The sequence below is a fragment of the Triticum urartu genome, chromosome 7 (assembly GCF_003073215.2).
Source record: "Triticum urartu cultivar G1812 chromosome 7, Tu2.1, whole genome shotgun sequence".
Taxonomy (NCBI): Eukaryota; Viridiplantae; Streptophyta; class Magnoliopsida; order Poales; family Poaceae; genus Triticum; species Triticum urartu.
The window spans coordinates 701,460,204-701,604,382 of record NC_053028.1 but is presented as its reverse complement, the minus strand read 5'-3'; positions in this window follow the sequence as shown (position 1 = coordinate 701,604,382).

Sequence of the window (144,179 nt, the reverse complement as noted above, 5' to 3'; positions counted from 1 at the left end):
CATCCCTTCCTCTTTGGGGAAATACCGACGTAGCTTCAAGCCACATCATTAAGCCAACCATTTTAAGGATCGTTACGACCTGCAGGTTCTTAGGGAGAAGAACAATGCGCTATCCCATGAGCTGAAAACTAATCAGACGAAGCTGAGGGCCGCCACCATGGAGCTGGTGGAGATGAAGAAAGCCACAATGACCACCGATCAAAACAACAAGCTTGAGGTGGAAAAAGATAAACAAGCCAAAGAGATAATGAGCTTAAAGGCTCAGTTATCGGCCATGCAGAAAGAAAATAAGAAGTTGGAAGGCGGCATATTTGATATGACCTTTTGAACCATCCAAAGGACTTTATAGTATCCCATAGTTCGGATTATCACAACTGTGTTGTTGCAGGTCTGTTAACGGTCGCCCTGAAGTATCTGGATTTCGAGGCGACGCGCTTAAGGAATTGTCTGTGGTGCATGAACGGGCCCGGAAAGCTATGAGAAGTATGGCAAAGGCCTTATGGCCATCCGATGCCCCTCCAGAAAGTATGGAGGGGTTGGCGAACCTGTTCAAAGGTGCCCGACGCCGTTTCGAGCTGTGGAAGGCGTCCGCATGCCGGGAAGGTGCACGAGAGGCGTGGGCGATGATGAAAACGCACTACACCGGACTCGATCCGAATCATATGGCCCAAACTGGACCTCAGGGACCCGACGAGAAAGAGATTCCCGTGAACTTGGTATATGACCAAGTGATGATAGCTGCGAAGTACTCGCAAAGAAGACTGTAGTTTAGATATTCTTGTAGATGGTATAGATAAAGAGTAGGTGTTCGTTTCGATGTAACAATGTACTTTTATTCTTGAACTTCATCTCCAACCGAACATGTGAAAATTTGCCATCGCAGACTTTCGGCTCCGGCCTCCGAACCAAGAAGGTGGAGTGTTTCTAGATACCATTTTGGAATGTAAGAAATATTCATTATGTCCATAAACCAGGTAGTCCAGTCATATTGCTCGAACATACAAAATTTGTTCGAGGAGTTATGTTATATCTATCTATTATATTATTAAAACGATAGAAAACGATCTCATATGTTTCTGGCCAGAGTAAAAAAAAAATAGCCAGGCTTACGGTATTGGAATCGGCCCGACAAGCAAACACACGATGGAAAAACGTAAAGCCAGAGTCCGGATGCAATACTATACGTATATTGGAATAGGCCAGACAATCAAAACAAGATGGAAAAAGGAAAAGCTGGAGTCTGAACTAAATACGTACATACAAATAACTAGCAAAAGTGCCCATGCATTGCAACGGGAGAAATAACACTCTCACATTTCTAGTAAAAGAGCATAACATAAAGTGCGAGAATCAGGCGGCCCAAATGTGGTAGAAATATAAAAACTTACGAGAATTCTCAAGAGTGGATGTTCGTCCGCTTATCTTCGTAAGCTTCGGCTAGCCGACCTAGTAAATTTGACTGTCTTGGTAAGCTTTGGCCACACTACCTTATAAATTTGATTTCACACACCTATAACTTACTCCCTCCGTTTTTAAATATTTTTCTTTTTAGAGATTTCAAATCAACTACCACATACGGATGTATATAGACATATTTTAGAGTGTAGATTCACTCATTTTTGTTTCATATGTAGCCATTTGTTGAAATTTTTAGAAAGACAAATATTTAGAAAGAAAGGGAGTATTAACAATTTACCATGAGAACAAAAGCTTAAGCAGCCTGTCCTGCCATTAAAACTGAGTGCAAGAACATGAGAAGTCAACTATAGTAGAGGAAACTTAGTAATGCGTATCTAAAAATAAGTGACATGCATACTTAATTGTTTGCTTGAGCAGTGAACATATGTCAAATTTTGACTTGTAGTTTTTTTTTGCGAGGACTTGTAGCTATATATATATATATCCAATAAAGTTATATATAATAGCCTTGCATTTTTCTTGAATACTAAATTCAGGTTTTAATAAAACAACTCAGAATGCAACCTTCTGCCCTGTGCATGAACAAAAAATATTATCATATTTTTGAACTCCACATCGCAACAGTAAATTACTATACGAATTATTTAAGTGTGTGAAAATCAATCATCAAATCTGCAAAATAGTGTAACCGTGTTCACAAAAGGTCAAATATATATGTTTCTTAGACTAAAATGCTTGTAGGAAAAATTTACAAGCATCAACATTGATCCACGACAAGGTAGTCAGAGTCGGGATTCGGACTCGATCGGTTTTCCTCAGACAGAGTCGAGTCGTAAGATCGAGTCGTGAAATCGAGGATTCTACTAGATTTACTCAAATAAGATATTTTGTATGCACACAAAAAATTTATATGGATTCTATAGAGTTTTGACACTAAATATGAAGCAAAGAACATACACATCAATGCTAGTTGTATTCCACTTCTTTTTATGGCTAACCTACCATGTAGCTCGCATGTATGGAACATATATGAGAGGGAAATATATAGAACGACATTTAAACCTTCAATGCATGAAATTTACTAATGTTCTTTTTAGAGTGTGTGAATAGTCGATCACTTGTCTATCTGACCTACAATGCCAAACCTTGAAGGCTCTTGCTCTCCTTCTCCGATCAATCTTGAAGCATCCTCCTTTTCACGCCAATTCCATATGTCGACAAGCCTGATCCTCAATTTCAATATAGGGTTTCTGAGAGCTGGATCAAAGGTGTCTGCGGCTGAGCGTTTGGACTTGGGAGGGGAATAAGGGTCCATGAGATATATGAAAAGGGGTTTGGATGATGGCATATTATTTTTCTACAACTAAACAAACGGCTTAGATAAGTTAGTAGAATCGCATGTAGTCCATAGCATAGACGGGATTGTACAGTTTTGTACATGATTCTATGATTTGGATCGCGATTCAACATGGATTCTACCTGATCCGGATTCATAGTGGGATTTGGATCGGCATGCTTTCTTAGGATCGTGAAGTCGTAGGATTCTAGCAGTTGAATCGGGATTCTGACTACCTTGATTCACGGTCGTCTTCCTTTTTTTCCAATGGAGAATCAAGGTCGTCTTTGGAATCACCAAATTCCACGCAAGGCTAGCTAGAATGGCCAACAACACATAAAATAAATTTTATGACCCGAAGTTCGATGCATGCTTAGAGGTGGATGAATCCACCAACAAGGTTCGTGCAGAATCTTGCCAACATGAGCGGTTGCTGCTGGTGCACCTCGTCAAGTTGTCTTCATTTCCTCCTTGGTTTGGTTTGCGTCCATGGCAAGAGTGCATTACAGTTAGATGCTTTTTTTTCTTGGCCGATGCCATGCAGTGGCTGGCGCATCACCGTTCGGCATCTCTATATTTTCGACCGATAATTATATATCCACGTACAGCTACGAAAGGGTTTACGTAATCTTTCTAAATATACTTCTCTGCCCCTCCTGATTTTCAGGTGGGTGGGGCCCCTTCCTCCCCCTTCCCCAATGATCATTAGCCACGTTGCTAATTACGTGAAGTACGTAACTATCTCTACGTAAGTGTAGCATTACTGATTTTCGACCCTTCGTTCACAACTTCGACCACGTATCTCGCGCACAACACCTCCATCATGCTCCAACGTGCGACGGATTTTTTTTTTAGAACTACGTGCGACGGCTACGTGCGGTACTCCAGTTCTGCACAGGTCAAAAAATCTGCACGTAACAAGCCCATCTACACCCGAGGCCACTTAAGCCCAATCAAAGCTGGGCCACCCCGAGAGTTTTTCCTAACCTAACCTAGCTAGCTCACGATCGAGGTGAGAGTGAGACCATCGCCAGCTTCCTCATCCCCTCCATCCGCCACACGCCGCCAGCACCAGGGAGGGCTCGCCTGAGTCGCCCCCGCGCGCACGACCACCGGCCGACACTGCCGGCGACCAACCTCAGCCGCCCTATCTTTCAGCCCCGGCCTCCTCTTCTCCCGTGCCTTCCTCTCCATCACGTCCAGTTGCCGGCCTGAGCTCGCACCTCTGCCATGGCGGCCGCCCGTCTGTGAGCCGGCTGGCCTGCCTTCCAGCGCCGCCTCGTACCCGCGCCCTCCTCCACCCGCAGCTCGCCATAGCTGCTGGCCCTGCCTACTGCGGCCCCGAGTCGGCGAGCTCCAAAACGGTTGTGGCAATCCCCGCGCGGACTCCTCCTCACCCGAGCGCCAATGCAACCCCAACTGCATCGGACCACCGCGGTTGTCCGCCTGCAGTACCTTGCCAATGACATCCAAAGCCTCCACGATGCAATTGAGGAGTCGTGGGAGAGAGGATCTTTTTTCATCCCGTGCTTCTCCGAACTGTCGAAGAGATCTCTATCCTTTTATTACTATCCCATGCCGCCAGCACCAGGAATCTGGGATACTAATCTCTTTCGATTCGGTTTTATTTTCTTTTCCTGGATCAGAGAATTGTAACAGCATGTGCCTAAAAGGAACCAGACATACATAAAAAGGGAGGTGCGAGGCCACAAAAAAAAGGGAAGTGCAAGGCTGGCTCGATCAGTAGGCAGGGTACGAACAAACGAACCTTTTATGTAGAACAAATATTTTATTAAATCTTAGCCGTCAATCTTGATAGTTAACATAAAATCAACGGATATAACAGTGTGACGTAGGGAGAACTATGAAAGCTTCCGTCCTTTATTATTAGATAAAGATAAAGATAAAGATATCGTTAGATACAAATAGTGCAATGTGTGACGCCAAATAAATATTCATGTGAAACAGAGCCAAACATGGTTGACAGGGAAAAAAGGAAGCTGTCCTATTAGCACACGTTCATAGGCATTGGGCACCATAAGCAGCGTGGTGCAATCCGCTTTGTATTGGCATCCCAAGTGCAAACAATGACATCACTGCTGATGTCTAATTAATATATTATTTTACATTACATAGCATATCATGTACAAGTGTTCTGTATTTGTAAAAAAGTTATACAATTTTGCTACATTAAAAGTAAAAAAATGTCTGATATAAGAAAAACCCACAACCAACAAGAAATTCACTATTTCAGTAGTACTAAACATTTGTAACATGAAAATATAAAAAATTAAAAAAAAACCAAGATTTCTAAAATATTATAAAATTTGGAAAAAAATATATAAAATAGAACGTATTACATCCATAATATGCTAGAAATATATATTCTGTTGATCTTAAGTACGACGCTTGAGACTAAAAGATAAAAACTTTTAGCTACAACAATAACCATGTAAACATATTATGGACACAATGTAAAAAAACGAGGTAAATACATTGGGAGTCTTAGAACTTGCACGCGACGGTCAGTTTAGTGCACAAACTTATAAAATACGTGATTTTGGTTATCGAACTTGCGTGGGCGTGCAAATACGGTCACATATCCCGTACGCGGACGTATCCGATGCTTGCTTGGCAGGCCAGAGTGTGCAAGGCCCACTGTCAATGACAAGATGGCACTCGGTGCGACATGTTCTTGCTTAAAACAGCCTCGCCTTTGTTTATTTGCAAAAAAACAATCATCATTGGTACCAAAAATACACTCCAGCGAGGAGTGAAATACAGAAGCGCGGGTGGTGGGTCTTCAGTCTAGCTAGCTCAGGTACGCACAAGAAAGACCCAACCATTGCAACAGGAACATTTACGTGTCTAACATAAGATACAATTTCACTTATACTGAAAACGTCCGGGATTATCAACTAAATATGTGTCGTGCACATGACGTGACTTAATACGATGTTCGACACATGTTCTTGCGTAAAATGTAGAGTCAACAGTTTATGAAATATAAACTTGTGTATTACATAAAATATATTTATTTAATACAGACATTTAAAATGTTATTAAATAAAAAATAATGAATACAAAAAGAATTATACACTCGTGGCTTATATTTAAATTATACAGAATGATGAATACAATATTTATTAAATATTTATGAATATTCACTTGTGTATAATTTTTAATCATGATTTATATTCAAAAAGAATATATAATTTACATATTAGACACGATTAAATATTCATAACAAGACTTTAGATTTTATATTATGAATATTTTACTTATACAAAAATAAGATTTTAAAAACGTGTGTATAATTATTGAAATTCTTGTATAATTAAAATAATATTTATGAATAGTAATTATAAAAATACTTATATTATTATGACACAATTTTTTTAATTAACAATATTATCTTAAAATAATACATGAACAAAGTTTTCTGCTTCAAAAATTTCAAAAAAACGAACAGGTGCAACTATACATACATTTTTTAATTATTACTATTTTTAAAATTATTATTTTTATTTTTAAACTTATTCTACAAATTTTGAAAACAATTTATGAATATTTAAAAAATATTTGTATTATAATTATGCAAATATCTTTTACAATTCATAAATATTATTTTAAAATAATAAATGAACAATATTTGAAAGTCATTTTATTATTGAGATTATAATTTACATACTACATATCTATTAATCTGTAAAAAAAGAAGAGCAGATGCAAAATAGGCCGCACAAAATGGAACCCATTTCTGCTACACGAGCTCCTTCGTTATAGTATAGTAAAGCAAAGTTATACTACGTAAACATCCATAGGATTGGGTTGGAGTGGCTTGGCCGGATTGTGTCCTCGCCTTAGGCGTGTGTTCTAGACTGGGCGACACACTTCTTCGTATTTAAATTTTGCTATATACTGATAAGTGGGACCCACCAGTTGTTAATTTTTTACAAATAAAAAAGGCTATGGGGTTTTGTGCAAAAACACGCCGCACTGAGCGCCATCTGTTGCTGACAGCAGGCAGCCAAGCATCGGATACGCCCATGTACGGGATATGTGACCGTATTTGCACGTCCGCACAAGTTCGATGACCAGAATCACGTATTTTACAAGTTTGTGCACCAAACTGACCGTCGCGTGCAAGTTTGAAGACTCCTGGTGTATTTACCTCTATCATATTATGGACACGACAATAAAAAACATATTATGGACACGTACACCAACTATTATTTTGCATTACATAGCATATCATGTACAAGTGTTTTGTATTTGTAAAAAAGTTATACAATGTTGCTACATTAAAAGTAAAAAATGTATGATATAAGAAAAACCCACAACCAATAAGAAATTCACTATTTCAGTAGTACAAAACTTTTGTAACATGAAAATAAAAAAATAAAAAAAATCAAGATTTCTAAAATATTATAAAATTTGCAAAATAATTATAAAATAGAACGTATTTCATCCATAATAAGCTAGAAATATATATTCTGTTGAGCTTAAGTACGACGTTTGAGACTAAAAGATAAAAACTTTTAGCTACAACAATAACCATGTAAACATATTATGGACACGATGTAGAAAACATATTATGAACACGACATAAAAAACATATTATGGACACGTACATCATATATTATTTTGCATTACATAGCATATCATGTACAAGTGTTTTGTATTTGTAATAAAGTTATACAATGTTGCTACATTAAAAGTAAAAAATGTATGATATAAGAAAGACCCACAACCAATAAGAAATTCACTATTTCAGTAGTACAAAACATTTGTAACATGGAAATATAAAAAATTAAAAAAAATCAAGATTTATAAAATAGAACATATTTCATCCATAATAAGCTAGAAATATATATTCGGTTGATCTTAACTACGACGCTTGAGACTAAAAGATAAAAACTTTTAGCTACAACAATAACCATGTAAACATATTATAGACACGATGTAAAAAAACATATTATGGATACAACATAAAAAGACATATTATGGACGCGTACAGCCAGATCAAAGTGCATACAAGGAAATTTATGCCCTCCCTCAAAAGAGGAAAGTTTATGTCCTCCATGGACACGCACACATGCATGAGTACGGCCCACCAAGGATTTTCCATCCTTAGCTAGAGAGTTCCTTAATCTGATTAGGAAGTTTAAGAAGGAAAACAAAATATTGGCTAGGAATGCACGTAGACTTCAAAGAGGTTAGGAGGACTTCAAATATTGGCTAGGAACGCACGTAGACTTCCCATATTGGCTAGGAACGCACGTAGACTTCCCAGGAAGACCATAATTATCGTGATTGAGAGCAAAGTACGCCACTGCTGGGCAACTTAGTTTGACAGATCGCTGTTCCTATGTTGCATATACGAATTCTTGATGATTAACGGCGGATCAACTTAGTGTGACAGATCGTTGTTCCTTTTTTTTCGAAAAAACTTTCAATCTATTCATCTTCTATCACAGCAGTACAATGAACACTAGAAATAATAAAAATTACATCCAGATCCATAGACCACCTAGCAACGACTACAATCACTGAAACGAGCCGAAGGCGCGCCGCCGTCATCACCCCTCCCTCGCCGCAGTCGAGCACAACTTGTTGTAGTAGACAGTCGGGAAGTCGTCGTGCTAAGGCCCCGTAGGACCAGCGCACCAGAACAGCAACCGTCGCTGATGAAGAATAATGTAGATCGAAAGGCTCCAACCTAAAGACACACGAACATAGACGAACCACAACCAGATCCGAGCAAATCCACCGAGGATAGATTCGTCGGAGACACACCTCCACACGCCCACCAACTATACTAGACGCACCACCGGAACGGGGACTAGGCGGGGAGACCTTTATTCCATCTTCAGGGAGCCGCCGCTGTCTCGTCTTCTTGAGTAGGACACAAAGCCTAACAAATTTTGAAGGAACGACTAACAACGGAGCCCTTCCGCCGGCCCTTGCCAGGATCCACCACGCCCCCATGGCCCTAGAGCCACCGGAGACGAGGCGAACCTGCGGCGAAGCCAGCGAGAGGCATGAACCCTAGCTTTTCTTGGAGGAGGAGGCGGTGGCTAGAAAGAGGCTCTATTCACAAAAGGTCCTCCTCTTCCTGATTGATCGATCACGTTAACAAACCTCGCAACGCTCGTACACGACAGATCGTTGTTCCTATGTCACAAATTTCATACTTACACATTATGTTGCAACTACCAAAGTTCTTCACTAATAAACACATTTGTTAGTATATTAAATGTACTTATATAGAATGCCTATTCATGATATCACATTTGATCAAACCACAAGATTCCATTTTTCTAAGAAAGTAAATAGGAATATCAGAATTTGTGAGCAAATTCACAATAATAATGCCAAACTTAACCAGTACTTTCAGTTCTAAGAGAGAACACAAAGGTGCAATCAGAACAACAGGGAAAACAAAAGAACTTGCTAAATGGAAAACATGCAAATTATTTGCTTCTCCTTAGGTCGGTCATATTAACATCATTAGTCATAGCTGAATGTAGCAAAATTTATCATGTAGTCTATATATATAGCTCACTCAACCTCATATGGAGCCTATATCCACCCCTAAGAGTTTGGGTTGGAATTATGAGCTGTAGGTTTGAGGCAATGATTAACAAACAAATGCAATCAATTTTTCGAAAATTCCTACAAAATTTCTTTCATTCGAAGAAACTTAACCCAGATGGCGCCAGATGTCTAATGATCCAAGAGAGGAGCAAAAAGGACTGAGAAAACATGAGATGTGTTGTGAATAATAAATTTTCTATAAAGAGACAAAAATCAAATTGTGCCTCGGGTCAATAGAGAAAAATAGGAGAAAGATACACCAAGATGATGAGAATACTCTTCTGACTTTGGATTGTTACCAAAAAAACATAAAAAAATAATTAACCACTTTTTGATGTGATAATATAGATTTGGTGTGGTAATGATGTATATAATACAAATAAATACGTAAACAACTATTTCAGCAAAAACAGTGTCCACTAAGTGATGAAAACTATGTAATTAAGAACCAACGACAATTTAATTAATTGAAATAGATAGAACATTACTCATATTAAACGTATTCTTGCATCTCAAATGTGTAAGAAGTCCACTAAGCATTCTAAATTTTAAACTTAAAATTCTAGCATATGTCCATAAGCCAATCCATTTTGTTGACGCAACATGAAAAATACTATAATTCTAATTTTAATAACAAAAAACACATTTATGTACCACATATAATTAAAATGGGAAAAGGAATAACTACAATAATCTAGCCGCGCAAATGCGCAGATGACCCTGCTAGTTACTATTTGAATGTAAGAAACATCTTCCAAGAAAAATAGTTCCGTTAGGGGTTCCTTTCCCTGGGTTGGCATGCTTAATTAGGCATGCTTAGGTTTTGATCTGAATTACGGGGAGCCTATCCCGTATTAATTTTGAAGGGTTATAAAAACATAAATAATCTATTGTTGTTTTGCCGATCAATTATTCTCTTAAGAACGCTAGTTTTCGGCTTCACCCATCTGAGGTACAGGTCCGCATTACCCGGCTGTAGCAATCGCAAAGGTGCTCCCTCTACACCCTAGCCGGACAATCAGGAATGTAGGGTATAAACACAGGAGCGAGGCAAGCCAGCTTGGCAAAAACTTAAGTCATAGAGGTGCATATAATGGCAAAAAGTCTATAAAAGACGTAGACAATGTAAGCCATAAGCTTTTAGTAATAAGCTTCGTCAAAGAAGCCCCCGGTCATAGTGGGGTGCTTACATTTAAATATGTGTACACCTAACGGTTCGGCATATCCGAACATACACTGGGATGTATATAAAAAGAGAAGGAAAAAGAAAAAAGAAGAAGAGGAGAAGAAAAGGAAACTAGAAAAAAGAGAAAGGATGCGGCCGAACTATCCGTAGAATCGTCAGAGCCGAGCAGCGTTCCATGGATTCGGCTCAAGGTGATTATCTGATGCATTACGAAGGCGGTAGGCTCCTCCTATGAGAACTTCATCTATGATGAAGGGCCATCCCATCGTGGTTTGAGCTTATCCTTCTTCTTCTCTATGAGGCGTAGATGGAGTTCGCCGATGTTATAAGTCTTGGCCCGCACTTCTCTGCTTTGGTATCGCCTGGCCTGTTGTTGGTAAAATGCGGAACGGGCTCGTGCAATATCGCGCTCCTCTTCAAGGCTATCTAGGTCGTCCTACCGATCGATCTTGGCTTCTCTCTCTTTATACATGCGCACTTGAGGTGAGTCACGAATAATGCCGCAGGGCAAGACAGCTTCTGAGCCATACACCATGAAGAAATGTGTGTATCCGGTCATTCGGTTAGGTGTAGTTCACAGCCCCCAGAGTACAAAATCGAGTTCCTCTACCCAGTGCTTATCTGACTCCCGTAGGGAGCGCACCAGTCTGGGTTTAATGCCGCTCATTATTAGGCCATTGGCCCGTTCAACCTAACCATTTGTTTGAGGGTGGTAGGCACATGCATAGTTGAGCTTAATGCCCAAGTTAGCGCACCAGTTCTTCACCTGATCGGCTGTAAAATTGGAGCCGTTATCAGTGATGATGCTGTGTGGGACACCATAACGGTGTACCACGCCGGATAAAAAGTCGATCACTGGCCCTGCTTCAGTCGTTTTTACTGGTTTGACCTCTATCCACTTAGTGAATTTATCCACCATAGCCAGTAGATATTTCTTCTTATGGCTTCCCCTTTAAGGGGTCCGACCATGTCTAGCCCCCAGACCGCGAAAGGCCAAGTGATGGGGATTGTTCTTAAGGCAGTGGGAGGCATATGGCTTTGATTGGCGAAACGCTGACTGCTACCTCTTGAGCTTGCAGTGGTTTTTCCCTTGAAGAGGAAAGGGTGATGCAGCAAAGTAGCATAAGTATTTCCCTCGATTTTGACAACCAAGGTATCAATCCAGTAGGAGACAACGCAACAAGCCACCGAATACCTGCACAAACAAACACCAACTTGCAACTAACGTGACAAAGGGGTTGTCAATCCCTTCACGGTTATTCGCAAAGTGAGATCTGATAGAGATGGATAAATGGTAAAGTGATATTTTTGGTATTTTTGTTTATGAAACGGAAAGTAAAAGATTGCAAAGTAAGGGAACGGCGACAGAAATTGGCAACTTGACGGGAAACTAATATGTTGTAAAATAGACCCGGGGGCTATAGGTTTCACTAGAGGCTTCTCTCAAGAAAGAAATTATTACGGTGGGTGAACAAATTACTGTCGAGCAATTGATAGAAAAGCGCAAAGTTATGACGATATCTAAGGCAATGATCATGAATATAGGCATCACGTCCGTGTTAAGTAGACCGAGACGATTCTGCATCTACTACTATTACTCCACACAACGACCGACTCCTGCCTGCATCTAGAGTATTAAGTTCATAAAAACAGAGTAATGCATTAAGCAAGATGACATGATGTAGAGGGATTAACTCAAGCAATATGATGAAAACCCCATCTTGTTATCCTCGATGGCAACAATACAATACATGTCGGTTCCCCTTCTGTCACTAGGATCGAGCACCGCAAGATTGAACCCAAAGCTAAGAACTTCTCCTATTGCAAGAAAAACCAATCTAGTTGGCCAAACCAAATCGATAGTTCGAAGAGACTTGCAAAGATATCAAATCATGCATAAAAGATTTCAGAGGAGATTCAAACAATATTCATAGATAAGCTGATCATAAATCCACAATTCATCGGATCTCGGCAAACACACCGCAAAAGAGTATTACATCGAATAGATCTGCAAGAACATTGCGGAGAACTTTGTATCTATCTATTATATACTTAAAATAAGAGACAAACGAGCCATTATATTCGTCCACACAGATTAAATTATCTCAACCAATAATTTTAGATATAAACGGCTGAGATTGAAAGATATATATGTTACATACAAATATGTTGTACATGCACTATTTGACATATTTTAAGTCTGTCACGTAGAGGTATTGTGATGGAAGATTGCAACATTATGACGTATCGAAGGACACCTGTAGGTTTACAAGGCAATCATCACGTTGTTTTCTTTAAGGGAAGCAATCATCACGTCTTGGTAAAAAGAGATAAAAAGATGTAAGTAGCCATATACAAACAGTGTAAACATCTCTGATGTAAAAAAAAAACAGTATAACATCTCACGTGAAAAGTAGTACATGGAGGAAAAAAAGAGTCCCGATCGGAAACTGTCATCGAGCCCATCCCGGTTTCTCCATGGCCTGTGGAACAGCCGCCCTTTTCTCCCCCATCGCCAGCGCACCATCTCCAACCATGAAAACCCTTCCATATCTTCTTCCACAAGCAGTTGCCGGTTTCCCCATGATGTATCAAGCAGCCGCCGTTCTTCTCCGCCATCACCAGCACAGCACCTACCAGCGATCAGGCTCTCCTGGCAAGATTAAAGATAAGAGGGCAGACGTATCATCGAAGCTAACTAATTACTTTGCAAGCGATCAGACAAGGCCGAGAAGTATGCGGCAACTCGCCGGATCAGACAAGGCCTATGCAAACATATATGTTACCTGGACCTTGGTATCAATGCCGCTGTGTACCCAGGCTACAGGGATCAAATTGCCCTTGCTGTGCCCCGGGAACAGATTTGGCAAGCATGCACCGGTTGCTAGATCAATCTTGTCATCTCGAGTGTCCACACGACTATTGTTCATTACCATGAACACCAGCTACATCGATCCATATGCTTGTGGTGCGTGATTACCTATAATAAATAACGCACGTATTGGCCCCCAACTCGGCTGGTTGATTTCTCACTGGAAGACACAGACGCTAGATTGCACGCATGTACAGGAATCGTTATGTAGTCATCACCGGGAGCCAGATATTGCTGATCACGCTGGCCGAAAAGTACACCTCAACTCGCCGGCCCGTGTTGGCGAAAGTAAAGCCGAGTCCGGGGCCAAGACGTGCGTTATCTATTATAGGCCATGGTGCACCACAAGCATATGAATCCATGTAGCTGGTGTTCATGTTGAGGAATAATAGTCGTCAGACACTAGAGATGAAAAGATGGATCTAGCAACCGGAGCACGCTTGCTAAATTTATTCCTCACACATATCAAGGGCAATTTGATCCCTGTAACATGCCTACAATGGTCCAGGTAACATATACTCCCTCTGTCCCAAAATATAAGAACGTTTTTTATACTATACTAGCATAGTATAAAAAACGTTCTTATATTTTGGGACGGAGGAAGTATATTTTTCTTTAGTTAAGAGATTAAGATCATGGCCGTGCTAATGGGTGAGCTGAGTTAATTGTGTGGCTATTCAAAATGTTCAGGGCTGTGGGTATGCAAATCCTTTTGCTAAATTATTCATACATGTATATCATCCTGCAAGTGATTTGGATAATCCATTGTCTAGAGCAAAAATCATAATACAGTTCGGACTTAGGATAAGCGGTCAACAGACAGCTGTAATAAAGTGTCACCAATTGATTGATTTAGAGGCACAAAAATTCATTTATTCCACAAAAAACATTATCTTTGATATATATTATTTCTCAGTAGTTATCTTGCAGATTCAACTGATATAAGCTACTTCAAATATTTTCTCATTGGAAAGATGTTGCTCGAAATATTACATGCAAAGGTACATGTGTTGTTCGGTTGAGATATCAACATCAATGCGTACAGATCAGGAGAAGTCAATTGTGTTATACGATCTTCAGCGTCACTATAGCCTTAAGATGTCCGCCATAGCTTTAAAAATCAGAATTTGTGTCAGATTTACGTGACGATCTACAACATTGTTATTAATGATAATGCTACATAGTATTTCGCGTGTAAGTATAAATATACATATTTTGAGATAATAACTATGTTAGTTGTATTTTTACAGTTAGTTTTTGCTAAATCATGTTCATATCACATTGTCATACTATATAATATCTTATATTCAGATGACTTTTAATGCAGGTAATATATTCATAATGCATGTCAGTCATCAAAAAGTATCACCGGACAAAATGGAAACTCCAGTATCTGACAAAAAACAATTAACCCATCTATCAAGGTCTGCTCCATGCATTATCTTTGTGTCCATAGAGAACTAGGTCTTTGGTGTACTTCATTTATTTCGAATTAGTTGTAGTGGAGGTGTTCTTTTTCAAAATTGATGAATTGCATATGCAGATATTAACCAAAGAATGCATTGTTTTGTTCAAGGAAAAAAATGTCTTCTTGGGATTGGTGTAAACATGTTTTAGAAGAATTGGAACCGGTATATCTTTTATGAATATGAAGCTTTGATTTATCATGATATGGTAAAATAATAACAAATCTTTAGTTCCTATAGAAAACATGAATTGCAGAATATATTTTCTCGGGATGAATGTAAACATGTTGGAGAAGAATTGGAACATGTATATCGTTTATGAATATGAAGCTTTGATTTATCATGATATGGTAAAATAATAACAAATCTTTACTTCCTATAGAAAACATGAATGGCAAAGTACTATTACTGTTAACAAATGTGATAAAGCATTGAAAGTAGACAAGTTTGTGTACAAGAAACTATATTAGATTTCCGACTACAACTAAGAACATGACCTACCTAAAGACGAGTTGTCATAGAAATATATGTGTTATATATATTGTGTGTTTAGGGAATAAACAACTATAGAAATATAGGTGTGCCAATTAGTCGACAATCAAACATGCGATAGTGGTGGTAGAAGTGATGTAACCTTAATTTGAGAAGGAAAATTTTGCATCTTCTATCTTAAAAATACCAAGAAAATTGGATACTCACGGGTCGGTGCAATGCAACTACAACCTACATATGTTATCTGCAATTGTATAATTAACATTGAACTTTCATTCAAACAAAAAAAAATATCTTAGGAAGTAGTAAACGGCTAAAGTACACTTTAAAATTTACAATATAAATAATATGGTGTTATCCATGCATAATTACGTAGAAAAAACATTTGCACTACAAATTTTGGTGCAACCATCTATTTTAAGGACATCATAAAAAATTCAACACAAACACAATTCTAGCCGTGCAATTGCGCGGGTGACTCCGCTAGTTGAGAATTAAAGAGAGAGAAGAAGGCATCTAGCTACTAGCTATGGACCCGTAGGTCTGAAGTAAACTGATCACGCTTCATCGGAGAGGCAATGGTGTTGATATAGAAGCCCTCCGTGATAGATTCCCCCACCGGCAAGATGCTAGAAAAGGCCCCTAGATGGGATCTCACGGGTACAGAAGGTTGCGGCAGTGGAAAAGTGGTTTCGTGGCTCCCCTGGATGTTTTTGGGATATAAGAGTATATATAGGAGTAAGATCTAGGTCAGGAGGTCGCCGAGGGGCCCACAAGGTTGGGGGCACGCCCCACCCCCTAGGCGCGCCCTCCACCCTTGTGGCCGTCTCGTGGCTCTTCTGAATTGCACTCCAAGTCTACTGGGTGTCTTCTGGTCCATGAAAAATCATCACGAAAGTTTTATTCCATTTGGACTCCGTTTGGTATTCCTTTGCTGTGAAACTCTAAAACAAGGGAAAACAGAAACTAGCACTGGGCTCCAGTTTAATAGGTTAGTCCCAAAAATCATATAAAATAGCATATTAATGCATATAAAACATCCAAAACAGATAATATAATAGCATGGAACAATAAAAAATTATAGATAAGTTGGAGACATATCAACCATCCCCAAGCTTAATTCCTGCGCGTCCTCGAGTAGGTAAATGATAAAAATAGAATTTTTGATGTGGAATGCCACATAGCATATTTATCCATGTAATTCTCTTTATTGTGGCATGAATGTTCGGATCCGCAAGATTCAAAACAAGAGTTTAATATTGACGTAAAAACAATAATACTTCAAGCAACTAGCAAAATAATTATGTCTTTTCAAAATAACATGGCCAAAGAAAGCTTATCCCTACAAAATCATATAGTCTGGCTATGCTCCATCTTCATCACACAAAATATTCAAATCATGCACAACCCCAATGACAAGCCAAGCAATAGTTTCATACTTTCGACGTTCTCAAACCTTTTCAACTTTCACGCAATACATGAGCGTGAGCCATGGACATAGCACTATAGGTGGAATAAATGGTGGTTCTGGAGAAGACAAAAAGAAGGAGATAGTCTCACATCAACTAGGCGTATCAACGGGCTATGGAGATGTCCATTAATAGATATCAATGTGAGTGAGTAGGGATTTTCATGCAACGGATGCACTAGAGCTATAAGTGTATGAAATCTCAAAGAAGAAAACTAAGTGGGTGTGCATCCAACTTCCTTACTCATGAAGACCTAGGGCGTTTGAGGAAGCCCATCGTTGGAATATACAAGCCAAGTTCTATAATGAAAAATTCCCACTAGTATATGAAAGTGATATCATAGGAGACTCTCTATCATGAAGATCATGGTGCTACTTTGAAGCACAAGTGTGGAAAAAATGATAGTAACATTGTCCCTTCTCTTTTTTTCTCTCATTTTTTTGGGCCTTCTCTGTTTTCTATTTGGCCTTTCTGTCCTTTTTTTATTTCCTCACAAGGGACAATGCTTTAATAATGAAAATCATCACACTTCTATTTCCTTACAACTCAAAAATTACAATTCGATACTATAACAAAAATATGACTATGTGAATGCCTCCGGTGGTGTACCGGGATGTGCAATGAATCAAGAGCGACGCGTATAAAAAATGATGAACGGTGGCTTTGCCAGAAATACGATGTCAACTACATGATCATGCAAAGCAATATGACAATGATGGAATGTGTCATAAAAAATGGAACAGTGGAAAGTTGCATGGCAACATATCTCGGAATGGCTATGGAAATGCCATAATATGTAGGTATGGTGGTTGTTTTGAAGAAGGATATGTGGTGGGTTTATGGTATCGGCGAAAGTTGCGCGGTACTAGAGAGGCTAGCAATGGCGGAAAGGTGAGAGTGCGTATAATCCATGGACTCAACATTAGTCATAAAGAACTCACATACTTATTGAAAAAATCTATTAGTCATCAAAACAAAGTACTACACGCATGATCCTAGGGGGATCGATTGGTAGGAAAAGACAATCACTCGTCCCCAACCGCCACTCATAAGGAAGACAATCAAAAAACATCTCATGCCCCAACTTCGTTACATAACAGTTCACCATACGTGCATGCAACGGGACTCACAAACCTTACACACAAGTATTTCTCAAATTCATAACTACTTACTAGTATGACTCTAATATCACCATCTTCATATCTCAAAACAATCATAAGGAATCAAACTTCTCATAGTATTCAATGCACTTTATATGAATGTTTTTATTATATCCTTCTTGGATGCCTATCATATTAGGACTAATTTTATAACCAAAGCAAATTATCATTCTATTCTAAATACCCTCAAAATAATATAAGTGAAGTACGAGAGTTCATCAATTTCTATAAAATAAAACCACTACCGTGCTATAAAAATATATAAGTGAAGCACTAGAGCAACTAGTCGCGAACCCGTGCAATTGCACGGGCTAGTGCATAAAATACTTTACAAAATATGACCTTTTCAGAACTCATCAAAAAGTAACATATTCGAAAGAGATTAGAATGCCAAGTAGTACGCCTGAAATGCTAATGTATATATTGAAATTAGAATTAATGCTAAGAAATTGGTTTTCCGATGTTGGCTAAATGCACCAAATCTTCGTTTGTTCAAAACTAACTTATTAAGTACTATTATCTATCAGAAAATCTCATTAGAATCTCAATAATATGGTACTATGTTTACTAATGTCAGTACATGATAACTATGATAAGGTTACTATGTCTACCCTTACCAACAATTTATTGAAAGAAGACTTCCGTATGTGAGAAAATCTTATAATGAGATGTTTTACTAAACATACACACTTTAGTTTAACTCATGGATTTCTATATAGATGACCTCTTGAGGTTACTATGGATTGACACTTGCATTCTATTCACTAACCTAATTTGGCATTCACAAATAAAGTATGTGGTCAAATATACAATATTTGAGTGACATCCAACTTTTGATCATGGTGTAACAAAATGTGGCCAGAGTAGTTTTGTAGCTTAAATAATCATAAATAATTACATGTGTTCTAGCCCTCGTGTTAGACCTATCTGTATGCTACTACACTTCTCTCTTTCTCTTGTAGCATTACGGAAAATCGCTTACCCTCTTTGTTTTTTCCATTGCGGACAAAAACTGGATAGAGCAACCAGTAGCCGTTCTAGGCCAAATTTGACAAACTGAGCAAACTATGCACATAAATATATACAATGGAGAAGAGAAAGGTGGCTGACTACAAAGGTTAAAGATTAGTCCCAATCCAATTTCAGATTTGGGCAGCACTGTGATGTTTTTCTCTACATTTATGTGATCTAGAAGCAATGATTGAGACTTCTACACCATCTTCGAATGTAAGGAGCAGTATTTCTGCACATCTTTTTCAGTTGTATGGGTCCAAATATTTCAGCATCAAATAAATACTATGCTAGGCCATTGTCCTTTGGTAGCACATCCATAGCAAGCACTGCTTCATTACAAAGAGAAATAATTGATCTCTTGCAACATCAACAAAAATTATGTACCCTCTTTGTCTTTGCTATGGTCTGCATGTGGCCAACGCTGCTAAAACTGGATAGCATTGTCGGTAACCGGATGGAGAATAAGGGCTCGTTGAATCTGGTGGACTCCTCGGCGCGTAACCATGTTCCAAGTGTGGAATACGCTAATTTAATCTCGAGTTAGAATGTAGCATCCATCAGCAAAAAACATTGAAAACAAATTGTGTTGCAGACTTGTACTAAATCATACAGAAATATAGATCAGATACATATCACATTTAGGCCATGGTCGGCATTGCGGCATGCGTATTGAGCCCCAACTTGCCATTCTGTAAATTTGCAAAAACTAAAGGATCATCACTGCTTTTATCCAATCTCCCAACAAAAGTGCCATGTGTGGAGGGATTTCTGCTCCATCTTAAGTGCATGGTCGAAGAGCAGATCGGCTATCTTCAGTCATGCGACCACGGACATGCAGTCTCTGTGCGGGTATATTACATCAGGAAATTCACGTTGATGGTGATGCCCTTAATGATCCAAAATAGATATGCAACAGATTTACTTTTGATTAAGCTGAATATTTGGTTTGCAAATAATTAAGCAGATCAAGTTTAGGGCTTTGAAATAGTACAACTCAAATTGGTCTTGAGCAACGAATCAAAACGTTTTTTTAGGAACAGGTTCTTCACGTACCTAGGTGTTGTGCAGGAGGACTAAATCAACTCTCTTCCAGAAGTTTAACGCTGTTCTTTAGAAACCAAACAAAGCGACTTTTTTAGGAAAAAGTGGTGTTGTGCAGGACAGTTGCATGAATCCTGTTGTCAACGTAAATCTAGTTGAAGGGGGATAGCAGCTTACTGATGCTTTTGCCATGAATTCAACATGATGAACAATTGAGCAAGATTAAAGGAAGGGAAACAATTACTTCTCTGTTAACTTCAACCATGATGCCAGGGAGGTGAACTGCTACATATGCCGCAGTTCTTTCAATCAGCACCCCGCTGGGCGACGACGGCAATTGGAGAACTACCCAATTACCTTCAAACTTCCGTTGCCACACCTCTACCTATGAAGCTCTTATGCATCAACAATAATCATGCGATAAATTAGTTGATTGGCCTGATCTGAACTGCTGCAAGGTCGGGACTTGGTGCAAAATAGATTCGACAGTTGGAAGAACGGGATCCGGGGGAGGAAGTATTGAATCATGAACCTTTTTTCAGAAACTGCAGCATCTTGGAATCTGGATACAACTTTGAATATGATGAGGTTTTGGCGAGGAGGTTGAAAGCAGCACTCGTGGTCGGGGAGGGGACTATAGGCGGGTGGAACAGGATGGCGAAGTGAAGGAACCTGCATCCACAAGGATCCAACGAATTCTTCTTCGTCCTCAATATTTGTATCTACAACGTACTGATGCTGCCTTGCTCTCTCCAATTGCATGTGTTCCCTTCCCTTTTCCACTTGAATTATCCCTCAAGTAATACGTGTAGTCTGCTGCCCTAAGTTGCACCTGGCTGTTTCCTTCTCTCCAGAAAAGATCTCTCTCTCTTTCTCTGGTTGGTGGCTAGATCCCGACGCATTAGCTTGGAAAAACGGCGAGTGGCAATGCCATCTTTCGATTTTAGCAGATACGGGTGGATGATACAGATTGCTGGGTACAGATCAGGAGCACTGTTGTCAGAAATTGGCGTTTCTTCCCGTCCTTCTTTTTGACTCTTGAAAAACTGCCGTTCAGTTTCCATCTTCATAGGAAAAAAGACTGGTATGGGAAATTTCGGGCGCTCAGATTGGCTCCTATGTCCAAATGGATTCGAAGGAAGCAACAATGGCAGGGAGCGAGGGAAGAGAAGAGATGAAGGCAACCGCATGAAACCAAAGGCACGCTGGGGGCAACTCGTGCAGAAACAGGAGGAAGACAGTTGTTGTATGGAGTAGAGAGGAAGAGATCGTGATTAGATTTCGCTTCCACCTGGGAAAAGAGATATAATAGAGAGGAAGGGATCGTGATTGGATTTTTCTTCCCTTTGAGAGAAATAGAGAGATAACCAAGAAGAGGAACATATCATGGAGGGGAGATGATGGAAACCAAAAGAGAAAGAGCAGTCGGGAGAGAGATTGATAGGTCTCTGGAGTTGTGAGAGAGATTACGTGAAGGATAGGTTAGGTGTCCATGATTTTTTTTGTGAGAGAGATTACGTGAGAGGGATAGGTTAGGTGTCCATTAGTTTTTTTGTGAGAGAGATTATGTGAAAGATAGGTTAGGTGTCATGAGTTTATTTTCTTTTTGGAACAGATTGAAGAGAGATCTACACCGTAATAATTTGGTCCCACCAGATTAACGACTCCTAATTACTGATTAACGTGAGAATTTCTGGGGAGTCAATAATTAGTATAGGTACAGATAGATAGATATAGATAGATAGATAGATAGATAGATAGATAGATAGATTTTGCCTAGCTCAAAAGATATAAGTGAAGCACACAGAGCATTCTAATGAATCACAATTCATGCGTGTCTCTCCCAAAAGGTGTCTACAACAAGTATGATTGTGGAAAACTAAAAAGAAAAGACTCAAATTATAAAAGACGCTCTAGGCAAAACACATATCATGTGGTGAATAAAAATATAGACTCAAGTAAAATTATTGATAGACGAAGACGAAAGAGGGGATGCCTTCCCGGGGCATCCCCAAGCTTAGGCTTTTTGAAATCCTTGAATATTACCTTGGGGTGCCTTGTGTATCCCCAATCTTAGGCTATTGCCACTCCTTATTCCATAGTCCATCAAATTCTTACCCAAAACTTGAAAACTTCACAACACAAAACTCAACAGAAAATCTCGAAAGCTCAGATAGTATAAGAAAATAAATCATCACTTTTGATACTGTTGTGAACTCATTCTTTATTTATATTGGTGTAATATCTACTGTATTCCAACTTTTCCATGGCTCATACCCCCTGATACTAGCCATAGATGCATCAAAATAAGTAAACAACACGCGAAAAAACAGAATCTGTCAAAAACATAACAGTCTGTAGCAATCTGAAGATTTCGAATACTTGTTTAACTCCAAAAATACTGAGAAATTAGGAAGGCCCATAAAATTTTCTTATAAATCTTCTGAAAAAAGAATCAGTATTTTATCGCACTCCTGTTAAATATGAAAATTAATCTCCTGGGTGCAAAAGTTTCTGTTTTTCAGCAGGATCAAATTAACTATCAGCGTAGGCTATCCCAATGGTCTTACTTGGCAAAAACACTAATTAAAACACAAAACCACATCTAACCAGAGGCTAGATGAAAATTTTATTATAAAACAGGACCTAAAAAGCAAGAACAAAAATAAAATTAGGTTGCCTCCCAACAAGCGCTATTGTTTAACGCCCCTAACTAGGCATAAAAACGCGAATAGATCTAATTGTTATCATCTTTGGTATGCAATCCATAAGTGGCTCTCATAATAGATTCATAAGGAAATTTAATTTCATTTCTAGGGAAGTGTTCCATGCCTTTCCTTCACGGAAATTGAAATCTAATGTTTACTTCTTTCATATCAATAATTGCACCAATTGTTCTAAGGAAAGGTCTACAAAGAATAATAGGACATGTGGGATTGCAATCTATATCAAGAACAATGAAATCTATGGGCACATAATTCCTATTTGCCACAATAAGAGCATCATTAATTCTTCCCATAGGTTTCTTGATAGTGGAATCCGCAAGATGCAAATTTAAAGAAAAATCATCAAATTCACGGAAACCTAACACATCACATAACGCTTTCGGAATCGTGGAAACACTAGCACCCAAATCACACAAAGCATGCCATTCATAATCTTTAATATTAATCTTAATAGTAGGTTCCCACTCATCATAAAGTTTTCTAGGGATAGAAACTTCCATTTCAAGCTTTTCTTCAAAAGATTGCATCATAGCATCAACGATATGTTTAGTAAAAGCTTTGTTTTGATTATAAGCATGAGGAGAATTAAACATGGATTGCAACAAGGAAATACAATCTATTAAAGAACAATTATCATAATTAAAGTCATTGAAATCCAAAAGAGTGGGTTCATTGCTACCTAAAGTTTTGACCTTTCCAATCCCACTTTTATCAATTTTTGCATCAAGATCTAAAAACTACGAATCATTGGGACGCCTTCTAACTAAAGTTGGATCATCTCCAATCCCATCTTTATCAAGATTAATATTTGAAAAATAAAGATTCAATAGGAGTCACATCAATCACTTTAAGATCTACATCATTATTTTCACGGAAACTAAAAGAACACGCTTTTATAAACCAATCTTTCTTAGAACGCATCTTAGCGGTTCTTTCTTTGCACTCATCAATGGAAATTATCATGGCTTTGAGAGACTCATTGATATCATGCTTAGGTGGAATAGATCTAAGTTTCAAAGAATCAACATCAAGAGAAATTCTATCCACGCTCCTAGCCAAATCATCAATCTTAAGCAATTTTTCTTCAATCAAAGCATTGAAATTCTTTTGCGAACTAATAAATTCTTTAAGACTATTCTCAAAATCATACGTCATCTTATTATAATTTCTATATGAATTGCTGTAGTAATTGCCATAATTATTAGAGGAATTACTAGGAAACGGCCTAGGATTAAAATTACCTCTATACGCGTGATTACCAAAATTGTTCCTACCAACAAAATTGACATACATAGATTCATTATTGTCTCCAATCAAATTAGACAAAGGCATATCATTAGGATCAATAGGAGCACTCGTATTAGCAAACAATTTCATAAGCTCATCCATCTTTCCACTCAAAACATTTATTTCTTCAATCGCATGCACCTTTTTACTAGTGGAAGATCTTTCGATATGCCATCGAGAATAATTAACTATAATATTATCTAGGAGCTTAGTAGCTTCTCCTAAAGTAATTTCCATAAAAGTTCCTCCCGTAGCCAAATCTAAAAGATTTCTAGAACCAAATTGAATCCGGCCTAAAAAATTTGTATAATCATCCACAAATTCAAACCATGAGTAGGGCAATTTCTAATCATCAATTTCATCCTCTACCAAGATTGTGCAACATGTTCATGATCAAGATGCTTAAAATTCATAATATTCTTCCTATGGGAGATGATCTTAGCGGGGGAAAATACTTGGAAATAAAAGCATCTTTACACTTGTTCCATGAATCAATACTATTTTTAGGAAAATACGAAAACCAAGTTTTAACGCGATCCCTAAGAGAGAACGGAAATAGCTTTGACTTAGCAATATTATTATCCACATCTTTTTTCTTTTGCATATCGCACAAATCAACAAAATTATTAAGATGGTATGCGGCATCTTCATTGAGAAGGCCGGAAAATTGATCTTTCATAACAAGATTCAACAAAGCAATATTAATTTCACAAGATTCCGCATTAGCATCGGGAGCAATTGGAGTACTAATAAAATTATTGTTATTGGTACTGAAAAAGTCACACAATTTGGTATTATCTTGAGCCATCGTGACAAAGCAAGCTATCCAACACACGAGCACACAAAAAGCAAACGAAAAAGACAAATGGTAGAGGGGCGAAGAAAAAGTGAATCTTTTTGAAAATCGTTTTAGAAGTGGGGTGAGGAAAATGAGAGGCGAATGGAAAATAATGTAATGCGAGGGATGAGAGTTTATGATGGGTACTTGGTATGTCAGCAAACACACCGCAAAAGAGTATTACATCGAATAGATCTCCAAGAACATTGAGGAGAACTTTGTATTGAGAATCAAAGAGAGAGAAGAAGCCATCTAGCTACTAGCTATGGACCCGTAGGTCTGAAGTAAACTACTCACGCTTGGAGTTGGTGTTGATGTAGAAGCTCTCCGTGATCGATTCCCCCTCCGGCAGGAAGCCGGGAAAGGCCCCTAAATGGGATCTCACGGGTATAGAAGGTTGCGGCGGTGGAAAAGTGGTTTCGTGGCTCCCTTGGATATTTTTGGGGTATAAGAGTATATATGGGAGGAAGATCTAGGTCAGCAGGTCGCCAAGGGCCAACAAGGTTGGGGGGCGCGCCCCACCCCTTGGGTGCGCCCTCCACCCTTGTGGCCACCTCCCGCCTCTTCTAACTTGCACTCCAAGTCTCCTGGGTGTCTTCTGGTCTGAGAAAAATCATCGCGGAAGTTTTATTCCGTTTGGACTCCGTTTGGTATTCCTTTTCTGCGATACTCTAAAACAAGGAAAAAACAGAAACTGACAATGTGCTCTATGTTAAAAGGTTAGTCCCAAAAATCATATAAAATAGCATATTAATGCATATAAAACATCTGAAACGGATAATATAATAGGATAGAACAACAAAAAATTATAGATACGTTGGAGACGTATCAGTGACATCCCACACAATGTTGTACAAGGGCTTGTGCGTCTGCTCAGGTCGTTGGCCAGAAGAAACCTATCCGGAAGACCTTACTTACGAGTGCCCGAGCTACGGCATGATGGCCGCCTAGACCAGCATGTATTTTAGCCAAGAGTTGTCTTCCCTCCTCTTCGGAGATGCATCTTTGAAGGACTCCAGTAGTGCTTTTCTTGTATAGTTCGCCTTCATGGACTTTATAGGCTTTAGAACGTCGGACTATGCGACGGGCCTCATTTTGATCATCAAGAAGTTCCTGCCTATTAAGGTAGGACAAAAAGGGTTCAGTCCATGGAGCTATAACAACCATGATTTCATGAGCAGAGGGTGTTATTGCGGTATCCGAACCCCCCATGATATTTGTATTGTGTTCGGCTGCTGGGGGTATGATCAGGTCTGGACTGGCATTTCCGCTCTCGTCCTGCCACACCACGGATGGCTTAAAGAGCCTTTCCACAATGATATCTTTTTGAATTCTCCAAAGTACACTATATCGGAGAAGTTTGTGCTTATTAAGGATTATATTGATGGGTTGCCTTTTACTACTACACATGATGATTTTGATAGATATAATATGCATGTGCTTGCTGCTCCAACTTGCAATTATTATATGACATGCCGATATGTTTCCCATACGATAAAATTGCAAGAAACTGTTTATACTATGCATTGGCCTTTACTATGTGTGCACGAATTGTTCTTTTATGACATGCCGATGCATAGGAAGAGAGTTAGACTTCGTCATTACATGATATATGTTGCTTTGTGCTCACTACTAAATTACAAATCATTGCTAATTAAAATTGGCTTTGATATACCTTGGGATCCAGGTGGATTCACTACTTGAGCACTATATGCCTAGCTTAATGGCTTTAAAGAAAGCGCTGCCAGGGAGACAACCCGGAAGTTTTAGAGAGTCATTTATTTATGTTGAGTGCTTTTATATAGTTTAAAAACAACAAAAATAAAGAGGGGAACCCAAAACCTTTTCAAAAAGAAAAGTGAAAGTGAGAAAGACAAGCATTGTTGAAGTGGGAGCTAGCCTTGAACTTTGTTCATGCTCACGGAAACTTTGTGAATCTTGATTACAGAAAATTTTCAACAAAAATAATTAGCCCCTTGCACAATTCCATTGTATTATAAAAATGATGTGCCAAGGTTTTCCTTTAGGATGTTTACAATGCTTGTTGGTTTGTGCGATGCAGGACAGAAACTTTGGCTATAGTGCGCGATTTTACATTTTTTACTGGAACGTCAAATGGTTCTGATTATTTTTTCACTGTCTTACTATACAAATTTTTTATTTGTCCTAATTTTGGCAGAATTTTTCAAGTATCAGAAGTATAGTGAATGTTTAGATTGTTACAGACTGTTCTGTTTTAGACAGATTCTATTTTTGATGCATAGTTTGCTTGTTTTGATGAAACTATCGATTCATATCAGTGGATTAAGCCATGGAAAAATTATACTACAGTAGACACCATGCAAAAACAAAATATTAATTGGTTTGCAACAGTACTTAGAGTAGTGATTTGCTTTGTTATACTAACGGATCTTACCGAGTTTTCTGTTGAAGTTTTGTGTGGATGAAGTGTTCGATGATCGAGAAGGTCTCGATGTGAGAAGAAGGAAGGGAGGCAAGAGCTCAAGCTTTGGGATTCCCTAGGCACCCCAAGTAAATATTCAAGGAGACTCAAGCGTCTAAGCTTGGGGATGCCCCGGAAGGCATCCCCTCTTTCTTCAACAAGTATCGGTATGTTTTCGGATTCGTTTCATTCATGTTATATGTGCAGGTCTTGGAGCGTCTTTTGCATTTAGTTTTCATTTTTCTTTTATGCACCATGCTGGTATGAGATAGTCCTTGATTGATTTATAGAATGCTCTATGCACTTCACTTATTTCTTTTGAGTATGGCTTTATAGAATGCTTCATGTGCTTCACTTATATCATTTGAAGTTTGGATTGCTTGTTTCTCTTCACATAGAAAACCGCCATTTATAGAATGCTCTTTTGCTTCACTTATATTTGTTAGAGCGTGGGCATATCTTTTGTAGAAAGAATTAAAACTCTCTTGCTTCACTTATATCTATTTAGAGAGATGACAGGAATTGGTCATTCACATGGTTAGTCATAAAATCCTACATAAAACTTGTAGATCACTGAATATGATATGTTTGATTCCTTGCAATAGTTTTGCGATATAAAGATGGTGATATTAGAGTCATGCTAGTGGGTAGTTGTGGATTAGTAGAAATACTTGTGTTCAGGTTTGTGATTCCCGTAGCATGCATGTATGGTGAACCGTTATGTAACGAAGTCGGAGCATGATTTATTTATTGATTGTCTTCCTTATGAGTGGCGGTCGAGGACGAGCGATGGTCTTTTCCTACCAATCTATCCCCCTAGGAGCATGCACGTAGTACTTTGTTTCGATGGCTAATAGACTTTTGCAATAAATATGTGAGTTCTTTATGACTAATGTTGAGTCCATGGATTATACGCACTCTCACCCTTCCATCATTGCTAGCCTCTCTAGTATCGCGCAACTTCCGCTGGTACCATAAACCCACCATATACCTTCCTCAAAACAGCCACCATACCTACCTATAATGGCATTTCCATAGCCATTCCGAGATATATTTCCATGCAACTTCCATCATCATCATATACATGACTTGAGCATTCATTGTCATATTGCTTTGCATGATAGTAAGATAGCTAGCATGATGTTTTCATGGCTTGTCCGTTTTTATGTCATTGCTACGCTAGATCATTGCACATCCCGGTACACCGCCGGAGGCATTCATATGGAGTCATATCTTTGTTCTAGTATCAAGTTGTAATATTGAGTTGTAAGTAAATAAAAGTGTGATGATCATCATTATTAGAGCATTGCCCCAGTGAGGAAAGGATGATGGAGACTATGATTCCCCTACAAGTTGGGATGAGACTCCGGACTTTAAAAAAAAGAGGCCAAAGAAGCCCAAGTAAAAAAAGAGGCCAAAGAAGCCCACCAAAAAAATAAAAAATAAAAAGATAAAAAACAAAAAAATGAGAGAAAAAGAAAGAAGGGGCAATGTTACTATCCTTTTACCACACTTTTGCTTCAGAGTAGCACCATGTTCTTCATATAGAGAGTCTCTTGAGTTATCACTTTCATATACTAGTGGGAATTTTCATTATAGAACTTGGCTTGTATATTCCGATGATGGGATACCTCAAACGCCCGAGGTCTTCATGAGCAAGCAACTTGGATGCACACCCACTTAGTTTCAGTTTGAGCTTTCATACACTTATAGCTCTAGTGCATCCGTTGCATGGCAATCCCTATCACTCACATTGATATCTATTGATGGGCATCTCCATAGCCCGTTGATACGCCTAGTTGATGTGATACTATCTTCTCCTTTTTGTCTTCTCCACAACCACCATTCTATTCCACCTATAGTGCTATGTCCATGGCTCATGCTCATGTATTGCGTGAAAGTTGAAAAGGTTTGAGAACGTCAAAAGTATGAAACAATTTCTTGGCTTGTCATCGGGGTTGTGCATGATGTGAATATTTTGTGAGGTGAAGATGGAGCATAACCAGACTATATGATTTTGTAGGGATAACCTTCTTTGGCCATGTTATTTTGAAAAGACATGATTGCTTTATTGGTAGGCTTGAAGTATTATTGTTTTTATGTCAAATGATAGACTATTGCTTTGAATAACTCGTATCTTAATATTCATGCCATGATTAGATATGTGATCAAGATTATGTTAGGTAGAATTCCACATCAAAAATTATCTTTTTTGATCATTTACCTACTCGAGGACCAGCAGGAATTAAGCTTGGGGATGCTGATACGTCTCCGCGTATCTATAATTTTTTATTGTTCCATGCCAATATTCTACAACTTTCATATACTTTTGCCAACTTTTTATACTATTTTTGGGACTAACATATTATCCAGTGCCCAGTGCTAGTTCCTGTTTGTTGCATGTTTTTTGTTTCGCATAATATCCATATCAAACGGAGTCCAAACGGGATAAAAACTGACGGAGATTTATTTTGGAATATATATGATTTTTGGGAAGAAAAATCCACGCGAGATGATGCCCGAGGTGGCCACGAGGCAGGGGGGCGCGCCCGAGTGGGGCAGGCGCGCCCTGGGCCCTCGTGGCCACCCCGTAAGGCGGTTGATACCCTTCTTTCGCCGCAAGAAAGATAATATCCGGATAGAGATCGTGTTAAAATTTCAGCCCAATAGGAGTTACGGATCTCCAGGAATATAAGAAATGGTGAAAGGGTAGAATCTAGGAACGCATAAACAGAGAAAGACAAAGAGACATATCTAATCTTGGAGGGGCTCTCGCCCCTCCCACGCCATGGAGACCAAGGACCAGAGGGGAAACCCTTCTCCCATCTAGGGAGGAGGTCTAGGAAGAAGAAGGAGGAGGGGCGCTCTCTCCCCCTTGCTTCCGGTGGCGCCGGAGTGCCACCGGGGGGCCATCATCATCACCGCAATCTTCACCAACAACTTCACCTCCATCATCACCAACTCTTCCCCCCTCTATGCAGCGGTGTAACCCCTCTTTTACCCGCTGTAATCTCTACTTAAACATGGTGCTCAACTCTATATATTATTTCCCAATGATGTATGGCTATCCTATGATGTTTTAGTAGATCTGTTTTGTCCTATGGGTTAATTGATGATTGTGATTGGTTTGAGTTGCATGTTTTATTATTGGTGTTGTCCTATGGTGCTCTCTGTGTCGCGCAAGCGTGAGGGATTCCCGCTGTAGGGTTTGCAATATGTTCATGATTGGCTTATGGTGGGTGGCGTGAGTGATAGAAGCACAGACCCGAGTAAGTAGGTTGTTTGCGTATGGGATAAAGAGGACTTGATACTTTAATGCTATGGTTGGGTTTTATCTTAATGATCTTTAGTAGTTGCGGATGCTTGCTAGATTTCCAATCATAAGTGCATATGATCCAAGTAGAGAAAGTATGTTAGCTTATGCCTCTCCCTCAAATAAAATTGCAATAATGATTACCGGTCTAGTTATCGATTGCCTAGGGACAAATAACTTTCTCGTAATAAAAGCTCTTTACTAAAACTAACTTAGTTGTTTCTTTATCTAAACAGCCCCTACTCTTTATTTACGCTCTCTTTATATTCTTGCAAACCTATCCAAAAACACCTACAAAGTACTTCTAGTTTCATACTTGTTCTAGGTAAAGCGAACGTCAAGCGTGCCTAGTGTGAGGACTTAGTCGTGAGGCCAACGCATCTATGTGGTAGCTTGAATGGGGTTGGTCGAAATAGAGAGAAGCAACACAAGAAAGGGGTTTTAGATAGCTTCGGGCCCCGGGAAACATCATCCGGTAAAAACCCTACATGTTGTTTGTGTCTAGGTCCCATTATCATCACGAAGGAGTCGCCATAAACCGGCTCTCCTAGTTGTGTCTAGCCTTAGCGATTATTTTCTTACTTGTCCCTCTTGGGGTGCCCTGCCCCTCCTTATATTTTTTTTGAGAAATCTCGCCTGCTTTATTTATTCAAAAGCAATTGTCATAGGTACAAGGTTTGGCTCATGGGGAGTGCCCAACCAAACATGTCTACCTATATCTAGGTTACAAGCAAACTTGGCGAGATTATGAGCTTCAAAATTGAAGTTCCTACGTGTCGGGGATATACCCCGCAGTGTAAACCGGCCGGAAGTTAACCCGGCCAGACTTGACGGTTTATCTGAAGACCCCGCTGACACTTGGCGAGTTACTGGCGACCCACCCTGACCTGGCGGTTTACAAGCAACCCACCTGGTCATTAGGAATCACTAGTGATCCGGGGTGCGGGATCGACGGATGACAAGGCCCAAAGCCCAGAAGGCCGGTTCACATTTAACGGTGGGCCGGTTTAAAAGGAAAGACATGAGGAACATTATCTTACAAGGAGCTAAGACCTGGACTTGTATCCGGTTTGTATTAGAGATAAACTAGTCCTAATCCTAATAGGACTCCACATGTAAACCGCCCCTTCAACATATATAAGGAGGGGCAGGGCTCCCCAAAAGGGACAAGATTGACAAGTTTCACAAGTCGGACAAGTTAGGTTTAGACAATAGCTCTCAAGTTAGAGCACTCTTGTAACCGTGATCATCATCATCAATATCAATGAAGCAGGATGTAGGCTTTTACCTCCACCGTGAGGGGCCGAACCTAGGTAAAACATCGCGTCTCTCGTCCCGCTCAACCCCTCTCAAGCTACCACATAGATGCGTTGGCCTCTCGACTAAGTCCTGACACTAAAGACATCTGCCGTGACAATTCCACGACAGTTGGCGCCCATCGTGGGGCCTGCGCACGATGGTGTTGAGTTCTTGAAAGGATCTTTTTAGTGTTTGATAAGTTCGTAAGTTTCCACATGAACAAAGCCGATTTGAGCAGCGCGAACAATATTAAGGCGAGAGTTCGGGTTATGCATATGTACGCTGCCGCAAGTCGTCAAGATAACGGAAGTTTTTGCTGCAGATTCGACCCAAAAAGCCGCTACTCGTATCCGGGTCAGAGGCCGGGCCTTCTATCCAAGTCGTCGAATCCGAGATGAGTATGTACGCGTCGTCCTATGCGCGGGCGCTGCTGCTGCTTCTATTCCAAACCAGAACACGTGGGGTGGAGTCAAAGTCTAAGGCAGCTGTTTGATTCTTTGGCCGTAATTGCAGATGTGACCGGTCATTGATTCCTTCTCAGGGAGACCAAAAACAAATCATCAACTACTATGCCGCTATCCACTATGACGTATGGAGGCACTAGTACAGAGTTAGTCCGGCCTTTGTTTTTACCATCGGATGCCACGTCCACCGAGACATATTACTGGTTGCCAAGGTTGTTATACATAACAAGCTGATCTAAGCCGGACTGCTCAGCGTAAAAAAAAGAAAGAAAGAAAGAAAGAGAAAGATCTGACAGGAAAAGGAGCAGCCGCCGCATGATTTTTCGCGTCTACAGTCCACACCAATGGATGATGATAATCCATCAAATCAACATGGTGCTAAGTATTGCTAATACGCAAGTGGTCAATGGTCAAATACCAGAGTCAACAAAAAGGAAAGGGAACAATTCCATCGGAATAAGAAAAGAAAGAAGTCAGACTCGATCTCTGAGCTGCCCCCATGCAGACCTCGCGTCGCTTTGCTGTTCCTCGGTACCAGTAGCCGTTCCGCCCATGCACCCGCCTTTGATTCACTTTGCGCCAGCCCCGTCGGGCTGCGTCAAACCGGCCTCTGAACCGCCAAGTGCCGTGTTGAAGTCATTGCCGATTTACCTCGCTACGTTCCTTCGAGTTACCCCCACCGACGGTCCGTCCCCTCTGTGGCTGATGCCACCTCGTCGCACCATGTTTTGATCAACAGAAGGTCATGTGGAGACATCAGACATTTGATATGTTTTGATCCCAGTATCCACGTTCATCTGACAAAAAAAATCAGGTGACATCCATCTAAGTTTATTTATTAGTGCATATTGTTTTTGTCAAAGAACAATTACTTTGATCTGTATATTTTTGTATACAGGATAATTATTCACTACAAATGTGGTCTATACCATGGTATGGAGCACGGGCTGATAATGCTCCACCCGGCGATAGTCCGTGACATATTACCCGATGAATGGACGCGCACAAGTCGTCGCCCTTGCGGCCCGGTTTACATCGACTTGCCGGGATCGCGTTTGATTGTTGTTCAATGGACGTGCACAAAGCTGCCGCCTCTGCGGACCCGGTCTACATTAATTCGTCTGTCCGTGCCGGTTTGCAACACCGGTACCAATTTCTCCCGTCTGCGCCGGTCTACAACGTGGAGGACAATTTGCTCGTCTGCGCCGGTTTACAACACCGGGCCGGCTCATCTGCTTAGCTCCCGCGGCAGACTCACCTGCGGGTAATTTCAGCTTCACCCGGTGATCATCAACTCCGCGGTGATAATTTCTGACCTGACGCATCAGGTGAAATCCATCCGGTATATTTTTATATTATATATTGCTTTCTTTTAAAAAAGAGGAGCCATTACTTTGTCTTGCAAGTTATTCAATGTAGGACAAATTAAATCACAAAGCTTTGAAGCTCTCAATATCCGGTTTAACATCCGGTTCAAGAAGAATTTATCTCTTGCAAAAAGTTCAAAATTGCCAAAGAGGACCTGCTGCCATCATGCGTGGTTCAAACATGGGTATCCCGCCTTACTGGCCTGACATATTATTGATCATATGGGGGTTTCTGCTTCATAAAGCGGGGTCTCTGGTCTTTTACATCATGTGTGGTTACACTGAGTTGTTCTAAAGCGGCCTCCGGTTTACCCCTTGAGTTTTCTTTTTAAAAGCATTGTGTTATATCACTTGGAGGATTGGTCGTGTCCGAACCAATACCATACCTCTTGATAGGCGAGAGCCACCAGATCACTTGGGGACTTGGTCACGTCTGAACCACTCATGCCTCTTGATCGGCCTAAGGCCATAGAATCACTTGGGGGCTTGGTCGAACCTGAACCATGACCATGCCACTTGATCGGCATAAATGCCATGGTTTCATTTGGGGACCTGGCTGACTAGAACCATAGTTACACCGAACGGGAGCTTGGTCGTGTTCGGCCATGGTAACACCATCTGATCAGCTCAAATAAACCTTTTTTTGCAATGTTTTGTCATTGCACTTGATTTATACTTTTCTTTGGAGGGTTTTTTTTGCTTTTTTTGCATTTTTTAAAACTGACAAAGTTTTCAACCAATCAATTGACGGAACACAGTTCACGTCAATCCGGAGACTATTTGCCCGGTTTGACCCTTGTTGTTAACATCCTCTTATGGAGTAACACGGTGTTTATCACAACCCGGCACGGTTTTATCATAAACCGGCACAATATGGAAGGAGTTATCAATACTCAAGATTGGGGTTATCACCTTTACTACAAAAAGTTGGTAAAACCAACAATGTGATTCAATGCCACATGTATGATCTATTTCATATTTGATTATTCTTAAGTGCATCCTTGGTTATAAAACCGGGTTATATGTCGGGCATTATGACCTGTCCAGCGGTAAACCGCCAGGACACTTTAAACTTGTTGTATGCAGAAACAGGTTTGTTAAAACCGGCCTCGCTTTTGACTATAAGTCGCCAGTATGATGAGAAATTATCCGGTGTTTGTTAAACCGGCCTGGTTTTTGGACTATAAGTCGCCAGTATATATATATTTGGATTGCGCCGTCGGAATTATGCGCTTATAAATCATTGGGTTATATTATTCAAATAGCCAAACTTGGCTGGATTTTCATTATGATATTGAATGAATAAGGTTTTCATACCGGGTTATATTATCTTGAATAGCCAACATGGCTGGATTTTTATGGTTATTAATAACCGGTATTATTGAGTTTTCAAAGTCGCTTTAGCGCAATGGTTATTATTTTATCAAAGGATATGATTTATTCTACAATGGAAGGAATAGTCCCGAGTCGCTGCAGGCTCACGACCCGGCACTTGGGGGCTACATTATTCAAATTGAGATTACATGCAAGTCTCATGTCGCTGCAAGCATGCACCATGACACTTGGGGGCTAATGCAAAGTCATTTTTACTAGTCTTATTGAAGACCCGACTCATCATGTTATAATGAGCCGGCCCTTGGGGGCTACCAATTGCTCCAGTCAACAATTCAAGGTACACAAGTTTTCGTCCATAATATTGAAGGATTCATTGCTCAGTTGGTAAAGCACAAAACTCTTAACCTTGTGGACGTGGGTTCAAGCCCTACGATGGAAGCTACATTATAAGGTGTTATTTTCATTGAAGTATATATCAAGTCCCGGTTCAGTATTATTTTACTAAGCCGGCCCTTGGGGGCTACACATCACTGCTCAAGTCTACATGATTATATTTATAAAGTCCCTGCTAATTATTGCATAATGACCCGGCCCTTGGGGGCTACACTGATTGAAGTTTTTATAAGCAATTACAAGTCCCAGGTTGCTGCAAGCATGAAAACCCGGCACTTGGGGGCTACATATATGGAGTATTCAGTTTATATGATTGAGATGAACAAACCGGATTTCTTCAAGGTTGAAACACTTATTGGAGCAAATCTTAAGTTATCTCTATGTTCTCCTCTTAAGACTTGGGGGCTACAGACCCATATTTCTTAAACCGGCGGAGCTGAGTCAAAGGAGTTATTCTTCACAATATTTCTCGGTGACAAGCCAATGTCGGCAAATTGATTATGAAGCTGGTCTGTTGACCCGGATTTCCCAGAAGGAGGAAATAACAAGGACTTAAGGATGATCAGGTACCGGTTTACAAAAATTCTGAACCCGGAGCATAACCTGTCAAATTTGTTCTTGTGTTTATTTTGCAGCATAAGTTTACCATGAATAAATCCAAGCTAAACTTGGGGGCTAATGTCGGGGATATACCCCGCGGTGTAAACCAGCCGGAAGTTAACCCAGCCGGAATTGGCGGTTTATCTGAAGACCCCGCTGACACTTGGCGAGTTATTGGCGACCCGCCCTGACCTGGCGGTTTACAAGCAACCCACCTGGTCATTAGGACTCACTGGTGATCCGGCGTGCGGGATCGACGGATGACAAGGCCCAAAGCCCAGAAGGCCGGTTCACGTTTAACGGTGGGCCGGTTTAAGAGGAAAGGCATGAGGAACATTATCTTACAAGGAGCTAAGACCTGGACTTGTATCCGGTTTGTATTAGAGATAAACTAGTCCTAATCCTAATAGGACTCCACATGTAAACCGCCCCTTCAACATATATAAGGAGGGGCAGGGCTCCCCAAAAGGGACAAGATTGACAAGTTTCACAAGTCGGACAAGTTAGGTTTAGACAATAGCTCTCAAGTTAGAGCACTCTTGTAACCGTGATCATCATCATCAATATCAATGAAGCAGGATGTAGGCTTTTACCTCCACCGTGAGGGGCCGAACCTGGGTAAAACATCGCGTCTCTCGTCCCGCTCAACCCCTCTCAAGCTATCACATAGATGCGTTGGCCTCGCGACTAAGTCCTGACACTAAGGACATCTGCCGTGACAATTCCATGACACTACGCTCGAAAACAAAAGAGCAAGAAATAAAACTATTACAGTGATTCATTATTTCACGTACCAACACAGCATTAGGGCCTCCTGTTCCCCTGTTTATGTCATTCATCGCCTCTTGGCAGTCCGAGGACACGTAGACCTTCTGCTCTCCCAGATCGTCTGCCAAAGCAAGGGCCTCGCGGCATGCATAAGTCTCCAATGTTAAGGGATCAGTGATCCCATAGTAAACCACAGCCGATGACCCCAAGTATTGTCCGTCTTGGTCACGGCATAGAGATGCAATAGCTCCACCTCTCCGTGTTCTCACCATAGCCCCATCAACATTAATCTTCGCATTGCCACTCGGTGGGCGAAGCCACCGCTTCGGTCGTGGTGGTGCAACACTAGGAGTACCTTCCTGCACTCCCTTGGCGTTCACTTGGCCCAGCTCATCAATGTAGTTATTAATAAAGGACGCCGTTTGTTGAGGGCTCTGAAAAATCGATTCATATATAGCCTTCCTCCTAGCATACCATAATGACCACAACGTTATAACCATCCTCGTAAAGCTAGCATGGTCCAACTTATCACTCAGTTCGAATAATGAAATTCTTGCATTGGATTCCTCGTGTTCAGACATGATTGACACCAGTGCTTCATCCGAAAGCATCCAGACACACCGGGCCATAGTGCATGCAACCAAGGCATGGCGCCATGAATCCTCACATCCACACAACGGGCATACATCTCATTCTGACATGTTTTGCCTCTTCAAAATATCGGTTGTGGGTAATGAATGATGTGCAAGCCTCCATAGGAAGATTCGCACCTTCGAAGGAATTTCTAATTTCCATAGAGAGGGCCAGGCTTCTTCATCTTTTTCAGAATGAGATGATCCGCTCCCCCCATGCAGCCACTCCTCTCTTTGCAACTTCGTCTTAAGCAAAAATTTGTACGCTGAGCTAACACTGAAGTTACCTATCTTGTCCGGGTGCCAAGCCTAGAAATCCTCTATATTACGCGTGCATACCGGAATCTTCAGAATAGCATCAGCATCTATCGGCAAAAAAACAGTCCGGACTAGAGTCTCATTCCATGAGGCTGTTGCTGGAGACAGCAACTCCGATACATACCTTGGGGGATTGGCGACCAGCGACGTGATGGGCCGTGGCATCATCTCCTTCGGTATCCAGTTATCATTCCATATTTCGGTTGTTTGTCCATTACCGATCCTGCGAATAATTCCTTGCTTTAACAAATCCAGCCCCTCCATGATAGCTCACCAAATCTGAGAAGGTCTAGATCCCAACTCAGCGTTAAGTACCGTACTATCAGGGTAATATGCAGCCTTCAAAATCCTTGCACTCAAACTCAATGATTCTTGCAAGAGTCTCCAGGCCTAACGCGATAACAAAGCTAGGTTGAATATCTCCAGATCTCTGAATCCCAGCCCGCCTAGGTGTTTTGGACATGTCATCACATCCCATGACACCCAAGCCGGTTTGCGTTCACCCTGTTTGCAGCCCCACCAAAATTTCCTTATGATGGATTTGATGTGATCACACAAGCCTTGAGGAAGCTTAAAGCATGACATAGAGAACACCGGGATAGCCTGAGCTACCGACTTGATTAGCACGTCCTTGCCCCCCACAGACAGGCATTTGCTCATCCAACCCTTTACTTTGTCCCAAACTCTGTCACTCAAGTATTTGAAAGTCCCCTTCTTACAATGACCCACATCCGTTGGCATGCCCAGATATCTGTCACTTAACGATTCATTGGGTACCTGCAAGTGGCCTTTGACAGCGTCACGAACTATCTCGGGGCAGCCCTTGCTAAAGAAAATTGAAGACTTCTCTTTATTTATCCTTTGACCTGATGCCTTACAATACGTTTCCAACAGGTTTGAAACTGCTTCAGCTCCATCAACATGTGCCCTGAAAAACACCAGGCTATCATCCGCGAATAAAAGGTGGTTTACCGCCGGTGCCGACGGTGCCACCTTAATGCCGCTGAGCTGGGATGATTGGTTCTGGGATTTTAAGAGGCACGAAAGGCCCTCTGCTGCTAACAAGAAAAGGTATGGAGAGATTGGATCTCCCTGTCGAATACCCCTTGTAGGTTTGAAAACTTCTGACTTCACACCATTGAACATAACTGAAAAAGATACAAAGCTCACCATGTTCATCACAACAGACACCCATGGTGCTGCAAAGCCCAGCTTTTCCATCATTGATCTCAAGTAAGTCCACTCCACCCGATCATAGGCCTTCATCATATCAAGCTTCAGAGCTGCATAACTGTTGTTCTTTGATCTGTTTCGCTTCATGAAGTGTAAACATTCATAAGCCGATATAATGTTGTCAGTTATCAGTCTTCCAGGGACGAAAGCAGACTGCTCCTCTGATATAATATCCGGGAGGATTACCTTAAGACGATTTGCTACCACCTTTGAAGCTATCTTGTAAAAAACATTACACAAACTTATAGGACGGAACTGTGAGAGCAAGGTTGGATTAGATACCTTCGGAATCAGAACCGGTAGGGTATCATTGAAGCAAGTGGGACTCTCGTCGCCCCTTACTATAGCCAGGACTGCTTTAGTGACCTCTTCGCGACATACATCCCAATGTCTCTGGAAGAAATGAGCTGGAAACCCATCCGGACCTGGTGCTTTGGTAGGAAACATCTGGAAAAGAGCACTCTTAACCTCCTTCGCCTCATACGGGGCCAACAATGATGCATTCATCTCCGGAGTAACCTTCACTGGCACATGTTGAAGAACATCTTGCAGACCCTCAACTCCCTCTGAACTGTATAGTTTTTTGTAAAAATCTAGTGCCATCTGCTGCATCTCCGTTAGCTCCGTGGTTACTTGCCCATCTGGCTTCTGCAGAGCCTTTATCAAGTTCTTTCTCCTCCGCATAGAAGCCCGCATATGAAAGAATCGGGAGTTTCGATCCCCTGCTGATAACCACTCAACCCGAGACCTTTGACGCCACATCAGCTCTTCTCGTAGATAGAGTTCAATTAGGCGGTCGTTGATCTTGATTTCCGCATGGGAAGGGCCAACTCTCCTGCAGTCACTACGCAGGCGGTCTAGCTCCTTCTTTAGACTGCGTATTTCTCCTCTCACACTCCCGAAAGTGGTACGTGACCAGTCACCCACATTATTCGCTAGGGCCTCGAGATTTGCGCGAACTTCACCCGCCGTTAGATTATGGCCATTGGGCTCCCACGCTGCATGCACCACAAGTTTTAAATCGGGGTGGGTCTCCCACATAACCTCATACCTAAACTGCTTGACCTTCTTGGCTCCTCCATTCGGTTGGCTTAGCTGTAGCATGATGGCAGAATGGTCCGAAGTCGCTACCGTGACATGTTCAACAGCCGCTGATGGAAACAAACCACACCAATCCACCGAGCCCAAAGCTCTATCCAGCCTGACTCAGGTATACGAGCCTCCTGTTACTTTCTTCTCATAAGTCCACTTGACACCTTTGTATCCGAGATCAAGTAAGCCACACACGTCAACCGCATCTCTGAAGCCCTGGGTCTGCGATTGACTTCTCGAGCCAATCCCGTCATGTTCATCGTGTCTCAGCACCTCATTGAAGTGTCCTATGCACACCCACGGCAAATCTTGGAGGGTGGACGGGTTTTTCATTGTATTCCAAGTGTGATGGCGAAGATGCGTCTGAGCTTCGCCATAGAAACAAGATAGCCTCCATGGTTGGTCTCCTACACCAACGATTTTGCAATCAATATGATACTTAGAATAACCCAAAATCTCAGTCTTTATTTCATTATTCCAGAAAATAGCCAAGCCTCCACTCCTACTGGAGGCATCAAACGCAAAATAACAATCTGGGTTTCAACTCTTGAACTGTCGGGGTGTTGCCAATCCCCCGACAGTTCCAGCATAGCAGATTCATTGCGTCCGACGGTCCTCCGCCAGGGAGGCCGCCGATCTCGCGTCCGAGCTTTTTCCCCCAATGGGGTTCTTCTTCAGCACACCAACTGTCCCGTCCTTCTCGCCCGACGTGCCTGTCTTTCCCATCTGCCCCGTGAGTTTAGACCTCTTCGGGTCTTGCTTTGGAGGAGCACTAATCGGCACCGTGCTTCCACTTGGCTTCGTCACTGCCACCAGCTCCAGCCCCGTCGATTTGGGGTTTGGAGAGCTAATAACCTGATCTAATGAACGCTTCATGTTGGTATCCATGTCCATACCTTCATCTACATGTGCCTCTTGTTGGCTTGTTGCTGGATAGTGTTCCGCATGCATCTCTTGCCTCTGGTTCTGCTGCTTTCTGTTTTGGCGTCGGGTTCCCCACGCCGTGGTCGCCGGAGCTCGGAGATTTTTGAAAACTAGCATGGAGGGGGGGTGCACCCCGTCGCCGTGCTCCTTGAACTCATGGACCATCATGCCGCAGACCTGACACCAGTCGGGCAAGAGCTCATACTTTACTGCAAAAATCTCCCTCTCTCCTCCCCGGATCAAGGATATAGCTTTCTTCAGAGGATGACGGACGTCCAATCCAACTCTGACCCTAAAAAAGTTTCCTTCGAAATCAAAGGATGAAGGCTCAGAGTCAACAAACACACCAATCTTTGATGCAAGCGCCTTAACCTTTCCATGGAAAGCGGTCGAAAGCTCGATGATCCTTGCCCAAATCTCGAAGGTGAAAAGCTTAATAGAAGAGGGTTTTGTGTAACCATCATACGGGGCGATTAGTACTGGGTTTCCCCTGAAGTGCCATGGACCGCCCTGGGTCACACGCTCCCAATCTCCCAAGCAATCAAACTGCATCTGGAAAAGGTTCTCCTCCAAGGTTTTAATCTTTACTAGCCTGGCTAGATCCCATGTTGTTTTCATGTTGCGGAAGAACCAGTAGGAGCTGAAGTCCTTGTCCATATGAACTCGGGCTAAGATCATCCAGAGGAGCGACTCCTCGGCTGGTGCATCATCATCCTCAAAGATTACATCATCTAGTGCTTGCTGCAGCTCCACCTCATACCTTTTACCCTTCCTATAAGCTTAAATAGTCATGATCGCGAGGGTGTGAGATTGCTGAGTCCCCGTGACTCACAGATACTTCCAAAACCATTTTGCAGGTGCCGATGATACCGTGCAGGTGCCGCAACCAAGCTCAAGGAGGAGCTCGTTGAAGATCGTGTTCGTTATGTTGTTCCGTTTCCAGTTGATCAGTAGTGGAGCCCAGTTGGGGCGATCGGGGATCTGTAGCATTAGGGGTGATCTTCTTTTATTTTGGTTCCGTAGTCGGACCTTGATTGTATTTGGTTGATGTAATGTTATATTCATGTATTGTGTGAAGTGGCGATTGTAAGCCAACTCTGTACCTCTTTCTTATTCAGTACATAGGATGTGTAAGATTACCCCTCTTGCGACATGCCTACTATGCGGTTATGCCTCTAAGTCGTGCTCCGACACGTGGGAGATATAGCCGCATCATGGGTGTTACAAGTAATTTGAAGGGGCGGGTTACATATAGAGTCCAAATCGAATTGGGACTTAAACTATTCTGACTTCTCATCACGGGCTTCTCTCCATGGGCTTCTTAACGTCTCGGGCTTATTAACCCCAGGCGACTCTGTTACAATCTGACTTACCATCTGGCTTAACATCTGCCGGCTTACCGTCCGACTTAACATCTGCTGGCTTACCATCTGACTTAACATCTGCCGGCTTACCATCTGACTTAACATCTGTTCGCCGGGTCACCAACGAGTCACCAGGCTCGGGTGGTTTGTCAATGAAACACCAATGTGACGCCCGGATAATTAAGCTACAACAATTCCCTGTTAACGATGCCACGTCACCATGATTACTGTTGTTGATCTCGCGTTAGTTCGAAACCGATTCAGATTCACATTTGAATTAAAGGCAAACATCAAAAATTTTCAAACATTAAAAATAATATGTTCGGATTGTGCCAAATAATGGATAGGTAATCATGGTGGAGAAACCACAGTTTTATAGAATGTTTAAATACTCTAAGATGAATAAAACAGTAGCGAAAACTAGTATTTAAATACTTTTGAATAATAAATAATTACAAAACTATGTTAATTTGAGTAGCAAATTAATGTGGCAGTGGCATAATTGATAACATCAATTTAGGTGCCACTTAGGTATATTTTTAACGCTAGCATAAGCAGCAACTAAAAGAAACAGAAAAGAAATAAATTAAAATAAGAAGAAGAGAAAGGCCCAAACAACAAAAGAATACAAAAGGCCCCAACCCCCACCTGGGCCTCGGCCACCCGATCTGCCCAACCCACCAGCGCCTTAGTCTCCCTCTCCTGTTCATCCATGGCGCTGGCAGTGCGCGCACGCCGTCCACGCCACCGATCGTCGCCGTGTCAAGCATCCACTCCCTCCCCGTGATGGATAAGTACCCCCACGATGCCCAGGTCGAACCCTAACATCCATTCCCTCCCTTTCATGCTGCACCTTGGTGTCCAGGAGCTCGGTCGCCATCATCTTCCTCTCCCCAAGATCAACGCCAAGGAACACCTGCGATGCCGTCGCGGCCGTTCCCCTCACCGGAATCCGCCAGCCGCCGCCCTTCGATCCGCTACCTCCAGAGCATCCCCGACCTCTCCCTCGCATCCGTTTGCCTCTGGGTGAGCTTCGCCGATTCTCCCAGTGTTTAATTGCTCGCTGTGCTCCCTAGCTTCTTCTGATGACGCGTTCGGACTCCGGGAGCTGTACTAGTTGCGGACTAGCCCTTTCCTTGCTCGTACCCGAGCCGTAGGCCGTCGCTAATGGACCTGCGCTGCTGCCCACCACACATCGTAGCCGCCGCCACTGCTCCCGCCGTTGCTTGCGCTGCGTTGCTGCCCACTGCTCTTGCCGCTGCAGCTGTATGCTGCTCTGCTGCTACGCTGCTCTACACGCCGCCTTGCCTCGCCCTTGGCAGCGCCCCGAGCCGCCCGCTCGAGCGCCCGCTGGCAGCGCCCGCCTGTACCGCTGTCTACTTCTGCTGCTATGCTACACGGCTACAGTAACATTCAGTTACTGTAGCAGTAGCTAGCTTTTGTATTTCTGCAATGACTAGCCTTCTAAACTGCCACTAAGCAGCGATAAGACAAGTCTTAACATGGGTAAAAATTATATGAACGGAAAGTAGACGTAACAAGCCTCATTTTGTTCCATTGGACCTGCTTCAGATAATGCATGGATTAAATCCTACAAAAATCACAAAATGCTATCTTGTGTTAAAAGGAATAGAGTTACTCCCTAGCATTGTGTGTGCGCGCTGTGTGCGCGCGGGCTGTGCCACAGCCGTGTGTGGCCGGCCTAGTTTAATTAGGTCTAAACTAATTTAGTTTAGATTAGTTGGTTAATTAATTAGTCTAAGCCTATTACATGCGGACCCCGCATTTATTTAAGCTAGTTTTAGTTATTTGTTTAGGTATAGCTTATAACATGTGGGCCACCATCTCCCCTAAGTTGACTTGGACAATTCGATTAAATAAATGCAGAAATTTCAGAAAATTGAATAAACTTTGAAAATCCATATAAAATAAACCGTAACTCGGATGAAAAAGTTTTATACATGAAAGTTTCTCAAAACGATGAGACAAATCCAGATACGAAACCCATTCGTCCGCCACGCATCCCTAGCACAGCGAACATGCAACTTTCCCCCTCCGGTTCACCGGTCCGAAAACGCGAAACACGGGGGATACTTTTCCGGATGTTTTCCCCCTTCGCTGGTATCACCTAGTACTGCGTTAGGATACACCTAGCACAACGTAATGCCACATCTTGCTTTTTGTTACATTGATTGCTCTGTTATTTATTGTGTTCTCCCTCCGTTACTTCTTTCTGGTAGACCCCGAGACTGCCGGAGACCCCCAGTACAACTACGGTGTTGATGACCCCTCCTTCTTGCCAGAGCAACCAGGCAAGCCCCCCCCCCTTGATCACCAGATATCGCCTACTCTCCTCTATACGGCTTGCATTAGAGTAGTGTAGCATGTTACTACTTTTCATTAATCCTATTCTGATGCATAGCCTGTCATTGTTGCTACAACTGTTGATACCTTACCTGCAATCCTAAATGCTTAGTATAGGATGCTTGATATCATCAGTGGCCCTACATTCTTGTCCGTCTGCCATGCTATACTACTGGGCCGTGATCACTTCGGGAGGTGATCACAAGCATATACTATATACTTTACACTGTTACATTACCTGAGATACTGTTCGGAGATGGGGGCTGAAGGGGCAGGTGGCTCCATCCAGGTAGTAGTGGTCCTGAGTTCCCGACGGCCCCCGACTGTTACTTTGAGGCGGAGCGACAGGGCAGGCTGAGACCACCTAGGAGAGAGGTGGGCCTGGCCCTGGTCGGCGTTTGCGGTTACTTCAAAATAACATGCTTAACGAGATCTGGGTATTTGATTTGAGTCTGGCTACTAGCCTATACGCACTAACCATCTACGCGGGGATAGTTATGGGCACTCGACGTCGTGGTATCAGCCGAATCCTTCCTGACGTCAGCGACTGAGCGGCGCGCGCCGGGTTGGACCGCGTAACGCAACTTCCTTTGTAATGGAGGTTGCTAGGTCTGCTCACCGGCCGCGTTCGCAACGTGCAGGTGTGCAAAGGGCGATGGGCCCAGACCCCTGCGCCATAGGATTTAGACCGGCGTGCTGACCTCTCTGTTGTGCCTAGGTAGGGCTGCGACGTGTTGATCTTCCGAGGCCGGGCATGACCCAGAAAAGTGTGTCCGGCCAAATGGGATCGAGCGTGTTGGGTTATGTGATGCACCCTTGCAGGGAAGTTAATCTATTCGAATAGCCGTGATCTTCGGTAACAGGACGACTTGGAGTTGTACCTTGACCTTATGACAACTAGAACCGGATACTTAATAAAACGCACCCTTCCAAGTGCCAGATATAACCCGGTGATCGCTCTCTAACAGGGCGACGAGGAGGGGATCGCCGGGTAGGATTATGCTATGCGATGCTACTTGGAGGACTTCAGTCTACTCTCTTCTACATGCTGCAAGACGGAGGCTTCCAGAAGCGTAGTCTTCGACAGGATTAGTTATCCCCCTCTTATTCTGGCATTCTGCAGTTCAGTCCACCGATATGGCCCTTTACACATATCCCCATGCATATGTAGTGTAGCTCCTTGCTTGCGAGTACTTTGGATGAGTAATCACGGTTTGCTTCTCCCTCTTTTCTCCCTTCTACCTGGTTGTCGCAACCAGATGTTGGAGCCCAGGAGCCAGACGCCATCGTCGACGACGACTACTACTACTCGGGAGGTGCCTACTACTACGTGCAGCCCGCTGATGACGACCAGGAGTAGTTTAGGAGGAACCCAGGCAGGAGGCCTGCGCCTCTTTCGATCTGAATCCCAGTTTGTGCTAGCCTTCTTAAGGCAAACTTGTTTGACTTATGTCTGTACTCAGATATTGTTGCTTCCGCTGACTCGTCTATGATCGAGCTCTTGTATTCGAGCCCTCGAGGCCCCTGGCTTGTAATATGATGCTTGTATGACTTATTTTATTTGTAGAGTTGTGTTGTAATATCTTCTCGTGAGTCTCTGATCTTGATCGTACACGTTTGCGTGTATGATTAGTGTACAGTCAAATCAGGGTCGTCACAAGTTGGTATAAGAGCCGACTGCCTATAGGAATCCCCCTTCCACACTCCTTGGCCGAAGTTGAGTCTAGTCAATTGCAAAAAGTTTTACTAACATGGATGTGTGGCTTACGGGCCCACGTCGCCATTTGGGTGGTATTAGGATCTTTTATTCCTCCTTATACTCTGGGACTCTGATCTCTCTTCTATTCGGGTTAAATGAATTTTGCTAAATCTAACATTAGGATCTCGTTATCACTTTCACCCGGAGAGCCCCTTATTACTGATGATCGTTTGCTGCACGTGAAGACCCTGAAGATACTCTCCGCTGTTAACCCGAGAACTTGTGTTCATCGCGTTTGCAATTCCCCTTCCACCGTCAACCCTTATGGATAACTACTTGCAGTTGTTATTCTTACATTCATCCCCAGTTGGTCTTGTTATTACAAGATACCCCGAAATACTCGTCATTGTTTCGATAATCCTTTGAGCTTACTGCCTTGCTGTTCTTTGTCATCTGAATACCCCTATGGATAATTCTCGCACTTATCGAGTATCCGCTCATCCCCCAGTTGTTCATGTGTTTCACAATGGTCTTCGAAATACCATTCGATCCTCCAAAAATCCTTAGTAGCTTATTGCTCTGCAATACTAGTCTGCTTGCATTATGGATGCTTTCCATATGTCTGGCAATATTCGTTAGTATCCTTAGACACCGTCATTTTGATCCTATTGATTCAACATGAGTGCTAATGCACGCAATCATCAGTTGTTCCTTTTAAATTATCTTTCTGGCTCAGACGTCATTTTTGAACATGAGCTTGTTCTCGACCAATCTGTTTGCCGTCAATTGTATCCCCTATTTTCTCAACCATGCTCTGTTTTCGAGCTGGTGGTATTTACGATTGAAGCTTGTGGTATATGTTTCCACGATACCCTGACGGGTTGAACCTATGCCGTCCTTAATATGTGTGAGCTCGAAAGTTTTCACGAGTCATACTCTTCTGGTATTTTGCTAGATAAAATTTCAACACTACAATTCTTCAAAAGTTAGAGGTGAATGGGAGGCTATACATTGAAGAAGTGGGAGTCGACCTTGAACTTTGTGTTCATGCCCATGGACACGATGTATATCCTATCATGGAAGCTTCTTGTAGTAATAACTATTTTTTAATATAATATCATCTGATATCTGTGAATTGATCCTATGCAATCGTGGTTCCAACCATGATTTCTCTTTGATCCCATTTCTCGGACAAGTTAAAGCACTTGTTTTCTGCAAGTCAATACCCCAGCCCAACCTCTACTTTGATTTGTCGCCGAGTATTACACACTGGTATCTCGAGATTATCATGAACTGCATAACTTATGAGTTCTTCGTCAAGTGCTACATTCTCATTGATTCCAATTTTTCACGGGCCCTGAGTTATTAAACACTCAAGGACATCGGTAACTGAATCGAGTCCGCATCGTGATTAAACAACTATTAGTAATCTTCTTTACTTACGAGTTTGTACTCGATCACATCATTTCTAGCCTGATCGGCTATATCAGTATTGTGTTGATTTTAACTGTGCTACCTGGTCCTTATTTCCGGAGCACCACTTTCGGTGATGAGCTAAGCTTACGTCGATCTTCCTTGTCTTATCGTTTCACCTCAAACAACAAGCTTGATTTCAAGTTTGTGTCATACCCATGGTTCCAATAACCTTTCGCTTCATCATTCCTTTAAACTTTGATTGTTGGGGAACGTAGTAATTTCAAAAAAATTCCTACGCACACGCAAGATCATGTGATGCATAGCAACGAGAGGGGGGAAGTGTGATCTACATACCTAGTAGATCGACAACGGAAGCGTTTGGTTGATGTAGTCGTACGTCCTGACGATCCGACCGATCCCCGGACTCCGATCCAGCAAAGTGTCGGGGAAGAGTTCCGTCAGCACAACGGCGTGGTGACGATCTTGATGTACTACAGCAGCAGGGCTTCGCCTAAACTCCGCTACAATATTATCGAGGACTATGGTGGCTAGGGCGCCGCACACGGCTAAGGAAAAGATCACGTGGATCAACTTGTGTGTCTCTAGGGTGCCTCTGCCTCAGTATATAAAGGACCAAAGGGGGGGAGGCGGCCGGCCAAGGAGGGCGCGCCAGGAGAGTCCCACTCCCTCTGGGAGTAGGATTCCCCCCCCCCCCAATCCTAGTTGGAATAGGACTTGCGGAGGGGCAAAAAGAGAGAGGGGCTGGCCCCCTCTCCTTGTCCTATTCGGACCAAGGGAGGGGAGGGGCGCGCGGCCCATGAGGGGCTGCCTCTTCTCTTTTCCACTAAGGCCCATAATGGCCCATATAGCTCCCGGGGGGTTCAGGTAACCTCCCGGTACTCCGGTAAAATCCCGATTTCACCCGGAATACTTCCGATATCCAAACATAGGCTTACAATATATCAATCTTTATGTCTCGACCATTTCGAGACTCCTCGTCATGTCCATGATCATATCCGGGACTCCGAACAACCTTCGGTACATCAAAATGCATAAACTCATAATATAACTGTCATCGCAACCTTAAGCATGCGGACCCTACGGGTCAATAACCAATAGCGGGACCAAGATGCCCATATTGGCTCCTACATATTCTACGAAGATCTTTATCGGTCAGACCGCATAACAACATACGTCGTTCCCTTTGTCATCGGTATGTTACTTGCCCGAGATTCGATCGTCGGTATTCCAATACCTAGTTCAATCTCGTTGCCGGCAAGTCTCTTTACTCGTTTTGTAATACATCATCCCGCAACTAACTCATTTAGTTGCAATGCTTGCAAGGCTTAAGTGATGTGCATTACCGAGAGGGCCCAGAGATACCTCTCCGACAATCGGAGTGACAAAACCTAATCTCGGAATACGCCAACCCAACATGTACCATTGGAGACACCTGTAGTACTCCTTTATAATCACCCAGTTACGTTGTGACGTTTGGTAGTACCCAAAGTGTTCCTCCGGTAAACGGGAGTTGCATAATCTCATAGTTATAGGAACATGTATAAGTCATGAAGAAAGCAATAGCAACATACTAAACGATCGGGTGCTAAGCTAATGGAATGGGTCATGTCAATCAGATCATTCTCTTAATGATGTGATCCCGTTAATCAAATAACAACTCATTGTTCATGGTTAGGAAACATAACCATCTTTGATTAACGAGCTAGTCAAGTAGAGGCATACTAGTGACACTTTGTTTGTCTATGTATTCACACATGTATTAAGTTTTCGGTTAATACAATTCTAGCATGAATAATAAACATTTGTCATGATTATAAGGAAATAAATAATAACTTTATTATTGCCTCTAGGGCATAATTCCTTCATTGATGTCATCGTCGATCGATTACATCCTCATGAAATCTCTCGACACATGTGTCGTGATCATCATCAGCATTCTGAGCTCTTCCAGGATATCAACTGAATTCATGATGAGAAATACTATCCTTGCCCTCGATGATTTGTGTTATCATCGACCACTCAATTGCCTTCCGTTCAACACAAACTTGTTCATGTTTTGTGTTATACCTTGAGATCCTTGCTATCCAGCAATTGTTCTTCCTTACCTTGGAGTATTACCATCTTTTATGTCAAGAATGTCATGAGAATTTCACCACCTCTTGAGAATGCTTGATATAAGTGATACTTATCATGATCACCATTCTTTTCTTGGTCCCCGTGTTGTTTCTAACCAGAATACTGACAATTGGGTTGTGATGTGAAATTTCAAAACTTCTAGCAACCCTTACTGGTTGACAGTTCATTCTTAAACTATTGGTTATTGGGTCACCATTCTGACATTGGTCATGCTACCTAGCCCATATATCGGGTGCATCTTTCAACCAATGTTTAATTGTGTAGGTTTTCCTCGAGCATACATCATTATACCATTTGACCTGGCAAATGTTATCTCCTTGTTCACATAATTGTGGAAATCCATCCTTTGGAAATCTCGATGATTTGTCGCTGAGTCCATCAGCCACCTCCTCATCCTCTCCATAGTTTACTGATGAACTCTTATTTCGAAACTCGGTTCCATAGTTCGTTTCCCGAGAATCTTATAATGTCTTCTCGTCATTTTGTCGCACCTTTTCTTCTCAGGCATCCTGAGCCTGAGGTATCCTCACACCAATTAGATCTGAATCTCGGTCAGATATGATGGTTGGAATATATTTTCAAGAGTTATAACATTGGTCTTTATATGACCTGGTAAGGTGATGTCATGCCTAGCACACCTGGCCGGAGGCTCTATTGTTATAGTTTTCCTTTTCAGCTAGGTTAAACACTCTTCCCTGAGGAAATTGTAAGGCTTATTCTACAAGTTGTTCCCGATGGATCCTTTGAGTATCCAAAATCCGACCTTTGCCTGTTGACCATGTCCATGCTATCTCAAAGCATGTCTGTGGTACTCCGATTTTCAATAAGAGCATTTTAAGCACAATGCTAAATTCTCTTTATCAATTATCCAAACACCATTGTATGGGTAATGTCATGAAAATTCTCTCCCCTTTCCTAAAGGGTTTTCTACGTTATATCCTGTCATGGCTATCATGCTCTGTTTGTCCTTGGGAAGGATATACCCCCTGAAATTTGTGTCTAAACACATTTTCCTTTCCATTGTTCTGTTTAATATGAAGATCACCTTTTCCTTTCCATTTCTTTGATTACCCTTTCTGATGACCTATATGATCTAAGAAGTAACGTTCTTCTGCTTATGTAAACACCTTGGTGTACAACCGTGTCAGTAAGACCCTGTTGCTTTTGTTGATAGCATTCCGGTAACCACCGATGGACGAGAACTTTGCCTATTGGTCCGCCTCGTTCAACGAGCAGGAAGATGGTTCTCTTTGTCCCTCGCCCTTGGTACCAACGTTGTTGCCAACATAAATGCCAGTCTACCCTCTGACATACCTTACTATCGTGACCGTGCAAGATGTCAGCACCCTTTCTACTTTAACCCACATGGTGGGCCCTTAACCCACAGTTCCACAGGATCAAAACCTGACTCCCAGGTATACCCCTGTTACCAAAGTCAATCCTCACGCTTGACTTCGTATGTAATTCACGGGCCACCTGCCTAGTGATGTATTCTGGTATCAGACACAATACCTATTTCCGTTGCTCTGAGCCCCTTTCTCGCCCTGTTTCAGGCATCGAACGATTGCCTACCCGCTTGAAATTTCTTTTTGTACCTTATTACTTTGCTCTCGATATTTTCTTAAGTTTCAACTTGAGAGTTACTTTCTACCACATTCCCTGAGTTATAAACCAGAGAGCCACCTTGTGGAGTTCCGTTCTTCTGAAGTTACCGCTTATCCTTTTCGTATGTGCGATGAAGATCCCGAGGGAAGGATGACGACTTCAACATTTTGACCTGAAGAAGAAGTAGGAAGGCATAAATATATTGGATGGACCTCTTCGAGAAGAGCAACCAAGACCGCGAAGATCCGTTAGATTTTTCGTAACCCAATCCCTCCCCCTTACCCCCCTCTTAAATCTTGGGACGAGATTTCTTGTAGTGGAGGAGAATTGTGACGCACGGATAAGCTACAACAATTCCCTGTTAACGATGCCACGTCACCACGATTACTGTTGTTGATCTCGCGTTAGTTCGAAACTGATTCAGATTCACATTTGAAGTAAAGGCAAACATCAAAAGTTTTCAAACATTAATAATATGTTCGGATTGTGCCAAATAATGGATAGGTAATCATGGTGGAGAAACCACAGTTTTATAGAATGTTTAAATACTCTAAGATGAATAAAACAGTAGCAAAAACTAGTATTTAAATACTTTTGAATAATAAATAATTACAAAACTATGTTAATTTGAGTAGCAAATTAATGTGGCAGTGGCATAATTGGTAACATCAATTTAGGTGCCACTTAGGTATATTTTTAACGCTAGAATAAGCAGCAACTAAAAGAAACAGAAAAGAAATAAATTAAAATAAGAAGAAGAGAAAGGCCCAAACAACAAAAGAAAACAAAAGGCCCCAACCCCCACCTGGGCCTCGGCCACCCGATCTGCCCAGCCCACCAGCGCCTTAGTCTCCCTCTCCTGTTCATCCATGGCGCTGGCAGTGCGCGCACGCCGTCCACGCCACCGATCGTTGTCGTGTCAAGCATCCACTCCCTCCCCGTGATGCATAAGTACCCCACGACGCCCAGGTCGAACCCTAACATCCATTCCCTCCCTTTCACACCGCTCTTCGCACATGCGCACATAGCCGACGCTGCCGTCGCCGCGTCGTTGCAGATGCCGTAGGACGGAGCCTCCCCCACGCTGCACCTTGGTGTCCAGGAGCTCGGTCGCCATCATCTTCCTCTCCCCGGGATCAACGCCAAGGAACAACTGCGATGCTATCGCGGCCGTTCCCCTCACCGGAATCCGCCAGCCGCCGCCCTTCGATCCGCTACCTCCAGAGCATCCCCGACCTCTCCCTCGCATCCGTTTGCCTCTGGGTGAGCTTCGCCGTCTCTCCCAGTGTTTAATTGCTCGCTGTGCTCCCTAGCTTCTTCTGATGACGCGTTCGTGCTCTGGGAGCTGTACTAGTTGCGGACTAGCCGTTTCCTTGCTCGTACCCGAGCCGTAGGCCGTCGCTAATGGACCTGCGCTGCTGCCCACCACGCATCGTAGCCGCCGCCACTGCTCCCGCCGTTGCTTGCGCTGCGTTGCTGCCCACTGCTCTTGCCACTGCAGCTGTATGCTGCTACGCTGCTCTGCACGCCGCCTTGCCTCGCCCTTGGCAGCGCCCCGAGCCGCCCGCTCGAGCGCCCGCTGGCAGCGCCCGCCTGTACCACTGTCTACTGCTGCTATGCTACACGGCTACAGTAACATTCAGTTACTGTAGCAGTAGCTAGCTTTTGTATTTCTACAATGACTAGCCTTCTAAACTGCCACTAAACAGCGATAAGACAAGTCTTAACATGGGTAAAAATTATATGAACGGAAAGTAGACGTAACAAGCCTCATTTTGTTCCATTGGACCTGCTTCAGATAATGCATGGATTAAATCCTACAAAAATCAGAAAATGCTATCTTGTGTTAAAAGGAATAGAGTTACTCCCTAGCATTGTGTGTGCGCGCTGTGTGCGCGCGGGCTGTGCCACAGCCGTGTGTGGCCGGCCTAGTTTAATTAGGTCTAAACTAATTTAGTTTAGATTAGTTGGTTAATTAATTAGTCTAAGCCTATTCATGTGGACCCCGCATTTATTTAAGCTAGTTTTAGTTATTTGTTTAGGTATAGCTTATGACATGTGGGCCACCATCTCCCCTTTTGACGAGTCAAGTTGACTTGGACAATTCGATTAAATAAATGCAGAAATTTCAGAAAATTGACTAAACTCTGAAAATCCATATAAAATAAACTGTAACTCGGATGAAAACGTTTTATACATGAAAGCTGCTCAAAACGACGAGACAAATCCGGATACGCAGCCCATTCGTCCGCCACGCATCCCTAGCATAGCGAACACGCAACTTTCCCCCTCCGGTTCACCGGTCCGAAAACGCGAAACACGGGGGATACTTTTCCGGATGTTTTCCCCCTTCGCTGGTATCACCTAGTACTGCGTTAGGATACACCTAGCACAACGTAATGCCACATCTTGCTTTTTGTTACATTGATTGCTCTGTTATTTATTGTGTTCTCCCTCCGTTACTTCTTTCTGGTAGACCCCGAGACTGCCGGAGACCCCCAGTACGACTACGGTGTTGATGACCCCTCCTTCTTGCCAGAGCAACCAGGCAAGCCCCCCCCCCTTGATCATCAGATATCGCCTACTCTCCTCTATACTGCTTGCATTAGAGTAGTGTAGCATGTTACTACTTTTCGTTAATCCCATTCTGATGCATAGCCTGTCATTGTTGCTACAACTGTTGATACCTTACCTGCAATCCTAAATGCTTAGTATAGGATGCTAGATTATCATCAGTGGCCCTACATTCTTGTCCTTCTGCCATGCTATACTACTGGGCCGTGATCACTTCGGGAGGTGATCACGGGCATATACTATATACTTTACACTGTTACATTACCTGAGATACTGTTCGGAGATGGGGGCTGAAGGGGCAGGTGGCTCCATCCAGGTAGTAGTGGGCCTGAGTTCCCGACGGCCCCCGACTGTTACTTTGAGGCAGAGCGACAGGGCAGGTTGAGACCACCTAGGAGAGAGGTGGGCCTGGCCCTGGTCGGCGTTTGCGGTTACTTCAAAATAACACGCTTAACGTGATCTGGGTATTTGATTTGAGTCTGGCTACTGGCCTATACGCACTAACCATCTACGCGGGGATAGTTATGGGCACTCGACGTCGTCGTATCAGCCGAAGCCTTCGTGACGTCAGCGACTGAGCGGCACGCGCCGGGTTGGACCGCGTAACGCAACTTCCTTTGTAATGGAGGTTGCTAGGTCTACTCACCGGCCGCGTTCGCAACGTGCAAGTGTGCAAAGGGCGATGGGCCCAGAACCCTGCGCCATAGGATTTAGACCGGCGTGCTGACCTCTCTGTTGTGCCTAGGTAGGGCTGCGACGTGTTGATCTTCCGAGGCCGGGCATGACCCAGAAAAGTGTGTCCGGCCAAATGGGATCAAGCGTGTTGGGTTATGTGGTGCACCCCTGCAGGGAAGTTAATCTATTCGAATAGCCGTGATCTTCGGTAACAGGACGACTTGGAGTTGTACCTTGACCTTATGACAACTAGAACCGGATACTTAATAAAACACACCCTTCCAAGTGCCAGATATAACCCGGTGATCGCTCTCTAACAGGGCGACGAGGAGGGGATCGCCGGGTAGGATTATTCTATGCGATGCTACTTGGTGGACTTCAGTCTACTCTCTTCTACATGCTGCAAGACGGAGGCTGCTAGAAGCGTAGTCTTCGACAGGATTAGTTATCCCCCTCTTATTCTGGCATTCTGCAGTTCAGTCCACCGATATGGCCCTTTACACATATCCCCATGCATATGTAGTGTAGCTCCTTGCTTGCGAGTACTTTGGATGAGTAATCACGGTTGCTTTGCTCCCTCTTTTCTCCCTTTCTATACCCGATTGCTGCGACCAGACGTTGGATCCCAGGAGCCAGACGCCACCGTCGACGACGACTACTACTACTCGGGAGGTGCCTACTACTACGTGCAGCCCGCTGATGACGACCAGGAGTAGTTTAGGAGGAACCCAGGCAGGAGGCCTGCGCCTCTTTCGATCTGAATCCCAGTTTGTGCTAGCCTTCTTAAGGCAAACTTGTTTGACTTATGTCTGTACTCAGATATTGTTGCTTCCGCTGACTCGTCTATGATCGATCTCTTGTATTCGAGCCCTCGAGGCCCCTGGCTTGTAATATGATGCTTGTATGACTTATTTTATTTGTAGAGTTGTGTTGTAATATCTTCTCGTGAGTCTCTGATCTTGATCGTACACGTTTGCGTGTATGATTAGTGTACAGTCAAATCAGGGTCGTCACAAGTTGGTATAAGAGCCGACTGCCTATAGGAATCCCCCTTCCACACTCCTTGGCCGAAGTTGAGTCTAGTCAATTGCAAAAAGTTTTACTAACATGGATGTGTGGCTTACGGGCCCACGTCGCCATTTGGGTGGTATTAGGATCTTCTATTCCTCACCTTTACTCTACGAATCTGATCTCTCTTCTATTCGGGCTAAATGAATTTTGCTAAATCTAACATTTGGATCTCGTTATCACTTTCACCCGGAGAGCCCCTTATTACTGATGATCGTTTGCTGCACGTGAAGACCCTGAAGATACTCTCCGCTATTAACCCGAGAACTTGTGTTCATCGCGTTTGCAATTCCCCTTCCACCGTCAACCCTTATGGATAACTACTTGCAGTTGTTATTCTTACATTCATCCCCAGTTGGTCTTGTTATTACAAGATACCCCGAAATACTCGTCATTGTTTCGATAATCCTTTGAGCTTACTGCCTTGCTGTTCTTTGTCATCTGAATACCCCTATGGATAATTCTCGCACTTATCGAGTATCCGCTCATCCCCCAGTTGTTCATGTGTTTCACAATGGTCTTCGAAATACCATTCGATCCTCCAAAAATTCTTAGTAGCTTATTGCTCTGCAATACTAGTCTGCTTGCATTATGGATGCTTTCCATATGTGTGGCAATATTCGTTAGTATCCTTAGACACCGTCATTTTGATCCTATTGATTCAACGTGAGTGCTAATGCACGCAATCATCAGTTGATCCTTTTAAATTATCTTTCTGGCTCAGACGTCATTTTTGAACATGAGCTTGTTCTCGACCAATCTGTTTGCCGTCAATTGTATCCCCTATTTTCTCAACCATGCTCTGTTTTCGAGCTGGTGGTATTTACGATTGAAGCTTGTGGTATATGTTTCCACGATACCCTGACGGGTTGAACCTATGCCTTCCTTAATATGTGTGAGCTCGACAGTTTTCGCGAGTCATACTCTTCTGGTATTTTGCTAGATAAAATTTCAACACTACAACTTCTTCGAAAGTTAGAGGTGAATGGGAGGCTATACATTGAAGAAGTGGGAGTCGACCTTGAACTTTGTGTTCATGCCCATGGACACGATGTATATCCTATCATGGAAGCTTCTTGTAGTAATAACTATTTGTTAATATAATATCATCTGATATCTGTGAATTGATCCTATGCAATCGTGGTTCCAACCATGATTTCTCTTTGATCCCATTTCTCGGACAAGATAAAGCACTTGTCTTCTGCAAGTCAATACCCCAGCCCAACCTCTACTTTGATTTGTCGCCGAGTATTACACACTGGTATCTCGAGATTATCATGAACTGCATAACTTATGAGTTCTTCGTCAAGTGCTACATTCTCACTGATTCCAATTTTTCACGGGCCCTGAGTTATTAAACACTCAAGGACATCGGTAACTGAATCGAGTCCGCATCGTGATTAAACAACTATTAGTAATCTTCTTTACTTACGAGTTTGTACTCGAGCACGTCATTTCTAGCCTGATCGGCTATATCAGTATCGTGTTGATTTTAACTGTGCTACCTGGTCCTTATTTCCGGAGCACCACTTTCGGTGATGAGTTAAGCTTACGTGATCTTCCTTGTCTTATCGTTTCACCTCAAACAACAAGCTTGATTTCGAGTTTGTGTCGTACCCATGGTTCCAATAACCTTTCGCTTCATCATTCCTTTAAACTTTGATGTCATCGTCGATCGATTACATCCTCATGGAATCTCTCGACACATGTGTCGTGATCATCATCAGCATTCTGAGCTCTTCTAGGATATCAATTGAATTCATGATGAGAAATACTATCCTTGCCCTCGATGATTTGTGTTATCATCGACCACTCAATTGCCTTCCGTTCAACACAAACTTGTTCATGTTTTGTGTTATACCTTGAGATCCTCGCTATCCAGCAATTGTTCTTCTTTACCTTGGAGTATTACCATCTTTTATGTCAAGAATGTCGTGAGAATTTCACCACCTCTTGAGAATTCTTGATATAAGTGATACTTACCACGATCACCATTCTTTTCTTGGTCCCCATGTTGTTTCTAACCAGAATACTGACAATTGGGTTGTGATGTGAAATTTCAAAACTTCTAGCAACCCTTACTGGTTGACAGTTCATTCTTAAACTATTGGTTATTGGGTCACCATTCTGACATTGGTCATGCTACCTAGCCCATATATCGGGTGCATCTTTCAACCAATGTTTAATTGTGTAGGTTTTCCTCGAGCATACATCATTATACCATTTGACCTGGCAAATGTTATCTCCTTGTTCACATAATTGTGGAAATCCATCCTTTGGAAATCTCGATGATTTGTCGCTGAGTCCATCAGCCACCTCCTCATCCTCTCCTTAGTTTACTGATGAACTCTTATTTCGAAACTCGTTTCCATAGTTCGTTTCCCGAGAATCTTATAATGTCTTCTCGTCATTTTGTCGCACCTTTTCTTCTCAGGCATCCTGAGCCTGAGGTATCCTCACACCAATTAGATCTGAATCTCGGTCAGATATGATGGTTGGAATATATTTTCAAGAGTTATAACATTGGTCTTTATATGACCTAGTAAGGTGATGTCATGCCTAGCACACCTGGCCGGAGGCTCTATTGTTATAGTTTTCCTTTTCAGCCAGGTTAAACCCTCTTCCCTGAGGAAATTGTAAGGCTTATTCTACAAGTTGTTCCCGATGGATCCTTTGAGTATCCAAAATCCGACCTTTGCCTGTTGACCATGTCCATGCTATCTCAAAGCATGTCTGTGGTACTCCGATTTTCAATAAGACCATTTTAAGCACAATGCTAAATTCTCTTTATCAATTATCCAAACACCGTTGTATGGGTAATGTCATGAAAATTCTCTCCCCTTTCCTAAAGGGTTTTCTATGTTATATCCCGTCATGGCTATCATGCTCTGTTTGTCCTTGGGAAGGATATACCCCCTGAAATTTGTGTCTAAACACGTTTTCCTTTCCATTGTTCTGTTTAATATGAAGATCACCTTTTCCTTTCCATTGCTTTGATTACCCTTTCTGATGACCTATATGATCTAAGAAGTAACGTTCTTCTGCTTATGTAAACACCTTGGTGTACAACCATGTCAGTAAGACCCTGTTGCTTTTGTTGATAGCATTCCGGTAACCACCGATGGACGAGAACTTTGCCTATTGGTCCGCCTCGTTCAACGAGCAAGAAGATGGTTCTCTTTGTCCCTCGCCCTTGGTACCAACGTTGTTGCCAACATAAATGCCAGTCTACCCTCTGACATACCTTACTATCGTGACCGTGCAAGATGTCGGCACCCTTTCTACTTTTAACCCACATGGTGGGCCCTTAACCCACAGTTCCACAGGATCAAAACCTGACTCCCAGGTACACCCCTGTTACCAAAGTCAATCATCACACCAAATTATCATAATTTAAACCATGCATTGAAATAAATATTAATACTCACACCAATCATCACACTTCTCTTTCATCTTCTATGACAGCAACAAATCAGGAACTCCACCGTTGAGGGTCACTTTTATTATATTACAACACCTTATTTTATTAATGTTTAGTTTTGATAAAACCATTAAAAACCCCGATTATATTGTTTATTCAGTGCTCTATTTTATTTTTATAGATATAAAAAACATTCATAATTTTAACTGAGTATTGAAATAAAGTCAAAAATCAAAGACTTATTTAATACTCAAAATAATTTTGTTATTAAGAGTACTACTAATCTAATTATACTAAACATTTTTATTTTGTTACTAGTTATTTTTAGTAAAATAATAATTAGATTTTTCTAATAAATAGAACCTCCATTTTAAAATCTTAGTTGTTATTTTTCATCTACTATACCCAACAAAATTAAACATACAATTGCATTGGTAATATTAAAGTGAACTTTATTGTTGTACAACCCAGAGTTTATTATTACAAATACGCCTGTAAAGACCATACTTAATTTTCTCATTTAATCATGTTTTTTTCGTATAGCAAGTATGTACAGTTTTGTTGACTAAATGTAACCAAAGCATGCGAGATGGAAGTTGTATTCATGGTGAATAATTTGTGCCTCCTTGATGTTGTATTACAACATGTCTATATGTTTGTGTACATGTGTGTTCACACCTATGTTAAGATCTATAAATGTATTTGTAGAGGGATCTACAATGCACAGGTATCGCCATTGCGATTTGTAAATCGGGATTATCTAGAGTAGTTATAAGTAATATAAATTTCTAGAAAAGGTATGAGGTGTCAACAAGTCTATTTTCTTGAGTTCGCACCAACGCAAGTTGACATTCTTCACTCCAATGGACATTTTTTTCTAAGTTACTTGATCTAGCATGCTTAATACCCGCTCTAACCAATCCAAACTAACTCCATCTATTAGATGTATGCATTTTCATGAGTTACTTTGTAAACTAGCTATTGCAACATAAGCAGTCAATGCATAGCTATGCTTCATTACCTGGTATGGAGCGGCATACCCCCATGCATGTTGGCACAATATGGTTGAGTTCCTTATAGATAAGGAGTATTTGATGCCTTGTTGCCCTAACGTATGAACCTACGATCGGACATGCTCGAGAAAGGCAATGGAACTTATCGTTTACATGAATAATAGGGTCAATAAATACACAACATCATTTCTAGATGAAATGCATTGGTATCTTAATACTTCACAATACAAATTCATTATGGATTTTTTTAGGTACACGAAATAAAGTGCTTAGCCAACATGGTTTAAGGGCACTTGTTAGCCAAAAAATAAAATGATAAAAACAACACATTTGGTAGTCTTCAGGCTGTCCCCCTTCCCCTCCCTAAAGGCTCTTTGCACTTCGATCCATCTCCACTCGACGTGATGTGCTTTTTTGTGAATTAGGTTGGGCCTGTCAAGGGACGCCAGTCCCGACCATATATATGTATCCAACCTCACTATTCGCTTGATTTACTCTCGCTCGCAACACTATGACACCTACATCTCCACCATATTGCTAACCAGTTCCCTCGGTCATCCTATCGAGTTGCCTCCATCGGCGTCTCTGGTTCCTGTGGTCATTGCCTCATGTCGGATCCGAATATCCCACATTGCCTCCGCCGGTCCAACTGGTCTACTCGTCGCCATCTCAGCCCTGGTAAAAATGTTTGACTATATGTACATTTACTGTTTTTAAGTAAGCAAAGAAAAACAATCATAGCAAGACATTTGCATATATCCTTATCGACGCAAAAAGGAAAACTTCCAAGTTAATCATCTTCAATAATGGCAATACAACAAACACCAGAAATAATAAAAATTACCTCCAGGTCCGTAGACCACCTAGCGACGACTACAAATACTGAAATGAGCCAAAGGCGCCCCGCCGTCATCGCCCCTCCCTCGCCAGAGCCGGGCAAAACTTGTTGTCGTAGATAGTCAAGAAGTCGTCGTGCTAAGGCCCCATAGGACCAGCGCAGCAAAAGAGCGACCGCCGCCGATGAGGAATAGCGTAGATCAGAAGGATCCAACCTGAAAGAACACAAACATAGACGAACTACGACCAGATCCGAGCAAACCAACCAAGGACATATCCTCCGGAGACACACATCCACACGCCCACCGGTGATGGTAGACACACGAAGAGAACCTTATTCCATCTTCAGAGAGCCGCTGCCATCTCGTGTTTCTGAAAAGGACACAAATCCTAACAAAACTTGAAGAAACATCTAAAAACATAGCCCTCCCGCCGGCAAGGGCCGGGATCCACCACGTCGCCATGGCCCTAAGGCTAGGGCTGGACCAAAAGCTCGTAGGTTGTGAGCTTAATGAGCGCTCGATAGTTCGGCTCGTTGAGCTCGTAGCTCGCTTCTTAATGAACAGAGCTAATCATTGATTTTAGCTTATTAAGCTTAACGAGCGAGCTAACGAGTTTCACGAGTAGCTCGTTAAGATCGTTAGTAACAACACAACACATATTTTTAGCTTATGTGACAAACTTTCTGTAGCATCTCAGCCCATCTGTTTAATCTAATCGACATACGAGGCAACAAACTACTTCATTTCTTTTTGTAGTCACCATATTTCATCTTGAAAACCATACCTACACATTCATCATGTATATCATATCATATTATAATATATTAACGAGCGCTCACGAGCTTCAAACGAGCCGAGCCGAACAGGGTTTTTTGCTCGTTAATCTTAACGAGCTTAACGAGCCGAGCCTTAACGTGCATGAGCTTAACGAGTACGAGCTTAACGAGCCGAGCTGCTCGTTAGTCCACCCCTACCTAAGGCCATCAGATACGAGGCGGACCGGCGCCTGCGCCGACCGAAGGCAAAGGAACTCCAAACTTTTCTCGCGGAGGAGGCAGAAACACGTGTTACATTGACCTGAGAGAGCTCTTTTATGTTGCCTAGAAGTGTATACCTTGGTGTTATGTGCACGCAAACAAGGTTTTATTATAAGGATTGTGTGGGCGTGGAAACTTGTCTAGACACGTTGTCCAAACAGGTAATAAAACAGTTACAAATAGCCTATATAGGTTTTACAAGGAACAAATACAGGACACTCCAATGAATATGCATGTGGCGTGTGGCTACAAACGTACAAACATAAACTGACGCTCACACGAGGGTGACCGGCCCATGCATATGCTTCTACTATAGTCGATTGACTCGTTCATTTCGATCTGGCCGATCGATTGTATTATGATGGCCCGTTCTCCGGCTGCATAGACCTGCCGAGAGCCAGAGACCTACTATGTGTTTGCGTTTCCTAGGTACGTACGGTACGGTGCTGGACAAGTGGACATATATGTATGTACACAGACTGACAGACGGGCACAGAGACATCGCTGCCTTGTACAGTACTAGGTGAGTCCACCATGCATGCATGTGCGTACGCGTGGCCCACTGATTTGCTAGCTAGTATACATACAAACTACCGACTAGTACTACCTGCTGGATGCTGCTGCCAGACGTAGTATTATACATAATGTTGAATATGCGTTGGACTACTGTGTTTGTGGTGTACAGACATGAAACAATAGGCTTGGCTTATTAGGCAGGTTAAGCAGTTGGGCTTGGCTTAGCAGGAATGTTTCATGTGCTGCCTCGCTGCGTTGCCCCTTCACTTCACTGCACTGCGCTGCATGCACGATTTCACTTCGCTACGCAAATCCTACTCCTGAAGCTCTCAATGACTCCAAACGACTCCTCCAAGTACTGAAATAATGCCTAAAACAACAGAAAATACATACTTAGAAACTAATCAAATAGAAAAAAAACATCATGCATGCGAACGAAACCAACAAAAATGAATAGATCTTACCTTAATCTATCTTTTCTTCAACTTCACCATCTTAAAAATCCAACTCTAAATCGGCCAAAATCACGAGTGAACGTGGCTACCAAGTTTTTCTTTCTGTGTATTTTTGTAGACTTAGAGAGAACAGAGAAGCAGAGAAGGCAACCAGAGATATTCGAGAGAGAGTGTATGCGCACGGAGCCGCGGTTGTGCGTATAAAAAGAAGAGGAGCACTGTATTGTCGGCAGAACGAGCCAGAACTCACCTACCATGGCCTCGGATTCCAGCATCGCGGTGTCTCATCACACCCAGCACAGCAACGCTCTTGAGTGTGCGGCAGGAAATCACGCGTAAAAATCAGCACGCCTGAGTGTTGTCGCTTCGGCTGCAGCAATAGACGAAAGCGGGAATCACACGGTGCTTTAATCAGTGTCATCTACGTAGGAATTAGTACAAAGTAGTTTAGGCACGAGTCTGATTTCAGATCATCAAAACTTGTGACAGAAACCAAAACAAGGCATCGTGGAAATCAGCGCCTTCTCATAACCGTGGCGCGTGCAGCACGAACGGCACTGCCGCCTACTAGGCCCGCGCGCAGCAGGCCTTGTCAGCCAGGGAGTGGGAGGGCCAGCTCTGGCCGCCTCGCCCGGTGGCGGCTGGGCCCACCATACCTTGACCGTTCCATCCCAGCCACTCACTGTGAGAAAAATGTTATACCCTCGACGGCCGCCTCTTGCCGTGGCGGCAGGGTCCGCCGCCTCCTGGAGTGGCAGCAGGTGCCACGTGTCGCCTGCCGCGCCCGCCGCTACGGATGAGGGGTCCCTTTTGTCAATTGCGTGCGTAGGGGATTTTTTTTGGCAATTCCACTAAACAGAGGGTCTCTTTCAACAAAAAATCCTGCATGCACGAGTTGCCGAGCTAGGGCACATGCACGGCCAAAGCCGGCCCTGATGAACATGACCCTACGTACGATCACCATGCATGGAACAAGGCAAGCAGAGGAAAGAAACAATCCATCCCACTGTCGCTCTCCGATTTATTACTGCACTGCATGAATACATGGCCTGCCAACCCGTGATGTGTGTGTGTGTGTGTGTGTGTGTGTGTTACAGCCGATAGACCAAACATGAGACATGTGTGCATGCATGCATGTACGTAACACCCACCGTAGAGGTGGTTGTGAATCACCTACGCACCTAGCTAGCAAGCTAGGAGGATGCATCTTATTTTGCTCTGTGTGTGTGTTTCATCTATACCTACTAATAAAACAAGACGCGTTTCTTCAATTTTTTTCATCTGTTCATTGTTAATTATTATGTTTATCCGAGATGGTACTAAATTTTTGTGCGTTCGTCTGTTTTTTTATTTAAGAACTCCAGATTTTCGTACTTGGACCGCACACGCTGTGGCCCAGCCAAACCTGCCAACTTATTTACCTGCTCATGAAGCTGCAAAAACTCTATTTGACGCCCAAAGCGGCAGATAGTCAGAGCTTCGCACTGGTCGTAAAAAATTGTGCCGGCCCATTTCACTTTTCCTTCCGAATTTATTTTTTACCTTATTTCGTAATTAAAACATTTAGAAAAAAATCAGATTTTTTCAAAATTTATGAAAAATGTTCAGAATTAAAATATTGTGTTCTCGTTTTTATAAATATTTGGAAAAAGTAACTATTTTCTTGTTCCAATTTTTTTTCGAAATTCAGGACATATTCAATTTCTTCCCTAAAAATATTGTGTTTTCCAAAATTGTTTGGACTTTCAAAAAAAATCATCAAATTCAAAAAATATTCATATGCTAGTAAATTGTTCACAAATTCAAAATAATGTCCGCGTTTGAAAACACAATTTATAAAATTGTTGTGAATGTTCAAAACATGTTCCATTTTCAGAAGTCGGTCACTGCTGCAATTTTTTTTGTATTTTCATAAAAGGTTCATGTCTTCAGAAAATGATGCCGTTTCAAATTGTGTTCATGTTTTTTTCAAAATGAATGGAATATTAAAATCATTGTTCATAATTTCAAAAATGTACATTTTTCCAATAATATTCGGCAATTCATATTTAAAAAGATAATTTTTTTATAAATCTGTCATTGCAGTATGTTCCTAAATATTCATGCTGACCATGGGTTAGCAGTAGGTGTTTGTTGCCATGGCTAGCAGCACGTGCTCGAGTATTTAAGGTCATGTGCTCGATCGTTCAACCCGCCGTTTTCCTGGATTATTACAGTGCCTTGCAAACGAAGGTTATTTCGGTGCCTGTTAGTAACTGGCCCAGACTTGATAGGTTATGCGTTCCACACACTATTTGACGCAACTAGCATCATATAGTAGTGCCCGCAGCTGCCCCAAGAAAAGCAAAAATATATGTATAGATTTTGTTCCGTCCATTCCACACATAGTTCCCCTCTTTTTTTGTTTATCCCCAATTGGGCCTACCACACATTTCTTTTTCTGTCACAATGACAAGCAGCAAAAAAATAAGGGCGCGAGGGGATTGAACTAGGACCTTCCCTATTGTGTCGACGGACAAAGCCAACTCAGCTAGCTTGCAATTATGAATAGTCCCACCTTGAAATTTTATACTAAATCACACCAGTTTTTATATGTCCCTAAGTTATCTGAAAATAAGAAGGTTGTGTGAGAATAAGGAAGTTGTCCCGAGAATCATGTGCAGAACGAGGTACTCCATAAATTATTGCCGAAGGTAACTTGCACGTGTCATGAGCTAAAAAATAGTTGAAGAGAATAAACCTTGATAATGAAGGGACATTCATGCCTAGTTATCTGCTAATTATGCCAATCAAACAAAATTTATGCATAATAATTAGTAATCCATCCGGTTACATCATCGTAGGAGAGAGTGGTCGAAGCAACCGTGCCTTGAAGGTCGCCGTGAAGCAACAAAATGAGGATGCAACCACAACTCCGACTAGGTCAGAAACAATGTATATGACTATTTTAGAATCATGCCTAGGTCTATAATTTTTGTAGCAAACTTACTTGCAAATTATATTTGCAACACTGACAACAGCTCGGTTGATAGAGGAAGTAACTATAGGTGAGACACTAACCAACGACACCCCGACGCGGCCGAGCACTACTGTCGACTATCTCCTCCCATTATTGACGGCCGTCGCCCACATTGTTCCACTGACACGAGGTTGAACTATCACCGCCGACGATGACAAGAAGGAGAATAAGCGACAATATAGTTCAGGCGTTGTGTTCACATAGAGGACATGGAAGAGTGTGTGTGGGGATGTGGGGAATGCTGAGATATTATTTTTCTTCCCTTGCAACGCATGAACATATTTTCTAGTAACTTCTCAATCAAAATGTAAAAATGATGATTCACGACCCCTCTCTGAGCTACTCCCATTCCCTGTCTCCGTGCATGTGCTTGTCTGACGGCGTCGGTCCGTGAGATATGTTTTGTGCGTGGGGGTGTGGTGGTTCACTTCAATCATGCAGGCAGACGCGAGCGCTGCTCCGGCGGCAGGGGACACATCACACATGGACCAAAGCAACGCACTGTCACCGTCATGCAGCATCTCAAACGGGATCCTCATCGGCCGGATGGCCATACATGCATGCCAGCAATCGTATTTTTAGAGGATATCACTTAGGGGCTGTTTGGTTTGTGATTAATTTTGTCAAAGATTGCTACATTTAAAGTTAGGTGAGTTTGACCAATTTAGATCAGTGTTTGGTTCAAGCTACACCTTAGACAAGCTACACTTGGGCCTCATATATCATACACATAAAAAGTATGGCAAGATTCCTTTAGGCTTGCCAACTTGTGCCTCTCATTTCGACGAACTAATCTTAGTCAAGTTTGGCAAAAAATTGTGACAAAGTATGACAATATTAGTCCTAGAACCAAACAGTCCAATCATACCACAACATGTGTGGAAAAGAATTATTACAAAGTTTTACATGATGCGCAAAACGTCTGTTGCTCCAAATCCAAAATGAGACCAGCAAATTAATTCACCCTTTTCTCTTTTCATCTGCTTTCAAACTTCCCTACTTCCTCTTTCAACAAAACCATGGTCGAGGCTTATGTTACATCGAAACTTATAGTACACTTGATTCATTTTAATTATGATTAAGGGTGTGCGATTTATTCTCTCCCTGTTGTAATGCACAGACTCTTTTGCTAGTCAATACTTACAACACCAAATTGCTATTATTTGAGTGATCATGAAACATATTTTCATATTTTATTTATTTGCTATTATAGATATTGACACAATTTTCTGTAAACTTGATCAAACATACAATCATCTGGTTTATTTATTTTAGTATACATTATATATTAAAACGGAGAGAGTAAAACTGTTAAAATAGTTTGTAGCTTACTATAATATAGGTTCTGTCACCTTTGTGTCCGGTTCCATGCATATCACGTACGCTCTACTCCCTTGCTCTACCACGTGATATGCATGTAGGCAGTAGTTTGGCCATGGAGATGGTTGGCAGCAGCCAGCAGGTAAGAGCATCTCCAGCCGTTGGCTCCTCAGACGACGATTTTACGCGCCCCCTGGGGGCGAGCGGGCGCTTAAATCGGCGCGGGGGCGAGCGGGTTCCCAGCCGCTCGCCCCAGGGTCGCCCCGGACGCGTTTTTTTATTTTTTAAAAAAGCTGAATTCAGCGAAGTTCGACAAAGTTCATATTAAACATGTTCGGCGTTTTACATAAATTATTTTAAAAAACTAATCTATGGGGCGAAGAACTCGATTAGCGCGGCGAAGTCACCGACGTCGCCGCCGTCCTCGTCGTCGGCGGCGGCCTTCTCCTTCTTGATGGCGCGGCCGCCCCTATTGGACCCCTGCCCGCGTCTCCCTGGCGGACAGGCGGTGGCGGCGCGTCGTCGTCGTCGCTGTCGTCGAGGACGATGATGCCTTCCTCGTCCGGGCCACGACGACGAGCTTCGAACCGCGCGAGGGCGGCGTGCTGGCGCTCCCTCTCCGTCTCCACCCAGTCGTCGCGCGCCAATTTGAGGGCCGCTTCGTCGCGGAGCACCTCCTCCTTGATGCCGCTGGCGAGCCCGGGCTCCGTCTTCACGGCGGGGAGCCCTCGCTCCGTCTTCGGCTTGACGAGTCGGGGAGGAGCCGAGGACGAGGCACGGCCGCCGCCTTCGTTGATGGCGAAGCCGGCCGAGCAGCTGCGCCGGCCGAACGGGGTCTCCGCTACGGGCTCGGCCTTGACGCAAAACACCGCCGGAGAGCCGGAGGAGTGGGAAGAAAAGTGGGAGGAGGAACGGGACGAGGAGGACGAACCGGAGGCAAACCCGACGTCGCGGCGGGGCGCCGGAGCGACGGCCGGTCCCCGAGGGTATGCCAGCGGAGGGTTGTTACCGCCCTCGAGGTGCGCGAGAACCTCGCCGAGTGTCCGGCCAGGGACCGACCACCACAGGAGTCGCCCCTCGCTGTTCCACCGGCGCCCGCCACCACCGGTGCCCCGTTGGTGGAGGCAAGGCATTGCTCCTGGCGACGTTGGAAGTACGCCGCCCGCGCCTCGTGGTTGTCGGGGGCATACTGCGGGGAGGCGCGCTGCTCCTCAATCAGTGACGACCGAACGCGGCCGACCTCGCCGGCGAAGAGATCGGGGCGCGCAACGACGTCCGGCAGGGGGGGTGGGGACGCCTCCGGCGCTGAGCCTCCATCATGTTAGCCCATCGCGCATGTCTGGAGGCGCCGGAATATTCGCCTCGAAAAGCATGTACGCCTCCCACCTTTGCAGTGAGCGGCGGCCGAAACCGTTGGCCGCCGTTTCGTCGCTGGGGAACTGCTCGCACATTGTCGTGGTGGATGGGGCTGGGAGAGAGGAGAGGATCGTCGGTGGCGTAGAGAGACACAGAGGTTTGTCGGCGGAGAGAGAGAGAGCACGGCGTCTGTGGCCAACGGCGGGGTGGGGGCGTTTTTTGTAGCCGCCGAGGAGGCGTGTGTGCGCGGGGCGCGGGGGGGGGGGGCGCCGCCCGTGAAGAGCCGCCCCGTGAGGAATCAATGGAAGGCTGACTGGCGCAGCCTTGGCATTGATTCCTCGCGGGAAAACGAGGCATTCGCAGAACGACGAGGCGAGTGTCGCTGACTCAGCGGGCCCGCGGCTCTTTCGCGCCAAAACCATTTCGCTCGGCACTCCCAAGCGCCCCCAGCGCGCCGGGTGTCATGGATCTAAGACTGACAGTAGAATGGGGGTAGGTATGAGGAGGCAAGATCCTAGCTATGGAGTAGTTGTACACACGAGTTTTACGAGTTCAGGCCCTTCTCGGAGGAAGTAACAACCCTACGTCTCGGTGCCCTGAGGCGGTCGACTGGATTATATGTGTGTGTGAGTTTACAAAAGTGTGAACCCCTGTCCCAGAGGAGGGGGGTGGCTTATATAGAGTGTGCCAGGACCCCAGCTCCCCTCCGTTAGACAGGGTTCAATGCTCATAAAGGAAAGGCGTTACTGGTAACGTCTACAGTAAAGTGTCATAAATGCTCATAATGCTATGGTTTAAGTCCTGACTGTTGCAGAGTGGAGGGTTCCTCATCTTCTGGTGGTCGAGTGTCTTCAAGGTGGTCGAGTGGATGATGTTTTCTCTTCGATTGCTTCTGATTCTTTGTAGAGATGTCCTTGGGGAGGGTAAGTTGGACAGGTCCATGACCCTACCCTAGGTACATAGCTTCATCATTAGCCCCCGAATGGATCAGGGTTTGAGTGAGGAAGGGGTTGAGAACACTTCCGACCGTTCTTTGTGCCATGAATATGCCTTGTCTGGAACAATGAGTTGAGGTGACGACGTCGACTCCTTTCTCAATCGCCTTGGTCCATTCTTGGTTGTTGTCGAGTGAACCTTCATGGTAAAATTCCGAATGATGATGTAGAGGGTGTTTGTCTTCAGTCTGACAGGTTGTTCTGCTCTCCGCAGATCTCGCGGGATTTGAATTTTGGGAAGTGCGCCAGACGGGGGGAACCGAAGTTATCGGGACGGATTAGGCAAGTCTCCTCGATCCCCGCGCCACCTTTTTCTCCACGTACTGCGTGCGCGACTATTGCGGGATTTGTTTAGATCGCTTGGGTCCACCGGCCAGCCACTCGGTGAAAGGCCTTATAAAAGGTCCCGGGCCAGGCCTCTGCTCCGCGTGCTCCCATTCCCTCTTCTCTTTCCCCCGATCTCACCACCACTCTCGCTTCTGCTTCGGTGCCGGACCTCTGTTCGAGCTCGACCCGTCACCATGGGGAAGGAGAAGACGACGGCGCTGGAACGCATGAAGAAAGCGACCGCAATGGCGAAGGGCAAGCGGACCAGCCGGGGCGGATCCTCGTCGAGGTCCGGCCTGCCGGCGGGCTGGATCCAGGGCGACTGGATCCGCTCGGCAATTACGCAGGACAACCTTGACGACCTGGTGGAGGGGGGATTGATCCCTCACAACTCGGCTCGGCTCCCGGGGGACGAAACCGAGCCGCAGCCTAGAGAGGGTGAGTGTGTCCTCCTCGCAAACCACGTAGATCGCGGATTCTCACTGCCTCCCCACCCTTTCTTCCTGGGTTTTTTGAACTTCTTTGGGGCTCAGCTCCATCATTTCACTCCGAACACCATAGTCTATTTGGCCGCTTTCGTGTCCATGTGCGAAAACTTCTTGGGCTGTCGACCGCACTGGGGGCTTTTCAAACACATCTTCACTTGCCGTTCCCAGTCGGTTAAAAAGGCCAAGTCGAGTGACGAGAGGACGCGGGTGATCCAGATGTGCGGTGGTCTGGGGATCCAGATGAGGAGCAAGAGTACTTTCCCAGCCATGATCCTTCCTGACTCGGTCCGGGGCTGGCAGTCGACTTGGTTCTACTGCAAGGATCAGCCAACCCCTGGCCAGTCGACTGGACTTCCTCCTTTCTCCTTGGCTCGAGTGGAGAAGCTTGCTCCCCTGAAGGTAGTTCCAGAAGAGAAGGCGCAGGTCAAGGTGCTGGTTGAACGGGTCGTCCAGCTTGTCCGCGACGGAGTGATCGGGATGGATCTGCTGGAGGTCTTTCTCGGTCGACGCATCCAACCTCTTCAGGCGCATGATCATCCGATGTGGATGTACTCTGGGCTCGAGGATACCACTCGGATCCACCCGGAGGAGGTCAGCGAGGATATCTTGGAGAACTGGTTGAGGGGAATCACTGGCAACAAAGACAACCCTCGTGGGTCCAGGAGGGTGATTCCATTCGACAACTCGCACCAGCCGGAGCAGGCATATTTCTATTTTATCAAGTATCTTTCCGATTCACCATGTGATGTCTTGTTTGTGGTCGATTGAATTTCCTTTGGTTGTTATCCTTTCAGGCCCTCATCGAAATGTACTCGATGCCCAACGGAGTGCAGGACCCAGGCGCTGAGGAAGAAGGGAGCGGGGGCGAGAGTGGCGAGGAGCATTCGGAAGCCGAGGAGGACAAGGAGAGCGATGAATCGACTGATGAGGAAGAAGTCGACTCGCCTCCTCACAGGGAGAGGAAGTCCAAGCACACTCATGACCCGGCAAGCGCTCCGGACTTGGTGGTTGCACCGATCAAGCAGTCCTCGAAGCGCCCCAGGACGTCTTCCCCGACGCCGACTGAGAAGGCTCCGAAGCAATCCAAGGTCGCGCCGCTCCCAGCGCCGAAAGTGCCAAAAGCCATCTCTTCGAAACTGCCCAAAGCTTTGCCCAGGATCAAAGTGATCATTCCTACTATCTCCGAGTAACCATCTAACTCGTCCTTTATGTGGACTCGATTAACTGGGTGTAACCGATTGAATGCGGGCCTTTGCAGTGCTGCTACGTCAGGGACCTCTTCATACCAGTACCGGGACGAGGAAATGGAGGATGCGGTAACCTCTAACCCAGGTATGAACTCTTGCGATTTCGATTCTTGATCCTTTTAGGGTCGAGTGGTTCACTTGGGGTCGAATGTTCTATCTTGCAGCTCCACCCAACATCATTGATCTTTCGGACGGTGACGAAGATGTGGCTCCTAAGCCTAGGAAAAGCAAGAAGGTAATAGCTGGCAGGGTGGCTCGGCAAGAACCAACTGCAACGCCTCCCGTCCGTCAAGCTGAAGACGCGGGCAGGGCCACTATGACGTTCGCTGCACCCTTGCCGAGTGGGCATCCCACGCAGTTGACCGCGCCTGTGGTTCCTTCAACTATCCAACTCCACACCATGGAGCTTCAAGCAGCCGCACCTGGGTTGTCTGCACACTTTTTCACCAGCTACCCCGTCCCAGACAACTAGTCGAAAGCGGCTGCGGAAGCCATCCGACAGGCTGATATGATGATGGAGCGGGTGAAGATAGTGCACGAGAGCAGTCAGGCTGCCTATGACGCTAGTGCTGCCCTTCGGGCCAATGTCCAGGTGAGTAGACTTTTCGACTGTTTTTGTTCTCGAAAAATCTTCTTCTACACAATCTTCTGTTGTTCGCGTTGAATTAGAGCACCCACTGGGTGTCGCTGTCGTTTTTGGTAGTTTCGCTCTTCCACTCGGTCTGGGCGAGTGGGACCAGAACTGGTGGGGGCACACTAAGTGCACCCACTGGGTGTAGTCCCCGATACTGCGGCCGACTGCTGGCAGTCGGCTGTGGTCTGAGTTCTTCTTTCTTGATGGCGCAATTGTTCTTTCTCTCTTCCCTTTTTTTGCACTCGACTCCGGCGGGCCAGTCGAGTGGGATCAGAACCGGTGGGGGCACGCCTAGTGCACCCACTGGGTGTAGTCCCCGAGACCGCGGTCGACTGCTGGCAGTCGACTGGGGTCTGAACAGCTTGTTGCCCACTTCTTTAGGTTTTATTCACTCGGAAATGAACTGCCTTCGAACCTATCGATTGATCTGTCTCTTGCCTCCTGCAGAAGTCTTGTACTCTTATCTCCAAGTTTGCCGAACTCGAAGAGAAGCAGAGGCAACTCAACTTAGACTTGGAATTGGCTCAGCAAAGTCTGAAAAAAGCTCAAGACGAGGCCGCTGGTATGGAAGGTAACTGATTGTTGACTGAATTTCAATATATCTCTTTGATCTCTTCTTTGATTCGATTACTTCTTTTGCAGAGAAAATGAAGTTGGCTCTGGACAAGAAGGACTCGGACCTCGCCGCCGCGCAAAAAGCAGCCCAAGACAAAACCGCTCTCGCAGACAAGAAGCTTGCTTCAATCGGAACGCTTGAAGGAGAGGTGAATAAACTAAAATCTTGCCTTAATGAAGCTAACCGCGAAGTGACCAGCCTGAAGAAGGACAAGGTCGTCCTGAACGAAAAGTTGGAGTCTGCGATCCGCAAGAGGAACGACACGTAAGCTTATCTGAGGACCCTCGCCAAGAAGCTTTATCTCGTGCTGGAAGGTATTTCTTTTAATCCTACTGTGTTGATGCTTGCAATCGGATTTTGCTCGATTGATGAACCGACTTTTGGCTGCAGAACTCTGCCAAGACTTCGACGAAGAAACTGGAAGGGTCGAGACGGGTCTGGACCCTATCGCTTCCCCAGTCTGCGACGAAACTGCGATGAACGTGCTTCGACTGGAGTCCCGTATCGCCAGCGCCACAAGCTACCTCGCACGCCTGAAGGAGGTTGTCTCTCGAATTGACTCGAGCTTTGGCCGGGGGCGACGCTTAAGAATGATCTGGAATCTTTGATGACTCGACTGAACGAGATCCTTGACCGAGTGCAAGAATGGAAGAAATCCTTCGCCCGGTGTGGTGCTGATGTGGCGCTGTCCCTGGTGCGAGTCCATTGCAAGGAGGCTCGTGAAGACAAGCTGGCTGCGATCAAAGTCGCTAACACCAAAAAGCACAACTTCCAGTCCTTCATGGAGACTTTCATTGCTGCCGCCACTCGGATCACTGATGGGATCGATCTGGACTCATTCGTGGAGCCTGCCAGCCCTCCTCCGGCCGAGTGAACAGTCTTATGAAACTTTGATACACCTTAAATTTGCCTCGGAATGCCGAGTGGTTTCTGTAACCGTCAAACTCCTTCGGGCTTGGTGCCCGAGTACTTTCGATTTGCTGCTTGGAACTTTTTTAGGATTTATTTGAATTTGGTTTATCTCCGAATGTGCTTGTGTTTGCCTTCGGATGGACTTTGCTTGCTGCACCTCTTCGTCCTTGCGGATAGGGATGGAGCGGACGTTGCATTTGTGCCGCAGCTCTGAAGGAGAAGGTTGCAGTCGACCTGCACCTCGTCGTCCTTGCGGATAAGGATGGAGCGGACGTTGTATTTGTGCCGCACCTCCGAAGGAGAAGGTTGCAGTCGACCTGCACCTCGTCGTCCTTGCGGACAGGGATGGAGCTCAAACTTAGGCGAGTGCTCGACTGCAGCTAAGCCCATGAGTGGGAGGATTGCTCTCCACTCGGTAGGATTTTTTTCAAATTTAGGCGAGTGCTGGACTGCCGTTAAGCCTCTTAGTGAGAGAACTTAGGCGATTGCTCGACTGCAGCTAAGCCCCCGAGAGGGAGGATTGCTCTCCACTCGGTAGGATTTTTTCAAACTTAGGTGAGTGCTGGACTGCCGTTAAGCCTCATAGTGAGAGAACTTAGGCGAGTACTTGACTGCAGCTAAGCCCCCGAGTGGGAGGATTGCTCTCCACTCGGTAGGATTTTTTCAAACTTAGGCGAGTGCTGGACTGCCGTTAAGCCTCTTAGTGAGAGAACTTAGGCGAGTACTCGACTGCAGCTAAGCCTCCGAGTGGGAGGATTGCTCTCCACTCGGTAGGATTTTTCAAACTTAGGCGAGTGTTGGACTGTCGTTAAGCCTCTTACCGAGAGAACTTAGGCAAGTGCTCGACTGCAGCTAAGCCCCCCGAGTGGGAGGATTGCTCTCCACTCGGTAGGATTTTTTCAAACTTAGGCGAGTGCTGGACTGCCATTAAGCCTCTTAGTGAGAGAACTTAGGCGAGTCCTCGACTGCAGCTAAGCCCCCGAGTGGGAGGATTGTTCTCCACTCGGTAGGATTTTTTCAAACTTAGGCGAGTGTTGGACTGCCGTTAAGCCTCTTAGTGAGAGAACTTAGGCGAGTACTCAACTGCAGCTAAGCCTCCGAGTGGGAGGATTGCTCTCCACTCGGTAGGATTTTTCAAACTTAGGCGAGTGCTGGACTGTCGTTAAGCCTCTTAGTGAGAGAACTTAGGCGAGTGCTCGACTGCAGCTAAGCCCCCGAGTGGGAGGATTGCTCTCCACTCGGTAGGATTTTTCAAACTTAGGCGAGTGCTGGACTGCCGTTAAGCCTCTTAGTGAGAGAACTTAGGCGAGTACTCAACTGCCTAAGCCCTCGAGTGGGAGGATTGCTCTCCACTCGGTAGGATTTTTTCAAACTTAGGCGAGTGCTGGACTGCCGTTAAGCCTCTTAGTGAGGGAACTTAGGCGAGTACTTGACTGCAGCTAAGCCCCCGAGTGGGAGGATTGCTCTCCACTCGGTAGGATTTTTTCAAACTTAGGCGAGTGTTGGACTGCCGTTAAGCCTCTTAGTGAGAGAACTTAGGCGAGTACTTGACTGCAGCTAAGCCCCCGAGTGGGAGGATTGCTCTCCACTCGGTAGGATTTTTTCGAACTTAGGCGGAACGGATTCGCGACTAAGCCCACCCACTTGGGGATTTCAGGAGTAAATAAGAACAACACAATCGAATGAGAGAACCGTAAGCTCTTGTCTTTGATAAATGAATTAAAAAAGGTGTTGCTTATTACATTTTATTCAAACGAGTGTTTAAGTATAAAAGGGGCGGAGCAGCTCCGCGTTCCAAGCCCGTGGCTCGTCTTTGTGATGCTCGATACTGTAAAGATGGTATGCCCCGTTGTGGAGAACTTTGGTGACGATGAAGGGGCCTTCCCAAGTTGGAGCGAGCTTGTGTGGTTTCTGTTGATCCACTTGAAGAACCAAGTCTCCTTCTTGAAAGGCCCGACCCCTCACATTCCTGGCGTGGAATCGACGCAGATCTTGCTGATAAATGGTCGAGCGGATCAGGGCCATCTCTCTTTCCTCCTCTAAGAGATCGACTGAATCTTGCCGGGCCTGCTCTGCTTCCGCTTCGGAGAAGAGTACAACTCGGGGTGCATTGTGGAGCAAGTCACTTGGCAGAACAGCTTCGGCTCCATAGACTAAGAAGAAAGGAGTTCTTCCAGTTGACCGATTAGGAGTTGTCCTTAAACCCCACAAGACTGACGGAAGTTCATCAACCCAAGCACCTACTGTGTGTTTGAGATCACGCATCAGTCAGGGTTTCAGTCCTTTGAGAATTAGGCCATTGGCTCTTTCTGCTTGTTCATTCGACTGCGGATGAGCAACAGAAGCATAGTCGACTCGAGTGCCCTAAGAGGCGCAGAAAGCTCTGAACTCATCGGAATCGAAGTTCGATCCATTGTCCGTGATGATGTTGTGTGGGACTCCATATCTGAATGTCAATTCTCTGATAAAACTGACAGCGGTGCTGAAGGAAATATGCCCTAGAGGCAATAATAAAGTTATTATTTATTTCCTTATATCATGATAAATGTTTATTATTCATGCTAGAATTGTATTAACCGGAAACATAATACATGTGTGAATACATAGACAAACAGAGTGTCACTAGTAAGCCTCTACTTGACTAGCTCATTAATCAAAGATGGTTATGTTTCCTAACCATGGACAAAGAGTTGTTATTTGATTAACGGGATCACATCATTAGGTGAATGATCTGATTGACATGACCCATTCCATTAGCTTAGCAACCGATCGTTTAGTATGTTGCTATTGCTTTCTTCATGACTTATACATGTTCCTATGACTATGAGATTATGAAACTCCCGTTTACTGGAGGAACACTTTGTGTGCTACCAAACGTCACAACGTAATTGGGTGATTATAAAGGTGCTCTACAGGTGTCTCCAAAGGTACATGTTGGGTTGGCATATTTCAAGATTAGGATTTGTCACTCCGATTGTCGGAGAGGTATCTCTGGGCCCTCTCGGTAATGCACATCACATAAGCCTTGCAAGCATTACAACTAATGAGTTAGTTGCAAGATGATGTATTACGAAACGAGTAAAGAGACTTACCGGTAACGAGATTGAACTAGGTATTGAGATACCGACGATCGAATCTCGGGCAAGTAACATACCGATGACAAAGGGAACAACGTATGTTGTTATGCGGTCTGACCGATAAAGATCTTCGTAGAATATGTGGGAGCCAATATGAGCATCTAGGTTCCGCTATTGGTTATTGACCAGAGACGTGTCTCGGTCATGTCTACATTGTTCTCGAACCCGTAGGGTCCGCGCGCTTAAGGTTTTGATGACGGTTATATTATGAGTTTATGCATTTTGATGTACCGAAGTTTGTTCGGAGTCCCGGATGTGATCACGGACATGACGAGGAGTCTCGAAATGGTCGAGACATAAAGATTGATATATTGGAAGCCTATATTTGGATATCGGAAGTGTTCCGGGTGAAATCGGGATTTTACCGGAGTACCGGGAGGTTACCGGAACCCCCGGGAGGTATATGGGCCTTAGTGGGCTTTAGTGGAAGAGAGGAGAGATGGCCAGGGCTGGGCCGCGCGCCCCTCCCCCTTCCTTCTCTCTCTCCTCTTTCCCCCTTCCCGAATCCTATTCCAACTAGGAAAGGGGGTGAATCCTACTCCCGGTGGGAGTAGGACTCCTCCTGGCGCGCCCTCCTCCTGGCCGGCCGCACCCCCCCTTGATCCTTTATATACGGAGGCAGGGGGCACCCCATAGACACAAGTTGATCCACGTGATAATATTCTTAGCCGTGTGCGGTGCCCCCTTCCACCATAATCCTCGATAATATTGTAGCGGTGCTTAGGCGAAGCCTTGCGATGATAGAACATCAAGATCGTCACCACGCCGTCGTGCTGCCGGAACTCTTCCCCGACACTTTGCTGGATCGGAGTCTGGGGATCGTCATCGAGCTGAACGTGTGCTAAAACTCGGAGGTGCCGTAGTTTCGGTGCTTGATCGGTCGGGCCGTGAAGACCTACGACTACATCAACCGCGTTGTGCTAACGCTTCCGCTGTCGGTCTACAAGGGTACATAGATCACACTGTCCCCTCTCGTTGCTATGCATCACCATGATCTTGCGTGTGCGTAGGAATTTTTTTTTTGAAATTACTACGTTCCCCAACAGGTGCTAGCGTCAAGGTTCTTGATAGGTTTAGCTTTGATCCATTTGGTAAACCTGTCGACTGCAACGAGCACGTGAGTGAAGCCGCTTTTGCCGGTTCTCAGCGGTCCAACCATATCCAGTCCCCAAACAGCGAAGGGCCAGACGAGGGGGATGGTCTTCAGGGCTGACGCTGGCTTGTGAGACATATCGGAGTAAAATTGACATCCTTCACATCTGTCGACTATATCTTTCGCCATCTCATTTGCTCGTGGCCAATAGAACCCAGCTCGGTATGCTTTAGCCACGATGGACCGAGAGGATGCATGGTGACCACAGGTCCCCGAGTGGATGTCATTGAGGATCATTCGACCTTCTTCTGGTGTTATGCACTTTTGACCGACTCCAGTCACACTTTCTCTGAATAGCTGCCCTCTTATCACAGTAAAAGCTTTGGATCGACGGACGATCTGTCGAGCTTCTTCTTCATCCTCTGGGAGCTCTTTCCTGAGGATGTACGCAATGTAGGGCACTGTCCAGTCGGGGGTAATGGCCAAAACCTCCATGATCAGGTCGACCACAGCTGGGACCTCGACTTCAGTCGGATCCGTGGCGCTTTTAGGTTGCGGAGGCTCTTCAGTGAAAGGGTCTTCCTGAACTATCGGTATGTGAATATGCTCCAAGAACACATTGCTGGGAATGGCTTCTCTCTTGGAACCTATCTTGGCCAATTCATCGGCTACTTGATTTTTCAATCGGGGGATGTGGTGGAGTTCTAACCCCTCGAACTTCTTCTCAAGCTTTCTCACCGCATTGCAGTAACCAGTCATGGCTGGACTTCTGACGTCCCACTCCATCATCACTTGATTAACTACCAAAAGTCGCCATAGACCATGAGGCGACGGACGCCGAGTGAGATGGCCATGCGCAACCCATACATGAGTGCTTCATATTCTGCTTCATTGTTGGAGGAATCAAAGTGAATCTGGAGGACATATCTGAGCTTGTCTCCTCGGGGGGATACCAGAACTAATCCAGCACCAGAACCGTTCAATATCTTGGATCCGTCAAAGAACATGGTCCAGTGCTCAGAGTGAACTTGAGTCGGCAGTTGCTGTTCGATCCACTCGGCGAGGAAATCCGCTATTGCTTGGGACTTGATGGCTTTCTTTGCTTCAAACTTGATATCCAAGGGAAGGAGTTCAATCGCCCATTTTGCCACTCGACCAGTTGCATCCCTGTTGTGCAGAATCTCTGACAATGGAGCATCGCTGACGACTGTAACAGAGTGATCTGAGATGTAGTGTGCAACCTTCTTCGTGGTCATGTAAATTCCATAAACAAGCTTCTGATAGTGAGGATATCTCTGCTTTGACGGGTTCAGGACTTCAGAAATATAATAAACTGGGCGTTGAACTTTGTACGCTTTTCCTTCTTCTTCCCGCTCGACCGTAAGTACTGTACTGACGACTTGTCCAGTGGCTGCTATATAAAGCAATAGAGGCTCTTTGCTGATTGGAGCAGCAAGCACCGGCTGGGTGGAAGCAGGGCTTTTAGCTCTGCAAATGTTGTATCAGCTTCTGGAGTCCACTCGAAGTTATCTGATTTCTTCATCAGTCGGTAAAGAGGCAGCGCCTTTTCACCGAGGTGAGAAATGAATCGACTTATGGCGGCCAAGCAACTAGTAAGCTTCTGGACATCATGCACACGCACAGGGCATTTCATTCGGAGTATAGCACCTACTTTCTCTGGGTTAGCATCGATTCCTCGTTCGGAAACAAGAAAACCGAGTAACTTGCCTCCTGGAACTCCAAACGTGCACTTTGATGGATTGAGGTTGATATCATACCTTTGGAGGTTGGCAAAGGTTTCAGCGAGGTCGGTCAGCAGGTCAGAACATTTACGTGACCTGACCACAATGTCATCCATGTATGCTTCCACATTCTGACTGATCTGAGTGAGCAGGCACTTCTGAATCATCCGCATAAATGTGGCTCCGGCATTCTTCAAGTCGAATGGCATTGTGACATAACAGAAGCACCCGAACGGGGTGATAAAAGTTGTCTTTATTTCGTCGGGTCCGTACAGACGGATCTGATGATACCCGGAATAAGCGTCCAAAAAGGACAAATACTCGCACCCAGCAGTCGAATCGACTATCTGATCGATGCGAGGGAGAGGGAAGTGATCTTTCGGGCAGGCCCAATTGATATGCTTGAAATCGATGCACATGCGGAGTGAGTCATCTTTCTTTGGGACCATGACAACATTGGCTAACCACTTGGAGTGCTAAATCTCTTGGATAAACTCAGCTGCCAAAAGCCGAGCCACCTCTTCGCCGATTGCTTTTCTTTTCTGGACGGCGGACCGTCGAAGATGCTCTTTGACTGGTTTCACTTTCGGGTCGACTCGCAAACGATGCTCAGCCAGACCCCTGGAAACACCTGGCATGTCAGAAGGATTCCATGCAAAGATGTCCCAGTTCTCACGGAGGAACTGGATGAGCGCTTCTTCCTATTTGGAGTCGAGTGTGTTCGAAATGTGGGTCGGAGCTGCATTGGGGTCCGTCGGGTGAATGTGAACAGACTTCGTCTCGCCAGACAACTGGAATGCTGAATCCGTGGCTGGCTTCTTGGCTCGCAGCAAGTCACCCGGGTCTGCATTTTTCTGGTATTCTTGCAATTCTACCACGGCCATCTGGGCATCGGCGATCTTTGAGACCTTCTGGAAACACTCTTCCGCCTTTTTCCGATTACCAGAGATAGTGATCACTCCTCTGGGACCAGGCATCTTCAGTTTGAGGTACACGTAACAAGGTCGAGCCATGAATCGTGCATAAGCTGGCCTGCCCAGAATTGCATGATACGCACTCTAAAAATCCACGACTTCAAACGTCAACTTTTCTTTGCGGTAATTTTTGGCATCACCGAAAACCGCATCTAGTGCAATCTGACCGAGGGATGCAGCCTTCTTGCCTGGGATGACCCCATGGAAACTCATATGGCTTTCACTGAGTCTGGACATCGGAATGCCCATTCCCTTCAACGTTTCTGCATACAGAATGTTCAGGCCACTGCCACCATCTATCAGGACCTTTGTCAGTCGAGTGCCTTCGACCACCGGGTCGACCACCAGCGCTTGCCTCCCAGGGGTGGCGATGTGCGCTGGATGATCAGACTGGTCGAACGTCATGGTAGTCTGCGACCATTTCAAGTATCTGGGTGTTGCCGGAGCGACCATGTTGACTTCTCTGTTGATGACTTTCAATCGACTCTTGTTTTCAACATCAGCAAAAATCATCAGAGTGGAATTCACGTGAGGATAACCATCATCATCTTCTCCTTCACTCTCAGCCTTGTCTGCCTCCTTCTCCTTTTCCTTGGGTTGTTTCTCTCGGAACTGCTGGATCAGGAGCCGACATTGTCGAGTGGTATGTTTTGGGTAAATGAAATTACCTTCTTCGTCTTTTTTGGTGTGGATATGGCACGGCAGATCCAACACGTCATTTCCATCTTGATCTTTTACTTTCTTGGGGTTCCACGGCCCTTTGGGCTTCCCCTTGAACTTTCCTTGAACCACAGCCAAGGCTTCACCCGGAGCAGCTGGTTTGGCCTTGCATTTCTGTTTCCGACTGGAGTTCCCTCCCCCGGCTTCGTGGGCGACGGCTTTGTGTTTGCCACTTCGGAGTCGCTCTTCCTCTTCACCATTGGCATACTTGGTGGCAATTTCCATCATCCGAGTCAGGGTCATGTTTCCTGTCTGACCGAATTTCAGATTCAACTCCCGGTACCTGACGCCTTCCTTGAAAGCACAAATTGCCTGATGATCAGACACATCTTCTACCATGTGGTGTAGGGTGATCCACCTCTGGATATAATCCCTCAAAGTTTCATTTGGTTTCTGGACGCAACACTGTAATTCTGTCAAACCTGCTGGCCGTTTGCAAGTACCCTCAAACGTTCTGACAAACACTCGGGCGAGATCTTCCCTAGTATAGATGCTGCCAGGTGCCAACTGATTCAGCCATGCTCTAGTCGAGCCCTCCAACATCAAAGCAAGGTGTTTCATGGCCACCTCATCATTGCCGCCACCAATCTAGATAGCCACTCGGTAGTCTTCGAGCCAAGTGTCAGGCTTGGACTCTCCGGTGAACTTACTGACTCCAGTCGCCAACCTGAAGTTGGGGGGAATCACCGCAGCTCTGATAGCTCTGTTGAAGCACTCTGGGCCAGAGACATGCACCCTGTTGCTGGTTTGCGGGCCTCTGTCATAGCCATCTCAGTGAGCTCTATTTCTGTCTACCAAGCCCTGCACGAGAATAGATCTCGCATCAAAGCCTGGCTCCCTGGGGTCGACTGGAACACCTCTTCCGACACTGTGAGGGCGTCTGTCTTCATGCGGCCGAGGCACGTATGACCCACTCCTGGGAGGAGGCGTGGGCACTCAATGGTGACCATCGCGATCGGCTCGACGATCATACTACTCCTGGTTTCTGTACTGATCACGCTGCTCCCCACGTCCCTCACGCCTCGGGGGCGATCTCAGGCTATGGGCTGACTGAACTGTATCTGCGACCACGGATCTGCTATGGATCCTATTCCATGACTGAGACACGACCGTATTCTGCTCTCCCGCTGCCCAGAGCAAGGCCCTGATCTGCGCCAGACCTCGGCCAGCTTCTGACTGGGAAGGTTGAATCGACTCTGCTATCCGGGCAGCAGCTGCTAGGTTTTTGATCGGTGTTCGGTATACCTGAGTCGGAGGTGGAAAAAGTTGGCGTCGACTGGACTCAGGAGCACGTTAATGAGCGTGATCGTCGAGTGCGTGCTGGAGGTTCTCCAGCTGAGTGCGCTCAGCCAGATTGGCCAAGCGAGCCTGCTCCAAGGCCTGGGCCTCGGGTGTTTCTCCAACTATAGGAGTATGCAGGGCATCCATGTTTCGGCGACAAAGTTCTTCTCTCTGCTGCGAGGAGAGAGGCTCGGGGCGGTACTCCTCGTGAACGCGCGACGGATCGCCGTTCCCGTCACCTCCGTCTTCACGATTGAAGCCAGGAGGACCGCGTGGTCCATTGACCATCAGGACTTCCGCTGCCGAGTCATTGCTGCCGCACTCGGATGCAGTCTCTACGGAGCCAGTCGACAGATCGAACAGGCCGTAGAGAGACTCGTCGGGCTCGATCGCCGCAACTGAGGGGTGGCCGACTGGCGGGCCACCGCATGCTTCTCCCACCGTTGAATCCTCGACCGGCCGGTGCGCTTGCTCCGGCGGGTCGCAGGGAGGGGGAAACCGTTGGAGTCGACTGGTACTGGGTCGATGGTTGCCGCAGGAGGACGCCGCGGACGCACGCGTGAAAGTGCGTCGCCCCGCAGGCGGGGAGCGCGTCGACGTCGAGTGGTGCCTCCTGAATCCAAGCAGAGTCGTCGGCGACAAACACGAGCGCGTCGAGATGGATCTCGCGTCCCTCAGCCAAACCTCCGCCTGGAACCATGATGATGGGGATCGGAAAAATTGCAACTTCTCCAATAAGTCGCTAAGACACCTGCCCCAAGGTGGGCGCCAACTGTCGTGGATCTAAGACTGACAGTAGAATGGGGGGTAGGTACGAGGAGGCAAGATCCTAGCTATGGAGTAGTTGTACACATGAGTTTTACGAGTTCAGGCCCTTCACGGAGGAAGTAACAGCCCTACGTCTCGGTGCCCTGAGGCGGTCGACTGGATTATATGTGTGTGTGAGTTTATAAAAGTGCGAACCCCTGTCGCAGAGGAGGGGGGTGGCTTATATAGAGTGCGCCAGGACCCCAGCTCCCCTCCGTTAGACAGGGTTCAATGCTCATAAAGGAAAGGCGTTACTGGTAACGTCTACTGTAAAGTGTCATAAATGCTCATAATGCTATGGTTTAAGTCCTGACCGTTGCAGAGTGGAGGTTTCCTCATCTTCTGGTGGTCGAGTGAGCACGTCTCCACGGTCGAGTGGATGATGTTTTCTCTTCGACTGCTTCTGATTCTTTGTAGAGATGTCCTTGGGGAGGGTAAGTTGGACAGGTCCATGACCCTACCCTAGGTACATAGCTTCATCACCGGGTTCGACATGGGTCCGCCGACACCGAATTCGGCCTGAGCGGGCGAAAATTAGGCTTCTAGGGACACGATTGTGCCGATTTTTGTGCGCTGGCGCGAAAAAACATCTGAAAAGGGCATATTGGGGGCTCGGCTGGAGATGCTCTAAGCAGGCAGGCATTGCACGCCCGTGATGGACGGATGTGCATGCGTCGTATTTCGCCATCCACACATACGTCATACATTGCACATACATCATGCGTCATGAGAAACGAAAGAGAAACACAGGGTGATTTTGGGTTGGCAGGACCAGCTAGCTGGGCTGAGGAAGGAGGACAAGCGCAAGACGCCACGGCTTCCTCGGGAAATGCGATGCCATGCATGCAATGGACCGAGGGAGAGATATAGAAGGCCCATGAGAAAATTCATGGAGAGTGGAAGGGAGAGAGCTACGCCCTACAAGATACGTACGTACACATCACACAGAAGGTTTAGGCCAACTCCACTGCGCGACCCTATCCTGTCCGTCCCCGTCCATTTGAGATAAAACGGACAAACCAGACGGCCCAACGCGCGGGCGCAAACGGACATTTTCCGCTTTGTGTCCGCTTTCGACCCATCCGCGGCCTAAGTTTGCGCCGGTTTTGGGGTGAAACGGACAGCGCGCGGATGGGCGGGACGCGCGCGGTTGTCCTCCCCTGGCCCGCCTGTCGGTGGGTGATACGTCTCCAACATCTATAATTTTTGATTGTTTCATGCTATTATATTATCAACCTTGGATGTTTTATATGCATTTATATACTATTTTATATGATTTTTGGGACTAACCTATTAACCCAGAGCCCAGTGCCAGTTTCTGTTTTTTTCTTCTTTTAGAGTATCGCGGAAAAGGAAAATCAAACGGAGTCCAATTAACCTAAAACTTCACGGAACTTATTTTTGGAAGAGAAGAAGCCCAGAAGACTTGGAGTGCACGTTAGGGGATCTACGATGAGGCCACGAGGCAGGGGGCGCGCCCACCCCCTGGGCATGCCCTCCACCCTCGTGGGCCCCTCGTGGCCCCCCTAACATACTTCTTCCTCCTATATATCTCCATATACCCTAAAAAGATCCGGGAGCACAATAGATCGGGAGTTCCGCCGCCTGAAGCCTCCGTAGCCACTGAAAGCCAATCTAGACCCGTTCCGGCACCCAGCCGGAGGGGGAAATCCCTCTCCGGTGGCCATCTTCATCATCCCGGTGCTCTCCATGACGAGGAGGGAGTAGTTCTCCCTCGGGGCTGAGGGTATGTACCAGTAGCTATGTGTTTGATCTCTCTCTCTCTCGTGTTCTTGATTTTGCATGATCTTGATGTATCGTGAGCTTTGTTATTATAGTTGGATCCTATGATGTTTATTCCCCCCTCTACTCTCTTGTAATGGATTGAGTTTTCCCTTTGAGGTTATCTTATCGATTGAGTCTTTAAAGATTTGAGAACACTTGATGTATGTCTTGCCGTGCGTATCTGTGGTGACAATGGCATACCACGTGATTCACTTGATGTATGTTTTGGTGATCAACTTGCGGGTTCCGCCCATGAACCTATGCATAGGGGTTGGCACACGTTTTCGTCGTGATTCTCCGGTAGAAACTTTGGGGCACTCTTTGAGGTTCTATGTGTTGGTTGAATAGATGAATCTGAGATTGTGCGATGCATATCGTATAATCATACCCACTGATACTTGAGGTGACATTGGAGTATCTAGGTTACATTAGGGTTTTGGTTGATTTGTGTCTTAAGGTGTTATTCTAGTACAAACTCTAGGGCTGTTTGTGACACTTCTAGGAATAGCCCAACGGATTGATTCGAAAGAATAACTTTGAGGTGGTTTCGTACCCTACCATAATCTCTTCGTTCGTTCTCCGCTATTAGAGACTTTGGAGTGACTCTTTGTTGCATGTTGAGGGATAGTTATGTGATCTAATTATGTTATTATTGTTGAGAGGACTTGCACTAGTGAAAGTATGAACCCTAGGCCTTATTTCCTAGCATTGCAATATCGTTTACGATCACTTTTACCATTAGTTACCTTGCTGTTTTATATTTTCAGATTACAAAAACCTATATCTATTATCCATATACCACTTGTATCACCATCTCTTCGCCGAACTAGTGCACCTATACAATTTACCATTGTATTGGGTGTGTTGGGGACACAAGAGACTCTTTGTTATTTGGTTGCAGGGTTTCTTGAGAGAGACCATCTTCATCCTACGCCTCCTATGGATTGATAAACCTTAGGTCATCCACCTGAGGGAAATTTGCTACTGTTCTACAAACCTCTGCACTTGGAGGCCCAACAACGTCTACAAGAAGAAGGTTGTGTAGTAGACATCAAGCTGTTTTCTGGCGCCATTGCCGAGGAGGTTAGCGCTTGAAGGTATATCTTTAGATCTTGAAATCGAGTCTTTTAGTTTCTTGTTTTATCACTAGTTTAGTCTATAAAAGAAAACTATAAAAAATGGAATTGAGTCTACCTCATATGCTTCATCTTTTTAATATCTTTCGTGAGTATGATGGAAAGGATAATTGTGCTCAAGTGCTAGAAGAAGAAATCTATAAAATGTTTGGCACTAAATATTTGAATGATGAGCATGATTGCAATGTTGTTAGTATGAATTCCTTGAATATCCATGATGCTAATGATATGCAAAGCCACAAGCGTGGGGAAGCTATGTTTGATGAAGATGATATTTTTTGTCCCCCATGTTTTGATGAGAAAATTTATTATGATGAAAGCATGCCTCCTATCTATGATGATTATTGTGATGACACGTATGCTTTAAAGAATAATAATAATAACAATGAACCTTGTCATCTTGATCTTAATTTTCATGATAGTTATTTTGTTGAGTTTGCTCCCACTATTATTCATGAGAAGAATTTTGCTTATGTGGAGAGTAGTAAATTTTCTATGCTTGTAGATTATGCAAAGAATGCTTTAAGTGCTGGTTATATTGTTGAATTCATTCATGATGCTACTGAAAATTATTATGAGGGAGGAATATATGCTTGTAGGAATTTCAATAATATCAAGTTTCCTCTCTATGTGCTTAAAGTTTCGAAGTTATGCTTGTCTTGCCTTCCTATACTAGTTGATTATTGTTCCCACTAGTTGTTTGCTCACAAAATCCCTATGCATAGGAAGAGGGTTAGACTTAAATGTGCTAGTCATATTCTTCATGATGCTCTCTTTATGTTTCAATTCAAATCTTTTATGTGAGCATCATTGAAATCATCATGCCTAGCTAGGGGCGTTAAACGATAGCGCTTGTTGGGAGGCAACCCAACTTTATTTTCGTTCCTTGCTTTTTGTTCCTGTTTAGTAATAAATAATTAATCTAGCCTCTGTTTAGATGTGGTTTTATGTGTTTAATTAGTGTTTGTGCCAAGTAGAACCGTTGGGAAGACTTTGGGAAAGTCTTGTTGATCATGCTGTAAAAAACAGAAACTTTAGCGCTAACGAGTGCTTCCATTTTTATTTGGAGAGTGATATTTAGTTAATTCTTTTTGTAGATGATTAATAGATAAATTCCTCAGGTCCAGCAATTTATTTGAGAATTTTATGAGTTCCAGAAGTATATGTTTGGTCCAGATTACTATAGACTGTTCTGTTTTTGACAGATTCTGTTTTCATTGTGTTGTTTACTTATTTTGATGAATCTATGGCTAGTAAAATAGTTTATAAACCATAGAGAAGTTGGAATACAGTAGGTTTAACACCAATATAAATAAAAAATGAGTTCGTTACAGTATCTTGAAGTGGTGATTTATTTTCTTATACTAACGGAGCTTACGAGTTTTCTGTTAAGTTTTGTGTTGTGGAGTTTTCAAGTTTTGGGTAAGGATTCGATGGACTATGGAATAAGGAGTGACAAGAGCCTAAGCTTGGGGATTCCCAATTCACCCCAAGGTAATATTCAAGGACAACCAAAAGCCTAAGCTTGGGGATGCCCCGGAAGGCATCCCCTCTTTCGTCTTCGTTCATCGGTAACTTTACTTGGAGCTATATTTTTATTCGCCACATGATATGTGTTTTGCTTTGAGCGTCAATTTATTTTTCTTTAGTTTTGCTTGCTGTTTTAATAAAGTATCAAGATCTGAAATTATTAAACGTTAGAGAGTCTTCACATAGTTGCATAATTATTCGACTACTCATTGATCTTCATTTATATCCTTCGGAGTAGTTTGTCATTTGCTCTAGTGCTTCACTTATATCCTTTTAGAGAACGGTGGTGGTTTTATTTTATACAAATAGATGAACTCTCATGCTTCACTTATATTATTTTGAGAGTCTTTAGAACAGCATGGTAGTTTGCTTTGGTTATGAAACTAGGCCTAATATGATGGGCATCCAAGAGGGATATAATAAAAACTTTCATATAGAGTGCATTGAATACTATGAGAAGTTTGATACTTGATGATTGTTTTGAGATATGAAGATGGTAATATTAGAGTCATGCTAGTTGAGTAGTTGTGAATTTGAGAAATACTTGTGTTGAAGTTTGTGATTCCCGTAGCATGCATGTATGGTGAACCGTTATGTGATGAAGTCGGAGCATGATTTATTTATTGATTGCCTTCCTTATGAGTGGCGGTCGGGGACGAGCACTGGTCTTTTCCTACCAATCTATCCCCCTAGGAGCATGCACGTAGTACTTTATTTCGATAACTAATAGATTTTTGCAATAAGTATGTGAGTTCTTTGTGACTAATGTTGAGTCCATGGATTATACGCACTCTCACCCTTCCACCATTGCTAGCCTCGCTCTCTAATACTGTGCACCTTTCGCCGGTATCATAAACCCACCATATACCTTCCTCAAAACAGCCACCATACCTACCTATTATGGCATTTCCATAGCCATTCCGAGATATATTGCCACGCAACTTTCCACCTTTCCGTTATTATGACACACTCCATCATTGTCATATTGCTTTGCATGATCATGTAGTTGACATCGTATTTGTGGTAAAGCCACCATTCATAATTCTTCCATACAAGTCACTCTTGAGTCATTGCACATCCCGGTACACCGCCGGAGGCATTCATATAGAGTCATATCTTGTTCTAAGTATCGAGTTGTAACTCTTGAGTTGTAAGTAAATAAAAGTGTGATGATCATCATTATTAGAGTATTGCCCCAGTGAGGAAAGGATGATGGATACTATGATTCCCCCACAAGTCGGGATGAGACTCCGGACGAAAAATAAAATAAAATAAATAAAAGAGGCCAAAGAAGCCCAAATAAAAAAAAGAGGCCATAAAAAAAGAGAGAAAGGCCCAAATAAAAAATGAGGGAAAAAGAGAGAAGGGGCAATGCTACTATCCTTTTACCACACTTGTGCTTCAAAGTAGCACCATGATCTTCATGATAGAGAGTATCCTACGCTGTCACTTTCATATACTAGTGGGAATCTTTCATTATAGAACTTGGCTTGTATATTCCAATGATGGGCTTCCTCAAAATGCCCTAGGTCTTCGTGAGCAAGCAAGTTGGATGCACACCCACTAGTTTCTTTTGTTGAGCTTTCTCACATTTATAGCTCTAGTGCATCCGTTGCATGGCAATCCCTACTCACTCACATGGATATCTATTGATGGGCATCTCCATAGCCCGTTGATACGCCTAGTTGATGTGAGACTATCTTCTCCTTTTTGTCTCCTCCACAACCACCATTCTGTTCCACCTATAGTGCTATGTCCATGGCTCACGCTCATGTATTGCGTGAAGATTGAAAAAGTTTGAGAACATCAAAAGTATGAAACAATTGCTTGGCTTGTCATCGGGGTTGTGCATGATTTAAATATTTTGTGTGGTGAAGATGGAGCATAGCCAGACTATATGATTTTGTAGGGATAACTCTCTTTGGCCATGTTATTTTGAAGAGACATAATTGCTTAGTTAGTATGCTTGAAGTATTATTGTTTTTATGTCAATATTAAACTTTTGTCTTGAATCATATGGATCTGAATATTCTTGCTACAATAAAGAGAAATACATGGATAAATATGTTAGGTAGCATTCCACATCAAAAATTCTGTTTTTATCATTTACCTACTTGAGGACGAGCAGGAATTAAGCTTGGGGATGCTGATACGTCTCCAACGTATCTATAATTTTTGATTGTTCCATGCTATTATATTATCAACCTTGGATGTTTTATATGCATTTATATGCTATTTTATATGATTTTTGGGACTAACCTATTAACCCAGAGCCCAGTGCCAGTTTCTGTTTTTTCCTTCTTTTAGAGTATCGCAGAAAAGGAAAATCAAACGGAGTCCAATTGACCTGAAACTTCACGGAACTTATTTTTGGAAGAGAAGAATCCCAGAAGACTTGGAGTGCACGTCAGGGGATCTACGAGGAGGCCACGAGGCAGGGGGCGCGCCCTCCACCCTCGTGGGCCCCTCGTGGCCCCCGTGATGTACTTCTTCCGCCTATATATCTCCATATACCCTAAAAACATCCGGGAGCACAATAGATCGGGAGTTCCGCCACCAGAAGCCTCTGTAGCCACCGAAAACCAATCTAGACCCGTTCCGGCACCCAGCTGGAGGGGGAAATCCCTCTCTTGTGGCCATCTTCATCATCCCGGTGCTCTCCATGACGAGGAGGGAGTAGTTCTTCCTCGGGGCTGAGGGTATGTACCAGTAGCTATGTGTTTGATCTCTCTCTCTCTCTCTCTCGTGTTCTTGATTTGGCACGATCTTGATGTATCACGAGCTTTGCTATTATAGTTGGATCCTATGATGTTTCTTCCCCCCTCTACTCTCCTGTAATGGATTGAGTTTTCCCTTTGAGGTTATCTTATCGGATTGAGTCTTTAAAGATTTGAGAACACTTGATGTATGTCTTGTCGTGCGTATCTATGGTGACAATGGGATACCACGTGATTCACTTGATGTATGTTTTGGTGATCAACTTGCGGGTTCTGCCCATGAACCTACGCATAGGGGTTGGCAAACGTTTTCGTCGTGATTCTCCGGTAGAAACTTTGGGGCACTCTTTGAGGTTCTATGTGTTGGTTGAATAGATGAATCTGAGATTGTGTGATGCATATCGTATAATCATACCCACGGATACTTGAGGTGACATTGGAGTATCTAGGTGACATTAGGGTTTTGGTTGATTTGTGTCCTAAGGTGTTATTCTAGTACGAACTCTAGGGCTGTTTGTGACACTTATAGGAATAGCCCAACGGATTGATTGGAAAGAATAACTCTTAGGTGGTTTCGTATCCTACCATAATCTCTTTGTTCGTTCTCCGTTATTAGTGACTTGGAGTGACTCTTTGTTGCATGTTGAGGGATAGTTATGTGATCCAATTATGTTATTATTGTTGAGAGGACTTGCACTAGTGAAAGTATGAACCCTAGGCCTTGTTTCCTAGCATTGCAATACCGTTTATGCTCACTTTTACCATTAGTTACCTTACTATTTTTATATTTTCAGATTACAAAAACCTATATCTATTATCCATATACCACTTGTATCACCATCTCTTCGCCGAACTAGTGCACCTATACAATATACCATTGTATTGGGTGTGTTGGGGACACAAGAGACTCTTTTTTATTTGGTTGCAGGGTTGCTTGAGAGAGACCATCTTCATCCTACGCCTCCTACGGATTGATAAACCTTAGGTCATCCACTTGAGGGAAATTTGCTACTATCCTACAAACCTCTACACTTGGAGGCCCAACAACGTCTACAAGAAGAAGGTTGTGTAGTAGACATCAGTGGGAGAAACCAACCCCCCCCCCCACGCCCCATTTGGCGCCATTTCCACAAACCCTCCCACGTCCCTCCCGCCCACCCCCTCTCTCCCCCGTCCATGGCCGACGCCCCACCGAATTCCGGCGGTCTGGCCGTCGACCGGCCCACAAAGGTGAAGAAGAAGGCTGCCAAGGCGCCAAGGAAGCCGCGGTCGGAGTGCACGCCGGAGGAGATCGCCAAGTTGGATGCGGAATCGGCAAAGAGGAGGGAGCGGAGAGCGGTCGTCAAGGTCAATGCCGCCGCAGCCAAGTTCGCCGCCCAGCGCGATGCGATGGAGGCCGCGCGGCGCAAGGCCGCGGTCAACGAGAAGGAGGACCTCGTTGAGGGAGTCCTGGATTAGGGGGTGTTCGGGCGCCAGGGTTTTCCCAGTCACGACGTTGTAAAACGACGGCCAGTGAATTGTAATACGACTCACTATAGGGCGAATTCGAGCTCGGTACCCGGGGATCCTCTAGAGTCGACCTGCAGGCATGCAAGCTTGGCGATGCGGATATTCAAGATCTCCTATCATTGTAACCGACTTTGTGTAACCCTAACCCTCTCCGGTGTCTATATAAACCGGAGGGTTTTAGTCCGTAGGACAACTTCATCATACAACAATCATACCATAGGCTAGCTTTTAGGGTTTAGCCTCCTAGATCTCGTGGTAGATCTACTCTTGTACTACCCATATCATCAATATTAATCAAGCGGGACGTAGGGTTTTACCTCCATCAAGAGGGCCCGAACCTGGGTAAAACATCGTGTTCCTTTCCTCCTGTTACCATCCGGCCTAGACGCACAGTTCGGGACCCCCTACCCGAGATCCGCCGGTTTTGACACCGACATTGGTGCTTTCATTGAGAGTTCCTCTGTGTCGTCGCTTTTAGGCCCGATGCTCCTTCGATCATCAACAACGATGCAGTCCAGGGTGAGACTTTTCTCCCTGGACAGATCTTCGTCTTCGGCGGCTTCGCACTGCGGGCCAATTCGCTTGGCCACCTTGAGCAGATCGAAAGCTACGCCCCTGGCCAGCAGGTCAGGTTTGGAAGCCTAAACTACACGGCTGACATCCGGGGGGACTTGATCTTCGACGGATTCGAGCCACAGCCAAGCGCGCCGCACTGTCTCGGTGGGCATGATATAGCTCTGCCGCCGAACAGCGCCTTGGAGGCCACACACGCATCGGTTCCGAACATTGATTCAGAGCCTACTGCGCCGATCGAGGATCAGCGGTTGGGCGCTACCTCAGGGACTGCGATCACAGAGGCGATCAAGCCGAACTCCAGCCCTGCACTCTGCAGGGCCCGTGACTCCGAGGAGCCGGATTCCTCTCCGAACTCCGAGCCCCCCGCGCCCCTGCCGATCGAATCTGATTGGGTGCCGATAATGGAGTTCACCGCCGTGGACATCTTTCAGCACTCACCCTTCGGCGACATCCTGAATTCTCTAAAGTCTCTCTCTTTATCAGGAGAGACTTGGTCGGACTACGGTCAGCAAGGTTGGGATAAGGACGATGAAGAAATTCAAAACCCACCCACCACCCACTTCGTAGCCACTGTCGACGACTTAACTGACATGCCTGACTTCGACTCCGAAGACATCGACGGCATGGACGACGATGCAGGAGACAAACAAGAACCAGCACCTGTAGGGCGCTGGAAGGCCACCTCGTCATATGACATATATATGGTGGACACTCCAAAGGATGGAGATGGCGATGGAACAGCGGGGGACGATACCTCTAAGAAACAGCCCAAGCGCCGGCGTCAGCGGCGCCGCTCTAAATCCCGCCTAAGCAAAAACGGTGATTCCGGCATGGGAGATAATACTACTCCGGATAGCGCCGAAGAACACCCCCTCCAGCAAGATTCAGCACAGGAGGACAGAGAAGCCAGCCCTCACGAGAGGGCGGCGGACCAAGAGGTTGAGGATGATAATTATACGCCTCCCTCCGAAGACGAGGCAAGCCTCGACGATGACGAGTCCGTCATGCCAGAGGATCCCGCCGAACAAGAGCGTTTTAAACACAGGCTTATGGCCACGGCAAGCAGCCTCAAGAAAAAGTAGCAACAGCTTAGAGCTGATCAGGATTTGCTAGCTAACTGATGGACTGAAGTCCTTGCGGCCGAAGATTATGAACTCGAACGCCCCTCCAAGAGTTACCCAAAGCGCAGGCTGCTACCACGACTAGAGGAGGAAGCACCTACATCACCAGCGCATGACATGGCCGACCGGCCACCTCGTGGCCGCGATAGAGAGGCGTCTTGGCCCTCCACTCAAGCCATGCCCCGACGCTGCGTCAAGCATACTAAGGCACGGGAAAATGCGTCTGACCTGCGCGACATACTGGAGGACAAGGCAAGGCAAACAAGATCGATCTACGGATCGTGCAGGCGCCCCACGGCACGTGACGGTGATCGTCACTCCAGATGCAATAAATCCGGCCGGGCCGAACTCAACAGACAAAGCTCCTTCGAGCTGCGTCGTGATATAGCCCAATACAGAGGCGCCGCACACCCACTATGCTTCACAGAAGTAATGGATCATAAAATCCCTGAGGGCTTCAAACCCGTAAACATCAAATCGTATGATGGCACAACAGATCCTGCGGTATGGATCGAGGATTATCTCCTTCATATCCACATGGCCCGCGGTGATGATCTACACGCCATCAAATACCTCCCACTCAAACTTAAGGGACCGGCCCGGCATTGGCTTAACAGCTTGCCAGCAGACTCAATCGGTTCTTGGGAGGACCTGGAAGCTGCATTCCTTGACAACTTCCAGCGCACTTATGTGCGACCACTGGACGCCGATGACCTAAGCCACATAATTCTGCAGCCAGAGGAATCGGCCAGGCAATTCAGGACATGGTTCCTAACAAAGAAAAACTAGATAGTCGACTGTCCGGATGCAGAGGCCCTAGCGGCCTTCAAGCATAATATCCGTGACGAGTGGCTCGCCCGACACCTGGGACAGGAAAAGCCGAAATCTATGGCAGCCCTCACGACACTCATGACCCGCTTTTGCGCGGGAGAAGACAGCTGGCTAGCTCGCAGCAACAATTTAACCAAGAACCCTGGTAATTCGAATACCAAGGACAAAAGCGACAGGTCGCGTCGGAACAAACAAAAGTGCCGCGTTAACAGCGACAGCAACGAGAATACGGCAGTTAATGCCGGATTCCGAGGCTACAAATCCGGTCAACGGAAAAAGCCATTCAAAAGAAATACTCAGGGCCCGTCCAGTTTGGACCGAATACTCGACCGCTTGTGCCAGATACATGGCACCCCCGAAAAGCCAGCCAATCACACCAACAGGGATTGTTGGGTGTTCAAGCAGGAAGGCAAGTTAAGAGCCAAAAACAAAGACAAGGGGCTGTATAGCGACAACGAGGAGGAGCCCTGGCCGCCAAACAACGGTGGACAGAAGGGATTTCCCCCGCAAGTGCGGACGGTGAACATGATATATGCAACCCACATCCCCAAGAGGGAGCGGAAGCGTGCGTTACGGGACGTATATGCGATGGAGCCAGTCGCCCCAAAGTTCAACCCATGGTCCTCCTGCCCGATCACCTTTGATCGAAGGGACCACCCCACTAGCATCCGTCACGGCGGCTTCGCCACATTGGTTCTAGACCAAATCATTGACGGATTTCATCTCACAAGAGTCCTCATGGACGGCGGCAGCAGCCTGAACCTGCTTTACCAGGATACAGTGCGAAAAATGGGCATAGATCCCTCGAGGATCAAGCCCACCAAAACGACCTTTAAAGGCGTCATACCAGGTGTAGAAGCCAACTGTACAGGATCAGTCACACTGGAAGTGGTCTTCGGATCTCCGGATAACTTCCGAAGCGAGGAGTTAATCTTCGACATAGTCCCGTTCCGTAGTGGCTATCACGCACTGCTCGGGCGAACCGCATTCGCAAAATTCAACGCGGTACCGCACTATGCATACCTCAAGCTCAAGATGCCAGGCCCTAGAGGAGTAATCACGGTCAATGGGAACACTGAACGCTCCCTCCGAACGAAGGAGCACACGGCAGCGCTCGCAGCAGAAGTACAAAGCAGCCTCTCTAGGCAGTTCTCCAGTTCGGCCTTCAAAAAGCCGGACACTGTCAAGCACGCCCGGAGTACCCTACAACAAGACCGCCTGGCACGTTCGGAGCTAGCGTAGCAATGCGGCCCCAACCCTAGCCCTCGCGATATAGCGAAACCAGTGCTTCGCGTACATAACTACGCTCTTGAAATACCATGGGCACAGGGGAAGGGGCACTATCACGGCACGCCCGAAATACGGCTTAAACTGCACCAGGGGCTGCCGGATTCCTTTTTTTGTTTTTTCTCTTACTCTCAGGACTCCATACTTCGGATGACTCGTTCGGCAATTCAACTGCCGCACAAACGATGCAAGATCTAGGAAAGCAGACAAGCCACGCCGCATTATGGAACTCCCAGGTGGTCTCTATTGCGAGCAGCATACCTGTTTTTTAATACAATTCCGCGGCCTGCCCCTGGCCAGGACATGTTAAATGGTCCAATTTCTTTTGCTTATCGCACTATTTGTATCATTCCGCTTTCATAGCAGCCTTTCTATAAACAATGCATAGCTTTTTGTCTATTTTTTGCATTATCCTCTTTTTATATATATGTTTATCAATAACATATTGCATCCGTACACTGTGGTACGGCAAAAATACGCCAGGGGCTTCAGTACTCATCAATATGGCGTGAGAAGTCCGTACACTTTCACAAGTGCGGCACCCCGAACTTATAGCACTATATGCATCGGCCCCGAATCATGATTTGGGTCAATAGTTGGGTTTGCCCGGCTCCTATGTTTTGGTGCCTTACATTCCGCTATATCGGCTAAGGTAGCACTAGGAGAACTACTGCGATTGTGCCCCAGTTGAGCTGGGTTGAGCACCTCAGTAGAGAAAGCTAAAAGTGACTGTCATGATGAGGCGAGAGACCGGTCGCTGTTCGAGAGGTTTTTCGAGTCCTTAAAGACTTATGCCGCCTCGAGCGAGGAACCGGCTTTGTCCGGCCAAGGCGTGGATAGCGCCCCGAACTCGGTCTTCCGAATACTAGGGGCTTCACCGAAATTTAAAATTATAGAGTTCTATGGCTAAGTGAGAGTGTTCAAGCATTATAGTCCGATTGCCTTGTTCGTTGTGCTGAGCGCCTCCCTCGACGGACCCAATCATGGGAAAAAGAGCGCTCAGGTTTATCCCGAACACCCCAGCACTAGTGGCATGGGGGCAGAAGCCGACGACTGGCCATCTCTCAATTTTCTGATAAACGGCCGCACAGAAAGTAATATTTTAAATTCAAGCATTGCTTAGCGCATATGAACAAGTTTTCAGCGCACAAGATAACACGAGCGAGTTCATTCAAAAATTACATCCTTGGTGCATTCATCCGCCATAAGGCGGGCACCGGCCAGAACATCCTTGTAATAGTTCTCGGGCTTGCGATGCTCCTTCCCCGGTGGCGGCCCGTCCCTCACAAGCTTCTCACCGTCCAGCTTACCCCAGTGCACCTTTGCACGGGCAAGGGCCCTACGGGCACCTTCGATGCAGACGGAGCGCTTGATGACCTCGAGCCTTGGACAAGCCTCCACCAGCCGCCGCACCAGTCCGAAGTAGCTCCCATGCAGGGCCTCTCCAGGCCATAGCCGAACTATGAAGCCCTTCAGCGCCTGTTCGGCCGCCTTGTGGAGCTCGACCAGCTGCTTCAGCTGGTCGCTCAAGGGCACAGGGTGTCCGGTCTCAGCGTACTGAGACCAGAACACCTTCTCCGTCGAGCTGCCTTCCTCGGCTCGGTAGAATGCGGCGGCATCGGATACGCTGCGGGGAAGATCTGCGAATGCCCCTGGAGAGCTCCAGGTTCGGGTAAGTAACAAGTAGTTTACTTTTATATGTCTGCTTTGCATAGAGAATGCCTTACCCGCCGCTATCTTTTTCACCGCATCCAATTCCTGGAGGGCCTTCTGGGTTTCGGCCTTGGCAGATTTGGCAGTTTTAAGGGCCGCAGCAAGCTCGGACGCTCGCGTCTTCGAGTCGAGCTCCAAACTCTCATGTTTTTTCATGAGAGCCTGAAGCTCTTGCTGCACCTCACCGACCTGCGCCTCAAATTTCTCCCGCTCGGTGCGCTCCGTGGCCGCTCTCTTCTTGGCCTTGGACAGCGCCTGCTTGAGGGTCGCCACCTCAGTTGTGGCCCCTACAATAAGCGGTATACTCCTGTCATTTTTTGCAATTGCGTCTTCTTATAGGCATTTTTTCTATAAGGTATCTCTTACCTTCTTTCTGCTCGAGCTGCCGTTTGGCAAGGCCGAGCTCTTGCTCGGTCCGCTCGAGGCCCTGCTTCAGGGCACCCACCTCCGCAGTCAGTGCGGCGGTGGCCTGCAGCGAAGCCTGCATACGTATATTGACTCCTTTTTAGTTAGACTCCTGCGATATAGATCCTCTATTCGGCTTTTCTTTCCGAACGCCAAACAGAGCATCAGGGGCTACTGTCTATGCGGTAATATTTTTACATATTTTTACTTACCTCGAAGCCTGTTAGAAGGCTAGCACAAGCTTCAGTCAGTCCGCTTTTGGCGGACCGAACCTTCTGGACCACCGTACTCATGATGGTACGGTGCTCCTCGTCGATGGAGGCGCCCTTTAGCACCTCCAGCAGATTGTCCGGTGCCTCCGGTTGGACGGAGGACGCCGGCTCAATAGGCTTGCTCCTCTTGGCTGGAGTTCGCCTGCCGCGGTCCAGAATCGTTGATGATTTCAGCGCGGTGTCCAGCTTAAAGCCGGACTCGTAGCCCTGGGGGGGTCTTGTCCCCTTTACTCCTGGGGTCTGGGAGGTCGCCTCGCGGCTCCTCCTGGACCACCTCCTCTTGCCCCAGAGCTTGTCGCGACGCCACTTCGGCGTCATCCGTAGCACAGGGGGAGGCAGCGGGCGGAACTGAATTCACGTCCGATGAATCCAGGGAGCCGCTCGACGACTCGTCGAGCCCGTCCTTGGGCGGGCTGCATGATTATATTCGACATTAGGGAAAGCTGTGCAACAAAAGGAATATCATGAGTTACTCTGGTATCCGAACACTTACGATTTCGCCGGACGCTTGGCCCTGTCCGGACACTCCTCTTCTCCTCGTCGGCGTCGGGGGCGTAGTCCGGTGGAGGGGATTTCCTCTTCTTGGACCCTTCGGCCTACCCTACTAGGGCGGCCTTCCTCTTCTTTCCTCCCCCCGCTAGAGGGGGAGAGGCCTCTTCTTCCTCCTCGTCTTCACAGGAGGAGTGCGTCTCGGACTCATCGGACGACGAGTCCGACACCACCATATGCCGGGAACTCTTTCGAGTCCCCGTGGCCATCTTCTTCTTGGCCTTCTTCTCCGGCACCACATAAGGTGCCGGAACCAGCAGCTTCACTAGGAGAGCAGGGCCTGGGTCTTCGGGCAAGGGAGTCGGACAGTTAATCAGTCCGGACTTCGCCTGCCAATCCTGTCAAAGGTGAGGGAGTTTAGATCCCGCATAGAGTCAAACTATGAAGAAAACTTAACATCATGTAAAAGATGAAAATATTTTACCTCGCCAGCAGGACGCTGCGAGCTGAATCCGCGGTCTTCGGAGGCGGATGTGGGAGCCTTGGCGCCTTTGGTTAGCCCCTTCCAGACATCTTCGTGCGTCGTGTCGAAGAGCCTGCTCAGAGTTCGGTGCTGCGCCGGGTTGACCTCCCACAAATTGAAGTCCCGTTCTTGACACGGAAGGATCCGGCGGACGAGCATGACCTGGACTACGTTGACAAGCTTGAGTTGCTTGTTCACCAGGGACTGGATGCATTTTTGCAGTCCGGTCACCTCTTCTTCGTCGCCCCACGACAAGCCCGTCTCCTTCCAGGACGTGAGCCGCATAGGGGGTCCGGATCGGAATTCAGGAGCTGCGATCCACTTCGGATCGCGTGGCTCGGTGATGTAAAACCACCCCGACTGCCACCCCTTCAAGGTCTCCACAAAGGAGCCCTCGAGCCATAGGACGTTGGCTATTTTTCCCGCCATGGCACCTCCGCACTTTGCCTGGTTGCCGCGCACCACCTTTGGCTTGACGTTGAAGGTCTTGAGCCAAAGGCCGAAATGGGGGCGGATGCAGAGGAAAGCCTCGCACACGACGATAAACGCCGAGATATTGAGGATGAAGTTCGGGGCCAGATCGTGGAAATCTAGGCCATAGTAGAACATGAACCCGCGGACAAATTGGTGGAGAGGAAAACCCAGTCCGCGGAGGAAGTGGGGAAGAAATACTACCCTCTCATGGGGCCTTGGGGTGGGGAGAAGTTGCCCCTCCTCAGGAAGCCGGTGCGCGATGTCTTTGGACAGGTATCCGGCCTTCCTTAGCCTTTTGACATGGCCCTCCGTGACGGAGGAGACCATCCACTTGCCTCCCGCTCTGGACATTGTTGGAGAAGGTTGAGGTAGGAAGTGCAGGCTTGGGCGCTGGAGCTCGGGTGCGCAGAAGATGGATAGGCAAAGGAGGAAGAAGGCGTAGGTAAAAAGGTGGATCCTTATCCCCTTATATGAGCGGATGCGACTATGCGTCCCCACCAGCCTAGTAAAACTCGCTTGCCTCCCAAGCGCCATGATAAATGGCGCGGTTGGGTTACCCACGTCCGTATTGATGAGAATCCCGTAAATGGGGGACACGATCTCTGCTTTGACAAGACGTGCCAAGGAAACCGCCTCGCAAAACACGCTGAGGTGGAAAAGTGAAAACGATTTGAATAAAGGCTTGGCCGTAGTGTGATGTCACGCTGCGGAATACGTCAGCAGATTAGATTTGTGTTAATATTATTCTCTCTGTGGCAATACGTGGAAACTTATTTTGCAGAGCCGGACACTACTCTTGGTGTTTACAAACTTTTATGAAGAATTTGGAGGAGGAACCCGCCTTGCAATGCCGAAGACAATCTACGCTCCGGACTCGTCGTCATTGAAGCCTGGTTCAGGGGCTACTGAGGGAGTCCTGGATTAGGGGGTGTTCGGGTAGCCGGACTATACCTTCAGCCGGACTCCAGGACTATGAAGATACAAGATTGAAGACTTCGTCCCGTGTCCGGATGGGACTTTCCTTGGCGTGGAAGGCAAGCTTGGCGATGCGGATATTCAAGATCTCCTACCATTGTAACCGACTTTGTGTAACCCTAACACTCTCCGGTGTCTATATAAACCGGAGGGTTTTAGTCCGTAGGACAACTTCATCATACAACAATCATACCATAGGCTAGCTTCTAGGGTTTAGCCTCCTTGATCTCGTGGTAGATCTACTCTTGTACTACCCATATCATCAATATTAATCAAGCAGGACGTAGGGTTTTACCTCCATCAAGAGGGCCCGAACCTGGGTAAAACATCGTGTTCCTTGCCTCCTGTTACCATCCGGCCTAGACGCCCAGTTCGGGACCCCCTACCCAAGATCCACCGGTTTTGACACCGACACTTGTTAACAAAGCGCACGCCATCCTCATGCTTGGCGTGGGCCGTCCGGCCGGGTTCCCTGCAGTGGCCGCCGGCCCCGCGAACACAGGCTCGTCGGTCGCCCGGCCTCCGCACTGCCAGTCGCGGACCGCGCCCATGTCGCCCGGCTTTCCTCCGCCAAGGCACGACGGCCAGACCTGTTTCGTGGGGTCGCCAGACGTGGGCTTGTTCGCGCCATCCACACCGCGTCCCGCGGTCGTCATCGACCTCAACATCATGCCTGGGTCCAGCGGCGGCGGCCGGGCGTTCGTCGAGATGCAAAGAAAGCAAGCACGGGCACCGTTCACGAGCACCATGCCGCCCCCTCATCTTGTTTGACGGAATGCCAACACCAACGCCAACGGTCGATGACCCCTTCTACAACCAGTACATGGAGGATGTGATCTTCGAGGGTGGGCATGGCCGTGCCTATGACCCCGAGGAGACCCAAAGTCAGGATGGCCGCGCCCAGTACATGCCCGATAAAGAGGCCGACGACCGTGCTGACTACGACCATGGTGACTCGTGGCATGAAGACGATGACATCTATGTCGAAGGTGATGGTGATGAAGAAGAAGGCAATGACATTGATATTAGTGGCGAGCCATTGTTCATCGACGAGCTCACCCAAAGAGCGGAAGCACAAAAGAAGAGGAAGAGCATTCGCACGGGCATATACACAAGATGAGGACAAGTTGATTTGCCAAGCTTGGATGGAGATTAGCCAAGATCTGAGGACCGGCGCGCAACAAAAGGGCATTGTTTTTTGGACAAGAGTCCACAAAACATTCCATGAAAGGAAGATGTTTGAGCCCTACCAATTTACAAGCAACCGTGGCATCGGCTCAATTCAAAAGAGATGGTTGTTCATCCAACAAGAGTGCAACAAGTATTGAGCCGCATTTGAGAGCGTTGAAGCACGGCCCGTGAGTGGTCTCGGCGTTGGGGACATGGTATGCTCTCCTCTTCCTAGCCCTTTCCTTGCTACGGCCATGAGACTTTGGCCGTGTATATGTTTGCATGTTCACTTGTTGTTCATCATGTGGTGTAGGAATTTCAATCTTTGGTGGCATTCAAGGCCCAGCACAATGACAAGCCATTCACACTTACACATTGTTGGACCGGGACCAATGCCCTAAGTTCAAGGACCAATGCCGTGAACTACAAAGGAAGAGAGGACTGAAGACGGCCAAGTTTGCCGGAGGTGGAGATGGCGAGGCATTGAAGAGGCCGAGGGGAAAGACCAATTCCAAGGTTGATGACATACGTGATGCCTCATCGATGGCATTGCATGACACTTTGCATGGCATGATGTCCCAAAAGGATGTGAGGGACGAGAAGAAGCGGCAAAGCAAGGATGAGCAAATGAAGCAATACCTAGACCTCCAAAGAAAGAAGCTTGAGATGGAGGAGGCGGCCGAGAGGAGGAAGATCGACATGGAGGAGGCGGCCCGGCAAAGGCAGCTCGACATGGAGGAGGCGGCCCGACAAAGGCAGCTCGACATCGAGGCCGACAACATCAAGGCCAGGCAGAGGCAGCTCAACATCGAGGCCACCAATGCCGCCACCAAAGAGAAGGAGGTGGCCCTTGCGATCATGAGCGTGGACTTGTCGAAGATGAGCGAGAAGACGAGGGCCTGGTTCGAAGCCAGGTAGAAGGAGATCCTCGACACCGAAGGCCTGAACTAGGTCGTCCGATCGGCGTGGCCGTTCTTTTTTGGAGGCTGGCATGGGTGCCGCCCACCCGCTGGGCCGCTGGCAGTGTGCCGGCGAGAAAAAAATCATTTTGGTGGCCGGCTGTGTTGCCGGCCGCTGGCTGTGTTGCCGGCGAGGACAACTATTCATTTTGGAGGCTGGCTGTGTTGCCGGCCGCTGGCTGATGCTGGCGATGGATGTGTAGGCCGCTGGCTCTGTTGCCGACATGATGAACCGGGGCCGCTGGCCTGAACTAGGGCTTGGCATTTGAAACGCTGCTTTTGGTTTTTTAAATAGACGTGGACAGGATGGGGCAAATGGATGCAGCCGCGCACTGGGCGCACGGCCACCGTATCTCAGGACACGTCCGGACACGACCTCAAATCCCTACCCAAACAGACAGAATCCGGACAAAAAGGACGTTCATTCAGGATCGCGCAGTGGAGTTGGCCTTAACAGGAACGTTTCATACTTTCATGTCCGGTACGAGCTAGCTAGGGCACATGCACGGCCAAACCCGGTCCTGGAGATGTGTATGTGTAGCAAAGCTCGTGGCCGGGATTTGAGCCGGCGGGGCGGCTGGATCCGTCGGAGCCGGCAACTGGGGCTTGGGTGGCGTGAGTGGATTGAGGACTAGGCGGCGGCTGTGTGCATGTGGCTGGTGCATGCATGATCAAGAGCAATGGCTGGTGCATGTGGCTGGTGCATGCATGAGCAAGTCAGCAAGAGTAGTCGGACCTCCTTCTCCCCGTAGGAATTTTTTTGCTGTTCTAGATTCTTGCATCCTAATTTGTTGGCAGAACTTTTGATTAGTTAATAGCTAGATTTTGTACTATTTTTTGTTAACAGAACGGGCAGTGATGGTTAAAAGAAAACCATTGATGCATTTTATAAGAGAGAGAGAGGGAGAGAGAGTTGAACGTGAAGAACATTAACTGAATCTCCCGCAAAAAAAACATTAACTGAATTAGAGTGTGAAGCTAATGAACCAACAGTAACTGGATCAGAACACCCTGTTCAGCCTCCTCTCTTGTTGCAGATGTTCTTGTGAAAATTATAACCCAATGCCTAGTTCGAGAGAGCAGAATTGCGGATATGGAATTTGATGCCTGTGATGCGGATAAAAATTATAACCCAATGACTAGTTCTTCTGCATCCGCATGGCCAAATGATGGACCTCTTGTTGAAGATATCAACATGAATGCCTTCCGTGATGAGCTAGCTCATGCTTTGTTTCATGGAGTGTAATTTTTGTTGTGAAGCTTGATTGACGACTTGTATGTTTAAGTGGGACATTTCATTTGTATGGACAAAATAAAATTTATCATGTTTTGGACCCTTGATTTGTAAAGATCATTTGTTTATGTCAATTGTGAGCGGGAGGAGGCCACATAAGAGCCGGCCACACCAAATCCGGCAGGAAAGAGGGTCTAACGGAGTCAAATGATTGAGAAAGTGCATTTATTGTTAATCTAACCCTGTCATCCAAACATCTATTTGGTTACAGTTAGAGGGTGCTTGGATACATTTTAGTCTCATGACTAAAAGTAGTGGGACTAAAACTTACTAGCCTCACCCATGCTTGAATTCAAATACTAAAGAGACTAAAATCAAGATAATGAGTATTATTATCCTTCAAACCCTCCAATCCAGAACTCGGCTGTGTTAAAGTAGAGGAGTTAAATGAGGAGAGAGAGAGGACTAATCCACATTTTAGTAAGGATACCCCTGACTAAAAACAATTAGTCTCAAAACTAGTTTTAGCCCCTCTTTAGTCAGGGGTGCTTGAAACATTAGCCTCTTAAAGAGACTATTTTTGATCAGACTAAAATAAGTCCCTTGGATCCAAGCACCCTCTTAGTTCAGGATTAGAATCTAACTTTAACCTCTAACTGAGTTGAAGTATCCAAACAGGGCCAATGAATGAAGCACATCAACCGCCATTTTTGGCCCCCACGAAACTGACAAAAAACAAGCGAAGCACAACAAAGCAAAGAAACAAGTCACCGCACTGTCATCGTTACACTACGATTTACTGTATACACACTACACGGCCTGCCAACCCGTGACATATAGTAGACCAAACATATGTGCATGCATATGTAACACCCCCCGGTGGCAACCATTTCACCCGTAGCTAGAGGTCACTAGACATTGAGAACGTGCATCTAGCACGGTGGTAGAGACCTTCTGGAGTGAGGCTACCAAGCAGAGTTTAAATTCTGGTTCTCACAAAAAAAAGTCTCTCGCTGTGTATACTTGTGTTGTGTAAGCCAGTATGTTTGTTGCGTATACTTGCGCTGTGCAAGCCGGCGTTCAGAGCCTTTTCTCGACCTTACAATATAATGCCTTGGGAATTTCTCTCCCCTTAGGCGAGTAATAGAGGTCGCTAGACAGGCTAGCCACTAGCCAGCCAGGAGAATGCGTTTTATTTTGCTACGTGGGTTGTGTAACTTTTCAGTCAAAATATGGAGACGACTCCCTCGGGAGAAATGAAGATACATGATTGAGCACATGCACTCGTGGAGCAAACTTAATCCTAGTATCAAAAGATGCATGTGAAAGAATTACAAAGTTTTACAAGACGCGTTGTTACTTGTTAGTCTGTTGCTGCAAATCCAAAACGACACGAACTACTCTCTCTCTCTCTCTCTCTCTCTCTCTCTCTCTCTCTCTCTCTCTCTCTCTCTCTCTCTCTCTCGCTCGCTCGCTCTGTGTGTGTGTGTGTGTGGAAACTTCTCTCTTTCCTTGTTCTAGCTAGAACACAATCGTGCCCAATGACCCAAGAAAGAACTGCAATGTTAGTTTTACCGTCCCGTTCGAAGATGCATGCGACCGAAAATCCGAACGACAACACAGCCGTTACATCACTACTCTACCCCTACAGCCCAGGGGCACAAGGCTGGAATCTCCCTTTTCTTCCCCACCAAAATCCTTTACACGTCGCACACACGGGAAATAGCATGACAACTGCACTTTTGTCTCGAATCAAAATATCAAATCAATCAGCCGGAAAGGAAGTCCAGTTCAATGATGAGATGCCTACGGAGCAAGAAACAACAACAGGTTCCGGTTCAAACACAGCAACAAATATGCTCCACCAGAACACCAAGTACCAGACCAGAATCCTCCGGCAGGGCACCGCACCAGGCTATGACTAGGACACTGGACTTTGTTTGGCCGCTGCCCTATTCCACACAAGCCCGAGGCAACTCCAAGGCATGACATCAAATGGACGTTTGTTTTATCCGAATTTCATCCGTTTGAGGTGGTAATGAGGCGGCGTCCGCTTGAATTTGTGGTTGCACTGGCCATGCGTCGAACGCGGTTCATGCCGGCCGGCAATAAAACCAACGGCCTACAAAATTGTCACCCCCGGTTTTACGCCGGAACAAAACCAGAGGCCGGCACACTAGCCAACCTTCAAAATGATCATTTTTTTTACACAGACAACATAGCCAGCAGCCAGCACACAAGTCAGCTTTCAAATGAACAAGTTTTTTGGCGTCGGCAACAAAGCCAGCGGCCAGCATACTAGCCAGCCTTCAAAATGAACGGCCATAGTCCATGGCCGAGATCTCACCTAGTTCAGGCCGTCTCGGGCGAACATCTCCTGCTGTCGTTCGTGAACCAGTCCTTCCTCTCCGGTGACATGTTGTTCTTATCAACACTCATAATCACGAGTGTCGCCTCTTTTGCTTTGGTGTCGGGATTGGTGGCCTCGACCTCGAGCTTGGCCTTGGTCATTGACTTGGAAGGCCTCACCACGGCCTTGAAGATGACATTCTCCATGAACGTGACGTAGTCAGGGTCGTCGACCATCGGAGTCGGCAATGGCATTTCATCAAACAGCTTGCGGGCGTCAGCCATGTTGGCCGTAGGATTCGATCGAGGTTGCTTCCTTTGCATCTCGTCGGACGCCTGGCCGGCACCACTGTACCCGTCATCATGTTGAGGTCGATGACAACTGCAGGCATGGCTAGCGCGACCACGCTGCCGTCCGGCGACGTGGATAACCATGTCTTGCCATGGCTATGCAGCAGCGGCGCATGATACCCGGGCGTCTCCGGTGTGATGGACGAGCTCGGGGACTGGTATTGCGGAGGATGATTGGCCGACGAGCCTATGCTAGTTGTGGCCATGGCAGCGGACGGGAGAATGGCCGGCAGGGCCGGCACAACCCTAACATGAGGACGGCGTGCGCCTTGGCGATGACCGAGAGAATGGTCGGCAGGGGTCAGCACAACCCTAACATGAGGAGGGTGTGCGCCTTGGCAATGATGGACTCCTTGTCATCGACGTCGGCCTGGTGCTGCACCGCATGCAGCACGGCCGCCTCGACGGTGTAGTCGGCAGCGGCTTTCTTCTCCAGCACCTTTGTCCGCTGGTTCCTCCTCTTGGTCGATTTGGCATCGAGCTTGGCGAGCTCCGCCGGCATGAGCTCCGACCGTGGCTTCTTGGGACACGTCTTCTTCACCGCGGGGTGCGTGGCCGACCATGGAGGAGGGAGGCAAGAGGTGGCGCGGAAGGGTTTTGGGCGGATTGGACGGTAAGTGGGCGGGTGTGTCTTTGACGGGAGGGCAAGGGGAGGACAAGGGTGCGTGTCCCGCCGTCCGCGTGCTGTCCGTTTTGACAGAAGCATGGCCGAAATTTGGGCCGAGACTGGGTCGAAAGCGGACTCAAAACGGACATGGGTCTGATTGCCCCCGCGCGTTGGGCCACCTTTTCTGTCCGTTTACCCCCAAATGGACGTTGCTGGACCATTTGCGCTCATGCGTTGGAGTTGCCCTCACACACGATTTAGAGTATGTACAGTCGGACTAGACAAATCCAGACCATCAAATGCCTGCATCGGCAGTGACCGGCTAGTCCTCAAATTTTCTCATTTGCATCTGGATACCATCTACGAAGATATTTATCGGTTGAACCGCTATGACAACATACGTAATTCCCTTTGTCCATCTATATGTTACTTTCTCGAGATTCGATCGTCGGTATCTTCATACCTAGTTCAATCTCGTTGCCGGCAAGTCTCTTTACTCGTTCTGTAATACATCACCTCGTGACTAACTCCTTAGTCATTTTCTTACAAGCTTATGATGTGTATTACCGAGAGGGCCCAGAGATACCTCTCCGAAACCCGGAGTGACAAATCCTAATCTCGATCTATAACAACTCAACAAACACCTTCGGAGATAACTGTAGAGCATCTTTATAATCACCCAGTTACGTTGTAACGTTTGATAGCACACAAGGCATCCCTCCGGTATCCGGGAGTTGCGTAATCTCATAGTCGAAGGAATATGTATTTGACATGAAGAAAGCAATAGCAATAAAACTGAACGATCATTATGCTAAGCTAACGGATGGGTATTGTGCATCACATCATTCTCCTAATAATGTGATCTCGTTATCAAATGGCAACTCATGTCCATGGTTAGGAAACCTTAACCATCTTGGATCAACGAGCTAGTCAAGTAGAGGCTCACTAGGGACACGGTGTTAGTTTATGTATTCACACATGTATTTAGGTTTCCGATCAATACAATTCTAGCATGAATAATAAACCTTTATCATGAATAAGGAAATATAAAATAACAACTTTATTATTGCCTCTAGGGCATATTTACTTCAGTCTCCCACTTGCACTAGAGACAATAATCTAGATTACATTGTAATAAATCTAACACCCATGGAGTCTTGGTGCTCGTGGAAGAGGCTTAGTAAATGGATTTGCTACATACAGATCTGTATATGTCTCCCTCCTTGACTTGTTCACGAATGGAGTTGAAGCGTCTCTTGATGTGTTTGGTTCTTTTGTGAAATCTAGATTCCTTCGCCAGGGCAATTGCTCCAGTATTGTCACAAAAGATTTTCATTGGACCCGATGCATTAGGAATTACACCTAGATCGGATATGAACTCCTTCATCCAGACTCCTTCATTTGTTGTTTCCGAAACAGTTATGTATTCTGCTTCACAGTAGATGCCGCCACGATGCTCTGCTTGGAACTGCACCAACTGACAGCTCCACCATTCAATAAAAATATGTATCCAGTTTGTGACTTAGAGTCATCCGGATCAGTGTCAAATCTAGCATCGATGTAACCATTTACGACAAGCTCTTTGTCACCTCGATAAACGAGAAACATATCCTTGGTCCTTTTCAGGTACTTCAGATGTTCATGACCGCGATCCAGTGATCCACTCCTGGATTACTTTGGTACCTCCCTACTAGACTTATGGCAAGGCACACATCAGGTCTGACACATAGCATAGCATACATGATAGAACCTATGGCTGAGGCATAGGGAATGACTTTCATTTTCTCTCTATCTTCTGCAGTGGTCGGGCTTTGAGTCTGACTCAACTTCAAACCTTGTAACACAGGCAAGAACCCTTTCTTTGACTGATCCATTTTGAAATTCTTCAAAACTTTGTCAAGGTATGTGCTTTGAAAGTTCTATTAAGCGTCTTGATCTATCTCTATAGATCTTGATGCCTAATATATAAGCAGCTTCACCAAGGTCTTTCATTGAAAAACTCTTATTCAAGTATTCTTTTATGCTATCCAGAAATTCTATATCATTTCTCATCAACAATATGTCATCTACATATAATATTAGAAATTCTACAGAGCTCCCACTCACTTTCTTGTAAATACAGACTTCACCGAAAGTCTGTATAAATCCATATGCTTTGATCACCTCATCGATCAAAGCATATATTATAACTCCAAGATGCTTGCACCAATCCATAGATGGATCACTGGAGCTTGCACACTTTGTTAGCACCTTTAGGATCGACAAAACCTTCTGGTTGCATCATATACAACTCTTCTTTAAGAAATCCATTAAGGAATGTAGTTTTGACGTCCATTTGCCAAATTTCATAATCATAAAATGCGGCAATTGCTAACATGATTCGGACTGACTTAAGCATCGCTACGGGTGAGAAGGTCTCATCATTGTCAACCCCTTGAACTTGTCGAAAACCTTTGGTGACAAGTCGAGCTTTGTAGACGGTGATACTACCATCAGCGTCAGTCTTCTTCTTGAAGATCCATTTATTATCAATGGATTGCCGATCATCGGGCAAGTCCACCAAAGTCCACACTTTGTTCTCATACATGGATCCTATCTTAGATTTCATGGCCTCAAGCCATTTATCGGAATCTGGGCTCATCATAGCTTCTTCATAGTTCGTAGGTTTACCATGGTCTAGTAACATGACTTTCAGGACAGGATTACCATACCACTCTGGTGTGGAATGTGCTCTGTTCGACCTACGAGGTCTAGTAGTAACTTGATCTAAAGTTTCATGATCATCATCATTAGCTTCCTCTCTAGTTGGTGTAGGCATCACGGGAACGGATTTCTCGAAAGTTCTACTTTCCTAATTGAGAGAAGGTACAATTACCTCATCAAGTTCTACTTTCCTCCCACTCACTTTTTTGGAGAGAAACTCCTTCTCTAGAAATGTTCCATTATTGGCAACAAAGATCTTGCCTTCGGATCTATGGTAGAAGGTTTATCCAATTGTTTCCTTAGGGTATCCTATGAAGACACATTTCTCTGATTTGGGTTCAAGCTTATCAGGCTGAAGCCTTTTGACATAAGTGTCGCAACCCCGAACTTTAAGAAATGACAGCTTAGGTTTCTTGCCAAACCACAGTTCATATGGTGTCGTCTCAACGGATTTAGACGGTGCCCTATTTAACGTGAATGAAGTTGTCTCTAATGCATAACCCCAAAACAATAGTGGTAAATCGGTAAGAGACATCATAGATCGTACCATATCTAATAAAGTACGGTTACAACATTCGGACACATCATTACGTTGTGGTGTTCCTGGTGGCATGAGTTATGAAATTATTCCACATTGTTTTAAATGAAGGCCAAACTCGTAACTCAAATATTTGTCTCCGTGATCAGATCGTAGAAACTTTATTTTCATGTTACGATGATTGTCCACTTCACTTTGAAATTCTTTGAACTTTTTAAATGTTTCAGACTTGTGTTTCATTAAGTAGATATACCCATACCTGCTCAAATCATCTGTGAAAGTCAGAAAATAATGATACCCACCGCGTGCCTCAACACTCATCAGACCGCATACGTCGGTATGTATTATTTCCAATGAGTCATTGGCTCGCTCCATTGTTCTGAAGAACGGAGTTTTAGTCATCTTGCCCATGAGGCATGGTTTGCCAGTATCAAATGATTCATAATCAAGTGATTCCAAAAGTCCATCTGTATGGAGTTTCTTCATGCACTTTGCACCAATATGACCTAAACGGTAGTGCCACAAATATGTTCCACTATCATTATCAACTTTGCATCTTTTGGCATCGACATTATGAATATGTGTATCACTGCAATCAAGATTCAACAGAAATAGACCACTCTTCAAGGGTGCATGGCCATAAAAGATATTACTCGTATAAATAGAATAACCATTATTCTATGATTTAAATGAATAACCGTCTCGCACTAAACAAGATCCAAATATAACGTTCATGCTCAACGCTGGCACCAAATAATAATTATTCAGGTCTAAAACTAATCCCGAAGGTAGATGTAGAGGTAGTGTGCCGACGGCGATCACATCGACCTTGGAACCATTCCCGATGCGCATCGTCACCTCGTCCTTAGCCAATCTTATTTTAATCCGCAGCTCCTGTTTCGAGTTAAAATATGAGCAACCAAACCGGTATCAAATACCCAAACGCTACTGCAAGCATTAGTAAGGTACACATCAATAACATGTATATCAAATATACCTTTGTTTACTTTGCCATCCTTCTTATCCGCCAAATACTTAGGGCAGTTCCACTTCCAGTGACCAGTCCCTTTGCAGTAGAAGCACTCAGTTTCAGGCTTGGGTCCAGCTTTGGGCTTCTTCCTGTGAGTGGCAACTTGCTTGCCATTCTTATTGAAGTTCCCTTTCTTTCCCTTGCCCTTTTTCTTGAAACTAGTTGTCTTGTTAAGCATCAACACTTGATGCTCCTTCTTGATTTCTACCTCCGCGGCCTTAAGCATTGCGAAGAGCTCGGGAATTGTCTTGTTCATCCCTTGCATATTATAGTTCATCATGAAGCCATTGTCTCTTGGTGGCAGTGATTGCAGAACTTTGTCAATGACACAATCAACTGGAGGATCAACTCCCAGCCGAGTCAAGTGATTATAATACCCAGACGTTTTGAGTATGTGTTCACTGACAGAACTGTTCTCCTCTATCTTGCAGCTATAGAACTTGTTAGATACTTCATAACTTACAACCCGGGCATTTGCTTGAAATATTGACTTCAACTCTTGGAACATCTCATATGCTCCATGATGTTCAAAACATCTTTGAAGTCCCGGTTCTAAGCCGTAAAACATGACACACTGAACTATCGAGTAGTCATCAGATCGAGCTTGCCAGACGTTCAAAACATCAGCATCTGCTCCTGCAGTAGGCCTTTCACCTAGCGGTGCATCAAGGACATAATTCTTCTATGCAGCAATGAGGATAATCTTCAAGTTATGGACCCAGTTTGTGTAATTGCTAATGTCATTTTCCAACTTAGCTTTTTCTAGGAACGCATTAAAATTCAGTGGAACGGTAGCTCGGGCCATTGATCTACAACATCGATATGCAAAACTATAATAATAACTTCATGATAAATTAAGTTTAATTAACCATATTACTAAAGAACTCCCGCATAAATAAACATCCCTCAAGTCATCTAAGTGATACGTGATACAAATCAATTAACTCATAGTTCGATCATTACGTGAGACAGGGTAGCCATCAATGATGAACATCTCTATATTGATCATCATCTTGTGCTTTTGATCTCCATCTCCAAAGCATCGTTATGATCTCCATTGTCACCGGCTCGACACCATGATGTCCATCGTAGCATCGTGGTCGTCTCGCCAACTATTGCTTCTACAACTAATGCTAATGCATGGCGATAAAGTAAAGCAATTACATGGTGTTTGCATTTCATACAATAAAGTGACAACCATAAGGCTCCTGCCGGTTGTCAAATATCTTAGAAAACATGATCATCTCATACAATAACATTTATCTCATCATGTCTTGACCATATCACATCACAACATGCCCTGCAAAAACAATTTAGACATCCTCTACTTTGTTGTTGCAAGTTTTACATGGCTACTACGGGCTTCTAGCAAGAACCGTTCTTAACTACACATAAAACTACAATAGTGTTTCGTCAAGTTTGTTGTTTTAACCTTCTTCAAGGACCAGCCGTAGTCAAATTTGATTCAACTAAAGTAGGATAAACAGACACCCGCTAGCCACCTTTATGCAAAACTAGTTGCATGTCAGTCGGTGGAACCAGTCTCATGTGCGTAGACATATAAGGTTGGTCTGGGCCGCTTCATCCCACAATACTGCTGAATCAAAATAAGACGTTGGTGGTAAGCAGTATGACTATCACCGCCCACAACTCATTGTGTTCTACTCATGCATATCATCTATGCATAGACTTGGCTCTGATACCACTGTTGGGAATCGTTGCATGGAAAAAAGTTTCTACTCACACGCAATGATCTATCCATGGCGATGCATAGCAACGAGGGGAATAGTGTGTCTACGTACCCTCGTAGACCGTAAGTAGAAGTGTTTCTTAACGCGGTTGATGTAGTCGAACTTCTTCGCGCTTCAACCGATCAAGTACCGAACGCACGGCACATCACCTTCTTGATCCAGCAAGACGTTGAAGTAGTAGATGAGTTCCGTGAGCACGACGGCGTGGTGACGGTGATGGTGAAGTGATCCTCGTAGGGCTTCGCCTAAGCACTACAAAAATATGATTGGGGGTGTAAACGGTGGAGGGGGCGCCGCACATGGCTAGGCAATTGTTTGGTGTGTTCTAGGCGCTCCCCTCCTCATATATATCGGTGGAGGGAGAGGGAGAGGCCAAGGGGCGCCCCAATTAGGTCCGAATCCTACTTGGGCTCCTCCCTTGGCCGCGCCCCCTGCCATGTTTGTCGGAAGGGGAAAGGAAAGGGGGGAGGAAGAAATGGGGAGGCCGAATCCACCATTCCTTTTTGCACTAGGGCGGCTGCCATGGGGGGCACGTCAGCCCCTTGTGGACTAGTGTGCTCCCCTCTTATGGACCAATAGGCCCACTAACCTCACGGGGGTGTCCGGTACCCCCTCCGGTAGTCCGATAATCACCCGGTACACTCTGGAACACTTTCGGTGTCCGAATATCATCGTCATATATCTCAATCTTTACCTCCCAATCATTTTGAGACTCCTCGTCATGTACGTGATCTCATCCGGGACTCTAAAGAACATTCACTCACCAAATCACATAACTCATATAATACTATATCATTATCAAACGTTAAGCGTGCGGACCCTACAGGTTCGAGAACTATGTAGACATGACCGAGATACCTCTCTGGTCAATAACCAATAGCGGAACCTAGATGCCCATATTGATTCCTACATATTCTACAAAGATCTTTATCAGGCGAACTGTTATGACAACATACGTAATTCTATTTGTCCATCGGTATGTTACTTGCCTGAGATTCGATCGTCAATATCTTCATACCTAGTTCAATCTCATTACCACACTACTAGGGACAACCCTAGCAGTAGCGCTGGTTTTGTGCTCACTAGTAGCGTGGGTAGGCGCGCTAGTAATAAGGCGCTACAGCTATTGCTTAGCAGTAACGCGTGCCCGCACGCGCTACTGCTAGGACAAATAGCTGCAGCGTTTGTTCACTCCGACGCTACTGCTAATGTAACTACTGGCAGCGTGTTTTCTCTCCATCACTACTAGTATTCTTTTTTTATTTTTAGTGTATTTATGCGCCATCGTACAAATATTGGTACAATACCAGGTATGAGGTTTACATCATTATGTCCATAACAGTGTGTCAAATGAAGGTGGATTAGGTTCAAGTGGAGGCAATATGTGGTGCATGTCAAAAGTATACTACTAATCCAAACTTGATCTAGTTTGGACTAGTAGTACTTTCGATGTGCACCACGTGTTGCCTCCACTTGAATCTAATCCGCCAACACAAACTATTTAATCATCATCATAGTCATTACTACCAACATTATTTATTTAATCACCACTAACACTAGCTAATAATAATCATCATAGTCATTACCACCAACACTAGCTATTTTATCATCATAGTAATAGTGTAGCACATCATCATCCTCAAACTCATTTCTAGCTAGCTAATCACTCCTGCTGCTCTCTCTTACGTAAAATAACATAAAACATGTGTAGCTCTCCTCCTTGATTAAGTTGGAGCATGCAGATGAACATGTCTCCTAATCATGGGTAGCGCATCTGTTTGCTACCCCCTAGTACTTCTCTGTGCTCCCCCTGAAGGAAATATGCCCTAGAGGCAATAATAAAGTTATTATTTATTTCTTTATATCATGATAAATGTTTATTATTCATGCTAGAATTGTATTAACCGGAAACATAATACATGTGTGAATACATAGACAGAGTGTCGCTAGTATGCCTCTGCTTGACTAGCTCGTTGATCAAAGATGGTTATGTTTCCTAACCATAGACATGAGTTGTCATTTGATTAACAGGATCACATCATTAGGAGAATGATGTGATTGACTTGACCCATTCCGTTAGCATAGCACTTGATCGTTTAGTTTGTTGCTATTGCTTTCTTCATGACTTATACATGTTCCTATGACTATGAGATTATGCAACTCTGAAAGTGCAACTATCCCTAGGTGGTTTTGGTAATTCATAACAACATATAGCTCATTGAGCTAATGCTATTCCAAGATGATTATTTCAGGAAAGCTCAATGATTGGCATGGCATGGATGTGAAAGTGGAACCCTCAAAATGCTAAGGACAAAGGATTGGCTCAAGCTCAAAAGCTCAAGACTCTTCATTTTATATTTTAGTGATCCAAGATCACATTGAGTCTTTAGGAAAAGCCAATACTATCAAGGAGGGATTAGGTGTTGCTTAATGAGCCTCTTGCTTCATGTGCTTAGTGATATGCTCCAAAACCCTCAACTACTTTCCCATATCCACATATGACCTGAACCCTAAAGTCAAACTCGGTCCTACCGATTCTTTCTATCCGGCGCCACCGAATTTCACTTGTCATAAGCCACTGCCAAACCCTAGCAATTCGGTTCTACCGATAGGGATCTCGGTCTCACCGAGATGGGATTACAAACTCTCTGTTTCCTTTTCGTAACTTTTCGGTCTCACCGAAAGAGCGGATCGGTCCCACCGAGATTGCAATGTAAATTCAGTGTTTCCTTTTTGTAACTTTTCGGCCTCACCGAAAGAGCAAATCGGTCCCACCGAGTTTGCCTGACCAACTCTCTGGTTAGCTAATTACCAAATTCGGTCTCACCGAGTTTGTGTAATCGGTCTCACCGAGATTACGTTATGCCCAAACCCTAACCATATCGGTCCTACCGAGTTGCATGTCAGTCCCACCAAAAATCTCTAACCGTCACTAGGTTTACATTTTCGGTCCGACCGAGTTTGTTGATTCGGTCCCACCGAGATTGGAAAACTGTGTGTAATGGTTGGATTTTGTGTGGAGGCTATATATACCCCTCCACCTCCTCTTCATTCATGGAGAGAGCCATCAGAACACATACACAATTCCAACTCATATGTTTTGAGAGAGAACCACCTGCTCATGTGTTGAGACCAAGATATTCCATTCCTACCATATGAATCTTGATCTCTAGCCTTCCCCAAGTTGCTTTCCACTCAAATCCTCTTTCCACAAAATCCAAATCCTATGAGAGAGAGTTGAGTGTTGGGGAGACTATCATTTGAAGCACAAGAGCAAGGAGTTCATTACCTACACACCATTTGTTACTTCTTGGAGAGTGGTGTCTCCTAGATTGGCTAGGTGTCACTTGGGAGCCTCCGACAAGATTATGGAGTTGAACCAAGGAGTTTGTAAGGGCAAGGAGATCGCCTACTTCGTGTAGATCTACCGCTAGTGAGGCAAGTCCTTTGTGGGCGATGGCCATGGTGGGATAGACAAGGTTGCTTCTTCGTGGACCCTTTGTGGGTGGTTGCTTCTTCGTGGACCCTTCGTGGGTGGAGCCCTTCATGGACTCGCGCAACCGTTACCCTTTGTGGGTGGAGCCCTCCGTGGACTCGCGCAACCGTTACCCTTTGTGGGTTGAAGTCTCCATCAACGTGGATGTAGGATAGCACCACCTATCCGAACCACGGGAAAAACATCCGTGTCTCCAATTGCGTTTGAATTCTCCAAACCCTTCCCTTTACATTCTTGCAAGTTGCATGCTTTACTTTCCGCTGCCAATATACTCTTTGCATGCTTGCTTGAATTGTGTGATGATTGCTTGACTTGTCCTACAATAGCTAAAATCTGCCAAGAACTAAAATTGGGAAAAGGTTAAGCTTTTATTTGGTCAAGTAGTCTAATCACCCCCCCTCTAGACATACTTTCGATCCTACAAGTGGTATCACAGCTTTGGTCTCCATTTGCTTTGATCTCCATAGATTTTGGTGGTCACAGCCTTGGTTTCACAACCTAGGAGAGTATGGCGTCTAGCGAGGGAAATTATCACCATAGAGGTCCTTACTTTGATGGTACTAATTTTGCTAGTTGGAAGCATAAAATGAAAATGCATATTCTTGGACATAACCCCGCCGTTTGGGCTATTGTGTGTGTTGGTTTGCAAGGTGACTTATTTGATGGGAAAGAACCAAACCGTGAAGCTACCGCGGATGAGTTGAAGATGTTGCAATACAATGCTCAAGCTTGTGATATTCTCTTCAACGGATTGTGCCCCGAAGAATTCAACAAAATCAGCCGTCTTGAGAATGCAAAGGAAATTTGGGACACTTTGATTGATATGCACGAAGGTACCGACTCCGTCAAGGAATCCAAGTTGGATGTGCTTCAAAGTCAACTTGACAAGTTCAAAATGAAGGATGGTGAAGGTGTCGCTGAAATGTACTCTAGGCTTGCTCTCATCACAAATGAGATTGCCGGCTTAGGAAGTGAAGAGATGACCGATAGATTCATCATCAAGAAGATTCTAAGAGCCTTGGATGGAAAATATGATACCGTGTGCACATTGATCCAAATGATGCCCAATTACAAAGATCTCAAGCCAACGGAGGTGATTGGAAGAATTGTTGCTCATGAGATGTCACTTAAGGATAAGGAGGAACTTCACAACAAATCAAGTGGTTCCTACAAAGCCTCATGTGAAGCCCCTACATCATCAAGTGAGAAACAAAACTTCAATGAAGAATTGAGCTTAATGGTGAAGAACTTCAACAAGTTCTACAAGAGCAGAAGCAAAGATAGAAGCTTCAAGTCAAGGTCCTACAATGACAAAAGATCTTCTAGTCGAGAGCGAAACTGATACAGTTGTGGAAGACCCGGACACTATTCCAATGTGTGTACGGCTCCCTACAAGAGAAGAGAATATTCTCCAAAAAGAAGAAGCAAAGAATCACCACCAAGAGAGAGAAGGAGTAGAGATGATCGTTATGAACGAAGATACTCACGGAGAAGCAAGGATTCAGAAAGGAAGGAAAAATCATCAAGGAGCTACACAAAACGAAGACATCAAGCTCATGTTGGTGAACGGGTATCCGGCTCCGACTCCGACAGCCACTCCGAGAGAAGTTATCACTCCGACTCCGAAGATACTCAAGATGAAGGTGTTGCCGGTCTAGCACTTGTGTCAACCAACTCCTACGACATATTTGACTCACCAAATGAAGGAATTGGAAGATGCTTCATGGCCAAAGGTCCTAAGGTAACACACCCCGAGTATGTTGATTTCAATAGTGATGAAGATGACTTGTTAGGTGATGATTTGCTTGTTGACAACTCTAGTGATGAATACTATGATGAAACGTCAATTAATCATGATAATCAAGATAAAACGAATGACAATGATAAGGAGAAGATTGAGGCTCTAACTAAAGAACTAAACACTCTTAAGTTAGCTCATGAAACTATCTTCGAAGATCATCGAGAACTTTTAAGAGCTCATGAGAAATTACGCTTTGAAAAGCTCAATCTTGAGCAAGAGCATGAGTTCTTAAAAGCAATCAATAATGATCTCCGCAAGAAAAGTTCTTCTTACATTGCCAAGTGTTTACTCTTATCCACTTACATGCCTCAAGTCAAGTCTAGTAACAAGAACAAGAAAGATTCTTCCTCTAGTAGTAACAATGGTCATGCTAAATCCAATATTGTTGCTTCTAGTAGTTCTCTTGATTCCAGTAATGATTCTCTTAGCCAAGTTACACTTGAGCAAGAAAATAGCTTATTGAAGGGAATTATAGAGAAAGGAGTGTACAAAAGCCTTGCCGGGAGTAAGCAATTCGAGGAAATTGTGTGCAAGAAAGGAATGCACCGGAAGAATCAAGGTGTTGGTTTTGAACGAAAGTTCAATGCCAATGGAGTTGAGTGGGAAGAAGATCAATACCCCAAGACAAAGTTTGTTCCTCAACAAGAGAAGTATGATACTTCTTTCAAGGGGACACAAGCTCAAGATGATCTTCCACCACAAGACTACAAGCAAAAAGGCAAGGACAAGCTTCAAGAGGAAATTGATGCATTTGAGGAAGCTCCTAAGACCTTAGTCAAGTGGATTCCCAAGACTACTTCAAGTTCCACTTCATCAAGTACGACTACAACTCCAAGGATTCCCATCAAGATGATGTGGATCCAAAAGAAGAAGAACTAGAGAGTTCTTGAGGGTGACTCCGCCAACATACTTCACTCTTATCATTTTGGCAAGAACAAGTGCAATCAACTTCCACATCTTGCACTAGTTCAAGGAGTCACAAACCCTCTTGTTGGTAAGACAAGGGACAAGGTAACCTAAAAAGTTTTCATGGACATCATCTTGTGTGTGCATCACTCTATGTCTATGGATATCCTTGTTTGTTCCTTGTGGTACTAACCCATGTAGGTATTGAAAGTGCAATTCACTCAAATGGATAGCTCCAAGTGATCTACATCAACATTGAGCATCCACATCTTCAACATCTACATGAAGTCATCATCGACAAAACCCGAGGTTAGTTCATCCCTCTAAGGGGGGATATCACATCTAGGGGGAGCTTTACTCTAAGACTTGAGCCAAAGCAACTCTAAAGATGTGAACACAACAATGCTTTATGTAAAAGTGGTAACCCCACTTGAGCTTAAACGATGAGTATGACCTATGATCAAGTGTTCTCACTTGACTCCTAAGTCAATATACTCATATATAGATGACCTTGTCATCGCAAATTGCTTGATAGATGCTAGAATTGGTTGTGCATGCCTTGTCACATATTTCATTTGCCATCTTATTGTGTGAGCATGCTGGTTGCATATTTTACTCATTCGAGGACATCCACTTGTTGTTTTGATTGTTTGGTTTTATTTCCTTTTGCCAAGTGGATGGACAAGAATGCCTAAGAACCTCCTCTAGCTATCTATACTTTTCTCGTCTCAAACTCTATTCATGCTGCATCACAAAATTTGATCAAGTCAGATTCGAACCACTCTGTGTGAGGAGCGCTCGAAGTCCCCGATTCGTCATAGACTTAAACTTCCAAAACCTCTTTATGATTCTCGGTCTGACCGATACCCCACTTTCGGTCCTACTGAGATCATTAAGTTGATCTAGGTTTTCGATCTCGGTGCAACCGATTTGAACCTTTCGGTCACACCGAGTTTCAGTAACTGCTTGCAGTTATAAATCTCGGTGCCACCGAGTTGTTCCACTCGGTCACACCGACAGGGTCGGGCTATATATATAGTCACGGGCAAAAATTTGGAAATTTCTCCGAACCCCTTCGCCCGCGCGATAGCCTGCTCTGCCAACGTGGTCTCCGGATCGTCTCCTCACCGCCAGCCGCCTCCAGTCACTGGTCTCCATCGCCGTCAACGGAATTCTACCCCGCCGTTGCCGCCGTAGCGAGTCTCTGCCGAACTAGGGTATGGACTCGATCACAGTGCTATTCCCCGTCCGATTCCTAGCACATTGTGTTCTTCATGATTCTTGCCACGATTGAAACACTCCTATCCAGTCAATGCACTCGTAGATTAGGTTTGATTCGAAAATTTTAGGGTTAGGTTTCTGCCGAAACCATCTCGGACCCACCGAGTTGAAAAACTCGGTCCCACCGATTTGGCTTATGCCATTGCACAAGTGAGACTCGGTCTGACCGAGAATTACTTATCGGTGTGACCGATTTTGGAACTTTGTGAAACCCTAGTAGTCTCGGTGCCACCTAACTGTGACTCGGTCTGATCGAGTTCACTAGTTTAGGTGCCAAAACTGCTTCGGTATCACCGAGTTTAAAAATCGGTAGATCCGAGATGATTTCAGTGGGAAACTAAAACTAAGTTTTTGGATCATTCTTTTGCAAAAATCTCTGCATTTTGTGATGCTCATCTATTCTACCTCATCTATAAACTATTCACAGGGTCAGCAGTCAGCTTGTTCATCATGTCAGATCAGAGTGACAGCCAGAGTGTGTCAGAACAGCAAGTGCACATGAGTGAGGGCACTAGTCCCTCCAGTTCTTCTGATGAAGGCAGCAGGAGCACCCCTAGCAATCTGCCAAAAGCTGCCACCAGACAAAGGAGGAAGAGAACCTCAGACTCAGAGGATGAGGACTATGTGGCAGAAGAGGAAGCAACTTCAAAGAGAGTTGAGCCAGCACAGGGCACAAAGCCAGGGTTAAAGATCAAAAGGCCAGTAGGCAGGCAGCCTATGTCAAAGGCCAGAGCTTCAACTGAGAAGCCCACTCCCAAAGAGCCAGTTGCTGCTGAAGGCAAGAAAAGGAAGGAAAAGGTCAAGAAGACCGTAGCCAGAGTGCTTGGAAAGGCTTCCATCATGGAAGAGGAAGAGGAAGAAGAGGTTGCTGCACCAGCACCTAAGGCACCTAAGCTTATGGGTGATGCTATCAGGACAGGGGCTGCTGCATCTAAGCCCAAAGAAGCACCCAAAGCTGCCTCCAAGCCCAAGTCTACGCCAAAGAGAAATACAAGAAGCATCCCAGCTGCTGAGAAGAACAAGGCCCCGGTGCCTGAAGCTGCAGAAGAAGAAGATGAAGAGCAAGTACTCAGAAAACTCAAGCCCAAGATCCCAGACCACAACGATGCTCATCCTGTGGCTGAGGATATGAAGCTCAGGAGAGACTCAGGGCTGAGGAAGTGGAGAGAAGCAGATCCGTATGCTTCAAGGAGAAGAACTGCTATGGATTACAGGTTTCACACCAAGGAGCAGCAAGATTTTTATGAGACAGTGCTGCTAGACAAGAAGCCAATAGTCTGTGACATGAGATGGGTCGATTGGCAATACATCAAGAACAACGAAGAGCACTACCCTGGAGTGTATGACAGCTTCAATGCATGTGGAGTTGCAGACTTTGTTGGGCAGAAGCTCACAAAGTGGAACGAGGAACTCATTATGCAATTCTACTCCACAGCACACTTCTACCCAGATGGAAGGATCACATGGATGTCTGAAGGTACGAGGTACCAATCAACTGTTGAGGAATGGGCAAAGTTGATCAATGCCCCAGAGGAGCAAGCAGATGACTTGGACATTTATGCCAAGAAGAAGATGGACCACAACTCTATGTCCAATATGTACAAGGAAATTCCAAACGAGGCACTTGATACTTTCAAGTTTGGCTCAGTGCATTATCTTTTGTCAGGGCTGCCAACCATTAGTTGGATCCTTAGGCACACTCTGTTGCCCAAGTCAGGTGATCACAAGATGATCAGAGGCCATGCAATCAATTTGCTTCATGTATTTGATGTGCCTCAGAAGTTCAAAGTGATGAGCCTCATAGTAGAAACAATCAAGAGGACAGCAGCAGACCAGAAGAGGAGCTGTGGATATGCCCCACAAATTCAGGAGCTCATTAACTCCAAGATGGGCACGGGCATATACTTATTGGACAAGGAACACCTGCCCATCCGTCCAGATTTTGAGGACAATCAAGTTGTGATGACTGAAAATGAACCATCATCTGCCCAAGCACAAGCAAAGAAGGAGAAGGCAAGGAAAGAGAAAGCTGCCAAGATGCCAACTCAAGAGGAGGCATCTGAGTACTTCTTGAAAACCAAACAAGAGCAGCTTGGTTACCTAATTGCATCCACCCTGCGGATTGAGTAAGGACTAGCCACCCTAACTCAGAACCAGGCAAGCCTAGAGAGAATCATGAAAAAAAAATTCTATGACTTGGATGTCAAGGTGACAGAGATTCAGACTGCAGTGGAGCAGCTCCAGGATGACATGCAGGAGAGGAGAGGCAGGACTACAACTGATGCCTTTGCCAGAGTGCCACGAGGTCCGAGGTCGTTTGCAGTGCCAGTTGCTGACACCAGAGCCACCACTTCTGCACCAGCTACAGCCTTAGTTCCACCAGCTCCAGCATCTACTTCAGCTCCAACTCCAGCGTCTACTTCAGCGTCTACGGAAGCCTTCGTCCTTGGAGTGATCCGGACTCCACCACCACCTGAAGATCAAGCCTGAGAGTCGATCTAGCACTATGCATTTTCTAGGAACTTTTTGGTAACTTGTTGCCAAAGGGGGAGAAAAATGTATAGATCATAGGCTTCGAGAGAGAGTGTGTTGCTTGTTTCTCTCTTGCTTTATTTGGTGGTTTTTCGAACTTTGTTTGCTTTTGAGTGCTTGAGATACTACTTCATTATCTGTGAGACATTGATGATCATGTGTTTGATCATAAGCTACACTTAATGTTTGCTTAATATTATCATCTTATCTATCTTATGTGATCATTCACTATTCTTGGTGATGAGTGCATGTATTTCATTCTTATCATTTTAAGCGCTCCACCAAGATGTATGTGACATGGAAGAGTAACCCATGACTCTAACTCCTTGTGCATTTGCAGTCCAAAGCAAATTTTAAATATGCACAAATTTAGGGGGAGCTCTTACTTGTCACATACTTCTCAAAGCGACGATATATTTCATGCTTATTATCATTTGTCGAAGCTTTGATCTATATGTTGTCATCAATTACCAAAAAGGGGAGATTGAAAGTGCAACTATCCCTAGGTGCTTTTGGTAATTCATAACAACATATAGCTCATTGAGCTAATGCTATTCCAAGATGATTATTTTAGGAAAGCTCAATGATTGCCATGGCATGGATGTGAAAGTGGAACCCTCAAAATGCTAAGGACAAAGGATTGGCTCAAGCTCAAAAGCTCAAGACTCTTCATTTTATATTTTAGTGATCCAAGATCACATTGAGTCTTTAGGAAAAGCCAATACTATCAAGGAGGGATGAGGTGTTGCTTAATGAGCCTCTTGCTTCATGTGCTTAGTGATATGCTCCAAAACCCTCAACTACTTTCCCATATCCACATATGACCTAAACCCTAAAGTCAAACTCTGTCCTACCGATTCTTTCTATCCGGCGCCACCGAGTTTCACTTGTCATAAGCCACTGCCAAACCCTAGCAATTCGGTTCTACCGATAGGGATCTCGGTCTCACCGAGATGGGATTGCAAACTCTCTGTTTCCTTTTCGTAACTTTTCGGTCTCACCGAAAGAGCGGATCCGTCCCACCGAGATTGCAATGTAAATTCAGTGTTTCCTTTTTGTAACTTTTCGGTCTCACCGAAAGAGCAAATCGGTCCCACCGAGTTTGCCTGACCAACTCTCTGGTTAGCTAATTACCAAATTCGGTCTCACCGAGTTTGTGTAATCGGTCTCACCGAGATTACGTTATGCCCAAACCCTAACCATATCGGTCCTATCGAGTTGCATGTCAGTCCCATCAAAAATCTCTAACGGTCACTAGGTTTACATTTTCGGTCCGACCGAGTTTGTTGATTTGGTCCCACCGAGATTGGAAAACTGTGTGTAACGGTTGGATTTTGTGTGGAGGCTATATATACCCCTCCACCTCCTCTTCATTCGTGGAGAGAGCCATCAGAACACATACACAATTCCAACTCATATGTTCTGAGAGAGAACCACCTACTCATGTGTTGAGACCAAGATATTCCATTCCTACCATATGAATCTTGATCTCTAGCCTTCCCCAAGTTGCTTTCCACTCAAATCCTCTTTCCACAAAATCCAAATCCTATGAGAGAGAGTTGAGTGTTGGGGAGACTATCATTTGAAGCACAAGAGCAAGGAGTTCATTACCTACACAACATTTGTTACTTCTTGGAGAGTGGTGTCTCCTAGATTGGCTAGGTGTCACTTGGGAGCCTCCGACAAGATTGTGGAGTTGAACCAAGGAGTTTGTAAGGGCAAGGAGATCGCCTACTTCGTGAAGATCTACCGCTAGTGAGGCAAGTCCTTTGTGGGCGATGGCCATGGTGGGATAGACAAGGTTGCTTCTTCGTGGACCCTTTGTGGGTGGTTGCTTCTTCGTGGACCCTTCGTGGGTGGAGCCCTTCGTGGACTCGCGCAACCGTTACCCTTTGTGGGTGGAGCCCTCCGTGGACTCGCGCAGCCGTTACCCTTTGTGGGTTGAAGTCTCCATCAACGTGGATGTAGGATAGCACCACCTATCCGAACCACGAGAAAAACATCCGTGTCTCCAATTGCGTTTGAATTCTCCAAACCCTTCCCTTTACATTCTTGCAAGTTGCATGCTTTACTTTCCGCTGCCAATATACTCTTTGCATGCTTGCTTGAATTGTGTGATGATTGCTTGACTTGTCCTACAATAGCTAAAATCTGCCAAGAACTAAAATTGGGAAAAGGTTAAGCTTTTATTTGGTCAAGTAGTCTAATCACCCCCCCCCCCCCTCTAGACATACTTTCGTTCCTACAAACTCCCGTTTACCGAAGGAACACTTTGTGTGCTACCAAACGTCACAACGTAACTGGGTGATTATAAAGGTGCTCTACAGGTGTCTCTGAAGGTACCTGTTGGGTTGGCGTATTTCGAGATTAGGATTTGTCACTCCGATTATCGGAGAGGTATCTCTGAGCCCTCTCGGTAATGCACATCACTTAAGCCTTGCAAGCATTGCAACTAATCAGTTAGTTGCAGGATGATGTATTATGGAACGAGTAAAGAGACTTGCGGGTAACGAGATTGAACTAGGTATTGAGATACCAACGATCGAATCTCGGGCAAGTAACATACCGATGACAAAGGGAACAATGTATGTTGTTATGCGGTCTGACCGATAAAGATCTTCGTAGAATATGTGGGAGCCAATATGAGCATCCAGGTTCCGCTATTGGTTATTGACCGGAGACGTGTCTCGGTCATGTCTACATTGTTCTCGAACCCGTAGGGTCCGCACGCTTAAGGTTTCGATGACAGTTATATTATGAGTTTATGAGTTTTGATGTACCGAAGGAGTTCGGAGTCCCGGATGAGATCGGGGATATGACGAGGAATCTCGAAATGGTCGAGACGTAAAGATCGATATATTGGACGACTATATTCGGACATCGGAAAGGTTCCGAGTGATTCGGGTATTTTTCGGAGTACCGGAAAGTTATGGGAATTCGCCGGGGAGTATGTGGGCCTTATTGGGCCATACGGGAATAGAGGAGAGAGGCCAAAAGGAAGGAGGCGCGTGCCCCCCTCTGGTCTGAATTGGACAAGGGGTGCAGCCCACTTTTCCTTGTTCCTCTCCCCCTCTTTCCTTCTCTCCTACTCCAACAAGGGAAGGAGGAGTCCTACTCCCGGTGGGAGTAGGACTCCCCCCTTGGTGCGCCCTCCTCCTAGGCCGGCCGCCTCCTTCCCTTGCTCCTTTATATACGGGGGCAGGGGGGCACCCCATAGACACAACAATTGGTCATTGATCTCTTAGCCGTGTGCGGTGCCCCCCTCCACCATAATCCTCAATAATATTGTAGCGGTGCTTAGGCGAAGCCCTGCGACGGTAGAACATCAAGATCGTCACCACGCCGTCGTGCTAACGGAACTTTTCCCCGACATTCTGCTATAACTCGGAGGTGCCGTAGTTTCGGTGCTTGATCGGTCGGGCCGTGAAGACGTACGACTACATCAACCGCGTTGTTATAACTCTTCCGCCGGTCCACGAGGGTACGTGGACAACACTCTCCCCTCTCGTTGCTATGCATCACCATGATCCTGCATGTGCGTGGGAATTTTTTTTTGAAATTACTACGTTCCCCAACAGTGGCATCCGAGCCTGGTTTAATGCGTTGATGTGATATGCACGAGTAGAACACAAGTGAGTTGTGGGCGATATAAGTCATACTGCTTACCAGCATGTCGTACTTTGGTTTGGCGGTATTGTTGGATGAAGCGGCCTGGACCGACATTACGCGTACGCTTACGCGAGACTGGTTTTACCGCCGTGCTATGCACACAGGTGACTAGCGGGTGTCAGTTTCTCCAACTTTAGTTGAACCGAGTGTGGCTACGCCCGGTCCTTGCGAAGGTTAAAACAGCACCAACTTGACAAACTATCGTTGTGGTTTTGATGCGTAGGTAAGAACGGTTCTTGCTAAGCCCGTAGCAGCCATGTAAAACTTGCAACAACAAAGTAGAGGACGTGTAACTTGTTTTTGCAGGGCATGTTGTGATGTGATATGGTCAAGACATGATGCTAAATTTTATTGTACGAGATTGAGGGAGTCCTAGATTAGGGGGTGTTCGGGTAGCCGGACTATACCTTCAGCCGGACTCCAGGACTATGAAGATACAAGATTGAAGACTTCGTCCCGTGTCCGGATGGGACTTTCCTTGGCGTGGAAGGCAAGCTTGGCGATGCGGATATTCAAGATCTCCTACCATTGTAACCAACTTTGTGTAACCCTAACCCTCTCCGGTGTCTATATAAACCAGAGGGTTTTAGTCTGTAGGACAACTTCATCATACAACAATCATACCATAGGCTAGCTTCTAGGGTTTAGCCTCCTTGATCTCGTGGTAGATCTACTCTTGTACTACCCATATCATCAATATTAATCAAGCAGGACGTAGGGTTTTACCTCCATCAAGAGGGCCCGAACCTGGGTAAAACATCGTGTTCCTTGCCTCCAGTTACCATCCGGCCTAGACGCACAGTTCGGGACCCCCTACCCGAGATCCGCCGGTTTTGACACCGACATTGGTGCTTTCATTGAGAGTTCCTCTGTGTCATCGCTTTTAGGCCCGATGGCTCCTTCGATCATCAACAATGATGCAGTCCAGCGTGAGACTTTTCTCCCCGGACAGATCTTCGTCTTCGGCGGCTTCGCACTGTGGGCCAATTCGCTTGGCCACCTTGAGCAGATCGAAAGCTACGCCCCTGGCCATCAGGTTAGGTTTGGAAGCCTAAACTACACGGCTGACATCCGCGGGGACTTGATCTTCGACGGATTCGAGCCACAGCCAAGCAGGCCGCACTGTCTCGATGGGCATGATATAGCTCTGCCGCCGAACAGCGCCTTGGAGGCCACACACGCGTCGGTTCCGACCATTGATTCGGAGCCTACTGCGCCGATCGAGGATCAGCGGTTGGACGCTGCCTCAGGGGCTGCGATCTCAGAGGCGATCGAGCCGAACTCCAGCCCCGCACTCCACATGGCCCGTGACTCCGAGGAGCCGGATTCCTCTCCAAACTACGAGCCCCCCGCGCCCCTGCCAATTGAATCCGATTGGGCGCCGATAATGGAGTTCACCGCCGCGGACATCTTTCAGCACTCGCCCTTTGGCGACATCCTGAATTCTCTAAAGTCTCTCTCTTTATCAGGAGAGCCCTGGCCGGACTACGGTCAGCAAGGTTGGGATACGGACGATGAAGAAATTCAAAACCCACCCACCACCCACTTCGTAGCCACTGTCGACGATTTAACCAACATGCTTGACTTCGACTCCGAAGACATCGACGGCATGGACGATGATGTAGGAGACGAACAAGAACCAGCACCTGTAGGGCGCTGGAAGGCCACCTCGTCATATGACATATATATGGTGGACACTCCAAAGGATGGAGATGGCGATGGAACAGCGGGGGACGATACCTCTAAGAAACAGCCCAAGCGCCAGCGTCAGCAGCGCCGCTCTAAATCCCGCCAAAGCAAAAATGGTGATTCCGGCACGGGAGATAATACTACTCCGGATAGCGCCGAAGAACACCCCCTCCAGCAAGATTCAGCACAGGAGGACAGAGAAGCCAGCCCTCACGAGAGGGCGGCGGACCAAGAGGTTGAGGACGATAATTATACGCCTCCCTCCGAAGACGAGGCAAGCCACGACGACGACGAGTTCGTCGTGCCAGAGGATCTCACCGAACAAGAGCGTTTTAGACGCAGGCTTATGGCCACGGCAAGCAGCCTCAAGAAAAAGTAGCAACAGCTTAGAGCTGATTAGGATTTGCTAGCTGACAGATGGACTGAAGTCCTTGCGGCCGAAGAGTATGAACTCGAACGCCCCTCCAAGAGTTACCCAAAGCGCAGGCTGCTACCCCGACTAGAGGAGGAAGCACCTACATCGCCAGCGCATGACATGGCCGACCGGCCACGTCGTGGCCGCGACAGAGAGGCCTCTTGGCCCTCCACTCAAGCCATGCCCCGACACCGCGTCAAGCATACTAAGGCACGGGAAAATGCGCCTGACCTGCGCGACATACTGGAGGACAAGGCAAGGCAAACAAGATCGATCTACGGGTCGCGCGGGCGCCCCACGGCACGTGACGGTGATCGTCACTCCGGATGCAATAAATCCGGCCGGGCCGAACTCAATAGACAAAGCTCCTTCGAGCTGCGTCGTGATATAGCCCAATACAGAGGCGCCGCACACCCACTATGCGTCACAGATGAAGTAATGGATCATAAAATCCCTGAGGGCTTCAAACCCGTAAACATCGAATCGTACGATGGCACAACAGATCCTGCGGTATGGATCGAGGATTATCTCCTTCATATCCACATGGCCCGCGGTGATGATCTACACGCCATCAAATACCTCCCACTCAAACTTAAGGGACCGGCCCGGCATTGGCTTAACAGCTTGCCAGCAGACTCAATCGGTTCTTGGGAGGACCTGGAAGCCGCATTCCATGACAACTTCCAGGGCACTTATGTGCGACCACCGGACGCCGATGACCTAAGTCACATAATTCAGCAGCCAAAGGAATCGGCCAGGCAATTCTGGACATGGTTCCTAACAAAGAAAAACTAGATAGTCGACTGTCCGGATGCAGAGGCCCTAGCGGCCTTCAAGCATAATATCCGTGACGAGTGGCTCTCCCGGCACCTGGGACAGGAAAAGCCGAAATCTATGGCAGCCCTCACGACACTCATGACCCGCTTTTGCGCGGGAGAAGACAGCTGGCTAGCTCGCAGCAACAATTTAACCAAGAACCCTGGTAATTCGAATACCAAGGACAAAAGCGACAGGTCGCGTCGGAACAAACAAAAGCGCCGCGTTAACAGCGACAGCAACGAGGATACGGCAGTTAATGCTGGATTCCGAAGCTACAAATACGGTCAACGGAAAAAGCCATTCAAAAGAAATACTCAGGGCCCGTCTAGTTTGGACCGAATACTCGGCCGCTTGTGCCAGATACATGGCACCCCCGAAAAGCCAGCCAATCACACCAACAGGGATTGTTGGGTGTTCAAGCAGGCAGGCAAGTTAAGAGCCGAAAACAAAGACAAGGGGCTGTATAGCGACAACGAGGAGGAGCCCAGGCCGCCGAACAATGGTGGACAGAAGGGATTTCCCCCACAAGTGCGGACGGTGAACATGATATACGCAACCCACATCCCCAAGAGGGAGCAGAAGCGTGCGTTACGGGACGTATATGGGATGGAGCCAGTCGCCCCAAAGTTCAACCCATGGTCCTCCTGCCCGATCACCTTTGATCGAAGGGACCACCCCACTAGCATCCATCACGGCGGCTTCGCCGCATTGGTTCTAGACCCAATCATTGACGGATTTCATCTCACAAGAGTCCTCATGGACGGCGGCAGCAGCCTGAACCTGCTTTACCAGGATACAGTGCAAAAAATGGGCATAGATCCCTCGAGGATCAAGCCCACCAAAACGACCTTTAAAGGCATCATACCAGGTGTAGAAGCCAACTGTACAGGCTCAGTCACACTGGAAGTGGTCTTCGGATCTCCGGATAACTTCCGAAGCGAGGAGTTAATCTTCGACATAGTCCCGTTCCGTAGTGGCTATCACGCACTGCTCGGGCGAACCGCATTCACAAAATTCAACGCGGTACCACACTACGCATACCTCAAGCTCAAGATGCCAGGCCCTAGAGGAGTAATCACGGTCAATGGGAACACCGAACGCTCCCTCCGAACGGAGGAGCACACGGCAGCGCTCGCAGCAGAAGTACAAAACAGCCTCTCTAGGCAGTTCTCCAGTTCGGCCTTCAAAAAGCCGGACACTGTCAAGTGCGCCCGGAGTACCCTACAACAAGACCGCCTGGCACGTTCTGAGCTAGCATAGAAATGCGGCCCCAACCCTAGCCCTCGCGATATAGCGAAACCAGTGCTTCGCGTACATAACTACGCTCTTGAAATACCATGGGCACAGGGGAAGGGGCACTATCACGGCACGCCCGAAATACGGCTTAAACCGCACCAGGGGCTGTCGGATTCCTTTTTTTTCTCTTACTCTCAGGACTCCATACTTCGGATGACCCGTTCGGCAATTCAACTGCCGCACAAACGATGCAAGATCCAGGAAAGCAGACAAGCCACGCCGCATTATGGAACTCCCAGGTGGTCTCTATTGCGAGCAGTATACCTATTTTTTAATACAATTCTGCGGCCTGCCCCTGGCCAGGACATGTTAAATAGTCCAATTTCTTTTGCTTATCGCATTATTTGTATCGTTCCGCTTTCATAGCAGCCCTTCTATAAACAATGCATAGCTTTTTGTATATTTTTTGCATTATCCTCTTTTTATATATATGTTTACCAATAACATGTTGCATCCGTACACTGTGGTACGGCAAAAATACACCAGGGGCTTCAGTACCCATCAATATGGCATGACAAGTCCGTACACTTTCACAAGTGCGGCACCCCAAACTTATAGCACTATATGCATCGGCTCCGAATCATGATTTGGGTCAATAGTTGGGTTTGCCCGGCTCCTATGTTTCGGTGCCTTACGTTCCGCTATATCGGCTAAGGTAGCACTAGGAGAACTACTGCGATTGTGCCCCAGTTGAGCTGGGCTGAGCACCTCAGTAGAGAAAGCTCAAAGTGACTGTCATGATGAGGCGAGAGACCGGTCGCTGTTTGAGAGGTTTTTCGATTCCTTAAAGACTTATGCCGCTTCGAGCGAGGAACCGGCTTTGTCCGGCCAAGGCGTGGATAGCGCCACGAACTCGGTCTTCCGAATACTAGGGGCTTCGCCGAAATTTAAAATTATACAGTTCTATGGCTAAGTGAGAGTGTTCAAGCATTATAGTCCGATTGCCTTGTTCGTTGTGTTGAGCGCCTCCCTCGACGGACCCAATCATGGGAAAAAGAGCGCTCAGGTTTATCCCGAACACCCCAGCACTAGTGGCATGGGGGCAGAAGCCGACGACTGGCCATCTCTCAATTTTTTGATAAATGGCCGCACAGAAAGTAATATTTTAAATTCAACAAGCATTGCTTAGAGCATATGAACAAGTTTTTAGCGCACAGGATAACACGAGCGAGTTCATTCAAAAATTACATCCTTGGTACATTCATCCGCCATAAGCCGGGCACCAGCCAGAACATCCTTGTAATAGTTCTCGGGCTTGCAATGCTCCTTCCCCGGCGGCGGCCCGTCCCTCACAAGCTTCTCACCGTCCAGCTTACCCCAGTGCACCTTTGCACGGGCAAGGGCCCTACGGGCACCTTCGATGCAGACGGAGCGCTTGATGACCTCGAGCCTTGGACAAGCCTCCACCAGCCGCCGCACCAGTCCGAAGTAGCTCCCAGGCAGGGCCTCTCTAGGCCACAGCCGAACTAGGAAGCCCTTCAGGGCCTGTTCGGCCGCCTTGTGGAGCTCGACCAGCTGCTTCAGGTGGTCGCTCAAGGGCACAGGGTGTCCGGCCTCAGCGTACTGAGACCAGAACACCTTCTCCGTCGAGCTGCCTTCCTCGGCTCGGTAGAATGCGGCGGCATCGGATACGCTGCGAGGAAGATCTGCGAATGCTCCTGGAGAGCTCCGAATTCGGGTAAGTAACAAGTAGTTTACTTTTATATGTCTCCTTTGCATAGAGAATGCCTTATCCGCCGCTATCTTTTTTACCACATCCAATTCCTGGAGGGCCTTCTGGGCTTCGGCCTTGGCAGATTTGGCAGTTTTAAGGGCCGCAGCAAGCTCGGACGCTCGCGTCTTCGAGTCGAGCTCCAAACTCTCACGTTTTTTCATGAGTCTGAAGCTCTTGCTGCACCTCGCCAACCTGCGCCTCATATTTCTCCCGCTCGGTACGCTCCATGGCCGCTTTCTTCTCGGCCTCGGAAAGCGCCTGCTTGAGGGTCGCCACCTTAGTTGTGGCCCCTACAATAAGCAGTATACTCCTGTCATTTTTGCAATTGTGTCTTCTTATAGGCATTTTTTCTATAAGGTATATCTTACCTTCTTTCTCCTCGAGCTGCCATTTGGCAAGGCCGAGCTCTTGCTCGGTCCGCTCGAGGCCCTGCTTCAGGGCGCCCACCTCCGCAGTCAGTGCGGCGGTGGCCAGCAGCGAAGCCTACATATGTATATTGACTCCTTTTTAGTTAGACTCCTGCGATATTTAATAGATCCTCTATTCGGCTTTTCTTTCCAAACGCCAAACAGAGCATCAGGGGCTACTGTCTATGCGATAATATTTTTACATATTTTTTACTTACCTCGAAGCCTATTAGAAGGCTAGCACGAGCTTCAGTCAGTCCGCTTTTGGCGGACCGAACCTTCTGGACCACCGTACTCATGATGGTACGGTGCTCCTCGTCGATGGAGGCTCCCTTAAGCACCTCCAGCAGATTGTCCGGCGCCTCCGGTTGGACGGAAGACATCGGCTCAATAGGCTTGCTCCTCTTGGCAGGAGTTCGCCTGCCGCGGTCCGGAACCATTGATGATTCTGGCGCGGTGTCTAGCTTAAAGCCAGACTTGGAGCCCTGGGGGGTCTTGTCCCCTTTACTCATGGAGTCTGGGAGGTCGCCTTGTGGCTCCTCCTGGACCGCCTCCTCTTGCCCCGAAGCTTGTCGCGACGCCACTTCGGCGTCATCCGCAACACAGGGGGAGGCAGCGGGCGGAACTGAATTCACGTCCGATGAATCCAGGGAGCCGCTCGATGACTCGTCGAGCCCGTCCTTGGGCGGGCTGCATGATTACATTCGACATTAGGGAAAGCTGTGCAACAAAAGGAATATCATGAATTACTCTGGTATCCGAACACTTACGATTTCGCCAGACGCTTGGCCCTGTCCGGCCACTCCTCTTCGTCCTCGTCGGCGTCGGGGGCGTAGTCCGGCGGAGGGGTTTTCCTCTTTTTGGACCCGTCGGCCTCCCCTATTGGGGCGGCCTTCCTCTTCTTTTCTCCCCCCGCTGGAGGGGGAGAGGTTTCTTCTTCCTCCTCCTCGTCTTCACGGGAGGAGTGCATCTCGGACTCATCGGACAACGAGTCCGACACCACCATATGCCGGGAACTCTTTCGAGTCCCCGTGGCCTTCTTCTTCTTGGCCTTCTTCTCCGGCACCACATAAGGTGCCGGAACCAGCAGCTTCACTAGGAGAGCAGGGGCTGCGTCTACGGGCAAGGGAGCCGGACAGTTAATCAGTCCAGACTTCGCCTGCCAATCCTGTCAAAGGTGAGGGAGTTTAGATCCCGCATAGAGTCAAACTATGAAGAAAACTTAACATCCTGTAAAAGGTGAAAATATTGTACCTCGCCAGCAGGACGCTACGAGCTGAATCCGCGGTCTTCGGAGGCGGATGTGGGAGCCTCGGCGCCTTTGGTTAGCCCCTTCCATACATCTTCGTACGTCGTGTCGAAGAGCCTGCTCAGAGTTCGGTGCTGCGCCGGGTTGAACTCCCACAAATTGAAGTCCTGTTCTTGACACGGAAGGATCCGGCGGACGAGCATGACCTGGACTACGTTTATAAGCTTGAGTTGCTTGTTCACCAGGGACTGGATGCATTTTTGCAGTCCGGTCACCTCTTCTTCGTCGCCCCACGACAAGCCTGTCTCCTTCTAGGACGTGAGCCGCGTAGGGGGTCCGGATCAGAATTCAGGGGCCGCGATCCACTCCGGATCGCGTGGCTCAATGATGTAAAACCACCCTAACTGCCACCCCTTCAAGGTCTCCACAAAGGAGCCCTCGAGCCATAGGACGTTGGCTATTTTGACCGCCATGGCACCTCCGCACTCCGCCTGGTTGCCGCGCACCACCTTTGGCTTGACGTTGAAGGTCTTGAGCCAGAGGCCGAAATGCGGGCTGATGCAGAGGAAAGCCTCGCACACGACAATAAACGCCGAGATATTGAGGATGAAGTTTGGGGCCGGATCGTGGAAATCTAGGCCATAGAACATGAGCCCGCGGACAAATGGGTGGAGAGGAAAACCCAGTCCGCGGAGGAAGTGGGGAAGAAATACTACCCTCTCATGGGGCCTTGGGGTGGGGAGAAGCTGCCCCTCCTCAGGAAGCCGGTGCGCGATGCCTTTGGACAGGTATCCGGCCTTCCTTAGCTTTTTGACATGGCCCTCCGTGACGGAGGAGACCATCCACTTGCCTCCCGCTCCGGACATTGTTGGAGAAGGTTGAGGTAGGAAGTGCGGGCTTGGGCGCTGGAGCTCGGGTGCGCAGAAGATGGATAGGTAAAGGAGGAGGAAGGCGTAGGTAAAAGGGAGGATCCTTATCCCCTTATATGAGCGGATGCGACTATGCATCCCCACCAGCCTAGTAAAACTCGCTTGCCTCCCAAGCGCCGTGATAAATGGCGCGGTTGGGTTACCCACGTCCGTATTGATGAGAATCCCGTAAATGGGGGACACAATCTCTGCTTTGACAAGACGTGCCAAGGAAACTGCCTCGCAAAACACGCTGAGGTGGAAAAGTGAAAACGATTCGAATAAAGGCTTGGCCGTAGTGTGATGTCACGCTGCGGAATACGTCAGCAGATTAGATTTGTGTTAATATTATTCTCTCTGTGGCAATACGTGGAAACTTATTTTGCAGAGCCGGACACTACTCTTGGTGTTTACAAACTTTTATGAAGAATTTGGAGGAGGAACCCCGCCTTGCAATGCCGAAGACAATCTACGCGCCGGACTCGTCGTCATTGAAGCCTGGTTCAGGGGCTACTGAGGGAGTCCTGGATTAGGGGGTGTTCGGGTAGCCGGACTATACCTTCAGCCGGACTCCAGGACTATGAAGATACAAGATTGAAGACTTCGTCCCGTGTCCGGATGGGACTTTCCTTGGCATGGAAGGCAAGCTTGGCGATGCGGATATTCAAGATCTCCTACCATTGTAACCGACTTTGTGTAACCCTAACCCTCTCCGGTGTCTATATAAACCGGAGGGTTTTAGTCCATAGGACAACTTCATCATACAACAATCATACCATAGGCTAGCTTCTAGGGTTTAGCCTCCTTGATCTCGTGGTAGATCTACTCTTGTACTACCCATATCATCAATAGTAATCAAGCAGGACGTAGGGTTTTACCTCCATCAAGAGGGCCCGAACCTGGGTAAAACATCGTGTTCCTTGCCTCCTGTTACCATCCGGCCTAGACGCACAGTTCGGGACCCCCTACCCGAGATCCGCCGGTTTTGACACCGACAGAGATGATCATGTTTTGTAACCGAGTTATCGGCAACTGGTAGGAGCCATATGGTTGTCGCTTTATTGTATGCAATGCAATCGCCCTGTAATGCTTTACTTTATCACTAAGTGGTAGCGATAGTCGTGGAAGCATAAGATTGGCGAGACGACAACGATGCTACGATGGAGATCAAGCTGTCGCGCCGGTGACGATGGTGATCATGAAGGTGCTTCGGAGATGGAGATCACAAGCACAAGATGATGATGGCCATATCATATCACTTATATTGATTGCAAGTGATGTTTATCTTTTATGCATCTTATCTTGCTTTGATTGACGGTAGGATTATAAGATGATCTCTCACTAAATTTCAAGATAAAAGTGTTCTCCCTGAGTATGCACCGTTGCCAAAGTTCGTCATGCCCAGACACCATGTGATGATCGGGTGTGATAAGCTCTACGTCCATCTACAACGGGTGCAAGCCAGTTTTTGCACACGCAGAATACTCAGGTTAAACTTGACAAGCCTAGCATATGCAGATATGGCCTTGGAACACTAAGACCGAAAGGTCGAGCATGAATCATATAGTAGATATGATCAACATATTGATGTTCACCATTGGAAGCTACTCCATTTCACGTGATGATCGGTTATGATTTAGTTGATTTGGATCACGTGATCACTTAGAAGATTAGAGGGATGTCTTTCTAAGTGGGAGTTCTTAAGTAATATGATTAATTGAACTTTAATTTATCATGAACTTAGTCCTGATAGTATTAGCATATCTATGTTGTAGATTAATAGATCGCGTTTAGTTCCCCTGTTTTATTTTTGATATGTTCCTAGAGAAAATTAAGTTGAAAGATGTTAGTAGCAATGATGAGGATTGGATCCGTGATCTGAGGATTATCCTCATTGTTGCACAGAAGAATTATGTCCTTAATGCACCGCTAGGTGACAGACCTATTGCAGGAGCAGATGCAGACGTTATGAACGTTTGGCTAGCTCAATATGATGACTACTTGATAGTTTAGTGCACCATGCTTAAACGGCTTAGAATCGGGACTTCAAAGATGTTTTGAACGTCATGGATCATATGGATATTCTAGGAGTTGAAGTTAATATTTCAAGCAAATACCCGAGTTGAGAGATATGAAGTCTCCAACAAGTTCTATAGCTAAAAGATGGAGGAGAATAGCTCAAGCAGTGAGCATGTGTTCAGATTGTCTGGGTACTACAATCGCTTGAATCAAGTGGGAGTTAATCTTCCAAATAAAATAGTGATTGAGAGAATTCTCTAGTCACCATCACCAAGTTAGTAGAACTTCGTGATGAACTATAGTATGCAAGGGATGATGAAAACGATTCCCGAGCTTTTCATGATGATGAAATCGATGAAGGTAGAAATCAATAAAGAGCATCAAGCGTTGATGATTAACAAGACCACTAGTTTCAAGAAAAGGGCAAAGGGAAAGAAAGGGAACTTCAAGAAGAATGGCAAGCAAGTTGCTGCTCAAGTGAAGAAGCCCAAGTCTGGTCCTAAGCCTGAGACTAAGTGCTTCTACTGCAAAGGGACTGGTCACTAGAAGCGGAACTGCCCCAAGTATTTGGCGGATAAGAAGGATGGCAAAGTGAACAAAGGTATATTTGATATACAGATTATTGATGTGTATTTTACTAGTGTTCGTAGCAACCCCTCGGTATTTGATACTGGTTCAGTTGCTAAGAGTAGTAACTCGAAATGGGAGTTGCAGAATGAATAGAGACTAGTTAAGGGTGAAGTGACGATGTATATTGGAAGTGGTTCCAAGATTGATATGATCATCATCGCACACTCCCTATACTTTCGGGATTAGTGCTGAAACTAAATAAGTGTTATTTGGTGTTTGCGTTGAGCATGAATATGATTTGATCATGTTTATTGCAATACGGATATTCATTTAGTAAGAGAATAAATTGTTGTTCTGTTTACATGAATAAAACCTTCTATGGTCATACACCCAATGAAAATGGTTTGTTGGATCTCGATTGTGGTGATACACATTCTCATAATATTGAAGCCAAAAGATGCAAAGTTAATAATGATAGTGCAACTTATTTGTGGCACTGCCGTTTAGGTCATATTGGTGTAAAGTGCATGAAGAAAATCCATGCTGATGGGCTTTTGGAATCACTTGATTATGAATCATTTTGATGCTTGCGAACCATGCCTCATGGGCAAGATGACTAAGACTCCGTTCTCCGGAACAATGGAGCAAGCAACTGACATATTGGAAATAATACATATTGATGTATGCAGTCCGATGAGTGTTGACGCTCGCGGCGGGTATCGTTATTTTCTGACCTTCACAGATGATTTGAGAAGATATGGTATATCTACTTGATGAAACATAAGTCTGAAACAATTGAAAAGTTTAAAGAATTTCAGAGTGAAGTGGAGAATCATCATAACAAAAATAAAAGTTTCTACGATATGATCGCAGAAGTAAAATATTTGAGTTACAAGTTTGGCCTTCAGTTAAAACAATGTGAAATAGTTTCACTACTCACGCCACCTGGAACACCACGGTGTAATGGTGTGTCCGAACGTCGTAACAGTACTTTATTAGATATGGTGCGACCTATGATGTCTCCTACGATTTACCACTATCGTTTTGGGGTTATGCATTAGAGACAGCTACATGCACGTTAAATAGGGCACCATCTAAATCCGTTGAGACGACACCGTATGAACTATGGTTTGGCAAGAAACCTAAGCTGTTGTTTCTTAAAGTTTGAGGTTGCAATGCTTATGTGAAAAAGTTTCAACCTGATAAGCTCAAACCCAAATCAGAGAAGTGCATCTTCATAGGATACCCAAAAGAAAAATGTTGGGTACACCTTCTATCACAGATCCGAAGGCAAGATATTCATTGCTGAGAATGGATCCTTTCTAGAGAAGGAGTTTCTCTCGAAATAAGTGAGTGGGAGAAAAGTAGAACTTGATGAGGTAACTGTACCTGCTCCCTTATTGGAAATTAGTTCATCACAGAAATCTGTTCCTGTGACTACTACACCAATTAGTGAGGAAGCTAATGATGATGATCATGTAACTTCAGATCAAGTTACTACCGAACCTCGTAGGTAAACCAGAGTGAGATCCGCACCAGAGTGGTACGGTAATCATGTTCTGGAGGTCATGTTACTTGACCATGATGAGCCTACAAACTATGAGGAAGCGATGATGAGCCCAGATTCCGCGAAATGGCTTGAGGCCATGAAATCTGAGATGAGATCCATGTATGAGAACAAAGTATGGACTTTGATTAACTTGCCCATTGATCGGCGAGCCATTGAGATTAAATGGATCTTCAAGAGGAAGACGGACGCTGATAGTAGTGTTACTATCTACAAAGCTAGAATTGTCACACAAAGGTTTTCGACAAGTTCAAGGTGTTGACTACGATGAGAGTTTCTCACTCGTATCTATGCTTAAGTCTATCCGAATCATGTTAGCGATTGCCGCATTTTATGAAATCTGGCAAATGGATAAACAAAACTACATTCCTTAATGGATTTATTGTATATGATGCAACCAGAAGGTTTTGTCAATCCTAAAGGTACTAACCAAATATGCAAGCTCCAGCGATCCATCTATGGACTGTTGCAAGCATCTCGGAGTTGGAATATACGCTTTGATAAGTTGATCAAAGCATATAGTTTTATACAGACTTGCGTGAAGTCTGTATTTACAAGAAAGTGAGTGGGAGCATTAAAGCATTTCTGATAAGTATATGTGAATGACATATTGTTGATCAGAGATAATGTAGAATTATTCTGCAAAGCATAAAGGAATGTTTGAAAGGAGTTTTTCAAAGAAAGACCTCGGTGAATCTGCTTACATATTGAGCACCAAGATCTATAGAGATAGATCAAGACGCCTGATAAGTTTTTCAATGAGTACATACCTTGACAAAATTTTGAAGTAGTTCAAAATGGAACAGTCTAAAAGGGGTTCTTGCCTGTGTTACAAGGTGTGAAGTTGAGTAAGACTCAAAACCCGACCACGGCAGAAGATAGAGAGAGAATGAAAGTCATTCCCTATGCCTCAGCCATAGGTTCTATAAAGTATGCCATGCTGTGTACCAAGACCTATTGTATACCCTGCCCTGAGTTTGGCAAGGGAGTACAATAGTGATCTAGGAGTAGATCACTGGACATTGGTCAAAATTATCCTTAGTGGAATAAGGATATGTTTCTCGATTATGGAGGTGACAAAAGGTTCGTCATAAAGGGTTACGTCGATGCAAGTTTTGACACTGATCCAGATGACTCTAAGTCTCAATCTGGATACATATTGAAAGTGGGAGCAATTAGCTAGAGTAGCTCCATGCAGAGCATTGTTGACATAGAAATTTGCAAAATACGTACGGATCTGAATGTGGCAAACCCCTTGACTTAACTTCTCTCACAAGCAAAACATGATCACACCTTAGTACTCTTTGGGTGTTAATCACATAGCGATGTGAACTAGATTATTGACTCTAGTAAACCCTTTGGGTGTTGGTCACATGTCGATGTGAACTATGGGTGTTAATCACATGGTGATGTGAACTATTGGTATTAAATCACATGGCGATGTGAACTAGATTATTGACTCTAGTGCAAGTGGGAGACTGAAGGAAATATGACCTAGAGGAAATAATAAAGTTATTATTTATTTCCTTATATCATGATAAATGTTTATTATTCATGCTAGAATTGTATTAACCGGAAACATAATACATGTGTGAATACATAGACAAACTGAGTGTCACTAGTATGCCTCTACTTGACTAGCTCATTGATCAAAGATGGTTATGTTTCCTAACCATAGACATGAGTTGTCATTTGATTAACGGGATCACATCATTAGGAGAATGATGTGATTCACTTGACCCATTCCGTTAGCATAGCACTTCATGACTTATACATGACTTATACATCGTTTCATAGTGAGTATGCCTCTAGTGTTGGTTTAGGTTTCCGATCAATACAATTCTTGCATGAATAACAAACCTTTATCATGAATAAGGAAATATAAAATAACAACTTTATTATTGCCTCTAGTGCATATTTCCTTCAAATATGCCTCGTGCATGCAAGGAAACTGAGTGGAGGAAGTAGCAGGCTATCATTAGGCTACATTCATGCAAGTATTAAATAGGTTGCGAGTACGAGAAAATATCATTAATTTTGCCTCGATTACTGTTGGTGGCCTTGTATAGATACAAAATGTATATTTCATAGTGACTTTGTATAAGTAAATTGAGGGAGTATATAACTGCACATAAAACATCCAAGATTGATACTAGAATAGCATGGAACAATCAAAATTTATGGATACGTTGCGGTAACCGTAACTCCAACTTCTGCGGCTCCTTCGCGTCAGCCTTCGTCCTTCGACCTCGTCAAAGAGCGTGTTCGTCGCCGCCCGTTCCTGCCGGATGAACTGCCGGTTCGCGTCCACATAGGCCTCATACTAGATGGACTCCAGAATGGCCTCCTGCTCCACCATCTTGTCCGCTTGGGCGACGGTGAACTCCACCTCTGTTCTCCATGTTGAAGCTCAAAGTTGGCGCCAGCTCCATCTCCGGCTGCTTCGCCTCGTCCTGCTTCGGATTCGCCACCTCTATTGGAGTCGTCTGATGCTCCTCTCCCTCCTCCTCCTCCTCCACCGCCTGCTCCTCCTCCTTCTCCGGATCCACCACCTCTATATAGCTGGCTGATACTCCTCTCCCTCCCTCCTCCTCTGCCTGCTCCTCCTCCTTCTCCGGCTCTGGTGAGTCCGGCGGCAGCCCGACAGCAATGCGGGCGGCGCGCCTTGCCCGGATCTCTTGCTCGATCTGGTGCCTATGCTTCAGGTGAGCATAGCGTACGTGGTTTTCTTCTGACGGTCCATGACGAAGCCGGAGAGCATGGGAAGAGCGGCAGAGCGGGAGAGAGCAGGTGGATGGGCTCATGCTAGTGGCGCGGAGGGGCAGGAGGTGGATGGTCTAGGGTTGGGGGTTGCCATGCGGCTTAAATAGCTGGATTTGTCCTTGGCGGCGAGCTGGAGCGGCGTTCACACCCCCCACCGGAGGAGACGTCTGTCGGACCGCCGGATTTCCGGGCGATTCCGTATGAGACACCATCATCAGTCTGATGTGGTGGACGCGCCCGAGCACGCCATATCCACCCCCATATTTGAGCTGGCTATGGTGGATGCAAGTCAGCTTGGACGTTTGAGCCCCGTTTGAGGCCCTCGGCTGGATCAAATTTTCGTGACTGGTCAATGACCGGGTTGTACGCCCGGACATTTGAGGCCGTTTGGGTGCTAGGCTGTAGATGCTCTTAACGCAGCCTTTATACTTAGACTAGTAAGATGGGAGAAACAAAAGTAGACTAGTCAACCCGCCTATGTGTTCTTTTTTTTTGCCAAGTCGGTTCTTGCAGCCCGGTCTCATCTATCAGAAACGTCCTCAAAACGGACCAAGAGCTGATCGGTGTTATATGGAGAAAAAAAAAGATTGCCGTAGATGTGAGCTAGAAAGAGGTCAGCCCAGCTGTGTCCTTGAGAGTACCATTTGCTATGTGTGCAATTGTGCAAAGACCAGACCAGCAAATACACTTTACCGATGTTATATTCTGGATGAGGTTAGTGGTAACTAGGAGGCACCAGGAAGGATCCAAAACCGTCTTTCTGGAGCGATCATTGCACTCAGGCACAGACTTTGATCCATCCATGGATCCATCTCACTCCATTGAAAAGGGTTCCAAACTCACCTCGCAACTTTGTGACTTCTCCCTAAACTAAAATAATGTAAACTATGTTGGATTATGGATGGGCTTAGGCCCATATAAGAGACTAATCCCTTGATAATCTCTAAGGCCCATGCATGTGTACGGCAAGTGGTGGGAAGTGTGGGAAATTTAGTCCCATACTGCTACAGTAAGAAGAGTGAGACCTCTTTATAAGGGCTGCTCTACCACTTGCTATTGGGACCTTGGGAATAGGAGTTGTACAC